At 45.3% G+C, this 144,179-nt stretch overlaps 2 protein-coding genes, 2 long non-coding RNA genes and 1 pseudogene across 7 annotated transcripts; 2 read left to right on the plus strand and 3 right to left on the minus strand.

Moving 5' to 3' along the window:
• Positions 1-19,231: 19,231 nt before the first annotated feature.
• LOC102908361 (ran guanine nucleotide release factor pseudogene) lies at positions 19,232-19,785 on the minus strand (annotated as a pseudogene).
• Positions 19,786-38,943: 19,158 nt separating this feature from the next.
• Positions 38,944-45,854, plus strand: LOC107402359 (uncharacterized). Its single transcript, XM_076557338.1, has 5 exons — positions 38,944-39,258; positions 43,390-43,439; positions 43,885-44,981; positions 45,542-45,592; positions 45,694-45,854. Exons 1-3 carry the CDS (start codon positions 38,944-38,946, stop codon positions 43,952-43,954), a joined length of 435 nt encoding a protein of 144 aa, XP_076413453.1. The 3' UTR covers positions 43,955-44,981; positions 45,542-45,592; positions 45,694-45,854.
• Positions 45,855-52,689: 6,835 nt separating this feature from the next.
• Positions 52,690-55,834, minus strand: Pou3f3 (POU class 3 homeobox 3). The gene has a single exon (XM_042266542.2). The coding sequence runs from the start codon at positions 55,781-55,783 to the stop codon at positions 54,296-54,298; it is 1,488 nt and encodes a 495-aa protein (XP_042122476.2). The 5' UTR covers positions 55,784-55,834; the 3' UTR covers positions 52,690-54,295.
• A 2,236-nt stretch (positions 55,835-58,070) lies between these two features.
• Positions 58,071-107,381, plus strand: LOC107402358 (uncharacterized). Of its 4 annotated transcripts, none has more exons than XR_013046714.1 (6): positions 58,071-58,148; positions 87,560-87,714; positions 89,348-89,475; positions 90,175-90,221; positions 91,021-91,131; positions 106,715-107,381. It is a non-coding gene; the product is annotated as an uncharacterized LOC107402358 (long non-coding RNA). The 4 variants fall into 4 exon arrangements; XR_013046713.1 differs by lacking the exon at positions 58,071-58,148 and adding an exon at positions 58,278-58,519 and having other exon boundaries at positions 106,715-107,380; XR_001579471.3 differs by lacking the exon at positions 58,071-58,148 and adding an exon at positions 59,726-59,966 and having other exon boundaries at positions 106,715-107,380.
• Positions 65,280-68,482, minus strand: LOC107402360 (uncharacterized). The gene is made up of 2 exons (XR_001579485.3): positions 68,302-68,482; positions 65,280-66,584 (listed from the first exon to the last, which is right to left on the minus strand). It is a non-coding gene; the product is annotated as an uncharacterized LOC107402360 (long non-coding RNA).
• Positions 107,382-144,179: the final 36,798 nt, after the last annotated feature.

Raw genomic sequence — 144,179 nt, forward strand, 5'->3', positions numbered from 1 at the left:
GTAGACGGACTAAAAATTCACTGTCTTTGTGAGCGTGGGCTACAGAGTGAATTTAAGACTATCCTGGACTGGACAATTTATTGGGACATTGTCTCTAGATGAACAAAATGCCAAAATGTTTGTTTAAGAAGATAATCATCATAGTTGGGGTTTCCATTGCTATGATAAAACATCATGACTAACAGTAACTGGAGGAGCAGAGGTTTTTTTTTACCTCACACTTCCAGTTAATACTCCATCATTGAGAGAAGACAGGGCAGAAACTCGAGCAGGGCAGGAACCTGGAGGCAGGAACTGTTGTAGAGGCCATGGAGGGATGCTGCTTACTGGCTTGCTCACAGGTCAGTCTGGTGGGGGCATTTTCTCAAGCGAGGGTTCTCCCTTTCAAAAGGACTCCAGCTTGTGTCAAATTGCCATAAAACTTGTCAATCATAGTCAATTCCAATTAAAAATTACTTATTTTTATTTTATGTATTTTGTGTATGAGTACGTGTGTGCGTGTGCGTGCGTGTGTGTGTGTGTGTGTGTGTGTGTGAGTGTTTGCCTGCACATTAAGTATATGTGCACCGTGTGCATGCCTGGTGTCCTTGGAGGCCAGAAAAGAATATCAGATCCTCTGCAACTGGAGTTACAGACAGTTGTGAGTCACCATGTGGGTGCTGGGAGCTGAATCCAAGCCTTCTGCAAGAGCTGCAAGTGCTCTTAACCCCTAAGTCACCTCTTCAAACCCTTTCATCCTGGTTTTTAAAAACCTACCTATAGCTGGACATGGTGATGCACCTGTAATCCCAGCACTTGGGAGGCAGAAGCAGTTGGATCTCTGAGTTCAAGGCCAGCCTGGTTTTACAGAGATAGTTCCAGGACAGTCAGGGCTACACAGGGAAACCCTGTCTCAACAAACCTAAATAAATAAATAAATAAATAATACCTATAATGGGTCTAGAGCTTTACTTCCTTAACATGATAAAACCATCACACACACACACACACACACACACACACACACACACACACACACCACACACTCAAACTTTCACACTTACTGCCCTATCTGTATCATAATACCCTGTTTTGCAGTAAGACCTCAATGAAAAGTGTTTGTACTGAAATGAATAGTAAGTCAAGGCTTCCTCTCATCACTGATATTATTCAAACTTGCTTCAGAGGTACTTGTTAAAAAGAATTCACGTGACAAACTGGGAGGCATCAGTAGTGGGAAAGCAAAGGTAAAATTTTCAATACCTGCTGATGTAAGGATTGTATGGATGGAAAAGCACAGAAAATATAAAACACAAAAGCTTTAGATAAAAGCAGAAGAAGTAGGTGACCAGTCACTGAAGCAGTGATTCAATAGCAATGTCTTTTTGCCCAGCAAACACCAGACAAGAGAGAAGGGGAGGCGGCAGCCCTGTCGCTTACTCTACATTTTTCAGAAGCTCCTCTGTGATGAGCAATGAGAGTGTAGTTGAACCAGCACGGAGGCATTTCCAAGAACTTGCTTTACAATAGAAGAAGTGAGCAATGCACAAACAGCAGGCACACAAACAGGCAAGGCTTCGGGCGGTGAGGCATGCTGCGAAGGACGTCAGGGGAGTGATGTGCTGGGGTAAAGGGCTTAGGGAGGTCAGGGCAGGTGGTGGTAGGAGCTCTGCATGATCCAGAGGGCCTGGGATGACCCCCCTTAGGAGGGAGAATTAGTGGAGACTTGAAATGAAGCCTGTCAAGGAAGAGCCAAAGGCAGGAAGTGCAGATGGAGGCAAGGGGAAGAGAAAAAAAACTGTATGTGCAAGAGCCGGTTGAGCTAGGGACTAAGCAGTTGACCTTTGCGAAGCTGCATCATATTTTGGTGCTGTAGAATATTACTGAAGGATACTCCTGTATGATGTCATGGGTTGTAAGAAAGCTGCCCCTGGCAGATGTGTGGACAATGGGCATTGGGAAGAAGGTAGAAACTAGTCTGTGGTCCAGAGTAAAGGAGATGGCCTGGAGTGACTTTATGGAAGCAGGCATAGGTTTACTCTGCATTTAGATGCACAAAGAACCAACAGTACTTGCTAACAGATTGGTGTGAGGGATGAGTAGGAGGAGAAATGAGGGTGTAACTCAAAGATTCCATTCACAATAGAAAAACAAACAAAAACACAAAATGTCTAAGGAGAAATCACACAGGAAATGTCCAAAACCAATGTGACAAAAACTCAAAATATTTTCTGAGGGGTTTAAAGAAAAAGAAAGAGGAAAGATAAAACTAAAAAGGGTGTATATAATGGAGACAGCTTTGTACTTACAAATAAAGACGATTTGAAGAAATCCAACTTTGTGGTTTAATTACAACAGAACTTAAAAATGACAAAGCTGTTACCAAGGTTCATTTATTTGGGATTAAGTTAGGATAATTCTAAAATAAAGAGAGCAACAGCAGAAAATATTCTCCATCAGCTACTAAAATGTAAAACAAAGCTACAGTAAAGAGAGAGAGGTGCAGGAAATCACTAAGTTGGGACAAACAAATGGAGTCAGCACTGACAAATGGGGTCAATAGATCAAACAGCCAGTCCAGGGACAGACCCAAATACAAACCCAAGAGGAAACTTGTGTTATTCTATACATGTAGTGTGGCTTGACTAGTCCTTTAAACACTTACCGTGGGCTAGAGAAATGGCTCATCTGTTAAAAGTGTAGTTGCTCTTCCAGAGAACCTCAGTTCAGTTCCCACCACCACTGTCAGGCTGCTCTCAACCTCCTGTAATCCAGGGGATCTAGTGCCCTTTTCTGGTCTCCACTGCACACAAATGTCACACACACACATACACACACACACACACACACACACACACGCACACACGCACACACGCACACACGCACACACGCACGCACACATGCACGCACACACACGCAAATAAAAATAAAACAAGTCTTTAAAATAATAATAACAAAACACATAACACAGCATCATCATTTTAATTTAGAATAAATTCAAATATATCAAAGACAAAAGTAAATGGATAACTTTATATTCTTAGAGTAAAGAAGTAGTTTCTATGCATAATACAAAAATTAAAAACCATGTGAGAAACTCACATGCAAACTCAAACTATGTAAATATAGAAACCTGTGTGTATGCCAAGAACCAAGCAAGCAAACAAAAACCTCAAAGTTAAAATTTGACTGAATTCATCAAATTCTGGGGGTTTAAATCCCATCTATTTGTTCAAAGTTTCCCAAAGGTAACTGCAGCCAAATATCTGAGTGGTTGGATTGTGTTTTTTTTTTCAGAAGCCTTGTTTATATCTTACCCTCATCCCCTGAAAATGTGACCATATATAGAAGAGGGTCTTCAAAGATGCAATCGAGTTGAAATTCAGCCATCCTGGATTGGGATGGGCACAAATCCACCAGTAAGTGTCCTTATAAGAGAAACATTTAGGCACACACACACACACACACACACACACACACACACACACACACACACACACGCTCTTGGGCACATATACACACCAAAGGGAGAAGACCATGTAAAGAGGATTGTAGAAACCAGAGCAGTGAAGACACAAGATAAGTAACACCATCAATTACTAGAAGCCCCAGAAATAGTAAAGAGAATTGAAGAATGAATTCTTCCTTAGGACCTCAAAAGCATGGCTTTACCGGTACCTTGATTTCAGACATCTGTCCTCCGGAACACAAAAGGATATATTTTTGCTATTTTGAGCTATCTAGTTTGTGATGATTTCTTAGGCCACCCCAAGAAACCATGCACACTGATGTCTAGTAGGCATGTTGAATTTTATTATAATGAAACTCCTCTTCAGTGTTCTCTAGAGGGACAGATGCAATAGGATGAACATACATATTAAAAGGGGGTTTATTAGAGTGACTTACAGGCTGTGGTTGGAATAGTCCAACAATGGCCCTCTCCCTTTGGAATGGTCAAGAATCTGATAGTTGTTCAGTTTACAAGGCTGGATGGCTCAGCTGATCTTCTATCTATGTTGGAATTCCAAAGAAGTAGATTCTAACACCAGCAAATTAATGATTCAGCAGCAGGGTATATCAACTTGCCATCAAGAGGGAAGGCAAACAGGCAAAGACAAAAGCTTCCTTCCATGTCCTTTTGTGTAGGATGCCCCTACAAGATGTGGCCCAGATTTAGGGTAGGTCTTCTCACCTCCAGTGATCTAGATTAGGGTGGATTATCCCACCTCAAGTGATCCAGTCAAGAAACTCCTTCACAGGTATGCCCAGATGCTTTTGTTTTAGTTTATTTCAATCGTAATTAAGTTGATAACCAAGATTAGCCATCACAATTACACTAACTCCTCAAATCAGTGCACAATTTGAAACTCATGGATTGTTTGTTGCTGGAATTTACCATTTAACGAGTTTGGATAATAATAAAAACAATGAAAAGGGAAAACCTCAATACAAAAACTGACCAAAAATATCAAATCATAAGATTCAACATAGTATATCCATAAAGCAACATTATTGTTTAAATCTGAAATGTCCTCATAGGATCCTAAGGTGTTGGCTCTACCCTTGGCACTTTTCGACACCTGTGTCATGAACTCAACTGGGAAGATTGGCATGAGAAAGTCATCAAAATAAAGGACTCAGCCTCTCTGCTCCCTAAACTGCATTGTCTGGCATTGTCTGCCAGCCTGACTGCCAATCCCTTTGGCACCCTTTCTCAAACCCACAACATCATAGTCTTAGGAGCTCTAGCTTCTCTCTTGTAAGAACGTGGGATGCATGAAGGACAGGCACCAATAGGTCTGATCAGTGTATACTCTAGTCTGCCTTTCTATTAGGCTTGCTAAAGACACCTGTGCCATATTACATACCACACCATGGCCTGGATAAGCTGTATCATGAAAAAAAATTGTTATTGGGTACCACATGATTTGAAGCCTTAATCTCACAATTTTGGTATCTGCATATTCTTGTTTTAGAATTACTTAATGTAGATCAATTGGTTATCAACTGAGATAGTTCCAATGTATGACCATTTGTCTTACATACACATTAATATTTTACTATTTTATATTTTTCGGTCAGTTTTTGCGTAAGTGGTTCTTGCTATCCACGGTTTTAATTATTATTGTCTAAATGTACTAAATGGCAAATTCCAGGAATAATTCTTAAGTTTTAACCTGTGTACTGGCCTGAAGAGTAGTGTAATAAAATCTTGTGCTGTCTCATTCCATCTCACCCGGCCATGAACCATCCTTTTGATCAGCGTATCCATTCTATATATGCTATTCACTGTCTAGTCACTTAGTAGCTATCTGGGTTACTAAATCAGCTGTTGAGATGCTGCAGTGTTGGTATATCACAATGGGAGTGGTGGAAGGCTATTTCACAATGTCCACCCATTCACTGTGCCTCATGTCATCAACTAGGTACTGCATCATCTTACATCATCATCACCTTACATCATCATTATCATCATCTTACATCATCATCTTACATCATCATCATCTTACACCATCCTCATCTTACACCATCCTCATCTTACACCATCCTCATCTTACATCATCATCATCCTCATCTTACATCATCATTATCTTACATCATCATCATCCTACATCAGCAGCAGCAGCAGAAGAAGAAGAAAGACAAGGAAGAGTTGGCAGCAATAAGATATTAGGAGTGGAGTATTGCATCACTATTTCCTTTGGATGGAAACAGTCCATCTTGAGGGACAGAAAAACTTGTGAGGATCTTGAATCTTGTAAGAAACCTGTCAGACTTAGGAAGCTCACGAAACTTACCAGGCTCCTAAGATCTCTCCCTGAGGTTATATAAGCAGTAGACAACTACTGAAGGAGATAAGACTATTCAGTGGTGTAGCTGCCTGTAATTTGTACAGCCGAGTCCAGGGATGCAGCTTTATGGGTGTCACCCAGCCTGGGGTGGCTTTTGGATAATGGGACTTCTTGGTCGCCTATGTTCCTGTAAGTCACTCCAATAAACTCACTATTTCAGTAAGCTGGCTTTCAATGGAATTATTTTCTTTGGTCTTTCATTGTCCTTTCTGTCTGAGATGAATAGAAACAGTCACTTTGGGAAACATGTCAAAATATGCACTGAGTGGGGAAAGGAAAGATTCTCATAAATTTTATTACAACATATTGACATACATGTTCCTTTGTGTTGTTAGTCATTATTAATCTCTTTCTGTGCCTAAGTTTGTAGTTAGTTTCCTCACAGGTATGTTTATATAGAAAAATAGAGCATATTTAGGGTTCCGTGTTATCTGTGGGTTCAGGCATCCATTAGGGTCTTGGAAAGTGTGTCCTACGGGTAAGGAGCAACCACTGTATGTAGAAAGAGACCGTGGCCTCTGGAAAATTTTCATTTTACCTTTTTTCAGTCTCACTTGACACATGGGTTGCTAGCGGTCCTGTCAAGATAACTGACGGCTGTGTTCTACGGGTCTGGATGGACAAAGGATATCTAACTAGGTCACCTAATTGGATGTTCCCAGTTCATCCTTAGATAATTAGCCTAAGTAACTGATCTTCTAGCAGTTGCTCAACAGCAGTGGGAGATGGGCGTCCCTTTTTATATGTGTCACTAGGGCCACCCAAAACATTGACAGTTCCAATTGCTAACAACTCAATCTCATGAAAGTACCAGCTTGGTAAAGCATCGTAAATGTTACTCTCCCCACATTACCCCCAGCAAAGTCCTATTTTATATATAGTAAAACCTTCTGGAATGTTCCTGAAGCTCTCTGGGAGGGTCCTCGGGGCAGAAAGCTGAGGCTGTCCCCAGCTTGAAAGTGGACTCCTTCCTTCGACTTTCAGTCATTCAAACTCATCACATTCTTTCCTTGGGCAAGATGGACCCAGAAATACTGCGAGCACCAGAGCAAAGTCAGAATGTCTGCATCTTAACGTCGCTGATTTAGGCACCAGCCAGAGTGGGAAGCTGCCCACCCCCGCCCACGCCCCCGCCCCACAGTTTTCTAGTAGAAAGGTTAAAGGAAGGAGAGGCTGAATGTATTAACTGTCTCCTTGGCCCCGCTGCTGCCTGACTTCCTTTGGGCTCAGCAGACGGTATTAGGCGCCAGACACATATGCATGGTGCCATTTGCGTGTCTGTGTTAAAGTTGACTTAATTAGGAGGGTTTACCTCAAATACACACTTAAACGGATTCTCCTAGTGGTGCAACATTCTCATCTACTGCCTATTGCTATGCTGGAAAAAAAAGAGAGAGAAGAAGAACATAGGAAGTGGGCAGCAGCTCTGAAGTCGTGTTTACATGCATTGATGTGCAGCAGAGAAAGAAAATGGGACCGGGGTCGAGTGAACTCCTGTAGGATAAATAGAGATAAATAATTCAGATTCTCATTATCATAGAGTCATATAGCTCCAGTGCATGGGAGCATCCTGCCTTTGTGAGAATTGGTATGCAGAAGGTATTCGGGAACTATAGCGTGTAATCTAACATTAATATTAACATAAATCCAAGGCAGGAATTAGCAATATTTCTAAAGTCTTAGAGGATAACTGAATTCACACTACATTGTTTAGTCCTCCTGGGCATTTTAGTAATCGGATAATAGACATGTTGAAGTAGTTGAGATGTTCTTTATATTGCTCTATGAAAAGATCTTAACACAATGTCTTTAGTAGAATTTTGATAGAATGTGTTGAACAAAAAGAAATATGCCTATTTTGGTTATATGGGTATGTTTCATTAGCTCAGCCTGCAGCGATATGACATTACATTCTAAAAGGAATACAATTAATAACAATGAGAGTTTCTTTTTTTTCCCCCCTCAAAGAGTGTAGCTGGAGTGGTTGAGCACTATGTCAGGGCAATTAAGCCGAGGCACTGCATTACCTTTGTCTGAACACCGGCAACATCACCCTGTCTCAATGTGTTGAATAGTTATTTCTTTAGCAGAGAATTTGTAATTTATTTTGATGTTTCCTATAATTCAGACCACTATTATAAAAACGATTTTTTTTTTCAGGTAAGAAAAAAAATCATTTAAAATAACCAGGCAGTAGAAATTAACATTTCTTTCAATTGGCATAGATTCCACTTTTTTTTTCTAGAAGGGAATAAATGGCTGCAAGGGGAACGCACACTGGAACTTCTGGGTGTTCAACAGAATCGGATGATCCTGTTGGTGAAGCAGAGGCGGACAGAACAGCTAGGTGTCTGTGGAGTCCGTGCCGATGGGAGAGCAATCCGGGGGGGGAAAGTTGTACTTTGAGACTATTAAAATAATCACCCAGGGTATTATTTTATTCAGTATTAACCTTTATGTTTTATGTTAAATGGCAGTGAAGGTTCTGGAACACGGCGATTCCCCAGAGCCTCAGTAACTGAGATTTCTTTTATCTCTAAAGAGGTTTTATTCCATTCTGCAACGCCGAAACTGCTCCTGCTTCCCTTCACTGGTCAGTTTTAATAGGCGTAACGAAAGATAAAATGTGTTGAAACATGAAAATTCTGCTTTTTGAAAACAGATGACGAAGGAGATTGTTTGAAATCCTTTTTCCGCATGCCCACTCTGCTTCAAGCTTCCAAAGCCATGGTTCTTTGGGCAAGGGTAGACTGCAGGCGACGGGGGTGGAGGGAGAGGGAAGGCCAACAGACCCATCAATCATTTCTGCCCACCCAGGTTTACCCTGACGGACTTGCCTTGGTGGACATGCAGAGCTGTGAGCAGGTATCTAGAAATGCCACTGTGAGCCTGGGCCTTCAGGTATTAATACCCAACTCCATTTCCACTCATGAGTGATGTATTAAAATGTTGTAGGTAATAAATTGTTAATCTTAGAGGCGCTAGGTGATTTCTTACTCACACAGAGACTTAGTTAATGTAACACCCTGATCATTGCTCTGACCGCCTGTTCCTTTCTGTGTTATTTTCCCTAGCCTTCCAAAGGCAATCAGCTCCACTGCCAACTCCCTCTGTCTGCGACTGCTGCTTAGTTCCTGCATATATGCAGACGCACACACCTCTTCAGACAATTAAATCACACCAAACTGCTAGGGGACAGGAGGCCTCCATGTGTTATGTGAGCGGCCCCCCTCCCCTGCTAAGTATTATTGACAAATCCATCAAGGGCAGTGATGCATTGGCTTCCACCTTACCTGGAAGGACACTGGGGCAATGGTGACATGCTGTCACCGTGGTAACTGCTGGCTGAAGTGAACAGCCTGTTAGGATAGGTGACCTCTGTTGGCAGTGAGCCTAGAGATGTAGCACTCACCCGGCTGCCATGTCATGGGGACCCCAAGGAACAGCCCAGTGCCCTCAAATTGATTCATTAGGCCCTAAACGTATCGATTGCTCCAATTTGCAGGAATTTATTATATTGATATTGGACTGATTAACATTTTGTGCCAGACTGGTTCGATATGTGCTTGTAACAGCTTTTAATGATTAATTGACTTTTATGATTCCATCTCAGGGCTGTCAGTGAGCTGTGAACTGTGGGCAGGCTTGTTCCTTTGACTGTCTCTCCAGTGGCACAGGGCAGTGATTGAATACCTAGGAAATTAGTGTCCTTGCTGTCTCATTTTATGAAAGATAAATGCTATGACATTTAATGCAGACCTTAATTTAGAACAGAACTCAGCAAGATCATTTTGCAATTTAATCATAAACAGGTAAATATCAAAACTTGTTTTAGCATTTTACAAGTTAAGCACACAGAAAATGGAGGCGACGTCGAGAAGGCGACAGGGGAGCCGGCAAGAGGTAAAATAAAATAACGTGGGTTGGAACGGCACGGCAATTTAATAATCACGTAATTTATTAGGGGCAGCATCCGAGCCCGTTTTTTTTTTTTTTTTTTTTTTGCGGCCCAGAATATACTGCTCTCATTCACTCTGTGGCGAGCCCAGGGCGTGCCGCCTGGCACAAGCTGTAAAGTTAGCATTTACCTTCAGGGCTGCAGGCAACCCTGCAATATTGCCTGGCGAGTTGAGGAAAATACATTGACTGATTTGCCACAAAAGTAAATAGCAGGAAAGGGGACAGGCTCCAGTTTAATATGTGCCCCTGACATGTAATAAGGGGAATATCACATTCAGCATGGTTTTATGTGTTACCTAAAACAACCATAAACATTATGAAAAGACGGCAGGAGAAATGAGGTTTTATTGTGCTCGCTAACAACAGAGAGTGAGAGAGACAGAGGAGGAGGAGGAAGGCTGGGGGGTGCCAACTCACACCTCTTGCATTCATATTTAAAGCATATTTTCTGCCTTTCATTTTAATTAAAAGACTTAAGTTAGGGGGAAACTGTCTAAACATCATGTCAAATTATTCATGTTTGTACATATAAGGAATGAGATGAAATGGTTCTGTGCACGCTTCTTCCTTTCCTGCTGAATATTTTCCTGCCTTGCTGTGCAGAGAGAGTGAGGCCACCTTCATCTGATGTGAGGTTGTCAGGTGATGCATAATCTAACCATTTGCAGTGTACATACTGTGTGGCCCTCGTCTGAGGTCTGCTCAATCCACAGCACTTTTCTTTGCTTACAACGTTAAAAAGGATTGGAAAATCACCCAGCCCTGTACTACAGAAACACCCCTAAACATCTTGTGGCTTGGATCACTTCTAAGCTGAGTCCAGGCTGTCTCCCTGCCTCACTCACATCCTGGGCTTTCAATCTAACATTGCTTCTACTTAAGTTTGGAATGATGGCTTTTTTCTCCCCCTGTGATTCTTCGGTCCAATCGTAAGAATGAATTAACTGGGTTCCTGGCTATCTGTGTTTCTATACCTCTATGCACACTCTTGCATGTGCATACACACACACACACACACACACACACACACACACACACACACACACACATCTGTCTTTGAATACGTGCACCCTGTGGTCAGGCCTCACTGTCTAGCCCGGGTTATGAGCCATGCCTACCATCAGTAGCAGTCCTTGGCTGTGAATGGCACCATGATTCCCCTGTTCAGTGCCTACGTGATTGGCCTCAGGTCTTCTCCCTTAGGGGACATTCTTTGCTGAGAAGTCTTCAACAGGCTGACATGATTTCCTTATGCTGAATGAAACCTTGCTGTGGAACAGTTCATCTGATCCAGCCTCACACAAGCTGTCGATAGGCTGTGGCATGGCCCCATGTCCATAGTCTCTAGAGAGCTGTGCCTCATGAGGAAGGATCTGCCTCTCCCCACTGTGCCAGCATCCTACAGGCCCATGCTGCAGAGGGAAGGCAAGGGTTGCTTTCCAATTGTCCCCTTTACTGGTGGAAATGGCCATCCTTTGTAGCTTCCACCCCTGCAGCCTCTACTACATCTGTCCCTCCCCTATCTTATCACACCACAGGAGGTCCTGGTTCCCCACAGGCTGAATGGACTGGGAGTTCTTCCTGAGACTCCTGCTGGACTTTCTGTCAGCAGTGCTTTACGAGGTGGGACTACCTGGAGGAAGTGTGCCACTACCCACACCTCGAGTGAAGGGAGTGCATGAGGGTCCCGAACAGCAGAGAAGGAAGGAAGAAGGTTCTGGATACAATTTGGCGTGACTCCCAATGATGCCAGAAGTGTGAGGAGTGCATAGGGAGAGGAAGCGGAAGTGTTCGTCATTGTTGGAAAACCATCTTTCTGTATATTAATAATACTGGTCCTCAAGGCAGCCTTCTGCAGACTCAAGCTGACCCAAGGCTGTGCTCGGCCCTTGTTCGGTTAAGTAGCAGGCGTGTGATCCAAACACGCAGAGAGAGGCCACACAAGCAAATTGCAGATCCACTGGGTGCTGCTGCTGCTGCTGAGAGTTTTCCTCTCCTTTGGAGTGTCTCGTGAGCATCCCACACTCATCCTCCCCCTCGTGTTGAAATACAGATCTCTTCACCTGGTCACAATGCATCTGTCTCTGTGCCCAGCACTCATTGCCCAGGGAGAGTTCCAAGACTCAACAGAACACACTCTTGCCTCCTCTTTCTGGTCACCCATCGAATAGCTTTCTGTATCTATTGCCTTTGGTTCTGCTGTCAGCTACGAGTCATATCACTATCAGAAATTCCATAATAAATTCAGCAGTGGGGGGAAAAATGTAAGGATTCCCCCAAGTGGACAGATGGAATATATTATCTCCTACTCTGTGCCATTAATCTTCAAAATGCTTATCTTTCGTAAACATTTTAATTCAGGCAAAGAAAGGTACAGAGCTAGGAGATGTCTTATTCCAAATTTAGCATCTACAAAAAACATTCAAAAGCAAAACCAAACAAAATTCAGAGTTCCTTTTTTTAAAGATGTATTTAGAGGGGCTGGAAAGATGATAACTCAAGCAGTTAAGAGTACTTGCTTCTCCTGTGGAGGACTCAGGTTCGATTCCCAGCACCCACGTGGTGATTCATAACTACTTATAACTCCACTCCCAGGGAATTTGGTGCCCTCTTCTGACCTTCAGGGGCACGAAGCACACATGACATGGTACATATGCATACATGCAGGTAAAACACACACATGTAAAACAAAAAGACTAAATCTAATTCATAAAGATTTTTTTTGTGGCTGGGCAGTGGTAGTCCATGCATTTAATTAATCCCAGCACTCGGGAGGCAGAGGCAGGCAGATCTCTGAGTTCGAGGCCAGCCTGGGCTACAGAGTGAGTTCCAGGACAGCTAGGGCTACACAGGAAAACCCTATCTCAAAAAAAAAAAAAAAAAAAAAAAAACCCTCAAGCCAAACAAGTGAAAAGATTTTTTTGTATTATTTGTGTGCATGTGTATGTAGCTATGCACATGAATGTGCAGGTACATGAAGAGGCCAGAAGAGGGCATCAGATCCCCTGAAGCTGGAGTTACAGGCAGTTGTGAGCCACCTGACATGGATGCCGGGAACTGAACTTAGGCCATCTGAAAGAGCAGGAAGTACTCCTAACCACTAAGTTAAATAGAAATATTTTTTACAATGTATATTTAAAAAATGCATTCTGTAAAAAAATAAGTTTTACAATATGTATTTAAAATTTTTATTTTATGTGAATGTGTATTTCACCTGTGTGCATCATGTGTGTGCTTGATGCCTGTGAAGAGGGTGTCAGATTTTCTGGAACTGGAGTTACAGAAGGTTGTGAGCCACCCTGAGGGTGCTGGGAAGAGAACCTGGGTCTTCTGTGAGAACACTTGACCACTAAACCCTCTCTCTGTCTCTGCAGCCCCGTCAACATATTTTTCTCCATAGATTTGGTTCATAAGATCCAGAAGGGATACCATGGTATATTTTACTCTTCAATCATAATGTATGCAGAAGACATGTAGTACACTGCATATACCATAAATCCTAACACCAAATATTTTACATTTTTTATACTAATACTTGTTGTATGTTGTAATTTTACTTGACGGTCATTGTCTTTTAAATTGATGGCATAAAAATTAGGTTAACATGATCTCAGCACTCAGAAGGCTGAGGAGGGATGACCGAAATGAAATTCGAGGCCAGCCTGGGCTACATTGTTAGACTCTGTCTCAATAACAATGAAAGCATTTTTGATGGCACGAACCATCATTGACTTGAAGATTTACCTTGTTTTCTTCTATAGTCATCTTTGTACGTCTCTAATCTGAACAGGAAAAGATAACTTGATTCACGTCTATATTCATTACTTTTCAACATTGTGACCTAAATACCCTGAGAGAAGTAACTGAGGGAGGAGATACTTCTGTTTGGCTCACGGTTACAGAGGGCTCCAGTCTATGGAGGCAGGGATGGTAGCTAGAGCATATCATGGTGAGCTAGGAAGCAGAGAACAGAGATAGGACCAGGCAGGGTAAAACCTTTAAATACCTGTCCCCGGTGACACACTTCTTCCAGACCAGCTGCTCCTTCTAGAGGCTCCAGAGCTTCCAGAAATAGCTGGCCAGCTGGCCAGCAGGTGTTGGAAACATGAGCCAGGTGCAGACATTTGCATTTGAATAATAGCAGTGTTAGTCTTCTTGGACGACTACTGTAAAGGACCACAGGACTAGGTGGCCTGTGTGTAAAGAGAATTTATCACTCGTAGTTCTAGAGGATAGAACTACGGAGCTATCCCTAGATATAAGCTATACGGAGCTTAGAGTGTCCATGTGGTTGACTCCCTGCCTTCTCCTTTGATTAGATGAGATTCCTCCTAGTTCTCTGACCTCTTAGGACCACATTAATCCCGTTCCTGAAGGCTCCACCTTGATACTAGCCACCTCTCCCAAACCATGCCTCTAAAACTCATCATACAGGGCTTTAGATTCCAACATATGAATATGGGAGGAGGGGGCATGAACAGTCTATAACATTTTAGGACAATATATTTTTTCTCAGCTGTTTTAGTAGTCACATATGCTGTAGTTTCAAACTTAGCCAAGTTTATCTCCTCTGTCTTCATAAGGCCTCAGAAAGGAAGCCTTTATTGGCTTCCATGTTGGGGTCTTTTGAAAAGATGCTGAGACGTCAGTGCAGGCTTTCAAATCTCTCAACTTGGTGGGAGTAAATAGAAAATGTCTCGGGCTGGAGAGATGGCTCAGAAGGGCTGGAGAGATGGCTCAGAGGGCTGGAGAGATGGCTCAGAGGGCTGGAGAGATGGCTCAGATGGGCTGGAGAGATGGCTCAGAGGTTAAGAGCACTGACTGCTCTTCCAGAGGTCCTGAGTTCAATTCCCAGCAACCACATGGTGGTTCACGACCATCGATAATAAGCTCTGGTGCCCTCTTCTGGCCTGCAGGCATACATGCAGGCAGAACACTGAATACATAATAATAAATCTTAAAAAAATATTAAAAAAAAAATGTCTCATTTGGAGTTATGTCTCACTTTATTATTATTATTATTATTATTATTATTATTATTATTATTATTATTATTATTATTATATACAGAGTTCTGTCTGCATAGATGCCTGCAGGCCAGAATAGGGCACCAGATCTCATTACAAATGGTTGTGAGCCACCATGTGATTGCTGGGAATTGAACTCAGGACCTCTGGAAGACCAGTCAGTACTCTTAAGCCATCTCTCTGGCCCTATGTCCCACTTTTTATCTAAATGTTCCAGCAGCAGTTAGACTGAACAACTGACTTTGGGGGGGGGGGTCATCATTGCGTGATGCTTCCTTTCTTTTCAGCCCGGGGATTCCTTCACATGAACCTGGAGGACACCTACCTCACCTGCATTACTTTGTGGTCAAGGTCAGCCCTGCCTGGCTCTGGGTTGGTCCTGTGCCCTTCTGGGGAATGTGCTTAAGAGTCTTGGTGAGGTGGGAGGCAGCGTTTCTGGGGACAGTGCGGCTGTGTGGTAGCATCCCCTGCTTCTACTTCTTCTCCCTGATCTGCGGGGAAGGGAAAATGAGGAGCAAAAGGAAGCCCCTTGCTGCTGCTCTCCCAAGTGTGGCTTTACTAAGATGCACACATCCTATGTACCTGCCATATTTGGGGCACAGAGGCCCCCAGTTCTGGGTGGAAGAACTGCTAGGAGCTTCTCTAGGAATACAGACTTAGCATGTGCTAGGGGATTGTTTGCCGTTTTTGTTTGCAACCCTGACTACCATATAACCTCAAGAAGCTCACTTTCCATTGTTGGCTCCATTCCTTCCAGTACACACTGAAGACGGTTCACGTTCAAAATACAGTACCACCTACGGCAGTGTTCCTATATTGGCGTCTACATGCGTGCACACGCGCGCACACATACACATACATACGCATGCACACACACACACACACACATACGTACACACACATACACATGCACACACACACACATACACACACATACGCATGCACATGCTCCCACTATGTCCCCCACCTTGGTTTACTTCCATTGCAGGATCGTTGGGTGTTATCAACACACAGGTGTACTCTTGGGTATGTGAGAGAGAGGAGAGGGAGAAAGGATGCCATGATGTACCTGTGGAGATCAGAGGACAACGTCGGGTATCATTCCTTTCTGGAGACAGGGTCTCTTGTTCACTGCTGAATGGACAGATACCATGGTAGCTGGCCCTCTGAGCATCTGAAGATCCTCCTGTTGCTATCTCCCATCTTTCCGTGGGAGAGCGAGGATTACAGACATGCAGGCCACTGCATCTAGATTTTACATTTAGGGTAGTGTACTAGCTACTTTTTTTTTTTTTTTTTACAAAATTAACTTTAAATAAAAATGAAGGGTTTATATTGGCTCATGGTACCAGGGTGCAGTTCTTCATGGAAGGGAAGTCATAAGTCATTGTGGTAGAAGCTTGAGGCAGCTGGTCACATCATATCTGCCCAAACAGGGAGCAGAGCCAGATGAACGCTGTGGGTCGCCCCACCTCGGTTAATCTCATCTATATACTCCCAAACACTCATGCCTAGACACTTGTCTTAAATGTGATTCTGGATCCCACCAAGACGACCACCAATATTAACCATCAAAGGCAGAGGCTCACAACTGCCATGTAATATGTGAGGGTGGTTCTGCAGAAGGGTACACAAGAGTCAGAACCCAAGAATGCTCAGAGAGTCAGTCTGTGACTGTGTCTACATCCAGGGCCTGACCTAAGCACCCAGATCCCATAGGCAAAGACAATGCCTTCAGTCAAGCATAAGAGTGTTATATTCCACAGAAGCCCATATCAAAACGGGCCACGCCAGAGATGGTGGGCACAGAGTCTAACATGAGGCATCATCCAGGTTCAAGGAATGATATAGGGAACAGCAGGGGATAGGGCACCATGAGTAATTAAAAAGAGGGGTAGCCTGGACCTGTAACTCTGACTCTGAGACAGGTGATTTGATGATGAAGTCTCAAATTTTCTAAGGGGTGTTCGGTGTACTGTGGATGAATGAGGTGATTAAACAAATTAAGAAAAACAGAGTGAACATTAAAGCATGGGATGTTCGTCACAGACTGACTTCTGACAGACAGGGCATTATTTCGTACGATCACTATCTAAAGTTTCTGGGTTCCTGGGGTTGTTGCTTCTACATTCTTTGCACTGTGCTGGGCTCTGGATGTACGCAGATAGCTAAAGCTACCATCCCCACCAGACACGGGGTTGAAGGTGGCAGAACAAACGCAGAGACCTTTGCTGCCAGGCTGGATCTAATTAGCAAGAATTTGTAAGAGTCAGGAGGATGAGAAACATGAGCTGGAAAATTCCGAGTCATCGTGGCTGCTTTGGGATGAGGAGGAAGTCCTTGCATAGCATCCCATTACTTGTTTCTGCCTACCTCTTAGATGCTAGGCTCTGGTCCTGTGTCAAGTTCTACCTCATGCTGAGTAGATTCCCCATGCTAACTGATAACTGTCATGTCTCTGTCTCCCTGCCTCGGTCTCTCTCTGTCTGTCTCTCTCTCACACACATACACTGTCCTTGTTAGTTTTTATTGTTAACTTGACACAGGAAGAGGGAACCTCAATGGAAGAATTGCCTCCATAAGGCTGGTCTGTGGCCATGTCTGTGATGGCTGACGTTGGAGAGCTCAACCCACTGTGGATGACATCATCCCTTGATCGATGGGCCTTGCCTGCCTGTATAAAAAGGCTAGCGAATCATAATTTGTCCATGGCCTCTGCCTCAGTTCCTACCTCTAGGTTCCTATCCTGATTTCCCTCGGTGATGGACTATTACCTGTAAGTGTGAACCCCTTTATTCCCCAAGTTCCCTTTGGATTCCCTAGGACATTGCAGATGCCAGGAATATGGGACACCCACCTAGGACAGCAGAAGATGTGAACTGGAACCTGCCTGAGTCTATAAAACTAACTATGTATGTGTGCTGGTCATGGGAGAGTTGGAGCCTTTTGGAACCCAGAAGTTAATGAATGGGTCCTGGACCCTGACCACTGAGCTACAGGATTTGATTAACACTGCTCAATTTGAGATTTTGGTCTGATCTTATTGTTTTTCTGCCTTGGTTCTTCTCTTTTAAAATAAGAAAGTCCTTCACAGACATGGCCACAGCCCAACCTGACTAAGACAATTCTTCATTTGAAGTTTCCTCTTCCCAGGTGTCTCCAGCTTGTATCAAGTTGACAATAAAGGCTAATTTAAAAAAAAACATTAGATCTTTAGACTAAAGCATGGTATCGCTGTGGCTGATGCAGAGAAGCGCAGATCTGCATAGAGTCATCTAATCAAGCCTAACTTTTAGTGGCAGACTTTCTTTGTGCCAGGTATAGTTCTTGTGCTGTATGTGCTTGGACTTCCTTAATACTTACAAAGATTTTCACAAAATCCACTGAGTATCCAAGGACACTGAGGCACAGAAAGGCAGAAGGCCATGCAGTGAGTAGACAAATCTAAGGTCTCTGTTGGCACAACCAAATGCTGGCAGCTAGCCTGCCATTGTCTACAGCAAACATTTAACATCATTAATGTGATAATACCTTTATCTATAGAATTTCACATAATTTAATACATACATAGCTGTGCCTCAGCAGTTATTATTCCTTAAGCACCTGCCAGGCATAAATCCTTTGGCACGTACTGTGTCTTAACCCTTTCCCATCTCAATTACGTCAATGCAATAACCATCCTCATTGAAAAACACTCCAGATCCATGTGGATGGTTCTAATTTCTAGACATTTCTTTTCCTTAGGTAGAAGAGCAACCCTTGTCCTCTGCAGAGGACTCAGAAACCGCTCCCCCTTTCTTCTGTGTGGCTGTGTCACGTAAAGCCTGGGTCTACTCTCGGCCCTTCACAGGGCTAATAGGAACAGCTCCCTCCTTGGTGCAGTGGGATAGAGGTTTTCAAAATAAAATCTAGCTCCGAGGTGATCAGCAGAAGATATTTGCTAAGGATGGAGGCACGGCTGGGGCTCTTCATAACTGCAGGCATGCCTCCATCTCACCACTGTCAACTGTGATTATCTTCCTTTCTTAAACGGCATGCAAGGCCCCAAGTACCTCCATTGACTGACCGAAGAACCGGAAACTCAAGCTTTATACTTCTATTTTACATCATAGGTATAAAGATATAGATATATTCATATATGTGTATATATATACATATATATATATTCTTCATGCGGGAAGAAATGAAATATTTATAATTTCTCCAGTTCCATACATTTTTCTACAGATAACATAATTTCATTCTTTTTTTTATGTTGTTTATAAAGCAAGTTTATTTCTGCAGAAGAGGTGTCTTATGTTTTTTGTCGGGGGGGGGGGGGAGGGGGAGGGAGGGAGGGATAGAAAGAAACTCTACTTCTCAGAACTGGGTCCCTGAATCCTGGGCAGCAAGCAGTATGTTGTTTCATCCTCTCTACTGGGGACCAAAGATGTGGGAATGATGGAGGGTCAAACTAGCCACCAGCTGTTCAAAGTTACCCAGGCTCCAAGGTGGACATGATAGATTTTCAGGGCAAAGAGACCTGCTGTCAGAGGTGGGTAGATTGAAGAGGAGCAAGAGATCAGCCTGTTAGCAGGGCGGCCAAAGCCAGGCTGGATGCAAAGTGACATCCTTGGCTGCCTGTAGTTTTCTTTAGCTACCTGCCGCTTGCCTGAAAGGAACCAGACATCTTGACAGCCAGCACCTCAGGGATACGGTCCCCAAACAGAGAGACTGCACAGATACCACAGGCGCAGACCTAGTCCCCTTGTATCCGGCCAACATCCTCAAAATGGTAATGCGCAGTTATTTTGTACATGTGGCCTGCAGCTCCAGAACTTCCACGGTCAGACTCTGGTCACTCATGGTATGGCACAAACTTCTTGGTTGTCCTGGACTGGTCAGAGGTCACTGACATCAATGGCCCTAGAGGAGAGGATGGCGGAGAAGGTATCTCTGAACAGTGGACCGTTTCTGGTGGGCTCCATAGATCTGGAGCTTGAGTGTGGACATTAGCAAGGCTTTAAAGAAAGCTATAGAGGCCTTTGAGGCATCAATTCCCCTGGGGATCCCAGAGCAGCTGGAACAGCCACTTCCTCCTCCAGGCCTACAAAGCTATGAAGCTCGTGTGTGTGTGTGTGTGTGTGTGTGTGTGTGTGTGTGTGTGTGTGTGTGTGTGTGTGTGTGTCAGGGTCTCTCTATGTTACCTAGCTGTCTTGGAACTCACTATGTAGACCAGGCTGACCTCAAACTCACAGAGATCTGCCCGCCTCTGCCTCCTGAGTACTGGGATTAAAGACGTGCTACCATGCCCAGCCTTATTTCCTTCTTTTTTTTTTTTAATAACTGAACTCAGGTATGTGCTCCACACTGTCATTATTCATTCATCTGATGATGGACATCTTAGCTGATTTGATAATCCATGCCACTTGAATTTAAGAACTATCATTAATGGTGATGGCCAATATCCAGATTTCAATTGTATAGTTTTCAGGACAAAGAGCCCTCTCAAAGAAAGCTGTCTTCTCCAATCTCTATCACTTATTGTTCCATCTACTCAACTTGTTACAGTTTGGATCTCAAATGCCCCCCAAAGCCTCATGTGCTGAAGGTTTGCTTGCCAGCCTGTGGTGGTGCTGGGAGACAGTGGAACCTTTGAGGGGTAGACCCCTGTAGGAGGAAAGTTAGATCATTGGGAGTGTGCTCTTAAAGGGAATATTGGGACTAATTCTAGTTTGTTTTCTGTTGCTGTGATAAAAAAAAAAAAGGAAGGAAGGAAGGAAGGAAGGAAGAAAGAAAGAAAGAAAGAAAGAAAGAAAGAAAGAAAGAAAGAAAGAAAGAAAGAAAGAGGGAAAGAAAGAAAGAAGGAAAGAAGGAAAGAAAGAAAAGAAAGCAGCCACAATGAAAAACAACTTGGGAGAGACCACAGAGGAATGCTACTTACTGGCTTGCTTCCCCTGGCTTGCTCAGTTACTTTTGTTATATGGTCCAGGCCAATCTGCTCAGGGATGGCAGAGCTCACAATGGGCTGGGTCCTCCAGCATCAATTATTAATCAAGGAAAACACCCCCACAGACATGCCCACAGGCCAGTCTGATAAAGGCAATTCTCCAGTTGAGATAACCTCTTTTGAGATATATCTAGGTCTGTGTCAAGTTGACAGAAACTAGCTCTCACTGGACTTAAAACATTCTCCTTCGCTCCTTCCTTTCGGCCTCCGTGGGCTAAGCAGCTTGGCTCCGCCATGTGCTCCCTGCCACAGTATTCTGTCTCAGGACAGGCCCAAGGCAACCACGGGCTGAATGTAAGCAGCCATGAGCAATATAAATCTTTCCTCTGTTAAGTTGCCTGTCTCAAATATTTTGTCACAGTGACAGAAAGCTGATGAACACATAACCTGAAGCATAACTCTCTGAAGGGGAAAGCTTTTACAACTGAGATCATTAAAATAGCTTGAATTGCTCAGGAGCCACGGCTCCTTGCTAACTCTGCCACTAAGTAAATGAGTAAGCCAAGGAAGTCACCTTGAGTCATGACCCAGTTGGATTTTCTCGTTTTGCGTTGGGAAGTCAGGTTTTCCTACGTCTCCCCTTTCCTCCGGTTTGCACCGTTCCCGTTCTAGAAAACATGACAAAATGCATCCCTCCATCACGTGACAAGGGAGGGGGGGGTCTATGGCCCAGAGTACAGTGAACCCCCACCCTACCCCCACCCCAGCGTGGTGGGGCTTCACACCCAGCTCTCTATCCCGGATTCTGGATCAGGCTCAGAGCACCAGAGGGTTTGGTTTGAGCACAGGTGTGCCCTTGAGTTGTCTAATAGAAGAATTTTGCTGTTAATATTTTTTTTTCTGAGTACCAAAGAAATGCTATTTTTTTTTCAGTGAGTGATGAACAAGATGTGCTTTAGGCTCTGTCTAAATGATGTATTTCTTCAACCAGAGAGTGAAAACTCAGATGGTTTGTACCATATTTTTGTATATTTAGAAACAGCTGGTTGATTGACTGGAGTTTTAATTTTTCATGGGAATGTTTGATGTTAGGGAGACTGCACTGTCAGAGTCCTCTGAGGAAAGAAAAGATTTATATAAAAGTTTTTTTTCCCATAGCTATTTTATATTTCATGAAATGGCTGTGAACAGAAACATGGTGACTGAAGAAAGGATTCTTATTTCCTCCACAATAGTATCCAAAGTCCTGACCACTGTCCCCACTCATGAACCTGCCCACGTGAATGGGAGAGCTCAGCTTATTGTTTTTTCTATGCCCCTCTGTCACATTTCAGAACTGGCCTTCTGGTTTGTGATGTGTTGTTATGTACATTTTGAATAAACAAAGCTAAATATTTGGTCAACCTGTTTAAGCCTCTGAGATGAAAAACAAAAAAACCAAAAAACAAAAAACAACGGGCCAATGACCTTTGAGTTTTGCACATAGTAGACACCCACTACATATTCATCAGATAGATAGATATTCAATCAATATTAAATAGTCATTAATGTTTAATATACTGAAATATTAACACATCATTACTGTTATGTAGTGGTAAAATATTGATATAAATTAATATAAAATTGCTAATATAAAGTATATTAAACTGAACTGAATGCTATCTCTCATGGTAACACATATGGGTAAGAGAAATGACACAAATGCTTTATGAAACCCTGATTAGAAAGGAGCCAATATTTACTGACTTTGTCCAAGATATTAAGAACGGGTCTAGAAGCCATATGCATGGTCTCACAGATTCATCCGCTTGTAGATGGGAACAATTAAGGCTCTGAGAGGGAAAGGAACTCCCCTCAGAGTACATAACTAGTAGCCAGAGAGCCTGAAAGTTAACCTGGGCTAGCTTTGTTTTAAAGGCCAGTCTGCTACCACCTGCTCCCTTGAGTTCTCTCTCTCAAGAGGCTCCCCAAAGCATTTCTACATGTTTGGAAAATTCTACTGCTAGACTGGTTGGAAAACAACAATATGAAACACTCTTCATGATGAAGACGTGCCCGTGTGAGGCACAGAAGAATAGATGGGTGGGTGAATCTGTGCTGCGGAGGGATAGGGATATAGGAATGGATTGTCTGTCTTCCAATAAAATGCAAGGGCTTACCCCTTGTTAAGTGCAAAGCCCAAGCCCAAGCAAGAGAGGCAAGAATGAAGGGAGGCTTGATGTACACTGGAGATGATTCTCAAAGCAGTGCCTCCCCACACAGGGAGCGGGAAGCTTTCACTTACTCGGGAAAGACTGCGCATGCTCAATTTGAGGTCCTCTGTTACATGGTCAAAAACAAAAACAAAAACAAAAACAAAAACAAAAACAGAACCGGAGCACCATCATTAGGTAGAGAATTTAATATTAAAATAAGTGTAGTTTATTCTAGGTCATCCCAAGAGAGCGAGTCAGTGATTTGTGCTGGATACTGGTTCCTTTGTAAGTTTCTCTGGGGTGGGGAGGTGGTACAGCTTCATTTGAAACAAACAAACAAACAAACAAACAAACAAACAAACAACCATAAACACATCAAGAACAATGGAATCTAGAAGGTTCTATTAACATTCATTTGGAGGGTAGTAGCTCTTCCTCCTGCAAGCACAGTCATTGTCCCTAAAATGCCTGCTGTGTAGGTAAACATCCTGCAAGTTTGGCAAGGCTCAGGTTTGGCGTGATGGGGTCCTCCTCTCTCAACAGAACTGAAAAAGCATTGAATTAGGGCTCAGGAGACACAGGACAGCAAGAGAGAAGGAAGAGTTAGCAAGCTTCTGCTGGTACCCAACACACACATATGCATTCAGCAACATCCAGGGGGCAGCAAAGTTCAGGTTCATAAGAATGCTTGGGGTTACTTTTCTCTTTCATCAGATTTCAGCTGTTCCTCAGTCAAGGCGCTGGACTAATAGCGTCTTCAGTCTTAGGTATTTTATTGAGGCCATTGATGGGAAAGAGAAGAGGGTTAATGTTATAACTTGAGAGAGCCCTCTAGGGTCAGTCATCAGTATAATGCATTCAAAAGGAACCTTCATACCACAGGGCAGATACTCAAGCTGGTAGGAGGAGAAAAGGCACCTAGATCAGCTGCCCTTCTCATACCTGGAAAGACCACCAAGCTCCAGTGACTTGCCCCTTGGGTTCAGACAAACCAGTGAACAGAAATAAAAAACATACAAGGAAAGACTATTAATAATGTGTGTGTGTGTGTGTGTGTGTGTGTGTGTGTGTGTGTGTGTGTGTGTGTGTATTCAACACATGTCAAACTTTTTCCTTCTACCCAATTCAGCAATGTCTGTAACAGTCATAAAAATTGTTCTGTTCCACAGGCATTTACCTGGTGCTTGCCAGGAGCCTTTCTGCACAGAGCCAAGCAGTTACACAATGCTGAAGACTCCTTACCTAATGGACAACTGAACTACAATGGTGCCCTTTCTAGTATAGTTTCCAGGTTGAGAATTCTGTGCTGTCCTAAAATCACGGCCCTTATCAAAGGAAGGAGTTTACATAGGGGAAGAGTCCTTGCCACCCCCAAGGCTGGCTATAGGACATTGGCCAAGGGCTGTGATTTCTCCAGCCTGAAATATTCTTGTTCGTAATGCATATGATATTAACTCTTTGCATGTACACATGTGAGGATCAAATCAGATCATGGAAAATATTCAGTAGCAGGGCGTCCTTACTATTTACACCTTAAAAAATATTGTACATATTTATTTGTATATGTTGTATTTCAACACATGTATGGCATATTTATCGTTAAAATTCTCTTTACTTATTGTCAGCCACAGTTACCCTACTGAGCTACATGGACTATGAAAAGTTATCACCCCTGTCCAGTTGCACTGCACTGTGGCTACTACAGTGAAGATAAGACCCTTTTTTATTTTTAATTGAGAGAGAGAAAATCTAATTGAGATTCTAACTGAGAGAAAGAATCTCTCCTCTGCCCCACCCCACCTCTCCCTCTCTTTCCCTCTCCCTCCCTCTGTGTCTCTGTGTCTCTGTGTCTCTGTGTCTGTGTCTCTGTCTCTGTCTCTGTCTCTCTCTCTCTCTCTCTCTCTCTCTCTCATTTTATGGCTATGGGTGTTTTGTCTACATGCGTGTCTGTGTACCACGTACCTACCTGATGCCCTTGGAGACTCGAAAAGGGTGTTAGATTCCCAGGAACTGAGTTACAGATTGTTGTGAGCCATCATGTAAGTGCTGGAATGGAATCTCAGTTGCCTGGAAGAAGAGCACTGCCCTTAGCCTCTGAGCCATCCCTCCAGTCCCTGAGGTGAGGCTGTCTTATGTTCCACACTCGTCAAACGAGTGCCAGTTTGCGAGAAGCTGGGTTCAACTTACTTTATGAAGCCTGATCCCATTTGATTGGAGATGACTGATGGGAGAGACTGAGAGTGAAAATGCGAGGCCTTTGCGGCAGCCGCGAGAGTCCCCCTCTCTTCTGTGTATGATTTAGAAGCACTGACTCGATGTGTTTAGATGGGGAGAGGGAGGGTGGTATGGTGGAGGAGAATGAAACGGAGATCTCTTAGCCAAGATGTGCAGGAGTTAAATATAAACCCCAAATTGGCGACTGCCTCTCCTGAGATCGGGAAGGAAAGGGATGGGTGGGTGGGTGGTGGGTTAGGAGCTGGTAGAATCAAGCCGGAAACCCGAGACTTCAGATGACGCGTCTTAGCAGTTCCTCCCTTAAAATTCCTTCCTTCTCCTGAGGGTGGGATCCATGTGTGTTTTCTTTAGGCCAGATATCAAAACCAAGCCTGGAAATCCTTTCCATTTTTCCTTCTCTGTAATCCAGGCCAGTACCTCCCAGGATGCAGACATCCTTGATCAATCGCACAATGTGTTCTGGCTCTGAGGACGTCACAGCAGAAGAAAGAGTAAGGAGACAGTGGAGCTGGTCACCAGTTAGGCATCCCAGCTGCCCCAGGCATGGGGCTTATCAGTCTCACCTCACAGCCAACTTTACTGATCAAGCCTGCACTAGCATCTGGATTTCTCCTGCCAGATACCACTCTACTGGACCTTCCTAAATAATCTTAGCCCTTTCCAAAGTAGTTCAGGCTTGCAGGTGTGGCTCAGAGGTAGAAAGTTTCCCTCACATTGACGGAGCCTTTGGACCCATCCTCTGCAATGCCCATGCCCAAGTATTTACGATTTGCCTCCGAGAACTCTCTCTCTCCATATATATAAGTGTGCCCATTTCTTCAAGTACCAAGGCTGCCTGCAGGAAGAGCTAGGCTTGTGCTTTTTCAGATAGTGTCTTTGTTAAGCGTTGTTACCAAGGGCGGGTTATATCTGGAATGGGTGAACTTTGGGAAGACAAAGAGTGATAGCGTTTTGGAGATGGCCTAACCTCCTCTCCACCCTTCTGAAAGTGCCTGCTAAAATGCTCCATTTGCAGCAAGCCTACAAAAGAAAAATTCGTAGATGTTTTTAAATACCTAGCTGCACCTAATTGCTATTCAGAATAGAGGCTGAACTTCTTAAGTGTTCCTCGAAACCTCCTTTGAACCCTGTTTTTAGTATCTCCATTTAAAGCCTGAAAATAAAACACGTTTGCATGTGAATGGCTTGCTGTAAACTTGTGGGGCGTCCTTCCCTGTGGGGGCCCCTGGTGTTTCACACAGCCTGCAAGGCTGCACTCTGAGACACCCAGGATCATACTGTTCAACTTCTGCATACTTAGCAGGGACCCCAGTACATGCTGGCAAGCTCTGAAGCTCTGTTTGGGTTATGAACGAATGAGATTTTTCTGGCCCAAACCTCAGGAAGGAAACACTAAGGACTTTTTAAATCGAATCCACAGCAGTGCTCACACAATAAAATATGTTTAAATATCTGGCTCTATTGTACAGTTGAGAATATTTTACCATGCAGGTCATTGGACAGATGCTTTTCAGTAACAGAGTTTAAGGTGAGTCCCTTCCCTGTTCTAATTAAGGGAAGTCTGCTTTTTCTTGCACCAGCCTGGGATGTGACTTCTATATTTGCCAGCCTATACCATGGCTTCCACTGGACAGCTCCATTTTCAATGGTTCCTACCTGTCTACCTTCCTTGTTTCAATCACTCTGCTTTTCTCCTTTGCTAAAATTAGAACACCTTCTCCATGGGAAGAAGTCATCAGTACTTCCCGTTTGCAATTCTTGTGACCTCCCCAGCCCCAGCCCAGCTGAATGGCCCTCTTTCAGCCATGCTGAAATGCAGACCAGGCCTTTTTTTTTTTTCTTCCCCTCTTCAAGATATGGTCTTTCTGCACAGTCATAGCTGTCCTGGAATCCTATTTGTAGACAAGGCTGGCCTCAAAACCAGAGAGATACACCTCTTCTATGCGCTAGGATGCATGTGCTACCATGCCTGGCAAAGAGGAGTCCTCTTAAGTTTATGACAGACATCACACCCTCTGTGGATTTCTATACGAGAGGGAACTTGACCGAATTCAGCTAAAGACCTGGGTGATGGATACATGGAAACTGAGTGGTTTGTGCAGCTCCCAACATACACCTCCTGCGTGGGTTGGAGGCTGAGCGTGGCTTTTTTTCAGTTGATGCACTGTCCTTAGCTGCATACGTGAGAAGCTGCAAATGATACCCTGAGGTGACAGACATGTCCACCCTACCACCTTCAAGAGCAGAACCCAAAGGGTCTCCTCTTCAGGCAGGTTCATACTTTAAAAGTTTTCATGCCCTCCTCACTGGACACTTCTGGCTGTTGAATGGGTCCCTTCTCCATCATCCTGTGTTGGGCTCCAGTGGGTTTCTCTCTATAAAACCAGGCTTTGGTTTTCATCCTTCTTCTACTGTATTTCTGCTTCTAGTATTCTGTCCAGCAGACTCACTCTTATTCTTTCTGTTCCCCCTCCACAGTCTTGCTAGATTGTCATCATCTGTTCTGTAATGAGAATGACCTCTGCTCCAATTAGTCCCTACAGCTAAAAGCAATTCCTTGTCATCTGTAGCAATTTCAACATTACCTGCGATGAGGGGAGGATGCAGAGAATGTTCTTTCTACCTCCTCCTGTTTCTGACCCTTTCCTAGTTCTTTCTGTAAGTCCAGGCATTCTGAGAAGGGCTCCTAGTACCAGGCTACCCAATTCACTGAGGACCGTCACCCCTCGTTATCCACAGGGCATAGCCTTCAAGACCGCTGATTCTAACATCCATGAGTGCTCAAGTCCCTAGTATAAAATGTTGTAGTATTTGAATGGAACCTGGGCATGTACACCTCCATGTTTTCAATTTTTTTCTAAACTACTTGTAGTAGATAACACAATGGGAATGTGTTATCAATTATTTTGGGAATTATGACAAGACAAAAAAAAAACTCTGTACACCCAGTACAAGCATCCTGTTTTCAGACGTATTCAACAGTTGGTTAAACCTGCAAATGGAGAAATCAGAGACATGGGGCGGGGGGCAACTCTATACGCTGATTTCTACCAGAGGTGCTTCCTGAAAACACCCCCTCCTCTCCTGGCCCCCTGGACTCCCAATAGTTGGAACAGGGGTGAGATTCACTCCTGTATGCTTGCAACTTGGAGACACAGCCTGCTGACTTGCCGGGAAGGTCCTGGAAGCACACCATCCCCAGATGGGGAGGAGGGAATTACATTTGTTAGAGTCTCCAGATGCCAAAAGCAGAGAAATGGACTGAGGATGGTGAGCTGGCCAGAGCCCAGCTCTGGTGGATAATCTCTCTGACCCTCCTTTGGCCGAACGTCTGCACGAAATAGCACGTCTTACACATGGCTCCCGTAGAGGGAAGGTCTGCCGGCTTCGACAGGCCTAATGATAGACCAGTGTGTAATCTTGCCCAATTTGACGAAGAAGAAAAAAAAAACGACCATCAGTGTGCAGCTTCTGTTACCCAAAACTAATCCAAAAATCTTAAACTGTTTCAAAAACCTCCAAGGCAGTCACAGGCCTGGGGAGGGGAGCTGCCAGACTGGGGGTGGGGGCGCTCCCACGATGCTGATGCTGTGTTTCTGGTGAAGCGGTTCTGTTCTTCTATTAGTCCTGAGCACTTGGCGAGGGTCGCTCACCGAGCGCAGATCAGAAAATGCAGAGTCCTTTTCTCTAGCATATCTCCTTAATTTATTTCAAGGGTAAAGCCTGCAATTCTCCCCAGGAAAGACCTGTTTTCCCCTAAGGAAGCTAAGCTCTCAGCCTTCTTTCCTGCCAAGAGCTTGCCTTGCACCTGATGTGAGAACCGCCTTCTCCTAGGACCTAGGTACAGAATTACTCTCAGCTGGGCTATTACCCTCCGATATCATCTGTACAACCTCCCTGTCATTTTCCCCTGCTCCTCCGACATTCACTTTGTAGTCTTATATGATCAGCAAAGTGTCCAGCTTATTCTGTGACATTTTTTTCCCTTGAGAAAGTTACACTGAAATCAAAGAAGAGGAAGAGCATTCCATAGGAACGTGCACACAACTCTAGAAGCACTTGGAACAAGCATGCTTCTGAACTGGGATTTCAAGCCTTTTGGTCACACAGTATCAGATGAAAATGACTGAGTTCGAGATATTGCTCCAATCACCAATGTCTGGGGGTATTAAAAGGATTAACTGCATTTTGTTCCAATGCATGCTTGATGGAAAGACCATGTAAGGCTGAAGGAAAGAACAAGAAAACATACTGGAAAAAAGGAAAGAAAACATACTGAGGACTTCTAGTCAGTAACGACAATGCATGGATTGATTGAGTCAGGTCAATATTTGAAATGTTAAGCTTAAATCAGACTTAGAAAGCATGTAGATGAACAACCTTTCATTGGGAAACAGCAGATTTCTTGGAAACATTCTTTTTCCCACAATAGACTTTATATGTTCTGATAATCTTTCAGTTTGTAACTGTCAATTAGCCCATAAACAGGATCTCAGCTTCTCCACTGTTTTCCTACCATGTATGGACTTTTCTTCCTCTCCAATTTCCAAAGGCGGAAGGAAGGAGGAGCAGTGGGAGATGGGTTGCTGTGACAGATTCCCCTGGGTGTGGAAGTTGTCCTCCTAAGTGACATCAGACCAAACCAACTGTGCCAGGAAAAAACAGAGACTCCTGGGAGCCACCTTTAACTGTCCCAACAAATCACCAGGTTTAAAACATTCCAGATTACTGTATTAAATTTAAGGAAATCTATTGGATTTTTTTTTTTTTATGGACACATGTAAGATTACACCTGAAGGCAGGCAGGACAACCAGCTGAAATGCCAGTTTGAAAAAAAAAAAAAAAAACTGTACCTGTGTGCGTGTGTAACTATTTTACATGAGAAGATACAGCATGGTTAAAAGAAGGTTATGCGTGAAATAAACTAGGTTTCCCTCATTTGGAAACAATCTAAAAAATCTATGAGAAACTATATTTCCACCCTATTAATGAAATAAGTTGTTTTTTGATACACATCTTTGCCTCATTGACTCTTTAGAAAAATTCAGTGATAAAACAACTGAGTCTAAGTCAGAGACCCCTGCCTCGGGGAAAGGGTAGCTGTGTGTGAGTTTATCTAGTAGGATTTTACCCAAACCCTGCCCATATGAGACACATTTTGACCCTAGCTGTTAACCCCAGAAGAGGTGACAGTTACTGAGAGGCACTGCTAGGGGAATATCGCCACGGAGACATTGACTCAGAACTAGGCCAGCAGGACACACAGCATTCCTTTAAGGGCAACCCAGAGACCAGAACAGAGAGAGTTCCCTCTTTTGTCCTCTGACCCTCATTTCTAGGTATGGAGAGGCAAACAGATCACAACGGTTTTGATGGCACGGCCTGACAAGAGGAGGCCACACTCATGGAACACTTCCAGGGACATAGTTTCCAGCCAGAAGTACAAATGTCACAACTTATCAGCCCAGTGGAAGCAGGCAGGTGGAATACTGGGCGGGAAATTTGGATAGCTGAGGCCTCAGGGACTCCCCTGAAATACTGGGTCTCCCATGGTCCCCACTCCACCCTGCCTGGCCAAGGGAATATTTGTCTAGTAGCCTTCTGCCGGGGCCCAGAGCCCGGACACGGGGCCCAAGGGAACCTTCTCCCGTAACGCTAAAGAGGGTGCCTTGGTGACGGCAGGATGGAGGGAGTCTGGCATGAGGTATCTTTTCAATTCTCCTGGCTCCGAAGAGAACAGGTGGCCCTAAATCTGTCTGTGTGGGGAGGGGATGGAGGCAAGAAGGAGGATGAATCTGAAAATATAATGTCCTGAAACGTAAATCTGAACCACAGAAAGGAGGAGGAATAAGCTATAAGGTAGCATTCCCAAAATTCTCCACGGAAATATCACTAATGTGAGAAGAAACCGCATGTGCTTGGATGAGAAGGGACAGGTATTGGCCCAGAGCCACCTCGAACAGTCACGAAGCACATTCAGAACCTTGTTGTTTTTTTTTCTTCTTCCAATTGTATGATGATTTTGTATTCTATTGTATAATAGACCTGTAATTGTTTCCATGTAAATGCAGAGCCTGACATTCTCAACTGAGTTCCTTACCTTCTCCCCAGGAAATCCTGAGGGGATGATGCTCTGGGAAGATGCACTGACTTGCTTTTGATACGGTCTCTTCTTCCTCTTCCTGCCTGACTTCCTCTCGGTGGGTCCTGCAGACGGGAACTGGACACAGCCTTGCACCTTATCCTCTTGGTAGGGAAGGAGAATGGTGGCTGCTTTGCATCCTGTGTGCCTCAAGGGTTCTCACAATGACTGCTCACAACTCCACTTGCCAAGGACAAAGCAGCCACTCACTGCTTTTAACGTTTCTGCCTTAAACACGGGGTAATCTGGCTTCTGGTGATGTCTCTTAGCCTAGTTGAAACAGGTATAGATATATTTGGCCCAAAACTATTAGAAAAGGAAAATAAAGAGCCGGGTGTGGTGGGGTGGCACATGCCTTTAATCTCAGCACTCAAGATTCAGAAGCAGAGGCAAGTGAATCTCTGTGAGTTCCAGGCTAGCCTGATCTACAAAGTGAGTTCCAGGTCAGGCAGGGCTACACAGAGAAATCATGTCTTGAAAAAGCAAAACTCAGAATCAAAACCAAACAAAACAAAACAACAAGCCAACCAACCAACAACAACAACCAAAGAAAAATACAGAACAAATAGAATACTAAGTACGAGAAATATGAAAGGCAAATTTTCTGGCCTCTTCCACATGCTCTCAGCAGAGGTCACCATACCTGACCTGAAGACTGGTGGTGTTTGCCCGCCATGCCCCTTGTCAGCTCTGGTTTCTTGGACACCTCAGAGGGAGGAAACTCTGGTCAGAGCCCAGGGTACCCAAGGCACAGGTCCTTTTCCCCATCCCTGTCTCTCCTCTACATCCGTGTGTGTGTGTGTGTGTGTGTGTGTGTGTGTGTGTGTTTTCTGTGTATTGTGATCTGCACTGACTGGACTGTGTGCTTTATGTATCACTTATATGTTGGCTATATATCATGTGTTTTATATGTTATGTGTGTGCCTCCATTGTTGGGGTGTGTTGTATATGTAATATGCATGTGTTATATGTTGTATGTAAGTCGTGGTGTGTGTGTGTGTGTGTGTGCTATGTCATCTGAGTATATTTTATGCTGTGTGTTTCTAGTCTCTGTGTATTGTATGTTACATATGTGTCATGTGAGTATATAGCATACGTTGTTATATGCATAGAGTGTTTGGTATTTGTGTGTTGTGTGAGTACCATGTTATGGTGTATCATGTCTGTCATATGGACTGGAGGTATATTGTGTCAAGTGTGCTATAGATGGTGTGGTATGTGTGTGCACTCATACAAATCTCAGGATATAGTATAATGAATCTTGAGGTGGTTCAGGGAATCTGTTAGTTTGGTTACTCTTTGGCAAGCTCATAACTCCTAAAAACAGGGTCTTTCTTTCCCAGCCCTATATTCTACCAAGGCTAAGATAATATTAGACTCATACAATAAACAGGACTTCTAAGTGTCTGATAGTCACAGTGCAGGCTTATCGTGAAAACACAACACAGAGTCAGAGCACTGAGCTCCCATTGAGAATATGCACAAGGTGGGGATGGATGGAGTCCTGTCATTCAGCCTATGATCTGTACAGGCGGGCACAGTATCTAGCAATGTCTGTGGCATATCTTAGGTGTACCATGTGTCACAGTAAAGACACTGGCAGCTAGGAGGAAGAATCCACTTAGTCGGGAATAATTCATCCTCATTTCCAGACCAAGCCCTACAATTGAATTCAACCTCTGAAATTTGGGTAAATTGCATGATTTTGTTTCCACTGTGACCTTTGAGTCTGGCTGATGGAGGCTGGGAGCTGGCTGTCTTGATACCAAGCTGTTCTACTCACCAGGCAGCCCAGCCAGGTGACCGATGACGAACCAGCCAGTACTTGGTGAATCTTTCCTGTTTCCCTGTTCCCGGATGTTTTTCACTGCCTGCCAGGTGGGGACAGAGCACTGTCACTTCCCACCTCTGTTCTGTCTCACCAGGACAGAAAGGTTAATCTCCTGTGGGCAGGGCAACTGTACGACTTAGAAAAGGTTCAGGGACAGCAATGGGGCCCAGAGGCTGAGGCCTTCCAGCCAGGCTCATTAGAGGCTCTCTTGCCTCTGTCTCAGCAGGTTCCAGTCTCTGCACTGTAGCTAGAATGGAGCCTGTAAACATGGGTGGCATTTGTCCCATTTCCTGTCAATGGACATTTACATTGCTGGCCATGCAAACAAGATACCAAAAGGAAGCGTACAGTCCTGGCTGAGGTCCCCGAGTTTATGAGAAGGACATTTTGCAGGGTAACTGTGTGTTAAGGATCCACTTTGGCTATCTCCTCTGGCAGGGTCAGTTGGAGGGAGACCTAATCACTCAGTAAACAGAGAGAAGAGAGATGCTGGTACTTAATAAGCCATTGCAAATGGAAGAAGTGAGCTCCCACCCAACATGATTCTCTCTAGAAACAAATGGCTTGGATCCAAGAACTGCAAACGGGGCTTTTAGTATGCCAAGAGGTCTCTGGGTCCCAGGGCCACCAGAAGCTTCTCTTTCTCCTGGAAGTAGCTTTAATGAGGGAGAGGAAATGACTCCTGTGAGCTGTCACCGCCAAGGCTTCCTCTTTTGTTTTAAGTTACAGAGCTCCTGAGGCGAAGCATCGGTCCTTCTCTCTGGAGAGCAGACACAGCAATTAGGGGGGGGGGGCAGACAAATGCTCAGAACTGAGGTACTAGGAACAGCTTCCACTACCTCCTGCCCCAAGGGGGCTCCCAACCCACTTCCAGCTTCCTTCACCCTGCCACAGAGCCCTCACCACCCCGGCCAGTGGTGCAGTCAGCCTGGTGGCAGAGAGGAGGTAGTGGCCACTGCCAACGCTGGCTGCCCTGCTTTCTTTCGTCTCTGCCCCGCGCCAGCCACCCCGTGAGGTAAAAGAACAGTGTAGTTCAGTAGGCCAAGCTGCAGCCCAGGCTGGAAGCCCCCAGCCGCGACCCCGTCACCACAGCTGTTTCCATTTCTTATTTCGGGGAAGCCCACTCTCGATGCCTTCCCTTACATGTGGGAAATAAAAACACTAACCTGCCTCCCCAGGCTGTAAAAAGAAATGACTAATATAAAAAAAGGGGAAATAAAAGAATAATAGGGCGCTTTGTTGGTATACCTCACACAAACACTAAACAAGGCTGCCACGGGGTTACCGCAAGCACAGTCCTGAGGACCGTGGTGAGGGACTCTGTACTGGGAACCCTGCCACAGAATGTCGAGTCTCCTGAATAGATAGTTGCCATCTTGCTATTTCTCAGCTCTTTTCTAGGAAAAAGGGACTTCAAAGATTTCCACCAGGCACCCACACAGCCAAAGTCTGGGCCACTAGCAGTCTCTCTCATTTTCAATTTGAATACATCAAAGAATATAGGAAGATGAGTAAACCCCCCCCCCCAATCCTCTCTACCTCAGAAAGGTCTCCTTCTAGGAACAAAGAAATGAACAGGTCTTACTAATAATACGCCCCCACAATTCTCTGGCTTCTGATTGGAAGGATGGATCAAAATGTGATCATTAAAAAAATATTCATTCTGTTTGCTCCTCTATCTTAATCGTTTCTCTTCTTCCTGTTTCTAGACCTGAATTCCAAAGGTCAGAGACTGGAAATCCTTATCATTCTTGAGATATTTTCACTGGTATAACCTATGGATACTTTGCATTGTTCGATGGGCTTTTGATACAAACCTGTTTTCCCAGACACTTGGGAGGCTATACATTTCAGGCCAGCCTTGGCTTCAAAGTGAGAGCCCAAGGCCAGCCCAGGCAATATAGTAAGAGCCTGTTTGGGGGATAAAGCTCAATGGTAGTGTTTGTCTAGCATGCATGAGGTCTTGAGTTCACTCTCTAGTACTAATAAATATATTAGATATATGTGTGTGTTATCTATAATCTATCGATTGATTGATCGATAGATATTATATCAACTGCCTTGGTAGTATCATCTCATTTTGTTTCAGGTTTCTTTGTGGATTTGGTTTGGGTTTGATTTTGTTTCTTTGATGCTGGGTCTCTATGTAGCGCTGGCTGGCTTGGAGTTACAGTGAATTTGTCCTGTCTCTGCTTCCAGAGTGCAAGGATTACAGGCCTTTGTCACTGTGCTCAGTGTCCATTATGCTTTTAGATTTACATCTAAAAATGTTTCAAGATGGGCACCCCAGTACTTTGGAGATAAAGATAGGCGAGATGAAAGCTTGAAGTCCGTTTATCTCAAAAGAAAAGGAGAAAAGGCAATGTTTTAGAACTGCTTGAGCGGTTACTTTATAGCAGTTACAATGGCTACTGTTTGCAGAAGGACAGAAACTGGCAAGTGTGGGGGAGGCTGTGAAGAAACTGGAAATCTCTGTGGACTGTGGATGATGATGATACAACAGCTGTGAGAACACTATAGAGACTCCTCAGAGAGTCCTGGGGAGGATTATCAGAGTCCCTAGCAATTCTGTCTCTGGGTATAGACCCAAGAGTTGAAAACAGGAACTTGAGGTTTCTGCATACCTATGCACATAGCATCACTATTCACAAAAAAGGGAGAGGAAAACCAAGAATCCATCAATAGATGGATAAATAAGCAAAATGGGCTTTGAAAGGGGAGAAAATGCTGGGACATGATATAACACGGATAAAAGCTTGACATCACACCAAGTCAAATAAATCAGAGAACAAGATGAATGTTGCATGTTCTATTAATATGAAGCCAAATCTGTAGCCCTCGCCAGGGGCTGGGTGAGGGGGATACAGGAATTATAATGTAATGGATATAGACTTTCATATTGGCAAGGTGAGACTGCGGGGAAATGGAGATTGGTGACGTTGCTCAGCAATGTGAACGTGCGTCTTCCAACTGGACTGCCGTGCATAAACTTAAAAGAATCAAGATGTTGCGGGGCGGTGGTGGTGCACGCCTTTAATCCCAGTACTCGGGAGGCAGAGGCAGGCGGATCTCTGTGAGTTCGAGGCCAACCTGGGCTACGGAGTGAGTTCCAGGAAAGGCGCAAAGCTACACAGAGAAACCCTGTCTCGAAAAACAAAACAAAAACAAATCAAGATGCCAAATGTTTATGCTGTATATATTTTACCACCATAACTTTTAGCACCTTTATAACGCCCACCAAGGAGGAGAAACAAGTTTTCTAATGACCTTTGTAGACTCCAGAAGGTGGCCAGAGAAATTTTGTACTGCCCATCTCTAAAGCTTTTTGTTTTTTCCTTTTTGTTCTTGTTTTTGTTTTTGCTTTGTTTTGTTTGGGGCTTGAAGTGTGGAGAAGGTTCCTTTGCTGTTTAAGCCTCAGGGGTCACAGCAGCTATTGTGGCTGGCAAATGATTTGGGCCTGGTGGTTACCTCTTCTTCTCTTCCTGGTTTCTCAGCTGGCCAAGCCTTTCTGCCACCCACCTACATATTCTCCAGGATACCTTCCAGTATATTCTGCCCTGACTAGGAGGACTCCATTTTGAACCTCCCATGACTCTCATATTGGCTAGGAATCCTCCGGGGGTTGGGGGGGGGGCGGTAGATGTGTGAATGCCCTTTTTTATTCCCTCCAAATCGAAACCTTTCCCTTCAGAAGAGAAGGCAAGGCTCACAAGCATCAGTTTACATTGTAGGGGAGATTTTAAAAAAAGGAGGTAAACAGTTGCTGGGCATCGGGGCTCTGACCAGCCAAACTTCGGAGAAGGAGATGTTCCCACTGTGAGATGCCTGCAAGCTGCAGAGAGAGATCCAAGTGTTCAGGTCTCTCCTGTTGGGGGTTGGCTTCCTAAGATGCTACTGCCTTTTAGTTACCACCCCCTCCTTGTAACTAACCTCTCACCTATTAGTAACCCCAACCTAAGAGAGAAACTCAATTGATTCACCAAATTGCACAATTTGGCAATCCTTACTTTGGTCTATAGTGGGCTCCCTTTCTGGGGTGAGTAGATACCTACCTGTTGCATCTCCCCAGGAAAAGCCTATTATCACACGCTACCTCAGCTACACCTCCTGTCTGGGGCAGTGTCCTTTGCCCAGGATACCCAGTGGTCTTTCCTGCCTTGCATCTCTTGTGGGATGCCGCCAGACTGGTCCCTCTCAAATCCCAGGGTAGCTCTTCAGTATCCACCTTTCTCCCTGGAGACCAGCTTCAGCTCTTATAGGGTCACTGCTAGGCTAAATCTCTCATTTACACACGTGCTTTCCATTGGCTGCTATTAATTCATCCTTCTATCTACAGAAGCTTCGGCTCAGGGTTTTCATTTCAGAAAACCGGTGCACCTCACCCGAATTCGTGGGACTTTCTATCCCTGGCCCAAACGAAAGCGCTGAAGACTTTGGATGATACCGGAGGAGCCCTGTTTAGGCAGGTGTGTCCAAAGGAGCCAGGCAGGCAGTCCAACCTGGAGTGAAGGCCCCAAGCAAGCAGCCCACAGCTGCCCCAGGGCCCTGGGAAGGTGAGCTTCGGGGAAGTGGGAGGGCAAGTCTGGAGTTCCAGAGTCCGATAGTTATACTTTATAGGAGCAAGAGGAGGGGTATCAAGGCTCCAGAGTGCGGGTGGAGTTGGAGAAGGCACCCTCCCACGCCAGCCTGGGGTCTTAACCTCCACCCACTTTCAACTTTTTGCTGCTCCCGTTAGATGGCGCTCAAGACTTTCTAACCATTTGTGAAAGTGCTCCTGGCCCGGAACAAAAAGAGCCGTTGGGAGTGAGAGTGTGTGGAGTGGGCGTGCGCGGAGAGGGGGTGGGGTGGGGAGGGGGGCACAAGGCGCGGGCGTCGCCTGGCACCACGAGGAGCAGTCACGGGTCAGCTGGCCCCGGGCGGGGGTGCATCCCAGGCAGGGCCTCCTCCGCCGCGGGCCCAGAACTTTCGCTGCTTCCTCCCCATTTCCCACCTCGGGTTTTCTCCTGGGCCCGGCTCTGGAGTCAAGCAGATGGGTTTCGGCCTCAAGAAGCCCGGGGACCGCACACCATGCCAGGCCCTCTGAGCTCTGGAAGAAAGAGGCCGGGAATTGAGTAGTGGAGCTGGGGTTCAGATCGATCCTCCCCACGCTCACCCCACACGGGTTCTGATCCCTCAAGCCCCAGCTCTGCACACCAGCCCCGGCTTTCTTCCAGAACTTGGGGCAGGTGCTCTGCAGTGAAATGGTTTCTCAGTGTGAGGTTTTGTAAGTTCGCTGAGTGCCTGTTTCCAACAAGACAGGACAAACTTTCTTGTCCCCGGGGCCGATGATGCCCGAGTGAAGTCAAGCCACCTTCCTTTTAAAATCATGAAATGAAAGAAAAAAAACGAAAGGCCCTGGAAACCCTGAGGCGTTAGAAGTGTGACCCACTCATTTTCAAATGATTATGTAAGGAGTGATCAGCTTTCCACTGTTCACCTCTTCCCTTACACGGTACAAGAAATGTCTTGACAGTAGGCGAGCGGGTACTCTGGTCCTTCACTTCTCCGTCGGTCGGAGCACTAGGAGCTGTGCGCCCCGGCCACCCCTAGGACTAGAGGGAGCGGACACCTTCCTTTGTGAGTTCCCTTGACTGGGAACTTTCCCGCGCGGTGGATTCCCCTTTAAGAAAGTAGCGATTGCTATGAATATTTAATGCGGAGCTGAAGCCCGTCGGGCCGAGAGGGAGACCCGGCCCGCTCTCTGCGGCCGGGGCGCACAGCTAACTCATCCCCACCCGTCCCGCCAGGGTAAGATGCGGAAGACGAGGGTTTGCGGGGAGGAAAAGCTTAGCGGAGCAGGACTGGAGACCAGGGGACCCGCTCGGGTCCAGCAGGCTGGCGCGGGTTATTTCCATAAGAAAGCGGCAACCCAGCTGGAGGCTGCGAGGCTGCCGCTCTCCCGGTGCCTCCTTGCCCCCACTGCCCGCGACTGCCCGACTCAGGCTCCTCTGGATCCCGAACTTAGGCAAGCGCTGCGGTGTGGGTTGGTGTTGCAGAGACGTGGCCTCCAGAGTTGCCCGACTCGGACCCGTTTCCAGTCCGGAGGGAGTGGACCGACCGTGTGCAGGGTGAGTTCAGGGCGCTGAGGAGCCAGCACGGGACGAGGAGAGCGCCGGGAAGCTAGCCCGCACTGGGCACCCTGGGTCACCGAGTCCTGCGACGGACTCTGAAGCGGGGTGTGGGTGGGAGTGCTGGGAGAAAGCCCCTGAACCCAGAATGCCTGCCGGGTGCTCTTTCAAATCCCCAGAGCTTTCGCTTTCAGCGGGTGACCCTTTTCCTGCGAAGGGGTGGAAAGTGAACTTGGTCAGACACTTGGTCTTACGAGTGAGGCCGTTCTTTCTGTTTACACTAAGTTTCTTCGATGCTTTTAGCTTGCACGATAGCCACGAATCTTCAGCCCAATCCCTCTCTCTCTCTCTCTCTCTCTCTCTCTCTCTCTCTCTCTCTCTCTCTCTCTCTCTCTCTCACACACACACACACACACACACACACACACACACACACACACACACACGGTACTTTATGACCTCATCTGGAGACATCAAAACCTAGATCTGTAGTGTTTATTCTTAGTGTACCAAAAAGCAGAGGAACGAATGTGTGAGACAGATGTCTGTCTGCACTTTGCCTTCTGCTGGGGAAAGATGCCTGAAAATGACTAGCTTCCTTTTACAGATTCTGAACCACCTGTATTTTGCCACAAAACTAAGTTGGGTCACTAATAAAGTATCAGTTACATGGATCAACAAAATACCAATTATGCCTATTAACGACCTTATTACTTATGGTTATAGCTGGGAACTTCAAACTCGGTCAATATAATCAAGTGATATCTAAAATCGGCTGCCTAAGATTTTTACATCATCTGTTCTCTTGCACACCCAGGAAGTTAGAAGGCTAGAGATGAGGTTTTAAGGAGTTGGTGTATATTCGTGGTCAATGCTGCATTCGTTTCTTTCAGTAAACTTCGTTGCTACTTCTGCTAAATAATGGGACCTTGATTTCTGATTCTGTCAAGTTATGCAGAGTGTAATTGATGGTGGTGGTTACAACCGACTTGGTTGGGAAGTGGAATTGGGGCAAGGTGAGGGTACACTCTCTTCCAGCAGTCTGGTTATGGTGAAAACCGGAGGCCATTTAAAAGAACAAGTTGTTTTTATTTCTACTTCAGCTGGGGTAATGCCTGCCGGGGTGGGGGTGGGGAGAAGGAGAGAGAGTGAAAGATGCTGAAACTAAACAGCAAAGAAGAAAATAAAGAATTGGTGCTATGTTTTTAGTGTTCCTCTTTGCTCGTGGGTGGAAATGGCTTTTGGTGAGTCATAGGTAAGGAGCGTTGTGGCTGTCTGAAGAGGGGAAAGGGTCAGGAGTTTATCAGTTGTGAGGCTACTGTGTGGCTGGGCCTGCTTCTTCCAGGAGGCCATCTGGCACGTCTCTTTGCCAGCTTCTTGTTACCCCCAAGTGGAAATCCATGCTCGGTTGTGTGTAAGGGAGGCATGGAGCAAAGGAGGAAATTAAATTGAGTCCACAGTAAGAAAAAGGATGGGGGGGGGGTGACTTCCAAAGGTCCTTCTACCTCTAGGAAGCAGGTGAGCTGAGCAGTTGAGCGGTTGGAGGGGGCAGTTTATCTTGGGATGTACCTCTGCTCGCACCCTGGCTGTCTAGAGCATTGGGAGTGTTGGGGGCAATGAGACTGAAGCCTGTCTTGCTCAATACATCTGCCCAGCTCCTCGGCCCCTGGGTGGAAGCCCATAGCACCAGCATGCATCTGGTTCTGATGTACCTGCCAGGGTGGTATGGACATAGGCTGTGTGGCCCACACTTGACCTGCTTGGGATTAGCAGACCCTCTGCTCAGCAGCACTAAAGCTTTTGATTATTTCGGAGCACTGGGTGGCCTCTTCCCCGTCTGTGAAGCCCATGGACCCCCTCCATACTTCTGTTATGTCAGAGTTAATTGCCCGGCAGTGGGGTGTCACTCATGGCGGGATGGCCAAGAAATGCTGCAGGGAAGGACAGTGTCCTCAACAGGTAAGAGCATGGCATGGGATTCTCTTCCTCTTTAGCTAGCCAGAGGGTCCTGAAACCGAAACGTCTTTTGAATGGGATAGTCCTTGGCATTTTCTCTTCAGTGGTTCCCCATGGACAACCTCCCCCCCCTTTTTTTTTGCCTACCTTAGGCTGTAGGCACCCTGAGTGGGGTCCTGAAAGTATAACTAGTGTTGCTTTCAGTGGGCTGCTCATCCCAGGGGCACAACTTAACACGAGAGCATCCAGGTCAGAAGCAAATGTCCTCTGTTCCTAAGCGTCCTGGGAACAAATTCCCTGCCGATGCCATGAAAGAGTGAACAAGAGGCAGGACTCCTCGTGGCTCTAGAGCTTTCCTACCAAGTCCGTGGTGGAGTGGGACAGGACTTGGGAACAGGGAAATTAAAAAAAAAAAAAAAAAAGCAGTCAGTTGCCTTTTCTGGAACTAGGGTAGCTTCGGATAAATTGGAGACCAGGAAATCCTGCTGATAAAGAGAAGGAATGACGTTCCCCAGGTAGGATGGCTCTGTGGTCTAATCCACTTGTTCTGAGAGTTCTAGGATTCCGTGGTAGAAGAAAGACCAGGGCTCTCACTAAACAGGTCCTTACACCCGCTGCCCCTCCACCCCCCACCCCCCCACCCCCCACCCCCGCGCCCCTATCCAAAGAGATCCACAGCACTGGGCTCTGAACGGACCTGCCTCTCAAGACACCTGGTGGGAGAACCTGGGGTTTCTCCAACTTGCAAGCTTTCAAAATAGACAGGAAAGGAAGGGAGAGCCCCCATCTTTCAGATTAAGTCTCTTTAGGATCAGAAAACTTATCCATTACTATAGCATCCTTAGCATCCTCATAGGTGGCCCTTATAGGTTGTTCAGGATGCAAGGTAAGCTAGGAGGAGGCTGGCCTGTTCAGAGCAACCCAAGTATATGTTTTCTAAGAAAAAAACAAAACAAAAACAAAACTCTGCAGCTTTAAAGATTTTCCCTAGCTAGAACCCATCTACTTTTATCAGGGTCTCATACAGGCAACCAGAGCCAGCTTCGTCTCTTTTTTTGTGGCATGAGGTTGCATTTTAGGAGGGCTCATTTGATCCTGTTTGCAGCTAGTGCCTCTGTCCCTGTCCTCACCTGGGTCTTTATATGAAAACTCCGCATGTAAGATCTTTACTTTTTTTTTTCTATTCATTTTGACTAGAAAATTTGACAAGGCATAGACACAGTAAGTTTCATGAACCACATTGGGCTGATCTACCAAAAGGCGTCTCACTTGTATTTGGATATAGCCAAGGGTGGAGTGCTGTATCACTCACTGCCTCCTGAAACCTCACCAAGACTTTCTCACTGGCAGAAATTTCTAGAAAATCCTCCTGAGGCCATTCCTGGGGTGGCGCAGAGCAGCCCCGGCCTGTGAGGAGAAGGGAAAGGGGGTGAGGAGTCATGAGGGTTAGTTTGGGGAATGGGGCTCCTCTCTGTACCTCAGGGGAGCTGGGAGGCTCCGCTGGACAGGAGGTCTATCTATGTCAATCTCTCTGAGCTTCTGTTTGGGTTGAGTTAGGAAAGGAGACACCTTTTCTAAAAGGGGGAGTCACAGTCACTGACCATACCTCACACACACTTGTCAAACCTTTTCCTAAAGTTGCATCCTCACCCCCTGCCCTGTCATGGGAGGAGTAACATCTCAGGAGTTTTTGTACCTGCTCCTGGCCCTGAACTCCCGGCTCTGGACTTACCATTGTTTTGTTTGTTGTGCACTGAGTTCCAACCTGTAATTCCTGAAGTGATGCTGCTATCACTGACTTGGAGGGGAGTGTGGGAGCTGCCCCTGGAGCTTCAGTGTGGGGACGTAAAGCTATGGTCTTTAAGGTAGTTTGTTGTGAATGTTTCTTTCTCTTTTTCCCTCACCTGCACCGGGTAGATTCCAATCCTGCCAGACTCTCGGTGCTAAATCAACGACCAAGTCATGGGCTTAACAGCTTAGAGATGCCTACCTAGTCTCTGTGGGTCCCACCTCATGGTTACGGGGGTGGGGGGGGTAGGGGGGTGGGGGGGTGGGGATGGGGATGACCTCTCTTCTGCAGCAGCCCGCTCTTTCCTTTCACAGGCCACACTGACTCAGACACCCACCTAATCCAAAGAGCCTTCTCCATTTGTGAGCCTTCCTCCTCTTACTCAGCAGGGAGGCTTGCTTCTCCAAGTCACAGGGCAACTCTCAGACAACCAAGAGTAAGTCACGTCTCTCCGTGGGGCTTGGGCCTCAGCCTTGCTGAGCTGTCTGGGAGATCAACTAGAAATAAGTCCCCAAAGGCCCAAGCACAATCATTCACCCAAGCCCCTAGAGGCTTGTGGAATAACGGGGTTCTTAGGCTGGGCCCCTGGGTAGCTAGCCACACATCATTGACATCTTCCCCCTCTCAGAATAATCAATCTGCTCTGTATCCTGGGAGCTGGGGACAGGCCTGCTAGGTGTGTGGCTTTTGAAAGAGCCTTGATCGTGGGTTTGCAGGGAGCCTTTGTTACAGCTTTGTTAGAGCAAGCCTTCAGCAGCTCTTACAGACCCCTCACCATCTCTCCCCTACCCCTGCAGAGAAGAATTTGCCTGGGATCCACTGCCTGCTACAGATAGCTTCCTACCAAATGCTGGCTCCTTCCTTAAAAATCTCTCCCCCAGGTCTGGACAGATGAACATGGTTCGTATGGCCTTCGGGACAGGGCCCTCCACCCTCATCCCCACAAAGTAGGCATTCCGAAAATGACCTCCCGATGTTGCTGCACATTATGGCCCAGTAGCCTGGCCAAGACGTATGTACGCCGTCCTAGCACGTCAGAGACACGTGAGATTGACACAGGGTTCAAAAGGGAGGAAGACACCTGACCTCCTCTGGTAAGGATCATGACAGAAAGAGCTGATTGAGGATGCCAAGCTCTGCACTACCTGGCTTGCGCTTGCCCAACAGCAGCCAGGTTGTAGGATTTGTGGGTACAGTTGCTTTGCACTCAGTCGCCATAAGTATACACATCCTCTTTAGCCAAGGTACAGCTTTAAGCAGGATCCCCGAAGGGTGCTCTGGCACACAGACTGTTTACATACACACCAGCTTGCATGCACAGTGTTCTATATAGCTACCCCACCCCACCCCAAGCCTTCCTATTCCAGTTGTCTTCCTGTTTCTTTTCCAGGCCCTTCTATCTGCACACATACACACACAGTCACTTGGAGAAAATCAAGTGTGTGTGTACCTCTCCCTGCAGATGGTGGATCTGTAAGGAAAGGCATTCGCATTGGGACCCCTCAAGTTACCGTTTATTTATTTCTTTCTGCCCCCAGTCAACCAGCTTGGGTTTTCTGGCAAGGGTTGGTTGGGGGAGATACGAAAGAAGTGGAGGCCTCATTCTCTGGGGGCTTTTGTTTCTCTCTGATGCCCTGGCTCACACTCCAGAACAAAGGGTTGAGGTAAGTGATTTCTCTTTTGCAGGGTTCCTCTGCAGGCATCTCTTTGAGACTCCCCAGGAGAGCCGGGGCGGGGTGGGGGGGTGAGGGGGTGGGGGGGTGGGGAGGGGCAGATCCACGGTAACTACTGCTGACCTTGCCAGCTCCTCCTCTTTGAGAAGCAGAAAGCCGGTTTCAGATGTTAGCTGCTCAGTCAGTGCCTTTGGGTGCCTACTACCTCTGCTCCCCCAAGACTGAAGAGTCGAGGCTGACAGCTAGCTACACACACCTCTCTTGTTAAAAGCGGCGAGGACAAGGGCTGGTGATTCGCCTCAGAGGTAAAGCGCTTAAAGGAACCACCCCCCACCCAGCCCCAACACACACACACACACACACACACACACACACACACACACACACCTCAAAGCTGACTCCATCTTACAGTGCTCACCTAGTATTTGCAAGGCCCTGTATTCTCATCACCGCAGAAAACAAAAAACACATGGGACAGCTATTAAATAGCTCTTGGAAGAGGTTAAAGGTCTTTCTCTTGGGGTTGAGAATTTTTAAAAGCTCTTTTGGGTAGAAATCTTCAGGGGATACAACATAGAAATCAGACTTGCTGGTGCAATTTTAAAATTTGAAAGACCCCTCTCCCTAAAAGTGTCCATTAAAAATGATTCTATTTTGTTTGCCGACTGGCCTTTTTGCCATTGTGAGTCAGGAGAGTCTCGAGGCCAAGCCACTGACACGTTTGTCTTCCTTGTGCTAGTTTTGAGGTGCTGGTCCACTTTCTGATGAGATCTATTGTTTTTCTTTAGCTGTGTGTGTGTGTTTGTGGGGGGGGGGGTGTTCAGACTTAAAAACATACATGGAAAGTTAACCCCTTCTGTGCCAGCCCATTACAGGAGTCCTTAGAGCATGCCAGCTTGGCTTCTTACTCATAGAGGTGAGCACTGTGTCTGGCCTGGGTGGAATGAGGCGATCTGACCCTTTTTATTTCAGTGCTGACACGAGAGCCTTTGGAGACCAGTATCTATCTTGTTTCAGTGTGCCAAGTTCAAGCCAATGATGCGGGGTCCACCTTCTGCTGAGAGCCAGTCCTGGAAGGCACAGCTCCTGCCTGAGCCCATGGAAGTGCATCAGCAAAAGTTATTCTTGTTCATTAAAAAAATAATATTAATAATTAAAAGATGTCTATGCTTCCCTCATGCAGTGTCTGTCTGTCCCATCACTTGCACCTTGTGATTTGTCTAATGTTAGGAACTTACAGACCCACAGCCACAGTTCAGATGTGTCCTGTGCTTTACTTCCTAGTCACTGAGTCGTGTGGACGATTTACACTTGATTTGCCTTCGCCTGGACTGTTCTCACCATAGGGTGGGGGAATGGACCGAATTAAAAAGATCAGTCTTGTGCCCCAAGTAAGTGACACAGCCACAACTGCTTCCTGATCCCCCCTGTAAGAAGGAGGCGTCCCATAGACCGGCCCCCAAGCTCTGGAAACTGACTTTTACAGAGATCTTTCCCCCACCCCTGAACTCATAGCCAATTCCAGTTCTGTAAATTTCCCTGTGTTCCCATGCAAATCGCACGTGCAGAGGGTCACTGTCACCTCCTAACCCCCACTGGGCCACACCGCTGACGCCTAACACACAACCAGAGAGTCAAAGAGAAAGCAAGACTCTTCTCATGTATTAGAAGGTTATTTCATAGTCGTACTTAATGGGTCCACAGACAGCAACTCGCTACTTGTTTTCAAGAAACAGGTACACTTTCCCCTTCTTTTAAAAAAGCTAACAATGTTTCCAAAGCAGAAGGGAAATTACCGAGGTCCATTAGCGGCTTACATACAGACTCTGGCTGGTCTGGGGGAAACTATATTTCTAAATAAACAGCTCACTGTTTATTATGTGTGTGTGTGTGTGTGTGTGTGTGTGTGTGTGTGTGTGTGTGTGTGTGTGTGTGTGTTTAATTCAAAGGGGAAAAAAGGGAGCTATATTGTCTTGTTAACACATCCAAGAAGAGAGGGTATAACTCATTTCCCCTTTTGCTTCCCCCAAGTCCTGGACTGCATCTAGTTAGTTGCCAGGTTCCCTATTTCTGCCTGCTAGGATGACCTGGGGACACGCCACTTCTCTAGTTTCCAGTTTGCAAAATTTTAAGGGCTGCAGGGGGCTGGTTCTCTGGGAATATTACCAGAACCTCTGTGTGTGTGTGTGTGTGTGTGTGTGTGTGTGTGTGTGTCACGTGCGCGGGGGTGGGGTGGTGGTGGTGGTGGTGGTCACATTCGCCACTGTTTTATCTAAAACTAAGCCCCCCTCACATTTTGTGAGCTTCGAAGCAAAGTCAGCAGGCGCCTTCCCTGGTGAGACATTGGGTGCACACTAGCCATTGGTATTCTGTCAGTGCGCAAGCCCGCAGAAGACATCAGGTATGGTAGGCCTGGGGCTCCCTAGTGTCCGAGCTGAGAGCCGCTTCAGGTGATCAATCACACACAGGATCTAGCAACAGGCTGGCCACTTCGGCGTCCTTGTGGCCCAAGAGAAGCAAGCCAAGGCCTGGTCCAAGTGTCCAGGGCTACTCAAGAGCTCCACGCTGAGAAAGGCCTGCAAGGGCCCCAACGGCCCAAAACTTCCACAAAGCATCCAGCCCTGACCCCCGCTGCTCCACAGTCCCAGCAGCCAAGACTCTCATACACTCCCAAACAACACGACCTGCCTGCACAAGGTCATTCTGCTCTGACAGCTTCGCCCTCCACTTTTGGAATGTTGCAAAAGAAGTCGTTTGAACCCCTGTCCTGAAGCAAAGCATCCTTTGGGAGAGGCACAAAGTTTGCCCCTTGAATACAATAAATCTCAGGCTCTAGTCCGAGGCCTGGGCCACAGTCTTTGAAGACCCAGGGGGTCAAGAGTCTTTACTTTGTCAGGGGCCCCAGGATCCAGGGCTCCAGAGCACCAGGGAGGAGGATTTCTGGGAAAGTTGGGGTCAGCGAGGCCCTGAATTCGACCCCTCTATCAAGCGATCAGGAGGCGGACTCACGACCCCAGAACAGAAAATCCAAGAACAACAGGCGTTTCTGCTTTGCTCCCCACACGCCTGACAAAAAGTGATAGCCAGACCTCCAAACTTAGGCCGTCAGAGCCTTCAACAACTTCTCCAGCCTTTCAAGGAAACTTCAAGAACTTTTCCTGCCTGCACTCTCTTTTTCTCAGGCTTCCTCTAGCCAGGGGGCTTGTGGATTACTTCCTCAACTGCCACGGGTCTCGAAGGTGCCCAAGGCCCGAGGATCTCCACAATAGCAATAATAGTACTGAGTTGGGGAAGAACTAGAGAAAAGAGTAGAAATGTGGATGAAAGGGGACATTTCAAAAGGTTTCAGTTGACACTTATCAGTAACCTCGACAGACAACTCCATTTAAAAAAAAAAGAAGAAGAAGAAAATTTACTACTGTTCTTGAAAGCCGTTATTTTTTACATCGCTTTTAGGAAGATAGATGAACAAAACATCACGTTTCAAGCCATTTTGATCTGTAATTAAATGGCAGGATCGGTTTGTATTCTCCTACGGCTTTTACAGAAGTTGCAGTGATCCAAAGTCGGGTTGCTGTGTCAGAGTGGCATTTTTATTAATGAGAATACAAAAAGCTTGCATATTCTTAGCCCGGCTTGAATTTAGTTGCTAAGCAACCGGTGTATGGTAATTCATCCGCGAAATTTAAATCTTTGAGAAAGGATCCTGCGTTTTTTGCTGAATGGTCTCCAGGAGGAGAGCAACTTGTGGGACCCGCAGCAGCTGCCACGGTTTGACTACCGGGGCCTTGCTGGGCCGAGCCTGGTCTGGGCCGCCCGGCGGCCACTGCCACCACCCCACCTCGGCTCCCAGCGCGGCCCTCCCTCTGGGAGAGAAGCGGGCTTTTGGCTGCCAGCTGCCTCAGCCCCTCCCGCTCGCCTCCAGTGCTCGCTGGTTTTCACCTGAGGCAAGCCTTCACCTGGCTGAGTCGCCAGTTTCCCTAGGGCTTCCCAGTCCAGACCTGACTATGAATTTTCCCATCCCTTCCCTTTGCTCGCGTGTACACGCGCGCGTACACACACACACACACACACACAGAGAGAGAGAGAGAGAGAGAGAGAGAGAGAGAGAGAGAGAGAGAGAGAGAGAGAGAGAGGAGCTGCCAGGAGACTGCCTGTTGCCCTCTTCCCAGACCCCTCTGAGGTCACTTCCAGAGCCCACTCTTCCTCGAGGAAAAGCGGGCTCATCAAGAACGCAGCCCACAGCCCACAGCCCACCAGAAGGCCAGGCCGCCGCCGCTGGCCGGCAGTGACATCATAGACTCCTGCTCGCCAAGTTCGCGCCCACATTTTAGGATACAGGAACAAACACGGATGTGGAATCAAGAATGAAAGAGAGAGTAATCTAATTAATAGGCCATGAGCCAGGCTAACAAAATCAAAGAATCTGATTACACAAGTACCCCTCTTGCTATCTCCGCCTCCCCCCCCCACCCCCTGCTCTTCCAGACTCCTCGCTATTTCCTTCCCTAGGCTGGAAAGTTCAGGAGGTAAACACAGAGCCCTCTGATTTCCTTATTGAAATCAAGATCAAGCCTATCCTGGGGCTCCCGCAGCCAAGAGGTCACATGGGTGACCTTCAGGCCCTGGGACTAAGAACCCCGAGGAATTGAAATGGCCATCCAAGCAAAGCAACCGAAAGCCAAGAGCTCTCTGGCTGGTCCAGTGAAGCCAGGGCCCCCCAACTCTCTCACGCACCACTGCTAACAACACCTGCACTCATTACTTCTGTCCTCTGTAGCGGGACCGGAGAAGGGGGGCTCCACCCTCGGTGGGTTTAAAAGGGTCTAAACATTTGGGTTGTTGTGGTTAAGCCTAGCACTACTTTTTTTCTCTCTTATCACCTGCTCGGGGTCACTGGAAGACTCTCGCTTGCCTTTCTCTCCCCTTCCCCAACGCAGAAATACAAGCACAGCCAGATGTTGGGGTTTTATCAGCGTCTGATCCCTACAGCCAGCCTCGTGCACTTCGGGGAAAGAACAATGTTCTTTAACAGCTTTCCATTTTAAGGGGGCGGGGGGAGCAGGCCCACATCCTAAATAACTAATTTCAAGACTTGTATCTAGTGCCAATACCTGTTGCTTTTATTTTAGAGTTGATTAATTACCCTGGAACTTGGGCAAACTAAACTCCATGTGGAGAGAACGTTTCTTCCTTCAATTTAGTTCTGAAAGCTACAAGTTATTGATGGCTCTTATTCTATTTACATACAAATTGGTGCAAATATGCCCATCTCTTTAAATGCATTTTGTATAGATATATAAAAGTGTCATTTTTGATTTAGCTTGAAGACGTTGATCATTTATTACAAAAATAAACGAATAAATACAACAATATATTGTTGTTTCCAACAGGATAAATACTTTACAAATATATAATTTAAAAAGCAAATTTAATTGTTAAAATTATTTAAAATATTACACTCATTGATAAAACTATGAAGAGTATATACTGCATTTGATATAAGAATCAATTATTCTCTGAATGTTGAAAACCATTCATACAAAACAGATCATGAGCATGGTAATGAGCAAACACTGGAGGCCACGGGGAAGCAAAGGGAATCTCTAAGATCAATAATGGACACTTCTATTTTTTTTTTTTTTAAGAAAAAAGAGAAATAATCCTTGGCTAATAATACTAAGGAGGAAAAAATGCAGAGCAATAACAGCAATGTGACTTATATTTTTAAATACAACTTGAATTATTTATTGGACAGAATTGTCAGGGGAGGATGACTGGGTGGATGAGGTGATCAAGGCTTGGTTAATGGCTCAAGAGCCGCAGTCTACTGTAAAGTACAAATGGGCCTAGTTTGAAACTAGCCAGGCTGATGGGACAGAACTTCGTCCCTTTCCTTTGGATTGGAAGGGGAGGAGAGGGATGGGCTGAAATGGAGGCGACAAATGGGCAGTTTACGAAGCACAAGACGCTTGTGCCGCAAAAGAACACAATGACCAAATTCATTAAAAAGATCTGGTGATACGTAACAATATTTTCATTATTTACATGTGTAACAATATGAGCCTTAGCACAAAAATCTCTCACTTTATATCTTCTCTGTTGTGTTTCAACCGTGAAGTTCATTTTGTAAATACATTCAAAGGGTTGACTTTAAAAAAAGAAAGCAAGAAAGAAAGAAAGCAAGAAAGCTTAAGCACCAGCATATGTTACAAAACGCCAAAATGACAGACAAGCTACCTTGCTGGCACGGCTTCTTCACCCCTCAATCAAGGGCTTCTTCCAAAATAATCAGCAAAGGTTACTCCTTAATAAAAAATGGTGTAAAAAAAAATCTAATGTTAGCTCCCTTGTCCTCAGCTAAATCAAGTAAGTAGATACCTCCTGAAAATTTAAATAGACCCATTCCCCCATCTAATCAAGCACCATTATTACAGGAGGAAAACAAAACAAACCCCCTCCAGGAAAAAAAAAAAAAAAACAACAAAACCAACAACAAACCTTCAAGCTTCCTCTCACAAGCCAGTGATGTGCACCACCTACAAACAACCTGCCCTATCCCCAGTTTCCAGCCAGGCCTTCTTGGCTTACCCTTATGGTCCTTCAAACAACAACAACAACAACAACAACAACGCCCAGAGAAAAATGATGAGGACCCTCACCCACTCCAAGTTGTTCCTAGGGAAGAGGGCAATAATGGTAGCAGGAGAAACAGAAAACAAGAACACAGAAGAAAGTAAAATGTAGCTTCTGATCGACAGCCCCCCCTCCCCCGTTTAATAAATATGGCCTTTTTCAGATTTCACAAATCAGAATGATTGTGATTTTTTTTTAAGTACAATTTAATCCCTAAAATAATGCAACCCAATACATGGGTATCTGGCTGGGCTTGGTTTGTGCTACAGGGTCTGTCTGGGAGAAATAACTGTTCCTTAGTCTCATAGTTTCCCAGGATTTTTAAATCCCTGAATCTATATTGGAGGTGTGTGTGTGTGTGTGTGTGTGTGTGTGTGTGTGTGTGTGTCTATATTAGGTGACAAAATTAGGCAAAAAGTAAGTGGTAGCTGAGTGAGACTGGGGGAAACTCACATAAAATCACTGCTTTCTCACTCCCTCAGTACTTAAAAAAAAATACATACAATACACAGGGACTCAACCAGCCAGAGGCTTTCTCATCTTTAGCACTCACACCCCGAGGCACTACATTTTCATTTTTCCATGTTGTAAATACTGATATATTAACTTGATAAATGTGACCAGTCTGCAGGGTCTTATCTAAAAAGTGACTTAAAAAGCTAAAGCCCTCAGCACTGGTATAGAAGATGAAGAATCATGCTTCCGGAGGACCAAACCACAGAAATGGGGAGCCCCCGAGTCTGAGCTGGTCACAATCGAAGTACAGAGTCCAGCAGGGCTCTGTACTGACTTCTTTCATGAAAAGAATACGAAAGAAAAGCAACCATAAGCTTAATAACTGAAATTTAATCACATATAGGTATCAATGGGAAGTAATTGATATCAAAATACTTCAATGATTTATAAGCTATCCTTCGCAACTATTGATCTTCGGGGGGGGGGGGGAAGAAACAGGGATGTATTGGAGGGTGAGAGAGAGAGAGGCTGAACTATGAGGGGCTGTATTTACCATGATTGACCTGGTGGCTATATTTTCAGTGGTGATGTAGCTAGCTCAATTATGCAATTCAAAACAGGTACCTTCAAGAAAATGGCTAGTAGTTATAGATCACTCAGTAAAAACACCAGAGACACCGAAACTTAGAGTAAGGAAAATATTGTGAGATTTATGGATCAGCAAGGAGCAAACAACCACTCTTGCTAAAGCACAGATGTTTTCAGCAACCCTAGCCTGCTGTGGAGGTTTCCAAACACACCTTTGTGTGGGGGAAGCTCTGCTCCCTCAATGCTATGACTTAAGGATCTGCATTAGTAAAAAAATATTTTCTAGAGAACTCTTTTCTTCCCACACAGTGTTGATGCATCAGACACAGACTATTTCATTCTAACAAATTTATTTTCTCAATCAGCTCTTACGGAATCACTACTCAAATTAAATTACAATCAAAGGATCACATCAAAAGATACCCTTATTACCTAACAACTGTCCATATTTTCATTTCATTTTGATTTGTGCTCGTCTGAAAAAAACACGTAATACAAGATCTGGGGAAAAATAAATTACCGTTTTGCAGCAGTTCATAAGTATTCTGAATAAAATATTAAAAGAAGTCATTTAATGAAAATATAAAGCAAATATTTTTAGATCAACAACGGATCTAACGATTCTATATTGCCGTCATTTGAAAAGTCTGTTTATTAAAACCTACCAAAAACACTGCTTGGAAATGGCAGTATTACATAATCACATCCGCAGCACCCATTCAATCAAAGTTGGCAACGGATTGAGGGCAGAAGTCAAGGGAAGTGCGGCGGCTGGTGCTGTCTTTCCACACCCTTTTATTCGGAGTCAGTCCAGAAATAAAAAATAAAAAAATGTTAATAAAAAAAATATTAGCGGTGGAATCTTTAGGCAGGGTCCACCCCGAGTGGCAGTCGGCAAAGCCCGGGTTCGGTGGCGGTGGCCTGGCCTCTCTGGGCCGGCTCATAGGCTGGGCCCTGGCCCTGGCTGCTGTGCCCTCTTCACTGGCGGCTGGATGCGCCTGGCCTTTAGCCTCGCTTAGCCCGGGCTCTTTCGCGCTGCTGCTTTTATTTCCAAGGTTACTGCGAGGATGCTTTCTTTTGGCTTTCCTATTCAGTCTGTGAACTTCAGAAATTGTGACTCTCCCCCGCCCCTCCCCAGACTCTGTTTCTCCTTCCTTCCCATTTCATAGTTGACTTATTTGTTCCCCAAAGACTTTAATATGGCCAAGAAAAACACTGTCCTGGAGTAGAGTCAGACCTGGACGAAACCTGGTGCCGTCTTTCTTTTCAGGTCGCTCCCAATAAAGTTTCCATGGATCTTTTAGGCAGCCCTTTTGGAAGAAGTGGAAGGAAGGGAGGCGGGTGTCTCTCTTGTCTCAGAGGAGAGGAAGAAGCAGGTGTTCTCCACCGACGCCGTGAAGGACATCTCAGGGTGGACAGTACCTCAAGAGTGCAGTTTCGGTGCGTTAGGCATCTTCAACCTTCTTTCAAAACAGAAACAAAACACCACCAGAGTATAAACGAGATGTCCCGGGTGCCCCCTTTCCTTCTTCTTCCGGTTTTGTTTGTTATATATGCATATAAAACAGTCTTGGTATTTATTATGCTTTATTTTTTTTTTTTTTTGGTCCCTCCATCCTTGGACTTCAAAAAGAGTCTCCTCGGTCGGTGTCTCCCCAGTCGTTCTCCTCCCTCCTATGGGCCGTGGCACGCCTGTCTTTGGGCGGAGGGGAGGCGGCCGAGACGCACTGGCCCGGGCCAGGTGCTGGGTCTGCGCGGCGGCAGCGGCGGCGGCGGCGGCGGCGGCGGCGGCGGCGGCAGCGGCAGCGGCAGTGGCGGTTCTTGGCGGCGGCTCGGAGAACGGCGGCGGCGGCGGCGGCGGCGGCGACCGTGGCGGTGCTGACAGCGGCTGCGGAGGTGGCGGCGGCGGCCCTCTTCGCGCTGCGCGCCCCCCGGGCCTTCACTGCACGCTGGTCTGCAGCCCGTGGTGCGGCGGCGGCGTGTCAGCGCTCACGGTACCCACCTGCGAGTAGACATCGTCCGGCGTCTGCTGCTGGATGCCCGGGGGCGTCATGCGTTTCTCTTTTTGGCGCCGGTTGCAGAACCAGACCCGCACGACCTCCTTTTCCAGCTGCAGGCTGTCGGCCAGGTTGGTGATTTCCTGCGCCGAGGGTTTAGGGCACTTGAGGAAGTGGCTCTCGAGCGCGCCTTTGACGCTCACCTCGATGGAGGTCCGCTTCTTGCGCTTGCGGCCCTGGGCCGCGATCTTGTCGATGCTCGTGGGGCTGCCGGTGCTCGAGTCCGCCTCCTCCAGCCACTTGTTCAGCAGCGGCTTGAGCTTGCACATGTTCTTGAAACTGAGCTGCAGGGCCTCGAAGCGACAGATGGTGGTCTGCGAGAACACGTTGCCGTAGAGCGTGCCCAGAGCCAGCCCCACGTCGGCCTGGGTGAAGCCCAGCTTGATGCGCCGCTGCTTGAACTGCTTGGCGAACTGCTCCAGGTCGTCAGACGTCGGCGTGTCCTCGTCCGAGTGCGGGTCGTGGCTGTTGAGTCCCGGCCCCGCGCCGCCGCCGCCGTGATGCGGGGGTCCCTGCGCGTGGTGCGGGTGCGGCGGGTGCGGGTGAGCGTGGTGGTGATGGTGGTGGTGATGCTCGGCCAGCTCGGGCGTGTCCCCGCGCACTAGCCCCGGGTGAACCAGGCTCTGGGCTCCACCGCCCGCGCCGCCGCCGCCGCCTCCGGGTCCCGGGGGCGCGCTGAGCATGCCGTTCACCGTGAAACCTCCAGGCTGGGAGTAGAGCAGACTCTGCGGCGGCGGCTGCTGGCCGCCCGCCATGGACGGGAGGTGAGCGGCGGCTGCGGCGGCGGCGGCGGCAGCGGCGGCGGCGGCGGCGGCCCCCCAGCCCCCAGGGTGGCCCTGGTGCGGGGGCGGCGGCGGGGGCCCGAGATGCGGAGGCCCGCGGTGGTGCAGCGCGGTGCCGGCGTGCAGGTCTTCGCGCCCAGCGCCACCCTTCACGTCGGGGCCCTGCGGCGGCGGCGGCGGCGGCTGCGGCGGCTGCTGTGGGCTGCCGGCCATGCCCACCGCGCTGCCCGACCACGGCGAGCTGGCTTCCACGGCGGCGGCGGCGGCAGCGGCGGCGGCGGCGGCAGCGTGGGGCAGGGCGGTGACCCACTGGTGCGCGTGGCTCAGCATATGGCCGCCGTTGCTGGCGGCCATGGCCCCCTGCATGAAGTCGCTCTGGACCATCTTGACCGAGGACGGGTCCCCCCGGTAGGCGCCCGAGGTCACAGCGGCGCTCCCGGGCTGCATGCCACCGCCGCCGCCCCCCGCCCCGCCGCCGCCGCCGCCCCCTCCGCCACCGCCCGCCCCGGCCGCGTCCGAGTGCACAATGGAGCCGGCCGTGAGCAGGCTGTTCCCCGGCAGGTAGGGGTTAGAAGCCGCCGTGGCCATGCCGCTCCGCTCCCGCCACCCCACCGCCGCCACCACCGCCGCCGCCGCAGCAGCAGCCGCGGCCGCCGCCGCCGCCGCCGCCGCCGCGCCCCCCCGCCTCCCGCCTCCTCCCCCCGCTCCTCCTCCCCCGCCCCGGGTCCCCGCCGGCCCCGCCGCCTTCGCCGCCGCCTCCTCCTCCTCCGCCGCCTCCGCCCCCGCCGCCGCCGCCGCCGCCGCGGCCCGGGGCTGCAGCTGCAAGGCCGCTCGGCAGGGCGCGGGGGTCGCGGGCGGGCCTCGGTCAGCAGCAGCCGCCGCCGCCGCAGCCGCAGCAGGAGCAGCGCCCTGGGGAGGGGGGATCGCTTCTCGGGGTGAGCTCCGTGGCCAGCCCCTTCAGGGGGGGTCGTGGTCTCCCCCCTGGCCGGGAGCAATCGGCTCGCTCCAGCAAGGCTCGCCCAGTGGGGCGGGGATCCGTACTTCGGGCGCTCTCTCCGGGCGCAGGGGCTCCGGTTGTTCCTCTTGTCCTCGTCCTCCTCGGGGCGGGTGCGGACTCTGCCCCGGCGCGGGGCTCTGTCCACCTGCTAAGCAAAGGTTTCACGAGAGACAACAAAGGACGAAGCGGTTCCTTTCTTCCTCGGCCAAATTGTGGGTGGCCAGCAACCGGGCCGCTCCTTGCTGGTCCGCTGGCTTCTCTCCCCTCTTCAGCAACACATTTCACTGTTTCCCCTTAGCATAGTAAAACTTTTCCGGTCCTTACAGGCGTGGTGGTACTGGCGGCTCGCGTCTGCGGAGTGGGGAGGCTGGCTCCTGTTCTCCCCCTCTGGTCCTCTCCTTTCAAGTTTTGTCCTGTCCTAGGAAAACTTCTTGCGATGATGCATTTCTCTGAAGTTGCTATTGCCGGAGCTCTTGGGTGTCTCTGAAACAAGAGTCCCTTTTCATTTTCCTCGCAACAGTCACGGTCTGGTGCGACATCTTTCCTTTTGGGCAGAAATTAGGAAACAAATATAACAAGGCAAAAATTGAACAGGAAAAAAAAAAAAAAAAGGTCGAATTGCTCTGTTACCTTGTTGCTGAAGGTTGGGGTTGGTGTTTTATTTTTTCCCCGGCAGTTGTCTGGAGAAGGAGGAAGAAGAAGAGTGCATTGGTGGAGATGGAGATGTGTGTGTGCATACAGGGGATCCTTGATACACAACCAACTCCTGTGGGCACGTTGGACCGCTCCTAGAGTGCCCGACGGCGGGCGCGGGCGTGCCGGGGCAGAGTTGCTGCCGGAGCTAGCTCTGCGCCCGGGTTCTCTCTTTCTCCCTGTCTCACTTTCCCTCTCCCTCTCTCTCCCTCTCTCGAGCGCCCGCTCTCGCTAGGATCTGACAGTTCGCTCTCTGTCCCTCCCTCTCAGAGCAGGGACTGTCGAATGTTTACCCTCCGCCGCAAGCGCGCACCCACCACCACACTTTCCCAAATACAAGGAAGTCGAGCACCAGGGCCCCCGCTGATTGGCTACCCGCTGGGTGATTGGCAGGCCTGGAATGACTGGCTTAGGACGCGCGGCCCCCCTTCCGGCCGTTCCGATTGGTTGCTTTTTAATTTAGGCAGAGCGTCGTAGAAGCTGGAAATCTGTCGTTCCCCAGCCTCCCTCCCCCGCGCCACTTTCCCCTCCCCGCCCCTCCCCCTCCGCCCCCGCCCCCCCCCTCCGCCCCTCCGCCACATCTTAACTCTTAGTGTCCGGCCCAAACGTCTGCGTTTCCTCCGCGGCTCCCTGCCTCCGCGATTGGTCTGGGAGGTTGGGGAGAAAGGGAAGAGAAAAGGAGAGGGCGGGGGGGGGAGGAGAAGGGGGGTTAGAAGGAAAACGAAGAGGGGGGAAAAATCGCGAAAAATAGCAGTCTACCCATTCTACCTAGACTGCGTTGTGTTGCACCCCCACCCCACGCCAGAGATTTGTAAAGCGCGCGCCACGGATGTACGGTTCAAGCTAATACCTATAGACAGATGTGTCCCCAATGGTTTCAAAGTTTCCTCTTCCCTTCGCGCGCGAGCCCCCATCTCCGTCTTGCCGGAGGTGGGAAAGGGAGGCTTGCTTCGCCCAGAGCTCCGGTGGCCAAGCTTCTTGGAAATCCGCCACTGCAACTTTGTGCAGCCGCCGCGCGCCGGCGGCGACCCTCTTTGTTTAAGTTCTCGGATGCCATCATCTGGGAAACCTGCAGCCCTGTACCAGCGCGGGGCCCGCGCGTGCGAGACGGACCGCTTGCTGCGGCTGCTCGCTCTCCCCCACCCCTCTCCCTCTCCTTCTCCCTCCTTTTCCTCCCTCCCTCCCACCCTCCTCTGGGATTCTTGCAAGTAGCGTGCGTGCCCTTGTGAGTTTGGAGGGTGCCGGTCAACGAAGCCACTCGAGGTATTTGAAAGGCAATCAGCCCGACGGTCCCCCTAGATTCATCGTAAGTGTATTCGACCCCAGAATGCTGTGACTGCCGCAGCCTGCTCAAAGGGCTCCGGTCCGCTAGCCGCGCCCTCCCCCGCTCCACTGCTGACTCGGGTGTGTGTGTGTGTGTGTGTGTGTGTGTGTGTGTGTGTGTGTGTGTGTGTGTGTGTGTGTGTGTGTTTATTGGTGGGGTTTTTACTCGCTTGCTATTCTTGGGCATGGGGGCGCTTTATTTTCCTCTTTCTTCAGGTCTCAGGTTTGCGTGGTGGCAGTGACCGACAAGTGCTTTCTCAGCCACAACCCAGCTGAAAGAGTTAAGGGGGCCGGGAGGAGGAGTGCGCCCGGTAGGCGGGAGAAGGGGGGGTGAGAGGATGAACGGGGGTGGGTGGGGGGGTGGGGGACGCGGCCAAGCGGAAACGCCGCACAGAGGAACCTCAGCGAACCAAGAAAAAAGAGAAAGTGGCAACCAAAACAAGGGCAAATTAAATCCTCCTTGGGGATTTCCAAGGAACTAACCCAATTCGGACATTCAATAAAAACACGACTCTTAATGGGGGTGCGTGTGTTTGCACCCCGCACCCCCAGCTGCAGGGTACCGGCCTGCATGCAGCCTGCCGTCCCCAGCTCGAGCTGCAGCCGAGAACCGAGAACGTAACCCCGCGGCCAGTGTGCTTTGAATATAAAGAACTGGCCTGCCTTCTCCCCCATGCATAATTCCTCTACCGAGCTCGCTCTAGGTGAACTCAGTTACTACTGTAGGAGCTCTCCAGCTCAGCAGCAGCCACGCAGCAGCCTCGGCGTGATCTCGAGATTAACTGTAGACGCGAAGCATTTATGTAGGACTGGGTCCAGCTCCTGCTTGCCGGGGTGAAAAGATACCATCGTAGGAACAGATCTAAAAGGCAGCAGTAACCAAAGCCCCAAACAGAACGGATTCTCCCCTCCTTTCCAAAAGGTTCCTTTTTATATTTATGTATGCGTATATGTATATATAAAAGATGGAACACAGATTTCATTGAATAAATCTGAGATCTCCAGGTGCAGACGTTTGAATGGTCGGTGCCAGCACCCCGTGTTTTCCTTTCCTGCCGATTTTGCTTGGATCCGGCTCAAAAACCGAAAGAGTCTCGTGGTTTTGTTTACACTGAATGGGGAGGATAGGAACAGAGCCATGGGGCCGCCTTTCATTAATATACAGTGAGGATTTTGTCTAAATTACTGCTATGAGTCTCACAGTACACGCTTTCAAAAGCCGTCTCAGGTGGCCTGATGAAACGGGATAGCGCCTCTGCAAACAGATCCACTTTCTCTCTTTGCAAGGAGGGTGTGCGCGTTCGGGAAGCCCCCCAAACGCTGTGCTCCTCAATAACAGAAACGCACTTCTGTTCCCAGGTCTGTCCCCTTCCCCCCCTTTCCATATACTTAGTTCTCAAATCGCTCCCCAGCTTCCCCCCCCCACTCCCGCCCCACCCCATCCGCCCCCTCCCTCTGCGGAGTGTGATTGTTTTGTCTGGAAAAAAAAATCCAAAGTATATAACAAGGGGAGAACAGTTAGTGCTGATTTTCATTTGCATACATTTTCATATATTTTGTTGAAAATAATAGACTAGTGAGGACCGGGCTTAGAGGAGTCAGTGTGAAGGGAAGGCTAAGGATGCGCCGGTTCTGGAGAGTAGAGAATACGCCTTCCTTCTCCTCTACCCCTCCAGGCACCTTATTTAAAAAAAACAAAACAAAAACAAAAAAACCAACAACCTTGTATTTAAAAGTCTAACCTTGGGAGTTGGCTGGGTAAGTGGTTTTTTTTCCCCCCATTTTCTTTGCTTTCTCCTTTTCCTCTGCGTCCTTTCTGGTGTATTTATTTATGTTCTTGTAGGTTTGGAAGCTTTATTTTCATTGCTTGGGAGGAGAGGGGAAGGGAAAGTGTGTCGGAGGGAGTGAGCAAGAGGAATCTGACGTTGCTAAAATAATACATAAAAAGGTGGACCGGTTCCAAAGGCCCTCACAGCAAGAGCTTTACTCTTCTGGGTGAGAGGGAGAGAGAAAGTGCTATTGATTTTAATTGTTGATTATGGGAGGGGTAGACCCCAGAAAAGAGGTGCCTAGTACGCATGGAGTGTATAAATATTTCTTGTTTGGAATTTCCCCCCAGAGAATCAAGGATGAAGAGGGAGAAGCCCGAGGTCTGTGGCTAGTGGGGGTGACTGAATTGTGAGTCTGCCTGGATTAGGACCGGGGAGCAGTAGAGTCCAGTGGAGGAGGGGGCCTGGTAACCGGAGGGTAGAGGGCTAGAGAGGAGGAAGTAATGAGGGAGAAGAGGCAGTAAGTCAATGGACCCCTGGTTAACGCTGCAACTGGGGAGCAGGCGGTGAGCTGCAGCTCCTGGCTCAGTAGTAAAAGCCCATCAGAAAGAGGGTGATCAATCAAAACTAACCAGGACATCCTGCTCTCCACTCCCCAAGGACTCTGGAGCTTCAGCATCCAAAGCACCAGATTTCCCATGTTTTCTATTTGTGACAGTCAGACCTAACCCTCCTTATCACTATCCTCGGTTTTTGGAAAATTCAAAGGTGTACTTACTTGAATAAATATGGCAGAAAGAAACAGCTATGTCCAGTCCAGGCCAGTGTGATTGTCTTACTTTAGTGACATAGTCTTGGTTTGTTCTTTTGAAGGAAGCCACATTTGGGTGGGAGGGGGTGGGGGTGGGGGTGGGGGTGGGGGGTCAAACGTCTGGAATTATGCTGCACTTTTGGATACAGAACACCTTGCAATTTAGAATTGGTAATTTATTTGGAAACAGTTGATGCTAGATCAATGCAGTGGTTTGTAATGAAGGAGGCAGAGGTGTCAGTTGGGGAGGGGCTGAGAATCACTAGGGTTTCCTCCCCTTGTTTACAGCCTGGCATCTGACTGGGGTTAACTCCGTGTGCTCCATTGGACCAGATGCCATATAGAGCTGCTCCCTGAAGATCATTTGTTTCCTTGATGGGGAACATTTCTGAGCAGAGCATATTGGTTGCCATAGAGAAAGAAATAAAAGGAAGAACACTAGTCACATTAAGCTATATGTTTGTGCACTGGGCTCTAGATAAAAGACCTTGATTCAGCTAGAGAGGAGAAGAAGCCAAACTAGAGATTTCTAGGACCACTAAAACCAGCTTTATTTTGTTTCGGACTTCTACAGTTGAAACATATAAGCTAATTTTATTGGTTGTTGTTAATTTTATATGACACGGTTTACTGAACAAAATAAACTTTGCCTAGCAATACACTATTGAGTAGTCAGCAGGGGGCGCACTGACTCGTTGTAGCAGGCACTCAGGAAAACGTAGCCAGTTCAAAAGCAAATCTGCCCTTCCGAACTTGCCAGAAGAACGCACCCCTTTACCTTTCTGTGTATGTTCAAGGGGAGAAGGGGAATGGTCGCAAAACACGGGATTTTAAAATACTAGGACTACGATCCGTTCCCTCCCCACACCAGCCATGTCTGTAAATGGCCCAGGAAGACAGAGTGTGGCAGAAATGATTCCCCATTTCTTTCCAGGAAAGTGTGGCTAGGGCTCTGTATAAAATGGGCAGAAAATCAAAAATAAATATAATAAAAACAAAAACACAGAACAGTTAAAGAATTACTGTTATGGTTACATTATAGGCTGCTTAAGAAACTATCTTTCAGGCTGGTAATGATGATTGTCTTTTTGGAATGGACTAGAAAACAAAATGATCCTGAGGTGTTATATGCAAAATAATGATCATTTCAACAGGACACAGTCTCATATTTGGGTATAACTCAGGGTCTTGGGGATATAGCAGGTACCTAGGATCTTTCACTCCATTTGATACCTAGTAGCGATACTAGCTATTTTCCTCGTACTGGTTTTAGAAGGATTTAACAGCTTTGAAAGGTTTTTGTAGAGAAAAGAAAATACAAGCTAGACAGAGGGAGAGGTAACTGTGGACTTGAACCTTTTTAGGGCAGTTAAAGAGGAGTTTTAGTGAAACACAAAAGTTTTTTTGTGCTCCAAGGATTTCTTTCTTTCTTTCTTTCTTTCTTTCTTTCTTTCTTTCTTTCTTTCTTTCTTTCTTTCTTTCTTTCTTTCTTTCTTTTTCTTTCTTTCTCTCTTTCTTTCTTCCTAATGCTGCCAGTGAAAACTGTGGCAAAGGATGAAAAAGTTCTGTAGCAAAGTAGGAAACTTCCTAAACCAGTGAAGGGCAAATCCTAGCTGGTTTTCGAGGATTTATTCAGTTTGTCTCAAACAATTTTCCCAAGGAGATTTAGAGAGTTACTAAGACAGACAAGGCCTGAGTGACTAGGGGTATGGAGCTGGCTTCCACAGCGCAGCTGAAGGCACCTGTGAATGAACGTGTCACAAAGCGTGACCTCTCTGATAGCTCTGCTACTCCTGGGGGGGGGGGAGGGGGTGGTTGTTGCCACTGCCTTCTCTTCAACTCAGCTCCAAGCCAACCAGGCTTCAGCCATAAGTTTTTCTTTGAAACTAATTTTAGTAGGTCAGGGCTGGATTGAAGCGCGACTTCGTCTAGTTTGGAAAGACTATAGGAATCATATAAGCAAGAGAGGCACACTTAAACACACTCGAATCATATGATTTTCACCCTGGACCTTTCACATTTGGAGTCAGGAAATGCACTGTCAGGTTTGTGCTAATAAAGCCAAGTGGAGAATTGAGGAAATTGTAATCTGAGCACAAGCGCTGCTTTCTTCCTGAGCTCTGCATTGCGGACAAAAGACATCTAGGGAGATTCGCTGAATGGGACAAGTCCTAAAGCTTAGCTTGCTTTGCATGCCCAGGGTTGCTCAAGGCAGTTAGGATGTATTAGCAGGCAAAGGAACTTTAAAAATTCACTCGTATGGTAAAACACTAGTGAAGCCCTTATGATTCTCTTTAGGGCGCATCCTTGGAGCTGTGATTGTCTAAGCAGCTGCTTTCCTTCCTTTCTTGAAAAATGTACTTGAAAGAACAGGGATCCCTCATGGTCTCTAGAGATTTAGATAACTTGCAGTGAAAGAAAATAAGAATTCTGGGAAAAGCAACAAGTTAATTTGAGATGAGCCGCTACTTTACAGGGACGGTGTTAGAGGTCTGTAATGACTTGGGGATGGGGATAATCAAGGTGGGTATGAATTAAGATCCAAAGTTGTGGGCAAAATCTACAGACTTAATTATTGGTGATGGTGGATTTGTATGTGTGTGTGTGTGTGTGTGTGTGTGTGTGTGTGTGTGTGTGTGTGCCAAATGAGAGAACGTAGAACATTACCTGGGTCAAATGTGCACAACATGAAATGGATATTTCCTCATTTGCTTCCATTTGACAATGATAAGGAGATCCAGTAAGGCAGCAACATGAAAACAGTTTCTCTTAGCATTATAATATTCAGCTTACCCACAGTCTGTGTTGTGTGATCTACACAAATGGGGAGGACTCTCCAACAGTGGCTTTTGGTTAGAAAAAAGACTTTATCTGTAGACAGTGAATGAGAAGTTTCTTGGTATTGCTAAGGTTTTGGAGCGTGCACCCCGCCCCCCCCCCCAGTCTCTTTGATAAACAAGTGGCTCATCTGACCTGGAGGGAGGGAGCAAATACTTAGGTTTCTTCAGTTTGTTTTGAAGGAGTAATTATGAATTTAAAGAAACTATGATGATTTACTCTAACATAAGTAGCAGCATCTCCCCCCCCCCCCCGGAACTACAGGGCATTTCTGATTGTGGGAAATTGAGAAGGCACAGTAACCTCGTCGGTAATCCTGTATGTGCTTTTGAAGCAACCCATTTCCAACTGTTTGCTCACTCTAGCCGTGTGCATGCACCTGTCAGGTCTGGTAATGCTCTCTTCCAATTGCTGGGGAAGCTGCAACTAATGGATTATTCTTGCCTGCCCTTCACCACCCTTCCTGGGCTCCCCAACATCACGGACTTTTTCAGATTTCGACTCCTAGGATTAGGTAACACAGAGCCCAACTGATTGACTAGAGAAGATGGAGAAAACATGGTTCATTAGCAGCAAATGTGGATATGTCCTAGCTTGAAAAAATATGCCAAGGTAAATTGTGTGTGTGTGTGTGTGTGTGTGTGTGTGTGTGTGTGTGTGTGATGTCTTATACAAAAACAAAGCCCAGAAATATGAACTCAGCTATACTAGAGGAAGGTCAGGTGTTTGTGTTCTTGCATCGACCCTAAAAGATCTGAGCTGCTCTGTGCCTGAGGTCCTCCTCCACCAGGCGTTGCATGTAATGCATCTAGTTTTAAAGCATCTTCTCTGGCACTGAACCAGTAGTGCTGGGGTAAAAGGAGACTTGGTGTGACATCCCAGAGAACCTGTACTTTGCTTGCATCCTCTCTCTCTCTCTCTCTCTCTCTCTCTCTCTCTCTCTCTCTCTCTCATGACATTTGACCTTAGCTACTGTCTGAGGAGCTGGGTGTAGATCGAGGCATTTCAGGCTGAAAGCTAGGTTGCTCTTTTCACATCTCTGCCAAACAATGCTTCTGTTGCTTCTTCAGTCCTGGGATGCTGTTAGCTTTCGTTTCACACCTCTGCTCCGTCTCTGGGGTCCTACCCAACTCAGTGCTTGTCTGGGACAGCTCTACCTTACTGGTATTTTTTTTTTCTTCTTCAAGAAAGTGTGGTTGTTGCTATTCACTTAAAAAAAAATACAGTAGCAAATGTATTCACTGAGAGCTGACGCTTCTAATATCCCACAGTGTGCAAGAATATAGTTTCAGCTAATAAACTACTTGATAAAAGTTTAGGTGATAGAATGAAGTGACCTTGCTCACAATGGCTTCCTGCAGCTCAGGCTTAATTCCAAGTTAAAAGTTGTGTGTCCAGTATTGTTTTAATACTCACTCCTCTGCCTAAAATTTCTGCAGGAATCCTAGCTAATAAAGCCCGAGGGGAGAATTCCCAGCTCAGAGTGGCATTTGATGAACATTAAACGTTAACTTAATATCAAACCAGGGCAAAAAAAAAAATCACAGGGCATGTGCTGTCAAATGGGAGGACTGTGTTCCCCTTATTTTTACCCACCCCCAAGCCTGATCAAGTAAAACTTTGTTTGGAATAAACGCCATAAAATACCCTAAATTAAAAAATTGTACGATTTTATTGGTAGAGTCTTGGCAGCAATTACCATTCAGGGTTAGAAAGTAAGATTAGAACTTTTTTTTTTTTTTCCAGAAAGGTTTGCCCCAGAGACTCAAGCTCCCATTCTCCACCCCCCCTCCATTTATGTGATTTGTGGGAGCCGACAGGGACACTTGCCGAATTCAGCAGGAATCTGTTCGGCCTCAGGGCTAAGTCTGTCTTTCTTAGATCGCATTCTAAAGGCATTTTATTTTATTTAGAGTGCAGTTTGCATAATAAAATCAAAAGGCTCCCATTACTTGCCCCTTTTTGCCAGCAAATACCCAGAAAGGTCTTTCAGAATGTTATTGGAACACAGAGAAGTCTGCAGAAGTCCAGTTATCATTGCTTTTACCATGGAAAAGAAAAGGGGGAAAAACCTAACCCTCAAAGCAAGAAGAGGCCGAGGTAAAAGGAGTGAGGTAGAGAAAAAAGCTGGGCGAGATGGAAGAGACTGGGGCGGGCACAAGAGAAGTGGGAGGCTGGTGAGGTTGCAGGACCAGAGAGATAAACGCTGAGTCAACCCAACAGGTCTTTGGGCACACAGGAGAGAAACACAGAAGTCCAGAAAAATCTGGGTGCAAATCGCACCACCCATCTTCGGGGCCTCCTTCCCGCCTGGCCATCCGAGCGCTGCCTTGGAGCTTGGCACCGCCTGCCTGCCTTTGTCACCCGCTCTGAGCGCGGCCACGAGCTCCCGCGGCGGGCTTTGTTCACGCGGAGCTGGGCAGGACCCCTCGCACTGCCGCCTCCCCGCCCGCCCCTGAGCTGGGGACAGTGGGGGTGGGGAACGTGCAGCAGAAAGGGGGGGACCGGAGAAGCTCCGGTGGGCAGGGCGTTTGAGCCCGGGATTTCGTTTCTTTGCTCCTTTCGTAATTGAGCTGTTCTCCCCTTGCGGAGGGGGTCTTGGTTGAGCAGGAGGCGAAAGAGCTGCAAAGGGGGCGCCCGTTCTCAGCCCATAGCTGGGCAAAGAACTCTCCGCGCTTCTGTCCACCGATTTGTATGGTATGCATGCATGCATGCATGCAAGCATGCAATGATGGATGGATGCATGGTTGGATGGATGAGGAAAACCACTGAATTGGGTCCCACATTCTGGGCTTCTGGTCCGGGTTTTGGCAGCTGCAGGGCGTCTCAGGTTGGTGTGGCTGGTTAACCCCTAAGACGTGCTCTCCAGGTGCTTTGGGGCCGCGGGTGGGCGCTGTGGATATACCTTGGGGTCAAGGAGCTGCACAACCATAGTGCGCCGATCTCTGTTGTGGAGGCCTGTGGCGAGGGACAAAGAAGTAGACACTGGGAGCGAGCAGAGGATACGCGCGCACTGGCATCCACGCACCGATTCGCACAGCGAGGCTCGGGCCCTTCCCCATGTTCACCCCCCCCCCCCCCCCCCGCCACCTCCCTGGCGCTTCTGTACCTAGGACTCTGAGTCTGGAAAGTTCGCCGCCACCACGGAGCCCCCCCGCCCCCCTCGACACTGCATTTAGCTAGCAGTGTCGCCCCTTCCCAGCCATCCCCAAAGGTGTGGGCAGATTGCAAGAGTTGCGCCTCTGTTATTGTTTGTCAAACAGGCCCCTTCTCAGGGGAGAAGGTCGAGGGGCGTGAGGCGGATCCTGGGCCAGGATTACATTAATCAAAGCATTATTTCCCCAGAGAAGCCGAGCACAAATGAGAATAAATCCTAATAAAATTGGATCGCAGAAAAACGGAACGCTTTGCGTAATCTGTGCTGCCTGATCAAATTCTCAAATTTATAAGATGGGGGGGGGGTTGTCTCTAAAAAATGTTTCTACACACCCCTGGTCATGGCTTGACTGCTAGGTGTGGGAAAGGCACCCGGACAGGGCGAAGGGGGTTGGGGGTGTGTAATGTATTCACTACTTCAAGCTCAGTTGAACTTCTGCAGTGAGGAGCGGACAGGGCCGCTCGGGTTTAGAGTATCACAAAATCTGGTCAGTTTTACTGAGAAGTCACTTTTCGGGCCGCCAGGTCTGCTAGCTCGGACTTGTCGAAGCCCAGGGTTGGATCAAGCCTCAGCCTATGTCCTTGTAAGGTCCTGAACGTGTTCCTTTGGGAATGTGGCCCCCACTTTTCCATGTGATCGAGGTGGCAGGGTGGGCAATACCCAATGTTTTGGGGGCACAATATTTACAGGGCTCCCTCTCCTCAGCCTAAAGCCCAGCTTGTTTACGAGGCGGCAGGTCACTTTCCACAGCTAGTGAAAGAGTGTGTGTGCTATTCGGTGATAGGCAGCGAAGCCATGCATGGGTACAGCTCTCCCGCCGAGATTTCTAGTACTTTCGGGCCATACTGGCTACGAAGCAGGGTTCATACTTCATCCTCTTGTGTCCCCCAAGTGGTAGAAAACTTTTCGGCGCCTTGTGTGGTTCTTCGAGGAGTGGAAAGAAACAGCGCCCCCTCACCCCCACCCCACCCCAGAAAAAAACAAAAAACAAAAAACCAGAAAAACAACCCACAATGATGATATGGCCCCGCAGAACTACTTGGCCATCAGGCTATCTCCCTTTGCATCCTGCACCCTGGCGTCTTCCAGCAGGAAAACAGGGGGGGGGGGGGGGGATAGGATTGCTGACTGCTAGGTCTCGCCGCCCAAGACGGTGACTAGAGTGACAGAACCATGCCGACCCTTCTGGAAGGACCTAACCTTGTTGCTCTGGGGATGGCCGCCTGGCCCCGCGGGGCGCCACTGTGAGGGCGCCCTCTGCAGGCGTGCTCGGAGAGGGCCCGCGCTCGTGCCCCGCCGCGTAGGGTCCCTCAAACTGCCCCCGTGCCAGTCGGGTCCCCAAGCGCGCGCTCGCACAGCCCCAACCTGGCAATGCGACCAGGCACTCAGTGCCCTCTCCAAGGCGAGTTCCCCGTGGCCGCGGGAAAGAGCTACCAAGGTCTGCACCACTCCCTTTCCAGACCCACGCTGTCCCCTCCCGCCGCTACACGCCCTCCACTGAGAATCCCCTGCTGCCACCTGCCACCGTGCGTCTTCGATCGCGGCCCACGCACTCCAGATCCCCCAGTGCCTCTCTGTCCCTTTGCGGGGCTCCGCCGGGCGGGGCAGGGCCGCCGCCCCTCCGAGGGGGACGTCGCCCCACGGTCTGGCGAGAGGCGCTGCTGGGAGCAGTGTGCGTGCGCGCGTGTGTGCGTGTGCTAAGGCGTGTGCGTGTGAGTGAGGCGCGCGCGCCGGGCAGCTCGGGGCAGGGCAGGGCAGGGCAGGGCAGAGCGTGGAAAGGCAGGACAGGAGGCGCAGCAGGATGCTCTGTGCTAGCTAGTCGGTTTCCGCCAGTGTGGGTGCCTATGAGAGTCTAGAGTCCTCCGTCTGCCTTAGGCTAGTCCTCTATCTACTGTGCGTCCTCTCTTTCGATTAGGTCATCGCTGCAGATCCCCAGAGATCTCCCTTGTGATTCCTCGTGGTTCCGGGGCTGTTATGGACAGTCGGCCCCACGTGAGCCAAGGTAAAGCTGACAGGGACAATACTAGCTGGAGATGTAACAGACAGTATCAAACAGCTTGCTCTTGCTTTACACTGGGGTTCATGCATCCAGAAGCCACGTTTCAGGAAGTCCTTGGGGCAGCTGTTTTCTTTGTTAGTCCTGAAGATTTTTGGATAGAAGTGGTTTTTATTTGTTTGTTTGTTGTTTGCTTTTGTTTTTGGAGGAATAGGGAGGAGGAAGGACCTGGTGGTCTTCAACCCATAACCGTGGTGTCTTGTGCACTTTTTCGACTTCCTGGCTTCTTTCCAGTAATGGGAAATTTTAGAAGGAAGTAAGGACACCTACCTCTTTTCCGTTCTGAAATAATGACTCCCCATTCTTCTAGTCTGTAATTTCTATAATTTCATACAAAGCAGGGGCTGTCAATTATCTCTCCAGGAGAAAAGAGTGGACCAGTTGAGGGGAAGTTGGGACAAAATAAATTCCTCTCTCTTAAATCATTAACCGGGAACTCCTTCCCTCTCCTTCCTGTGTCCCATCCAGTTTGTTCACTTCTCAAGGGGAGACAGGACAGGGACATTTATAAACACATTAAAGAGTTTCTTCTCTTCTGGGCTGTGAACATAAATGTATTTTTGTAACTCGAGATTTCTGAAGATCATAGGAAAAACTTCATGGACCTTGTTTGCCCCTGGCCCCTGTTGCACGATATTTGCACCCAAGGTTTTCTAATAACTAAGAAACACCTTTGGCATCTTTTCAATAGGAATAAGATTCCCTTTCTTCTGTTTTGAGCAGCTGCTGCTAGCCATAGAAGTTTGGTCTATCGTACATGGGCATGCCCTATGCAAATGTATTCAGTTGGGATGTGTATAGATCTTGTGATGTACATAAACATGTAGGCTTGCGCATATGTATGTTTACATCATGTGTAAATATGGCATACATCAATTTTTTGGATCTACTTAATATTAGATGATCTTACTAGGGGGTAGTTCTTGGAGACCTCCTGTCCAGCAGAAAACCTCTGAGTAACTGTGACACACACTAGCCTACCCCAAGAGGCCATCACAGACAGCATCTTGATACAGTGTCAGTCAATCCTTTTCATGAGACAATTTAGAGAGGACCACATTTTAACAAAGCATGTTGATGGTGGGCTGTTAGTGTTTCAGTGGATGAGCTTTTGTTTGTGAAATCAAAGTTAAGTTTTTCTTTGAATTATTTATCAGGATCTTTGCCCACAGGCTTTCCTAGGAGAAGGTAGATACAAAGGGGATGGTTCCACTTTTAATTATTTAAAGCAGATGTTAACATAATATTTTAAAACTGGCCTTTTGGAAAACAGGAAATAATCATGTCTGTCAACACCCACCTTTGGGACTGTGAAAAACAAAACCCAAAATACAAGTTAAAGGCTTTCGTTAAAAAAAAAAAATACTCAGTTAACAGTTAACTAAAATATTGCCTGGCACTCCCTCGAAACTCCTCCTCCTCTTAAGTATAGTACAGTTTGGTAATATACTCCACATATTTACACACGATGTAAATATACAGATGCACAAGGGTAGATGTTTATGTACAGAACATAACAAAATATATACATACCCCAACTGAATATATTTGCATAGAACATGCCCACGTGCACCACACCGAAGTTCTATGGCCAGCAATGCGTGAGACAGCAGTGACTCAAAACAAGAGGAACCGAGAGTCTCTGATACTGAAACAAGTCAAAATTTCTTTTCAAACGTGAATGGGGCTTCCGGTAGCTGAAACCCCAGAAAAGAATAGATTCCTGGTACTATTTTAAGCACAGCCATTTAAAAGTACTACGTACTTAAATAACGTGTTTTGTGTAAAATAAAAATGGCAGCACTTTTTTAAAAAAGGCACATTTAAAATATAAACATCCCATCTAAAGACAGATACTTTTTTCCCTTTTGTCTTTTTTCATATATTAAATGCTATTGTCTTAGATCAAAAATTAAAACTTGATATGATGAAAAAAAGAGCAAGAGTCTTATTTTATTCTCTCCACTGTAAGGAAACCATTTTTAAGGAAGTTATTATTCTAGGCCTCTCTCTGTATTAGACGGGAACCCGTAGGAGAACACTGTTCAAGAAGTATATTTGAAGAATGTATTTGCCCTTGAAATGATTTGCGAGGATACGGAGTGACGTATTATATACTTGCTTCTTTTAAGTGGTATTTTGAATCTTCAGATTTTTTTGGAAGCTTTTTTTTGTTGTTGTTGTTAAAGATTACCGTCAAAATGAATATATTGACATTCATTGGCAGGACTCCAAATGCTCATTTGTGTTAAACAAATGTAAAGAAATGTCGGACCTGAATTTTCTCTATCAAAGTCCTGGTTGAAGAAATCAAAATGATAAAGTTTTGAAGTGATCAGGGACTTTTTCATGAATGACTTATTTACACTGATATTATAAAATAATCTTGAGTTTTCATGTTTATATAAAAGTACATTTGCCTTGCAAAATATATATGTTCGTGACAACATTGTTTCCCTAGTGCAATTTATTGCTATTTATTTGGAAGAGCACTTAAAAGGCGTATGCCTCATCAGTGATCTCCAAATATTATGACAAATATGTGAAATAAAAATTATTTTACCCCAATATTTTTTTAACTTTTATTCTTAATATCCTCAGAAGTTCAAAATTAAAATGGTGGCAATAACACATTAAAAATAAAAAAAACATTTTTCTCTAGTTAGAAGTTTAAGATGAGTTGCACAAAAGTCCTTTTTTTTTTTTAATTTGGGAAAGTTTTCTATCTGCTGCTGTGGTGTGATCTGAGGACATGGGGCTATGCACTAAGTTAAGACTGTGAAATGTTCATTCAAAAATTCATCTGAAGAGTCATTCACCACAAACATGGGAAAATAACCTTTTCTGTCAATTTAATTAATGAAGTGGGTAAAGAACTAGTTAGCAAGCTCAAATTACACATGTAGAGAGATTTGTAAGAATAAAGGCTTTGGCATTCAGGGCCTAAAAGCAGACAACTATAATATAGCAAATAAAAAACCCCCAGAATGTAGGCATCCAAGATTCCATTTCATTAAAGAATTTGGCAGTTAAAGAAAAGAAGGAAAAATGCTTATTAAATCAGGGTAACTATAAAATGTTGACAGATCTCAAGTTTCATATCCAACTAGGCTCATAGAAAACTGCGGGGTGTTGGTGGAATAGAAGTTATTCTGTCAAACCATTTTTCATAAAGAATTATTTTTCTCAATGCCCTCAAATTTCAACTCAAATTCATAGACTAATCTCTCTCTCCCCTCCCCCTCCCCTCCCTCCCTATTTTCCTCTTCCAGAGCTCTCTCCTCATCTTCCACATCAAGTCTGTAAGCAGTTGGGTGAGGTGTGTGGTAGGGTTCAGCAAAACCTAGGGAGGGATGAGGTCTTCAGCCTTCATCCTCCATATCAGTGGTACATGTCAGTTATCCTAAGATGGGTCTGGGACCTCTCAGAGAGTTTCTTTTCTTCCTCATCCAAGTAACAGCATTTTTTTTTAAAGAGACAATGCCATGTTCAGGCAATGTCTGAAAAAAGGCAAAATAAACTGGAGAACTGAGTTGATTATTTGTATAATTCAGGTATGTCTGCCTTCCCTTTCCCTGCGCTTGCTATTAAGAAAAAAAAATAGTGAAAACTGTACAATCTAAATTTGCTGTCATAGTGAATTTGGAAGATTTGGGCTAAGTTTGCAGCTATCGAGTGATGATGCCTCTTACTAGTAATGTCCACAGAGATGGGCATACACCCCTGCACAGAGCTGAGATTATGTGTCTGCCAAGACATTTACCCCAGACTTCAATAAGGAGGATTGAGGGGCCCAACTTACCAGACTTTAACTGTGGACACTGGTTGAATTGTTAGGTAACTGTTCACCTTTCTACTTTGACTCACGAAAGTACACATGCACACATTGTAGCACGCTTTGGTTGTAAAGGACCCAAATGGGAACCCTAAAATTGTTTATGTTAAGCTGTGAATTATTATTATTATTATTATTATTATTTACCATTTTACTTGTAATGCATTCGGGTCTTCATCTTGTTGGATGATCTGACTTGGAAACATTTGTTGAACTAACCATCCGGGCTTTTCTGGTGGTGGTGGTGGGGGACAGTTTTCTTAGTGTAATTTGGTGATTTGAAGGTGCAGCCCCCTTCCTTTATGTAGGGGACAAAGTTGAGAGTGGAGAAAAGACAAGGTTAATTATTGTGGGTGGCAATGGGGCTGGGGACAGTTTAAGGTGGTTAGTAGAATAGCATGGCATTGAACAGACATGGGTTTAGCTAAAGAACATTAGTAGACATTAATTACAGGTGGTTAAAAAAAATCTCATCTAACTGCAAATATTGTTGAAAGAAAGGGCACCTGGACTTTCTGTTGATAAACTTTGCTTTCCTTCTGAAAATCTCCTGAAGAATCGTGTCCCTTCGCCCTGCAGTCCTCCAATTAAACAAGCTGAACACTGTTCCGCCACACACGGCGGGAACACTGCAAGGTAAATAAAAATGTGTGCTAGAGGAGAAGAAAGCCTGGCACATTTTATTTTTGTTACAATCTCTGGAGAGAGGAGGCTGAGTGGACTATGAACTGGTAATGCTGTTTATTTATAAAGTTGTTTTCATTATACTAACGGACAGTGCATTAACCTGGAAAAAAAAAACAGTGATACTCTTTTGAAATTTTTAATGATTCCTATTTTCAGTTATACATAAACACAGAGAAACACTTACTAGACTCCATGTATGCCTGCCCAGAAATTAAATGTGTAGAAAGAGATCAGTAAATAAGCGTACGGTGAATCCTGTAACAAGTAGGTGTTTAGATGTCAAGGCAGTCTGTTTACTGGCTCTATTAACCACCCTATGTTTTTTTTTCCTTCCATTGAGTTTTAAAAAATTGTATTCACTATAAAGTTATTATGGAATCAATGACTGTTCCTCATCCCAGGCCCTTTTTAAGGCAAAACAGAATGACACACGTACTGTCAGGAACGTCTCAGTCTAAGTATTTACAAGATTTTCTTAAAAAAAAAACCCAAAACAAACAAACAAACAAACAAACAAGAACCTATAGGGATATTTACTTTGCTTTCTTTTTCTTCTTGTTTAAGAGGTAGGGTGGCCATTGGTCTCTGTGGAGGCTGTGGAGAGGTAGCCATGTAATTTCTTTATCTTTCACCTGCAAATTACACACATTATTTTTTTGCAGCTCAAAATAAGCATTCCCAATGAGTTGCATTCAGTACATGTCTTTCACAGCATTAGTACAGAACCGAGGTACAAAAGAATATTAATCTAATACATTCCAAAATTCAAATACTTGTGATTAATAAGCATTATTATCTATAAATAAGGCCCTAATGATACTTTGGCAGTGTTGTAAACACAAGAATCAGAGGCAATTATTGTCATTATTGTTCGGCAAGCACTTCCCATGAATACCAAATGGGTGTTGCTGTCCAGCTACTTGGCAAGTAAGGTCCCTGTAAAGAAGCAGATGTTGGCCAATCAGGACTGGCCACTATCAGCTGCCTTTAGCCTCAGCCTTAAAGAAAGAAAGAAAGAAAGAAAAACAAAACCCCAAACTCAGACATTAAAAAACGGTTGTGTTGTGATTTTTCAAAACCTCCCTTGATTATAAACAGAAAAGACGCATTGAAATAATACTGCCGCCTACTCCTGACGTTGGGGAGCTGGAGACAGCAGCAGCCATTGTGTTACGTGGTAGCAAAAGTCTCATTTGTGAAACTCTCAGGCCTTAGGTGATGAGGCTTCTTCGAGTAAAATTAATTGTCAACAGGAACTAAGTTGCACCAACTAAGAAATCCTTCAGAGAAGCATGGCCGGGACCAGAGCTGCATCCTCTTCTTCTTGCCCAGGCCACATAAAGGTCCCCCTCCCACCTCACCCCCATCTACTAAACACTGCCTGCCCACCAGGCTTCTCTAACTTTTAAGTGAGTTGGCAGTAACTGCAATTTAACTTAAGCCACACAAAAACCTCTTCACAGGGCCTGGGCTGTATATCTGCTCTGCACTCCAGGTCTTAGACATCAACCCAGGACCAAGTGTGTACATGATCTGATTTTTGCTTGCAGTTCAATGGCTTTGGGTAACAGCCAAATTGATTTTGTGGACATTAAAAGAATGTATTTCCCCATAAAGGATCAGTGCATTAACCATTGGGTAAGGTTTGTTTTCTATTTCTAAATGCTCATCTGAGCTTTATGCTTTAAAAGGGTTTACAGTTCTGAGCAGCAGGCCTTGGGAGAGCATTGGATTGGTCTTTCAGGGTGTTGCCTTCAGGGTAACTCAGAGAAGGCAAGGACTGACAGTGGTGGAACTGGGAAGGCGGTGTTGTGAAGAACAACCACTCTACTGACTATCGTTGTTGGCTATCAATTTAGCACAAGTGTGTTCTTAGGGAGAGTCCTTGGTAGAAGGAATATCAACCTGCTGGATGTGAGATTGCTCCATTTTAACTCCTTTTCCCAATAGACATCTCGTTAGCATCACTTTAAATTGGGTAAGATTTTCCCTTTGTGCCCTCTGGGAATAAAAAACAAGCTAAGGCCATTGTTTTCACAATGAACAGAGAGGGAAGCCTAGGATCTGTCAACATAGGGGATATTCATTTGACTCTGTCTAGAGCCGTCTTTGTTACCCTCAGTCTGAACTTTGCCAAGGCGGGCAGGTGACTTTGTCAAGGGGGTCAGGTCACTGTGCCCATGAACACATGCTAAAGCCATGTGACAGAAGGCAGTTGTGGGGGTCTTCACCTGGGTCCTGTTCCTTTTCCTGTCCCTTCTCTTGTGTGTTGAATTCTTCTGCATGGGATAGAGAGCACAGTATCCACCAGAGTTCAGTATTATGTGCTTAAATTCTTTCAGGGGTGATGAGAAAAGGAGAACTCTTGTGAGAAAACTCTTCATTTCTGAGCAGGGCGACTCCAAGAATTTCCACCATCATAAAGGCAACATTGACAGCGGCACTAATAATAATATTATTAGAGTTTTCTAAAAAATTACAGCGAGCCAGGTATTGAAGCTTGAACCTTATCTGTAGTCACCCACTCAAATTCTCTTCAAGGTGGACTTTGCATTGAAAAAATGCACCAGCTGAGTGACACACAGATATGCCACCTGTCAAGGTCATGTTATGGGGACACTAGGTTTTGAAGTTGTATCTTGTCTGCTAAAGGCAATGTCTTTCAATAGCAATGGTTTACTATTTTCCAAATTCGTTTGTATGTTAGGGGGCGTGTATGCCTCTGCTTTCTGTCCATCTTGGCATGTTGGAGTTCTCCAGACATGGTCCTCTTCAGGACACCTCGGTGTTTACAAAGTGGTTCTGTGATATTTGGTGGGTTCAGCCCCCTCATCCCATTTTGTCGCAAAACAAAGGGGGCAAACATTCCTAAGGTCACATGACCCTTGGTAACTACATTCTCCCTGTATCCCTGCCCTTTGTGATAACAAGAACAGAAGAAGGCTCCCATCTTAACTTGGCACAACCCTGCTGTGGATGCTGCATTTACGCAGAAACATGGCGAGTTAAACTAAGCATCTTGGCAAGTACGTGGGTGTATCTACACTCTCTCTTGTGCTCCCCGTCTGGACAGAAACGTATTGGCTTCTGTGTCTCCCAGCAACCTGGGAAAGAAAATCACTTACTGATGGAGAGCAACACCCCTAACCATGACACTGACTATTGGCACAGGAGCTTGGGCCTTCTTGTGAGGGACACCAGGCCAGTGATGATGGACATGCCTCTAATACCAGTTTGACTAGTGAGTGCCTACTACACATAGATAGGACCACTGCCCAAGCATTCTAGGAGCCATGATATTGCTTGCGAAACAGTGACAGTGTTTCAGAACCACCTAGAATCGCCCATGGAGGGTGGATTCTGGGTTGGCCTTGCCTTCATTCCGTCTCTGGAGGGAATGAAGGCTGCGAGCTGCTGGTTCAGGCACTGACCTGGTGTGCATAAACCGGTTCCGGGTTAGAGAAAGAAAATATGTGCTTTCATCTGGAGCCAGAAAGGACATATGTTCAGCCGTGGAACTCTGTGAAGCAGGGGTACTTCACTCATGGAGACAGGGACAGGAGTCTACGAAAACTTCAATTATGACTTCACTTTACATGAGGTTTTCACTGTTGCCACCAGGCCCATGGGGGCAAGATGTTATTTGTAAAGGTCAAAATGAAAAGTTGCTTGGCTTTCAGAGAATGACTCTTACCTAGTTGGTTCATTTTTAAATATTCTATCTCATTCCAAGGAACAATTTGAGGCAGTATATGGTGATGAGATGAGGTAGGTTGAGAGTCAGTAGTGACTAAGGTGTGGCTGTGAGCGCCTCATTCTCCTTAGAGAGGCTCGAGCCACATGGACTTCCTGGAGAAAAGGATCTTCTCTTTCCTTAATAGAAAGAAAAAAAAAGTTTCACAATGAGGTATCATTCTTGGTAACTGACATTTATAAACAGAAAGAAAAAAAAAAACCAAACAAACAACAAGGAAAAAAACAGAAACAAAACAAAAATAAAACCAACACCTCCTCCCCCCTCCAAATACCCAAAAGTTTTCAAGGTGGTTGCTGTGGGACTTCAAAACATTTCTTAAGCATCTTTGGTATATATATATATATAGTAAAAAATGTTCAGAGGGGAATTTACTGGGCACCTTTCGTAGTCTCAGTGAAAAATCTCATCATGAGTCAGATAAAGTTTATATCAGAGAAAGGCATTACAATATTCTTTGAAAATCACTAATGCTGACCATTGACATTTTACTCCCCGCGCTTACTTCCCATAAGCTACTTCAAGAGTTTGAAAAAACATAGATATCAGTCAGTTCAGGAAATCAATACATGATACATGCTTTACTTCCGGTTTTATTTGTGTTATTGTGCAGGCCAGAGACAGGTGCTGTGCAGATTGCAGGGACATTCCTTATATCCAGGGCCTCCTATGAGTTCCTGCACTCTCTCCCGCAGTGGCTCAGTGCGGAGGTTACTTCAGCGTAACACTTTTGGGGTTCAGCGTTTCTCATCTGTTCAATCTGGGTGTGGGATTGAGCTGATCTCTGTCGAGCAAGATTCTAGAAGTGTTTGGAATTTCCTGTAATCTAGAGAATCCATTAATGTAGCCATGACTTCTTGTATGTGGTTAGATTTTTAACTGATAGGGAACTTGTGTGTAAAGAATACAGACCCTTCTGCTGTGCAGCATAAATCAATAAGTGGAAATGTAGCCATTGACAACATTTGTATTTCCCCCTATTACAAAGCGGTGCCATCTCTTTGAATACAATACACTTTTATGCCCCATTAAAGCGTGCTTGACATAGCTTTCCACTACTTGCAAATGCTGAGAACTTGAAAAACATAACATTTACAAAAGATACATCTGGTGCATATTTATATGACTTGGAATAAGGAGTCATTTAAATACTGCTGAGCCATCTCCATATTAGGAGAAAAGATATTCCAGGTCCATATGTGAAATCGCTAGTGAAATATGTATAGGTTTCAATTTCTCCTGCACATTTTCTTTCCTTGACACATGTTAAAAATATGGGAATATTGATTAGGGATTAAATCATCTTTTTGAGTTGTTGGAATCGCTTTCCCTTTGAATTTTATAGATCACACCATTAGGATGAGTGTATATTCCAGAGTTGGTAAGTTTTGAAAAAGAAAAACTGCTTTCTCTGGGGCAGGACTTCTTAATTTAGGGGTTATGGATCTGTTAAGCATTAAGAGATGAAGTTTAGGGCCTCTGAGAAAGCCCCGAGTTGATACGTGTGTGTGTGTGTGTGTGTGTGTGTGTGTGTGTGTGTGTGTGTGTGTGTGTGTGATTTATTCTTTTGCAGAGAATGCCTAACTCCTATTAGTAGCTAGAAAGGGGTTCATTTACCTCTAGGAAACCCTAGGAGTTGCCTTTTATAAGGATTAGGCAAGCCCAACCTGCTTTCTGTGGGCCTGCTTTGTATAATAAAAAGGTAGCTTGGAGACCTCAGATGTCTTGTCAGGCTTGAGCATTTTGGAGTTCAGTGTTGGAAGGAAGTGTACTCCCATCTTCCTGTACCCTCGATCAGCCAACATCATCTACTTTTGTTCTGTGTGTTTGCACGCCTTCTCAGGCTGTTCCTGGGAAGGTTCTGTGTGAAAAATAGGTGATATTGTTTGGCCAAATAGTATTGTATACGAATAGTATAGAGATGTGAGTGGGAGAAAAGACCCCTAAAACTGTACAGCTCTTCTAGAATGCCATGTGGTACAGCATATGAGACTGAGTGCTCCCCTCCAGCGCTCTCCTCTCTCTCTCTCTCTCTCTCTCTCTCTCTCTCTCTCTCTCTCTCTCTCTCTCTCTCTCTCTCTCTCTCTCTCTCACACACACACACACACACACACACACACACTTTAATTCATGTCATGGGTTTTGCTTTTAACTGAGAGAAGTGAGAAAAAATCAAGGTTAAGGATGCTGTGATCTCTACCACGTAGAAGAAAAAAAACTGTGTATGTAAATGGAAGATTTCAAATCTCCTTGTCAATTTCCTATTTGTTGTCAGTTTGAATGATTTCTAAATCAGAAGAACTCAGAGGATCTGTTTTCCCATCAGTTCTGAGCCTAAGGAATTTGGAGATGGAGTTCTGAGCCAGGAAATGGTCCTGTTTTGAATTCAGAGGCTCTGAGGCTGCGCGCATATGCCAGGCTTCTGATAGATTCCCAAAGATTCCACATGGAATTCCAACTTGAGAGGTCAGACGGAATTCCTCACAGGGGCACTCGGGGAGTGACAAAAGTGGCCTGGGAGTTTTGTTGTTCTTTGGAGAGAACTTATGCATCTGCAGACTTTGGTGACATGATCAGCAACACGCACCCACCTCTCTCGTGCAGACAGTTCTTCCAGCGGGCATGAGCAGCCTTAGTTTAGAGACTGTTCTGCCTTTCCACACACTTGGCGTGGTGCAGCTCCAATTTCTGGAAAGCTCTGGAAGTTTCTCACCTTACATTTAGTTATTGTGCTGTCGTGCAGACACAACTTTCAGAGTTAGACGGACCCTGTTGTGCAGCAGTTCTTGAGAGGGTATTCATTTGGAAGATCCCTCGTGATGGTGATGCATCCTATCTGTGTTTTAGATGAGTGTGTGGACTAGCCTTCCATGCACGCTGCACCCCAAATTCCAACCTCAGAGGCCCGGAACCTTAACCTTCTCTTTCTTTTCTCTTACCCTAAACCTCTGTTTCATATTCCAGATGGGGTGCTGGCTTCTGGGTTAAGACTTTTGTGAAGGTGGTTTTCCAGGGAGGACAAGGGTTGAAAGGGCCTCACAGAGCCGTGTATCTGCCTGTAGTGGCAAACTTTGTTTGAAGTCTGGCTTATATCAAGGGTATCATGATACATAATAACAATCCTTAGAGATCAGAGAACCTTGGGACTTATTAGTAATTGATTTATCTATTACTAACTCACATGTCTGATATTTGACAACTTTTCATGACCAGTTAAAACACACACACACACACACACACACACACACACACACACACAGAGAGAGAGAGAGAGAGAGAGAGAGAGAGAGAGAGAGAGAGAGAGAGAGAGAGAGAGAGAGAGAGAGAGATTTCAGGATTGAAATATAGGCTAGGCATGTAGGTCAATGATATTGTCCTTAACTGGTGTATGTGAGATTGGGGTTCCAGCCCTAACACCTCTATTCCCCTAAAGTTTTAAGCTGAATTTCATCGATGATGGAAACAGAACAGAGATAATATGCACCCCTCATCTCAGAGGCTGTGATTTTCTTGCCCCTGAAGCATTGTCAAAAGCAGAAATACACCCTTGCCTGGATTTCCCCTTTAGTACTTTACTGACTGGCACCTCGCATCGTTTTCTCTGGTAGAGGGAAACACTGACTCTGAGTCCGCAGCCAGGTGAGGAGGCAGCAGTTTCAGCTCGACAGTTCTGTTGTCTTGTCACCTAGAGCCTGGAACTTATTATGGAAACCAAGTTGACTTGACACTCACAGAGATCTCCATCTTCCTTTGCCTCCAGAATGCTAGGATCAAAGTCATGAGCCACCACAGCCTGCAAAAAAAATCGGTTTTCATTATTTTCTGTTTGTACATATGCCTGTGTGTATGTGTGTCTGTCTGTGTGAGTGCCACATGCATGTAGATGCTGGTGGAGACCAGAAGAGGGCATTGGGGTCCCTGGAACTAGAGTTACAAGTAGTTGTGAGCAACAGGTGCTGGGTGCTGGGAGCTGAATGCTGGTCCTCTGGAAGAGAAGCAAGTGCTTTTAACTGCTGAGCCATCTTTCCAGCCTGGAGTCAGTCATTGTTCCAAGGAGTGAAGATGATACTGCCCCCCTTTGATGCTGTTTTCTCTCCACTGGTGGAGATCTGAAATATTCACCCACAGTGTAAAGCTCTGATTCCTTTTGCGTCTCTGGAGCCCGCCAGGGCATAGCTCCATTCCTGGCCTGCCTGTAGACCCTGTGTGGTCTGAGGATTTTTGCTCAGTTTTCTACCTAGAAATATTTATATTGAAAACCCTCCGCATCTGTCTGTTGTTGGTAAAGTCATCAAAGAAGGCAGAGTAGTATGCATTCATGTTAGCTGCTGCAGGTTTGTGCTGGGCCCTGTGGATGCCAGCATGCCTCTTTGTATACATGTATACACACACACACACACACACACACACACACACACACACACACATATACATGATATAATTGCAGTATCATGAGGACTTTGGGAGAAGCAATGTAAGTGAAGAAGCTCCTTAGAAAAAAATTGTTGTGTAAGTCTAAAGTAGACATCATTTGCAGTAACTTAGTACTGCTCTGGAGCATCTGACAATATGGAACGTGATGTAGAGAGAAACAGGCAAAGATGGATGATGCATCCTTGTGATGCCTTGGGAAATGCTTCCTGGCCCTTCAGCTGCATTTCCCACTGTGCGTTACTATCGTTGTGATTTTGAAATACCGTCCAGTCATCATGGTCATGTTGCTCCGATTGGATATTACTATTATTCTTCTTTTGCAGAATTTGGGTGAGGAGCCCCTGCTCAGGGAGGTTATATATTTTCATAGGAGGAAGCAGATCCTTCAGTTCGGTCATTTAGCCTGGAAAACATCCAGAAGTATTTTCTTATGTCTCAGGAAAGATGGGTATTTCATTAATTATTTATGTGAATTCCTGAGCAGTTTTGCAAAGTAAATGGGAAACAGTTCATCCACAGATGTTTTTTTTTTTTTTTTTTTTTTTTTTTTTTTTTTTTTTTTTTACCACCGCGTTCTTCTTCAGTGAAAATCTGAAGACCAGAAGTCTAGATGGTTCTGTAAGCGATATTTAGAAAATATGTCCACATCATGACAATGATAACCCAGGATAGTTTCAGTTATCAGTATTTTTACTCTGGGGCTAGAAGACATGATCTTTGTTACAATAAAGACATTTCTTTTTTTTTTTTTTTTTTTTTTTTTTTTTTTTTTCCCGAGACAGGGTTTCTCTGTGTAGCTTTGCGCCTTTCCTGGAACTCACTTGGTAGCCCAGGATGGCCTTGAACTCACAGAGATCCACCTAGCTCTGCCTCCTGAGTGCTGGGATTAAAGGCGTGCGCCACCACCGCCCGGCCTGACATTTCCTTTTTTTAAAAAAATATTTAAAACTATTTTAAAAAGCAGTTGTTCTCACAATAGTATTCAAGGTGCTGAGTTTTCTCTTTTCGGTGTGCTGTGAACCAGCAAGAGTTTGTTGGTGATGAAGGTTTGTTAAAGGTGACAAGGAGGTGGTTTTAGTTTTTGTTGTTTGTTTTTTTTCCCCCCAGAGGTGCAATTCACTACAAGAAAAGGTGTGGACTGTGAAATTATCCCTCCATCTTTAGGATTTATGGGTTGGTGAGTAGAGGAGCAAATGTTTGTATTGCAGATACAAGTCTGAAGAACAGCCACGTTGTCAATAATTCCAACCAGGAAGTAGCGCAAATTGATTAATACAGAGAAAGGTGCATTGTGTATTATACATATGCTTAAATGGCTGGCCCGTTTGGGCTGCAGAGAGTGATACATTCAGCTAAAAATTCCAGGGAGCCGGGGGAACTAGTCACCTCGGGAAACAGATTCAGGAGGGCTAAATTTTGAAACACGAATCGCAGAGCTCAAGCAGCTACATCAAAATCAAAGACTAGCGTGAAGGGATATGGGCACAGCCCCCATGCCTTTCGCAAAGCCATAGAACAGATTGGGAGCATCTTTTGTAAGGAGTTGAGATGAATGTGAGCTTTATGGGTAGGGGAAGAAATGGAAAGGCTTTAATCAAAATCTAGAGGTTTACAAAAAAATCCCCCCCATTTATTTATTTATTTAGAAATCTACATGTGTTTTGAATAATAAAAGGCTCTCCTTTCTCTGAATTTTGCTGGGCATTGAAAATAGTTAACCTATTTATCTGCACCCCTACCTGGCTCAAATGAGGCAGCCTTTAGCGATTCTTCTCTCGCCTCCGACGCCCATTTCAGTGTATTTTCTAAGCAGTCAGTACTTATTTACTTCGTGCAGAATTATTTCTGACTGGTAAGGGCCTCTCTGTTACCCCTCACCCCCCACCCCCGTGGGGTTTGAATGCAAGTTCCCCAGAGTCTGGGCCTTTGAATATTTGATCCCCAGTTGGTGGATGTTTGGGGAAGGCTTAAGATGTGTATCCTTGCTGGAGGAGATGTGTCACTTTGGGGTTCACAGGACTTGTGCCATTTCAAGTTGGCTCTCTCTGTTTCCTGTTTGCGGTTGGCGATATAAACTCTCGCTTGTCCCCGCTGCCTTGCCTGGTGCCTGCTACCATGCTCCTGCTGTGATGGTGGCTGATCTATCCATCCCTCCTGAACCACAAGCCCCAAATCAACCCTTCCTTTATTAGTTGCTTCTGCTCATGCTTTTTAGCACAGCAGTAGAAACATAATTGATACACTGATCCAATTCTTCTCTCTCTCTCTCTCTCTCTCTCTCTCTCTCTCTCTCTCTCTCTCTTTTGGTTTTTCGAGACAGGGTTTCTCTGTGTAGCTTTGTGCCTTTCCTGGAACTCACTCTGTAGACCAAGCTGGCCTCGAACTCACAGAGATCCGCCTGCCTCTGCCTCCCGAGGGCTGGGATTAAAGGCGTGTGCCACCACCGCCAGGCTCTTCTCTCCTCTTAAAAGCAAACTACACTTGACTTCCTTGTACTCCTCTGTTTCTTTTCTTCCCAGTGATTCTGCTGGAATTCCTTCTCTGCCTTAGCACCCCATTTCCCTCTCATTATCCCTTAAGCATCTTCTTTTGACTATATTGTGTCCGTGACTTTCTTATCTCTCTGCTCTCTTTGTTTTTATCAATGTAATCCATTCTGTTCTTTCATAGTGGTTTATTTTCAAAATTCTAAGCTACGGATAAATTCAAACTAACATATAGTCATGGAAAGCTAGCTACCTTTCAGGCAGTTTTTATTAACTTATCAATCGGGTTCAGTTCAAAACATCTTTCCTGTAGTTGCCCAGATGGGCCTCTCTTCCCCATGGCCATAGACAGTCTTCTTCCTCCTGTGTCTCTTCAAATCCTACTTTATTTGGTAGATTTTAAGCTCTCACTATGGGACTCTAGGTTGAGATTCCTGCATTTCTGATAATGATAGAGGGCTTAGTACCTTCTTCTTAGCAACTGTGTCGATGGCTGTGGAGGTTTGTGTGTAAAGTATACATCAACAAATGTTGAAGACTTGGTCCCAAGTTGGTGGCACTCCTGAGAGGTCATAGAATCATGACAGTTCTGATCTTATTGTGCTGAATGTCCTATTAGTGGGTGAGGCCTGGTGGGAGGAGAAGGTTATAGGGAGGGTATCTTAGTTAGGGTTTCTACTGCTGTGAAGAGACACCATGTCCATCGCTACTTTTTTTTTTTTTTTTTGGTTTTTCGAGACAGGGTTTCTCTGTGTAGCTTTGCGCCTTTCCTGAAACTCACTTGGTATCCCAGGTTGGCCTCGAACTCACAGAGATCCGCCTTCCTCTGCCTCCCGAGTGCTGGGATTAAAGGCGTGCGCCACCACCGCCTGGCCGTCCATCGCTACTTTTATAAAAGAAAATATTTAACTAGGTGGCTTACAGTTCAGAGGTTCAATCCATTATCATCATGGGGGGACATGGCAGCATGCAGGCAGACATAATTTTGGGAGGTAGCTGAGAGTTCTACATCTTGTGCAGGCAACAGGGAGTGACCTGTCTCACTGGGTGTGGCTTGAGCATATATGAGACCTTAAAGCCCGCCTCCACAGTGACACACCTACTCCAGCAAGACCACACCTACTCCAGCAAAGCCACACCTCCTAATAGTGCCACTCCCTTTGGAGGGCCATTGTCTTTCAAACCACCACAGAGGGGCACTTGAAGGATATAGCTTGTCTCTGGCACCTTCCCTTCTTTTTCGCCCTCCTCTTTCTCATCTTCTCCCAGCCCCCATCCCGGTCCCCTGCATCCTGGCCACTCTGAGCCAAACAGCTTTGCGTTTTGTTCTATTCTTCCACTGTGATGTTTCTGGCTTGACACAGGCCAAAGCAATGGGGCCCACTGACTGTAGCCTGAAACCTCTGAAATTGTGACCCAAACAAATGTTTATTCCCTTATTTATCTTGCATATTCTGTCATAATGATAAAAGCTAACAGAATAACATATCCACAGCTATTAAAAAAAAAAAACCCAAAACTTGTAGTCGGACTTCCTTTGGACGATCAGCTCCCAAATAATGACATGGAGTCATCTTATTAAGTATGAAAGCTTGACCTTAGCATAGGCTTGTTGCCAACTAGCTCTTAAATCTTAAATTAACTGTTAATCTGCATCTGTCACTTGGCTCCTTACCTCTCCTCCATATAGTAAGTTTGACTTCCTCTGTGTCTCACTGTCAAATCCCCCACACCAGATTCTAACCCAGAGTTTCTATTCCTGCCTGGAAGTTCTGCCTATTCTCTCCTGCCTAGCTATTGGCCATTCAGCTCTTTATCAAACTAATCAGAAGGTGCCTTGGCAGAGACATATCTCCACAGTGTATAAAAAGATTATTCCACAACAAAACTTGCCTGGTAGCAGGACGATATAGATAGGAGTTGCTGTGGTGTGTATGTTATGTCTATAATTCAGGCTCTACAATCACTGTTGTATATATGCCCTGGGTAGACCACTGAACTCTCTGTTTCACACTGCATTCTCAGACATAATAGAACCCAACTCAAAGGGTTTTGTCAGGATTTTGTACTGGGCATACATCTAGTAAGTGTGTATTTCTCCTGTTCTTGCTTAGGTAGAGACTGTACAAGCTAGACCCACTAGAGGCTGGGAATGAAAAAATAATGCCACTTTCAGTGTGTTAAAGCGCACACATGTCATTCACATTTTTGTTTTGACAGTGTCCTTGAGCAATGTACAAGACTCGATGCCTCTTTGTAAGAAGCCAGGACATCTATTTTGGCTATGGCAACCGTGTGATTTATTTGGGAAGGAAAGCGATGACCATTAAGAAACCACTTGGGGCCGGGCGTTGGTGGCGCACGCCTTTAATCCCAGCACTCGGGAGGCAGAGCCAGGCGGATCTCTGTGAGTTCGAGGCCAGCCTGGGCTACCAAGTGAGCTCCAGGAAAGGCGCAAAGCTACACAGAGAAACCCTGTCTCGAAAAACCAAAAAAAAAAAAAAAAGAAACCACTTGGATCTGATGGAGGCAATGGCCACTGAGAGGTCAGCTCCATTGCGGAAAATTGTAGCCATTTGGCCTTTTAGAAAAGAGGAGGTTTATGCTTATTTCTCAAGTTCAGAAAAGAAAAAAGAACGAAAACAAACAACAACAACAACAAAACCAAAAAAAAAAAAAAAAACCAAAACCCCCCAAAAAAAACACACCATTCCCTTTCCTCCCTCCCTGTTGTTTTTGGCAAGACTCAGCAAGTCTTTTAACTCACAAACAACGCTGGGCCAGGTCTTCAAAGAGCTTTTGTACTTTGCAGGCACTAGGGTTTTCAAACCTAACGACAGCTCCGTTGGGGTGGAACTTGGTGGGGGGATTGGAGGGCAGGCACACATAGGTTTCTCTCATCTACTGTCCCACTTATGCAGCAAGGTCCTAACTTTGAGGAGATCTGGTTTTCCCAAAAACAGTCTGTTAAGGTGGCTGACACCTTGAGCAGTACATGTTTAAATGAGCCGCTCTGAAAGTGTCAGGGGTAGGGTGGGGTGGGAGGGGCTGGGTCTGTCTGCTTGCCTCATAATGAGGCGATACTTTATTATTTAAAGTCAAGTGCAGCTAGACAAGTTCACTAAATTCAGATAGAATTACGGTGGGGCAGAATGGCTTTCCATCACTTATGGGTTGTGATACCCACGCCTTCCCTTTTGTGGGCACTTGCACTCTGAAATGGGCCTTGTTTGGAAAAGAGGTGAAGTCTCAGAAGGCTTTGTTTACTGTGGCGAGAAATGTAGATTTCTTCTTCTCTATGTGACCACAGTTGACTGAGCACTCTTATCTGAGACATTGGTGTCTGTTAGGATGTAATAGGCTGTGGTTTACTATCCAAATTTCAGTGATTTAAGATATCAGGAATTTATTTCTCACTCTTTCTGTGAGTCTATTGTAGATCAGAAGGAGGTCTGCTCGTCATTGACATTTAGGATTCTGGGTGATGGAGGTTCCTTCTTTACCTGCTTCCTCTTTCACCACAGGGAGAAAGAACTTGGTGTCTGGACTCCTGCTGCTTCTTCCCATTGATGACACTGCCTCTTCTGCTCATATTTCATGAGTCAACATGGCCACTCCTAACTTTGAAGTGACTGTAGACATTCTATGTTACAGTGAGCCTAGGAAGAAGAAGAGAAATGTAAGTGAATGGCGCCATGATGCCCCCCTTATTCACTAAGTATCACTAGTCTGTAAGGGGTTCTCTTTATTATCATGATGAGTGCTGTATGAATTTCAACTCCCAGACAGTCCAGACATTGCTAGAAGAGTGTTGTCACATGGCTCTACTCAAATCTCCATGAACTGAATTCCTCTGTCCTTGGGATTTTACAATGTAGCATCTTCAAGGACTCCTGGTACTTTGAAATGCTTTCAGTGACAATGATTATGATGAAAGTAATAGCTAAGAATAACAACAACCACAAAAAATACGCATGAAGAGAGGTATGTCCCTGAAGTGGTGGCTTGATTTCTGCTTCGTTTTTTCATTATTTTAAAAGTGTCCTTCAAGTCATAATTAATAATAACGTTGTCGGGATTAGAGAACTGACTCAGAGGTTGAGAGCACATAATCTTGCAGTGAATCCAAGCTTGGTTCCCAGCACCCACATCATGTGGCTCACAACTGTCTATAACTCCAACTCTCTCTTCTGGCCTCCATGGACATCTCAATTCAAGTTCAGAGACTCAGACATAGACATAGACACAGACAGACAGAGACACAGACAGACATACACAGACATAGAAACAGACACAGACACAGACAGACACAGACACAGACACAGACAGACACAGACACAGACACAGACAGACACAGACACAGACACAGACAGACACAGATACAGACACAGACAGACACAGACACAGACACAGACAGACATGACATAGACAGACATGACATAGACATACCTCTAAAAGTAAAATAAATCTTAATGAAGAACAGCACAGCTGTGATTACTTTAGCACCTGATAAATAGGAATTAAGACGGAGAAAGGATAGAGAGAGTGGCTTTCTGAAGCTGAAGTCTTCAGTTAATCTTTTGAGATTTGAAGGTCATGACCATGCTCACTCCACTGGTAAAGTACTGTTGCTATGATCACCAACATCGCCATGCTCACCATGACCATTGCCACATAATCACTACCTCCAGCACCATTACCACCAACACCACCAATAAAGTTATTATTATCACCACCACCATCACTACTACCTTTGCCGCCACCCACCACCATTGCCACTGACTCCAATACTGTTACCACCACCACCGTCAACTCCAACACTAACACCTCCAATACCACCACCATTTCACCCTCACCATTACCCTCACTGCCAGCACCACCATCACCACGTCCATTAATTCCAATACCATGATCATCATCATTACCACCACCTTCATAACTACCATCACTACCATAACCTTCAGTATCGTTATTATCACCATCAACAGCATCACCATGACTACCACGACCACTGCTACTACTTCTTCCAATGCATATCACCACCACCACCACCACCACCACCACCACCACCACCACCACCACCACCACATCTTTTACACTGGAGAAAGAAGTCAAGGCTCAAAAAGATACTTGATTACCCAAATGTCTAGAAAGGGGCTGGATATCCTTGCAACACTATGCTACACAGGCTGGCCTTGAACTCTTAGGCTCATGTGATTCTCTTGCATCAGACTCCCAAGTACTTGGGATTATAGGCATACACTACCACATCTGGCTTCACTGTAGCACTTTTGTATGTCTTTCTTGTTCAGATTTCAGTGATGCTGTAAGTATCCTGTACTGTTGAAAGCAGGTGATTCCCATCTCCTACTGAGTCACAGATGATTCCCATCTCCTACTGAGTCACAGAGACCAAGATCCAGCTGTAGCCTTGGCTGAGGTAAGTACAATGACATCATCTTCAACTCTTGCCTGTGACCCTTGTGGTTTTAACAGCCCATTGCAAGGCTCACAGGCTTTGGGGCCTGTAAACATCCTGGCTCACTTAGGCAATGGTGGCAAGTAGAGAGAGTCTGGCCAAAGGCTAAAGACTAAGAGCTATATCCTTCCCCCTTCAAATATTAATAAAACAACGTTACTAAATTAGCAGTCGTGTTGAATATTTTTAAGGAATCCCATGTTTCCACTTCACATAATACATTTTATTTCTGTTGGGGATTTGATCTCTGAAGTTTACTTCTTCATGGTCCAATATCACTAACAGAATTCTCTCTATCTTTCATCCATCACCATGAGAGGGACTATACAGCATCATTTTATGGAAAGAAACAAACATCACAAAATGAAAAGGCAATATTTAATGGCTAAAAAGCCCCCTAAGTCTCTTAAGAACACTACCTTGCTGATGAATGAGAATGGGAAGCAATTAGGACTCAATGGATTAAAACAATGGTCACCCACATTCTTTCTTCCATTTTATTACAAAAATAACAATAAAACATAGTCTTCTAAGCAAGGTGGGGAGAGTGCTTACCAAGCCCTTAAAGTGAACCACAGACAAGTGCATTGGTGTGGTTTGAGGAAATATAGAGAGGAAATGAAAACTATTTATTTTACTGAACCACCCATCCCCCTGCAGATTGCCACAACTGTGCCCAGGACTGTAAGACGGATACTACCCAGCAGGTTAGTTAGTTTTTGTTTATTTAGTTTCTGACTGTCAGCTTCGATTTGAGTTGTTTAAAACTGTAGCTCCCTGAATATGTTAAGAGAGTTTCTTGACTATAAAATGAGGCTGTCTCAGATTGTATTTTCAGATAAGAATGTTCTTAGCCTGATTATTTGAATAGGCAGATAATATTTTTATACCCTTTTTGAAATTCCTTCAAACCTTTGGGTTGGTTAAGAATCGGATATATCGTAGAGAGAAAGATCATCTATTTTGGTCATGCTAATTTGGAAAGTTCCACTGCACTGTTTTAGAATGAATTTCATAAGAAAACATTTTTATAGGCATTAATTTGGAAATCAGGGCTAGCTATTTTCATTTGAGGCTTCTGCCTCTGAGCTATGTGAATCAGAGCATGCTATTTAAGCATGTTGTGTTCAGTTTAATCGTTAGTGTTTTCCTTGTGGATGTAGAACTGTAGTACATATTTAACTTTTGCTGTGGCTTTATAAAGCGATGGGTATTTGAAATGCAACATATTACACCCAGATGGGGGATGCTTTGCTTAAGAGAGGCCCACAGTAGCTAGGTTATTGCAGTCTAGTTATTTGCTTTTGTGGTGCTAGAGATCAAACACAGGGTCTCATACAAACCAAATGAGTGCTCTACCCTAGTTACACCCACGGCCCTAACTCTTACATTTGAATGAGTCCCTCAGTACTGTGTTTCAACCTGGAGTTGAATAATTTTATGTGCTTTTCTGGTGCACAGCTGCAGACCTATTTTGTAGTAATTATAATTGCCATCATTTTACAGATGAAAAAATCAACAGTTGACACAAGAGACTTAACTTTCCCAAGAACCTCTAATGGTCAAGTCAAGACCCAGGATGCTCCCATGATGCCAGGCTGGGAGTTAACAACAAAGGTGGGAATTGTCTCTTACAATTGACAGTAGCCTAGATGTATATATATGTATGCATGTCAAGGTGTTTGTTTGTAGACGCTCAAACCCAGCGCTTGCTCTACCACTGAACCAGTCCAAGGTATTAAATCATTGCTTTAAGCTTCTAGGACAGAAGGTTCAATGTGCAAGTGTGAGGCTTGAGTTTCTCCATGGTGAAAATCCTTCCAGAAAACAGTGGGGGTTCCAGTCAGCTTCCCACAGAAAAGCTAGTATGGGCACATTCCCAACACTGTTCCCAGGATGCCTCACAGAGGTCCCTCCCCAAAATTACAAAGTCTGGGATAGATCCCATCTTTATTAATATTTTTAAATAGTTGCTTTGATTTCTTCCTAAGCCATATCAAGTTCAAAGTCACAGTGAGGGTGGGAGCAGCTAACGTTGAAATGGCCTGAATGTTTAATGTAGCCTCGGAACAGAAATTGTTCTCAGAGTTTGGAAGCAGACAGAATATTCATAGAAATTCGAGTACAGGATACCAAGGCAGTGTCAAAACAGTATTCCATACATATTTACTGTTTTTAAACATTAGCTTTTCAAGGCTGGTTAAAGGAAAAGGAAGAGAGAGGAGTGGATTAGACTTCCTCTGTCTTCAGACAGGTCTCTAACACTGCCTTCCCTTTTTCTTGGGGGAGGAAGGATTGTCTTTTCAGGACTTAGCATTTTGGAAAGGGGGTAGCTGTGGCAGTGTTGGGGTGCAGCCCTCTAGATTTTGGAAAACCATCGTCGACTCAGCATGGAACCCGTTCTCTCTGTGCTGTGCTTGAAACAGAAAATGTGGAGAACTCCATGAACAGGCACTTGGGTAGTAGTTTGCAAGAGCGACACCGCTCCTTTTGCTTTGTCCTGATGTAGACAGCGGTAGATGGTGGTGGGCACCATTTCAAGATTACAGAATTGTATTTTAAAACGGAAGGGTTCAAAAACCGATGACCTAAATCTTTCCCCAAGAATTAGCAAATCTCCCATTTTGCCCCCTAGGAATGCTCCTCATCTGTAGTTAATCTTAGAATTAACATGTAGCAAATTACTGCCATGGTGCCTTCAGCAAGGAATGTGCCTGGTGGCTCGGTTGATTAGAACCCTGCGCTAATGAGGTCGCAGGTTCAGTCCCCAGGAGACAAATTCACCTCACTCTGGTCCCCCTTCTGAACCTCCAGCCTGGTCTCCAAGTGGACAAGAGTGGACAAGTGGGTTTCTGAGGGAAGAATCAGCACAATGTGTTTGTGTGTGTGTGTGTGTGTGTGTGTGTGTGTGTGTGTGTGTGTGTGTGTGTGTGTGTTGTTTGTCTTTCATGGGAAAAATAGCTCAAAGCAGATACATTAAATTAATTTGGAGTATTTCAGCTATCCTTTAGGGTAACAAAATGGTACCCTAGTGGCTGCCAAGATTTCTTGCAGATGGTGCCAGGTGTCTCATTTCCTGGGTGTCTGTTTTGTGCTGGGGTAATTGATTGATGTGTGTTGGAGGGGAGAGCCATCTAAGGGCTGGAGGTTGGGGGCTTTATTTAAGCTGCATACTCAGAAGGATCTCTAGAACAGGTTGAGTTGTCACTGGTCACTTACGCAAAAGATGGATCACCAGGTCTTCCATTTAATATAGGCACTCGTGCAGCCCATGGGATGGTCTCTCTTCCAGCCAGGCTTCCCTTGCCATTTATGTCTAGCCTGCAGGAGGAAGAGGCTCTCATTTACAGATTCTTTCCATGTTTCACTTCCAACCCCACTTCAGGTATCATCTTGTAGGTTCTGTTCCACGGATAACTCTCATTCAGTTGTGACTGGATGCATTGCTATCCTCTGAGGCCGTTTGCTGGACTTCAAGAGACTTCCTTCCCTCACTAATAATTCCCAGTGGCTTTTCAATGAATGGTCTTCCCTAAGTCTGTCTTTGTTTTGAGATGAGGACACCCTGTGCTGCTGAGTGCATCCTTGAATTCCTCCTAGTGTTGTACTCAAAAGATTCTCTCATCTCAGCCTCTGCCTCCTTAAGCTCATACCCTAAATGTACAGCACAACATCTGGCCTAAAAAACAATTAAAAATTTTTTAGCAATTGTGTCCCTCTCACCTAGCAGAGTGTATTGTGTACAGTAGGTACATTTAGCCTCCGTTTTATAGGCTATGGTAAGGATTAGTTCTACTTGGAACCTACAAAGTCAAGTGCAAGAATGTGGCTCAAATGTGTGACCTGGTAGGGTGAGAATCAGAAGGACAAATAGAGGGTACCAACTGAGCACTAGGGTACTCTTTGCCAGACAATGGATGGAGAAAGACATGAGTGGGGAAAGGGAAATGGGTCCACATTGGAAAGATTGATGGCTTTTGGAGCATCAAGGGAAAGAGATGAGGTTAGAGGCAACATTGGGGCTGGCAACTGGCCAGTAGATCCATCAGAAAGGGAAGGAAGACAAGAAGCCACCAGGCTGGGAGGTGTGCAAGGCAGGGCATCTTTCAGAACCAAGTAAGAAGGAAAAAAAAAAAACAACCCAATGCTTTTCTCAAGATCTACTCAATCCCAGCATGTCCAGGGCAGTAGGAATGTTCATGGGCAAAAAGTTAGGGTTGGGGTAGAGCCCAATAATAAAGAGCTTAGCAGGAATGAGGTCCTGGGTTTCATCCCAGCATACAAACATCTTATTAAACCCCACAATAACAGCAATAGCAAGAGCAGCAGCAGCAGCAGTAGCAGCAGCAGCAGTAAAAGTCATAACAGGAAATGGAGGCCACCGAAGACAGGCATGGTCCCCTGGCCAAAGCAAATCTGTGTTTTCCAGAAAGTGCCTAGAGCAACATACCCTAGAAAGGTATGGAAAATAGATGGGTAACTAAAGATACAGTTGTGCACTCAGATTCTCCCATCGTCATAACGTTATTCACATGAAGTGGTTTACAAGGTGTTACAGCATGGGTAATCTATGTGCTGTATATTGATGTGCTATCCTTGAATGTAGTATGTGCTGTGCATGTACTGGTGGTCTCAAGAGCATGGTAATGTGGTAAGACAGGGAATCATGCTCACCTTTGCTTTTATTCACCATTTAAAGTATTACAATACGTAGTGCTTTTCTAATTTGAAAATAAAGGAAAAAATTAGAGAATAAAAAAAAAAGATTTAAATTGTCTCCCATCCTCTACTCTCAAGTGGAGACTCTTTAGGTAATGGAGCTGAGTTCTGAGCTGCCATGCAACCCCTGCTTGCTGGTGATGGAGTCCCATGGAACAACCTGAGCATCATACCTGGCCCCACAGAACACTGGACTCAGCTATTTTACACATTAGATGGCATGGGAACATGAGATGACCTGGGAAGTTGTATATCCTTAGCAGGCAGGTTGCACCAACATGTCGGCTATTTCTATGAGATGAGAGCAACAGCCATTTAGATGAGGTATGGGTGGGCATGAAGGAGGTTAACCACAGGGAAGGAACTTGAACTTAGAGGAGAGGAACAGGAGAGAACTTGTTGCTGGAGAGTTTTCTCTCTGGGTCCCACCAATCCCCGGCAGTCCCTTAGCCCACTCATAAAATAAACATACAGACACTTATATTATTTAAACTGCTTGGCCATTAGCTCAGGCCTATTATTGTCTAGCTCTTACTCTTATATTCAGCCCATTTCTACTAATCTATACTTTGCCACGAGGCTCGTGGCTTACTGGTACCTTACATCTTCCTTGTTCTGACGGCGGCTGCAGGCAGTCTCTCCCTCTCTGCCTTCCTGTTGCCTCAATTCTCCTCTCTGTTAGTCCCGCCTATATTTCCTGTCTGGCTACTGGCCAATCAGTGTTTTATTTATACAGAGCGATATCCACAGCAAGAACTATCTTCTGATTGGGTTCAAAGGTGGCCAATGGTATAGCAGATGAAACCAAGTGACTAGGGTTTGTGTTGTTTTGTCTCAGATGTGAGCTTTAAAGGCAATGATCTTTTTTTTTTTTTTAATTTTCTTTCATTAGAGACAGGGTCTTGCTGTGTGACCCAGGCTGGCCTGGTACTGGCAGTCCTTTTGCCTCAGCATCTGCAACAGCTGGGGCAATACTGTTCATTACTCAGGTAGGGCACAACTCATTTCCTGAGTCATTCACATGGTGGAGGGGCCTAGAGACCAATAAGGAGCGATGCTGAGATGACTGCCTTTCTCCTGAATCAAGGAGATGGATGGCTCACAAGGGACCAACAGAGAAAGCATCTTCATTCATGGCCACGGCAGCCCTGGAGGAAATCCCTTGGATCATGCTTGGGAAAATCCACACCTAGAAATCACAGCAGGTCTTTCTGAGTCACAATGGGAAAGGAAGGGGCCAGCAGGACACATGGGTATCCAGGAAAGGGGTGGAGTGGGCATTGGATCTGGATGCCACATGGCAGGCAAGGTTCTCAGGTGAGGGGACAAGTGACATTCAACATGGTTTCTGCTCAGGAGTTTGATTTTTATCCAGGGAGCAAAGGTGTGCTTAGAAATCCACTTGTATCTCACTTTAGTTTTAACCTTCAAGTTGGACATCTGTTAGTGGACAGATCATTGCATTTTGATTCATTTTCATGGGAAGACCCAGGTCCTGTGGTGAGAACAGTGTGGTGTTTAGCCTTGTAGCTGAAGGTGGAGCGCCTCCCTACATGGCCCTTAAGGAAGTATTTTGACAAATGGGACCTGACCCATGCCCTCCTTACCACCCAGCAGTCTAGACTAGGTAGGTATTCACATTGCTTCAGGATGTTCTTTAAAGTATGAAAGACACTCCTGGACCACATGTCTCAGTTCAGGCAAACTTTCTCAGAGTTGAGTCCCCAGGGAAAGGGTCCCAGTGGCCACACTGGAAACTGTAAATTGTTTGGAATCCTTCTGTTGGCTTCAGAGGACCTGGCTGTGAAAGTCTAGTGAACAGGAAGGCATTTGTAAATAACTAAGACTTCTCCCATTATCACCTGGAGGCAGCCAGCTTGGGGTGGTGTATGCTCACCAGGCAGACAGGAAATCACCTTCTAAACTTCCTCCATGGCCTGAACATTCCCAGTAGACTTGATTAGGGCTCTAAAGTTCCGATGCTGGGGCCCAGGCCAAGTGGATCAATGGGAGTTTCACCCACCCCAATTCCAACACAAGTTAGATGCTGTGATGATTTTGGATTGAGCTATCTGTCCACAGATATGCATCATCTTGGGACCGTCAACCTCCCTTTGTGCCTTTTGTATGAGCAAACTGCTGTGGCCTAGAGGATCGAGCCTCATTTTCTGAAGTTCTGAAGTGAGTCAGCATTTTGTGACACACACGTGCCATACAGACCAGTTAGTTTAGATATCTGACCTTATCTGCCTTTTCTGACAGGGTCACACTGGGAAACCCATGGGGCAACCAACTCCTTGCAGTTTAATTGTCCAAGTGTAGAATGTAGTAAAGTACCCTTTGTCCGAGTTCAAATTCGAGGACCACAGTAGGAGGGTCTGCTTCTCTATCAGATGTTAGGCTATGAACTTGGCATTTGAAATCACCTGTGAGTTTGAGGCAGATGAATGTTGGGTATGGCACTGGGCAGATCTGGATTCCTCAGTCTCTTTCTACACTCCTGCCCTAGGACTTTGGAGTAGAGTTCTTTAAAGCTCCCATCACTGTCTTTCACATGGGCATGGTATCATCTACCCTGTAATATAGTAGAGGGTTAACAAGGCTCCTTTACTCTTTTTTGGGGGTGGTGGTGGTGGTGTTGAGACAGAATTTCTCTGTGTAACAGCCCTGGCTGTCCTAGAATTTGCTTTGTAGACCAGGCTGGCCTTGAACTCACAGAGATCCTCCTGCCTCTGCCTCCCAAGTGCTGGGATTAAGGGCGTGCGCCACCACTGCCTGGCTCCTTTACTCTTGATAACAGGATGAACATTCTTCAGCTAGTGTCCCACCCACTTGCTGTTAGCAGGACATGAAGAGGCTTATGATGACGTTCCTGTCTGATTTGTGCTAAATTGACTTCTTTATTTTTTTTTAAAACTTTTTATTGATTCTTTGTGAATTTCTTATCACGCACCCCAATCCCACTCATCTCCCTGTCCCTCTATATCTGCCCTCGGCCCTTGCAATCTCCCCCTAAAAGAAAACAACAACAACAACAAAAAAAATAAAAATAATAAAGAAAATTAAAAAAAATGAAAATGAAACAACAATAACAAAAAGCAACAACGACAGCAGCAGCGGCAGCAGCAACAACAACAACCCATCTTGCTGTGGAAACTGCAGTGTGTCATGGTGTGTCACCCTGTCCACCCTTTTGCCCAGACAGTTTTACTTGAAAATGTTTGTTGTAATGAATCTTTGGTCTGCTTCGAGGCCTCTGGCTTCTGCTACACTATCAATACCGGATCCCTACCGGGGCCCTTCTCAGATATCTTGTTGTTACCCTGTGTCATGGAGATCCTGCAGCCTTGGTTCTGCAGGACTGGCCCCTTCACATGCTCCAGCAGTTGTTAGATGGGGTAGATGTTGGGGGCAGGGTGGGAGAAGGACAGACGTTGACTCAAAGCACTGGATCCGGGCCTGGGTGGAAGCTGAGTTGGTCAGCCTACCTGCTCGCCTATGCCCCTGCCACCAGGCCCAGCTCTCTTGATTTGCCCAGGTGAGGGGCAGGCCCAGCTCTCCTGCCTGTGGTAGCTGGCAAGGGGCAGAACTGTCTCTCCCACACTCATGCCATTGAGGCAGCTCTCCTGTACCCACACCACCAGGGCCAGCTCTCCAGCACTGCCCTGGCAAGGGATGGTGCCGGCTCACCTGAGTGCCAAAGCCTAAAAGGGGTGTGGCCGGATCTCCCATTCTCACACCCTTGGCACTGGCTCTCCTGTGCCCATGCCACGAGGGCCAGCTCTTCTGTACTGCCCAGGCAAGGTGTGGGACCTACCTGCTCTTCCAAGTGCTGCAGTCAGGGATAGGGGGATGAGGACTTCTTACTATCAAATGGAGACAAAGAACTTCGAGCACCTTAAACGATGAGCTTTCAAAAAGTCTTCGTTGGGCACCAAATGCAAAGAATATTCTGGTTAAAGTATGTTCTTATAAATGAAGCATCACTCATCAAATATTTACATGTAACAGCCAGAGAAGTCAGCACAATGGTTGGCGGTCCGGGGGACATTTTCCATGTGCGCCATGGGATGGCATAGACAGGGAAGACCCTTTCGTTTTGTGTCATGGTTTTTGGCTCCAACATGAGCGAGCAGTGGCTGGTATAGTTTTTGCTCTGGAACCTGTCAGGACTCCCACGTAGCTGGCCCTTGTAGGAGTCTCCCCTTGAAGTCCACAGGGGTTCTTTGAATGGAAAACATGCAAATCAGAATCAGGCCTGATGTAATCTTGGAATGAGGGACTGCTCACCCAAATATTAGCTTTTTAGCCCGGAAACTAGGTTTTGATCATGAGATAAAAGAATTCTTCCTTCCCCTCGGAAAGGCACAGTACATCAACAACCAAAGCATCACCGTGCGTGCACCCAGGAGAGGATAAGCCAGCTAATTACTGAAGAGACCTAATTAGGCCTCAGATAGACAGTGTGGGGCTCGGTTTTTTTTACCTTAAACATACCAATAGAATAAGCATCCCCAATTCCAGGGCAACTTGCTAAATGAAGAAAAAAAAAAAAAAGACAGTGTTACTCTTTGGATATATCACTCATCCAACGTGGTAATTTAGAAAAATATATCTATTAGAGATTGTTAGAGATACATATTTTTTTTTTTGTTGGAAATGCAGTCACCGATGAAGCACAAAGCTGCAATTTGTAGACAAGTTAAGTAAATTAAATCACTCACTGTCTTTTTCCCCCCTTCCTTCAATGGCTTTAAAAGTTAAAGGTAATTTGCAAAGAAAATGCTCAGTTTGAATTGGTTTGTAATATCTGTTAATGATCTTGAAAAAAAAAATCCACATACTCACAGTTCTCTCCCCGAGGGAACTCTGGTGTGCTATTGGGAAACATTTCCAAAGTCTGAAATGTCATTAGCTAGTTATTTCCTTGAAGTAAAAAGCCCTGGAAAAAAATTTTATATAAGGTATACAGGTGCACAGGACAATCACTCTGATGAATAATGTCTGTGTTTTTCATAATGTTTCATATCTAAAAACACAGCAATTGAAAGCTATGCTTTCTAAACTCCAGAGCTGCTTTTTTTTTTTTTTTTTAAGTTAGCTCGGTGGAGTCATACCTTCTGTTTATTTCACACGTATATTGCGTTCTTCCATATATTTATAGATTGTTGATGTAAAAACAGTAGTGTTAGAAACAATTTTGATTATATTCCTTGCATTTACGTTTTGGAAACACATGGTGCAGCTTAAATACAGGCCTACAGGTGCTGCCTCCCAAGGTTAAAGACAATAGCCTGCTGCACTGTAGCATCCTGCATCCAGGCAGGTGCCTGGAGTGGAGGTGCAAACACCATGCAGACTGGGGAGCTGTTCAGTATTAGGTAGCAGGACCGTGAAACACTATACCAAGGGGAACATTTACCCTTGACCCCCGCCTGGGGGTGGGCTTTTACCTGGGTGCCCAGGAGGCTTTGCAATGCGATGCTGGCTCTGTGTAATTGCAGATGCAGCCCTGGATACTGGAGCCAGCTTTTCCGGGGAGGAGCTGGATCATACTGTGACTGTATTGTTCCCCACACTGTGACTTGTTGACGTATACATTATACACACTAAATAGGAAAATGCTTTGAATGTAGTCTATATATGCATTAGTTTTTAATCCCACTTTCCATGCTGACACTAGAAGCACAGGAAGGAGCCTCTAACTCTGTATTTTTAAGTCTAACATTTTGTTTTATATATATACACACACACACATATATATATATATATTCTTAGTTTTTAAATCTAACATTTTTATTAATTCTTTGAGAATTTCATAAATACATATAATTTTTTTATTTTGATATTAGTCCCATGCTCTTCCCCCTAACTCTGCCCACCTCTGCCCACCTCTGTTCTCCCAAGTCCCGTTTTTTATTTATTTATTTTTAAATAACCAGCTGATTCCAATTTGTGCTATTTACTTACTCACCGGTGTGGTGCCATCCACCGGAGCATGGTAGACCTCCCTGGGGTCACCCCCTTAAAGGACATTGACTCTTCCTCTCCCTAGCAGCTGCCAACAGTCAATAGCTCCCCGTGAGAATGTGAACTAGCTGGGACGTGTGCAGGCAACTACAGGTGCTGTGAGTGTGTGTGCACAGTGACCCTGGTCCCGTCATGTCCACAAACATTGTTTTGCTCTTGTCCTTTCTGACCTCTACCTCTTAAAATCTTCCTCTCACCCGGTGGTGGTGGTGCATGCCTTTAATCCCAGCACTCAGGAGGCAGAGGCAAGCAGATCTCTGTGAGTTCCAGGCCAGCCTGGGCTGCCGAGTGAGTTCCAGGAAAGGCGCAAAGCTACACAGAGAAACCCTGTCTCGAAAAACCAAAAAAAAAAAAAAAAGAAAAGAAAAAAAAATCTTCCTTTCCCCCTTTGCAAGATGGCCTCTCAGTCTTCATGGAGGGGTATGGTGCAGATGTTCCATTTATGGGTGACCACATCACTGACTTTGACCAATTGTGAGTTTCTGTGTCCACGGCTGCTCTATTGTCATTATTATTATTGTTGTTGTTGTTACATTGGATCTCTCTCTCTCCCCCCCTCCTCCCTTCCCCACTTCCCCTTATTACTTCTTAGCTCATTGCAAGGCATTCCCTCCCTCTGAGTCTGGCATGAATCCATTCTCCCTGTTTCCTATCTATTTCACACACATGTTGAGTGACATCATGAAGCAAAAAGAACATTTGGAATGTTTAAATTAGAGCTTCATTGGAGCTCCACATATGGAAGATGTGAAGAGCATGAATGTGGGACTCGGTGCATTGATCTGGAGTTAACACATTCCATAACCACGCCTCCCCATAGCAGGCCAAGAAAGATCACATGACTGATACTCCCAATTTGCTCCTATGATGCAATCCCATCTTCTTTCCCAAAGGTACCCACATCCTGATTTTTGATCCCAGGGATTTGTTTTGCTTTATTTATTTATTTTTCTTGAACTTCATATAAGTGGAACCACACAGGAGATACTTACTTACTTTTTAAAGTTATTTTGCCATGGTACAGATTTTTAATGTGGGACAGGTATTCATCTGTGTTTGGCTTTCTTCTCTCAGCATTACGTTGGCTATAATTGTAGTGTATTTTCTTCATAAAATTTCACATACTGCACAGTTTGTCTGTCTTACCCTTTATGAATGTTTTGGTTGTTTTGAGTTCTAAATGATTTCACAGAGCTCTGCTGTAAGTTTTCCTGAGTTCATCTTGCTGAGTGTGCGCATGCATTATGTTTAGTCTGTATTTACGCTGAATGGGAAATTGCTAAATTGTAGGGCAGAACTGTTTGATGGTAATATATAATGCTGAGTATGAGTACCTTTCCAAAGGGACTGTGTCAGTCTCGAGCAGTCAATGTAGCTGCTCCCCAGCCCAGCTCATGCTTACTAGTCATTCTGGTGGCACGCAGTAGACTGGCATTGTGAGCTTAGTTCAATTTCCTGGTTCTATTTTTTTTCAGACAGGGTTTCTCTGTGTAGCCCTGGCTGTACTGGAACTTGCTCTGTAGATCAGGCTGACCTCTAACTCAGAGATCTCCTTGTCTCTGCCTCCTGAGTTTTGGGATTAAAGGTGTGCACCACCACCGGATCAGCAATTTCCTGGATTCTTAAAAAAATTGGGCATCTTTTTCAGGTCTACTGGGCATTTGAGTGTTCCCTTTTATGAACACTATTCTCAAGTTGCCTGCTTTGTGTGTGTATATGTGTGTGTGTGTGTGCGCGTGCGCGTGTGCATGCATGTACCCATGCACATGCATGTGGTAACTAGAACATTGGGAGTCCATTTCTCTTCTTATCTGCCTGTAACATGAATCTTAAAAGGTCTTATTAATAAAAACAAACCCCGGAGCCGGGTACTGGGGGTGAATGCTGAAAGATCAGAGAAGCAGAACAAGCCACAGCTACCTCACTTTGCTAACTTCTCAGCCTATCCTGTTTTCTCAAACTGGAAGCCTCTGAGTCCTCATCTGAATGGATCTCAGCTGAACTGCTGCTGAAAGTCTAAAATCTTAGAAGCTTAAAAACCTCTAGTTCCTGGTTTTCATGTCTTATATACCTTTCTGCTTCTTGCCATCACTTCCTGGGATTAAAGGTGTGTGTCACCATGCCTGGCAGTTTCCAGTGTAACCTTGAACTCACAGAGATCCCAATGGATCTGTGCCTCCGGAATGCTAGGATTAAAGGTGTGTGCTACCACTGCCTAACCTCTATGTTTAATATAGTGGCTGTTCTGTTCTCTCACCGCCAGATAAGTTTATTGGGGTGCACAATATATCAACCACATTTGCCTCGTTCCCTTGAGACAGGGTGTCACCTCAAGCTCACTGTTTTGGCTAGATTGTCTGCTCAGTGTCTCCAGAAATCCACCTGACTTTGCTCCTACCATACCGAGGCACGGAAGGCAGTGGGGATTCAAATTCAGGTTTTCATGCTTGTGGGACATGCACTCTTACCCACTGAACCATTGCTCCAGCCCAGACTACTTATTTTATATTGAATTTTCATGCATACATTTTACGTATAAATTTTTTATGCGTTCAAGTGTTGGGAATGTTACAAGTCTTCTGAACTTGACCCATCACTTTCTTTATGGTTTCTGTGCATGGCTAATTTCTTTCTAGTTGACACTTTGGTTATCTCGAGAGAGTTTTTCTTATCCGAAGGCCATGGAAATATCCTAATGATATTTTCTAGTAAGTTTGCTGTTTTATGTTTTATATTTAAACCCACAGTCTACATGGCCTCCATCCCCCCCTCCATTCTTTCCTACCTCTTCATTCTCTTTTTTTTTTTTCTCCCCTGTCTTTCTGTCTTGTGACCAAGATTGAACCCAGGAATTTTTGTGACTGCCAGAATGTTCTGCACCACAGGGTTGTATTCCTTGCCCACAGCACTGATCAAGTTGGCCCTTCTGTTGTGAGTATCCACTTCTGCCCCACTCATTGGAAAGGCCTCCTTCTTTCCATGCTTTGTGTTGACATCTTTACCCTAAGTGAAACACTTCTTCTGTGCGCAGTGACGACATGCCCTTTTCTCTTCATCCCACCAGTGTGACAGATTATTCAGTGGGTTTCCCTCACATTTTTAAGTTCCTTGACAATTTCATACTCGTTTCAGTGACTTTTAGTCATTTTTTATGCCCCACCCCAGTCCCTTTCCTGCTAGAACTTACTTGTATTCAACACAGCCTCTGCCTACTTTCATATCTTTTCTCCTCCCCCCCCCCAGTAGGTTTTTGAATGTTAACCAATCTTGTATTTGGGATTAAACCCGACTTGGCTGTGGCATTTTATTTTACATACCGTTGCATATGTTTTCTTCATTTCTGTAATACGTACTTTTGTAACGATGCTTGTGAATTAAGCGTGACTACAGTTCCCCGTAACGTCCTCTTCCATGGTGTCACCGAGTTCAGCTTGTAAACCGAGAGATGCATTTTCTTCAGATTTCATTCAACGTGAACACGCTGGGAAGGCTAACAATTTGACAGAGCAATTACACACGTGTGCAGAGTGGCCTGAGCACTCACCACGGCTGGCTCTGCCTAAGGGTTGCACAGGAAAGTAAACAGAACTGGGCGGTTTGCTGAGGTTCCGAACAGCCCTTAACAGGATATTCATGGGTCCAAGGCTCGAATTAGCTACTCCATTTTGATTTTGGAAACCACGATCGATGGCCATGTGGGTTTAAAAGAAAAACCCGTGACAGGAGAAGCCTCTTGGGGCAAGTGATGACACTCACATGGTCCTCACCACGCATCTTCAAAGCCGGTTTTACCTCTGACTTTTTGACCCTTCAGGCCTTGCTCCTGAGAAATATTTCTTAGTTTTAAAACTGGCTCCAGTCCTATGGCGCGCTGCTCTCCTTTCTGACTTGCTGTCTTTTTAGTGCAGGGCCAACCTGTCATCACAAACAGCCTGGACTCTGAACTGCATAGCTGACTGTCTTATCCCCTTGCTGAAAACTGGGAGGCGGCTTTGTATTGCTTTGCAGTGTGAATGAGGGCTTGGCACAGGTCCACCTGTGACCTGTTATTTCAGTCTGTGGGGCCTGCTTCCCCACAGAGCTTAGACTAGATGATTTGGTGTTCTGTGCTGGCTGCCGGGCAAGTGCTCTGCCTCTAAGCTACGCTCTTGGCCCTGGGCTGGATAATTTATAAATAAAAGACACGTATTGCTCATAGTTTGGGGAGATGGGGAAGCCCAAGATTAAGGTGCCAACAGTTATGGTGTCCTGTTAGGACCATAGAAATGGTGTCTTGTTGCTGCATTCTCGCATGGTGGAAGCCGCAGAGAGCCAGGTTGTGCCTTATTCTAAAAATGAGGGCACTGTTCTCATTCATGAAGGTGGAGGGCCCATGATTTCATCACTACCCAAAGTCCACACCTCTTAACAACATCACACTGGCTATTGGCAAAACCACTATCCTAATTAATTTCCCTTGCCAACTTCACACAGCCTAGAGTAACCCGGGAAGAGGGAACGATAATTGAAGTATTGCTGCAATCATATTGGCCCATGGCCATATCTGTGAGAGATTATTTCAATTGATTGCTGTGGGAGGGTCCAGCCCACTGTGGCCTGCCCCATCCCTGGGCAGGTGGGCCTTGGGTATATAAAAAAGCCAGCGGAACATGAGTCTAAGAGTGAGCCCAGTAAGCAGCATTCCTCGATAGTTCCTGCCCTGGCTCTTCTCAGTGATGGACTGTGACCTGTATGTGTAAGGTGAAATAAACCCTTTCCTCTCCTTAGTTGCTTTTGGTCTTGGCATGTATTACAAGAGAAAGCAAACATCAACAACCACCTCATGGTTTTCAGCAAGAGGTAAACAGGACAGATTTCCCTTTCAGAGCGAGCAGTTGAATGCCTGAGAAAGGATAGCTTAGCATTCAGACATCCCACTCACAGCCCAGGCTATACGTAACAGCAGACTGACTGTGTACTAGTATAAAGTAGGAACCTGAGAGAAGACACCAATATTTGGCCTACAGCACCTGGCTGTGACTTGTCTTTGCAGCTTGCTTTCTCAGCTACTCTAATTTTTGGTTGATCACTCTCTCACTCTACCGTGGCCAGCTCTGTCTGTGCACCAGGGTCCCGAGTGTCTCAGCTTCTGTTCCCGCTGATCTTTCTACCTGAAACAAACCATCTATGTATTTCTCTTGGATAATCCACTCTTTAATAATAAGCTCAGGCTAGACAACCTTGAACTCACCCAGCTGAAGCGGCTGCCTCTTGTTTCTGCCCGTGGTTTTGTCTGTGCGAATAGATGGATGTGGATCTGTTTTTCAGCAGAGCGCAGCCTCCAGCGATCTGTGGGAATCTGGAACTTTATGTGTGTGTGTGTGGGGGGGGGGTGGCGGGGGTAGGTGCTCAACTAACATTTATAGATCCACACAGCACGAACAATAGCAACCAGCTGACAGCTCTGAGTTTCATTTTGTTTCTTTTTAGAAGACAGGGGTAGATGGAAGAGGTCATAGAGGCACAGTCTCCATGGAGGTTTGAGGCCAAGGCTGGGGGAAATCTGTAGCTCAATGCTCTCCCTGTGTAAAGGAGCACAGTCCAGCTATTAAAGTCCTCTTGTGATGGATGCCACCTTTGATTGAATAGATTAGCAACAGGGATCTTCTGTGAAGGTAGATTTCTCCAGAGCAATTTAAAAATTCAAACAACAACAAAAAAATCTGGCTTAAAAGGCAAATTGAACAAGATCCTGCCCCTCTCTCTTATTAATAAAAGAGTTTACACAGAAACTCTTTAAGAGGATGCATGAGGGATTCACAAGGATCATTAGAGTCTACTAGACATTCACTTTCACTGTGTAAAATTGGCTGTGTCCTCAAGATGGTATCACATAAAAATGAGCTTTCTGGGACTCTTCTCTGTGAATGGGTCCTGGCTGCACAGTGGGGCCATTCATTTATTTGGCCCATTTATTGCAAGTACATTCTAAATTTGGCCTTAATTATTTTTTCCTTTCACAAAAATATTTTGTGGGATCTTTTTGAACCCTGACTACTTCCTTCTTGCCCCTTAAAACAGAAGCCAGGAGTGTTATTTTTGTTCTCTTCTAATTAAAATAATTGCTCGGTTCCTTTTAACTAGCTTCATGCAGTTATTAGCCTAATACATGGATGGGTGCCATGGGGTGCTTGAGGAATGAAATGGAAAAGTGAGCACGCAGCTTCACACGAGAAAGAGCCCGTGGTGCCAGGGAGAATGATTTTCTTTCAGCCGGCATTTCAGAAGGGCCTTTCGTAAACCTGTCCTCCCACACCCACTCCGAAGACTATTGAGGGAAAGAATGGTCCTGTCTCTCTCTGAAGGTGTACAGCTAACACAGTCCGATCTGAAGAGGACCACTTGATAGGCTGAGCACGGCACAAAGACCTGGGTCTGGCTTTAATCTCTACCCCACTGCTTTGTCTTTCAGAATAACGGCCATGGAAGGATGGTCCCCTTGCCAATTGGCACTTATCAAAGGACATGGAGGGAGAGGGACAGAGTGCCTAGATGTGAGCCTTCATCAAGTGTTCTGAAGACCCTACCCCAAAGGAGAGTGCTCGGAGGAAGAAATGACGCTCTGGATAGGCCTTTCCTCAAAGCTGGAGCTGTCCAGGGGTGGCAAACAGGGTCCCTGGGATGCCTCTTCCCTGTTGCTGATTCCTACAAATAAAGTTCTATCGGATACGGACCTGCCCATTGTTTTCTGTATGGTTTATGGTGCTGGTGTACACAGCACCAAGTGGCTGTGGCAGAGACTGTATGGCCTAGGAAGCCCAGTGGCTCTTCACAGAAAAAGTTTTAGCTCCGGATGTCTGTCATTGAGTTTGGTATCTATTAAACATAACTGAAGAGATGGGTGTGTCGGGATTTTTGTTTGTTTGCTTTTTTGTTTGTTTGTTTTCTGGAGATGGTATCCTGGGCTGAGCACATGCTAAACAATGTTCTGTCTCTACACTACCTGCTTTTCATTCACATCTTTCTTTCTTTCTTTCTTTCTTTCTTTCTTTCTTTCTTTCTTTCTTTCTTTCTTTCTTTCTTTCTTTCTTTCTTTCTTTCTTTCTTTCTTTCTCTCTCTCTCTCTCTCTCTCTCTCTCTCTCTCTCTCTCTCTCTCTCTCTCCTTCCTTCCTTCCTTCCTTTCTTTTTTTTGTTTAAACTATTTGGCCTAATGGCTCAGGCCTCTAGCTATCTAGTTCTCTTTTTTTTTTAATTAATTTATTTATTTAATTTTTAAATTACACTCATGATATCAATCACATTTGTAGTAGTCATAGATTACATTCACAGTATTCATTCAAATATATATATTTAATTTTAAATGTCGAATGTCATTTCTTGAAGGGGGTAGGAGGTCTTAAATACAGGCTTACAGCACAATGGGAGGACCCCGGAGGGCAGAAGTTTGCTACTGATGTTTTACAATCTTGTGTCTAAGCTGTTAATGCCCATTATTCAGGATACAAAGACAAGGAACTTCCCTTAAGCATTCAGGAGAGCTAGACATGGCAGGAACTTGTGGATGGATGGCATCTTTATTAATGACATCAGTGCTTTCAGGTTGATATTGTGCAATTATGCTTCCAGACCAAAAATGGATATCCTTGCTGAGTGTGGTGGTTCACATCTGAAATCCCAGCACTCTGGATGCTTGGTAAGGATATCGAGTTTTTGGCTAGCTTAAGCTACCTGGTGTGAGGCTATCTTAAAATATGGACACTCTGTGCCTCCAGCTTGTTGAATGGAGGACCAAATGAATCCTAACAATGGATCTATATATTTTCTAAATCATAACCTATTGTATTGGTGGTTGATGTTATCTATAAAGATAGAAGCATGCTATCATCTCTGTTGGGCATGTGAGGATTAAGGTACCATGTCCAAAATTAGTTGGCAGGCCAGTGTGAGAGCTAGAAGCCTCAGGCTTTCTGTTGCTGTTCTTTCCAGTATACTGTATGTTCATTTACGTCAAGTGTGTTTTAGAAGTGTCCTGTCCTGAGCTGGGGTGCTCAGTGGTAGAGCTCTTCTATAGCAAGTGTGAACTCCTTGCTTTGATTCCTAGCACTGGGGGAAAAAAAACACAACAATTCTTTCAGTCCTTTAGTTTGCTTGTTCATGTATTCCTTCATTGTTTATCATTATTTAAGAGCTGATTATGGGCTGGAAAACACGGGTGTTCTCAGGCTTGCTGACACTATGTAAAGGAGAATTGGAAGACTCCACAAATCATTTGATCTTGTGCTCATGTCTGGAGTCTTCTAGAAGCACAGAGGTTCTCCTGTGGATTTTCCCTGGCTGAAGTTGGCTCTTTTCTGTGCCATGGAGGAGGGGAGAGTACTGAGATGTGAAAGGAGCTGTTCCAACTGCTAGAACTTGACCTGTGCTCCCAAAGTTTAGTGGGGATGCCCTCAAGGGAGGATTTGGGACCATAAGCTCCCTCCTTCTATCACTCTGGCTGTGAGACAAAGAATTCTGCTTGTCCCGTGATCCTCACCAGAATGTGCAGCCTCACAACAAGGCCGAGCGTAGCAGGGCTGCCCAGTCATAGACTGGAAACTCCCAAACCACAAACCTTTGCTCTTTTAAAGTTGATTACCTCAAATGTTTCCCTGCAGTAGCAAAATGCTGGTCTAATACGTTGCCATTATACAAAACGTTGCCCTGACACTTTGTTCATATTGTGTGTCCGTCTTCACCTCTTCATGCGTGTTCAAGCCGGAGGAGGAAAGAGAAAGAACACTGGAATGTGGGGAGTGGACCACTGCAGCTACAAATGGATGGAAACAGCATAGGCTGGGGAGGTTGAAAACACACTGCCCAAGGGAAACTCTTCCAGAGAAATGACCCAGCTGTGCAGCTCAATGAACACCTGTTAAACACGGCTGTGTCAGAGGTAGGTGCTCCCGGCTCTGCGGCAAAACAGGTTTGGTTACACTCCTTCGATCTTACCATCTTGGAGATGGCGGTAGGGTACTCAGAAGATGTCTCTGCTAAAATATGGACTTTGTTCTTTCCCTGTGTTGATAGAAGGCAGGCATGTGATCGATAGCTTCTGTTTTAGGTATTTGTCCTTTGGTTTCCCTTATGTTCAGTGTGATTGGCTGCCTGTTCTGTCCAGAACCTAGAAGTTATACAAGTCTCTGAGACAAAGGAACCAACAAAATTGCCTGATCGGAAAAACTGCACAGATGTTGCCTCTGAGGTTTATAGTAGAAAGCTCTATCCTCTTTCCCCATTTACCTTTCTTCCTACCTATATAGGTAGCCACAGCTTCACAGACTGCACATTCTGAGATTTGTTGATGGGTGATGTTGCTTCCCAGACATGTCCAGGACCCAATTCATTGCCCATTGGAGAAATAAATGCAGGTTGCTTTGCACATCAAAAGCATATTGAAAGTGACACCTAGTATTGTTGCAGACAACATTCATCCTCTACAGTGAACTTGGACATGTTCATCAGCCTGTGTAAGTTTCTCTTAGCAGAGTGAAATTTCCTTCAGTCTTGGTTACTTTCTTACTGCTGTTGTAAGAAATCACGACCAAGGAAACTTAGAAAGCATTTAATTTGGGATTCATGGTTCCAGATGGTAGTGGGGTCTATGACCATTGTGGTAGGGAGCATGGTAGCAGGCAGATAGGCATGGTGCTGGAGCAGTAGCTGAGAGCTCACATCTGATCCACAAACATGAGGCAGTGAGGGCTAACTGGGAATGGCATGGGCTTTTGAAACTCAAAGCTTATCTCCAATGACACACCTCCAATGAGGCCACGACTCCTAATTCTTCTAAACAGTTCCAATAACTAGGGACCATTCTCCTTCAAACCACCATACCTTCTGTTTATTTCCTAATTGTATCCACTTAGCAGATACTCTCCTTCCATCCAAACTCACTCTGCTGGAAATGTTTTTCAGGGTGGAAATAAACTCTTTGACACATTGTAAACCCCACTGCCAAAGATGCCTGTTTTCTAAAAGATACATGTTTTCTTGGTGTGTCTGCTTCTCTTTTCACAATTGAGTAATACCCTGGAAGAGAGTAAAACCTTTTTGAAAACTCTAGGCTTCTATCACAACTCCCATTATTAAGGATGTGCACTGGTCTTCCTGGTTTACAAATGTTACTTTGGGTTTACCAGAAAAGTAGAGCTTGAAAAAAACCTTATGTGCTGCCGCTCAGATGGAGAAGCTGGTCCCAGTGTAGGAAGTGTTGGGGCACAGGGACTGTGACTAAAGGAGAAGGAACGAACACAAGGGTGTGTTATCCATGTGGCCCTGACCTGGCATGGGGCATAATTGTCTTAGCTTTCTGTTACTGTAATAAACATGTGTGATAATCAACTTAAAAAGGGAAAAATGTTAATTTTGGGTTATGATTTTATTCCGGGATCCTATAGACCTGATCCATTTGGGTCTGGAGAGGCAGTATAACATGGTGGGAGTGTGTGTCAGAGCAGAACCCTTGCCTCATAGCCATGATGTAAAGGGGAGGAAAGGGAGGGTACTGGAACCTCACAACTCACATCAAGGACACATCCACAGTGACATACAGATCTTTCACTAGGCCCCATCTCCTACATTTCCCATAGTGCTACCCTAAAAGTCAAGCTTATAATACATAGGACTTTGGTGGCCATTAAGCTTTAGCCTCTGCCATAACTGGCTGCTGGATCATTTGGCACTGACCCCTAGAACCAGAGGAGCTGACATCACAGGGCACAGACTCTGAATAGAAAATGGAGGGAGTCTGAGACTGTGCTGGATTTCCTCGATGGGTGCTAAATACCAACCCCAGTGTCCTCATGGGAGGGAGATGGGGCTTGTGGGACACACAGGGGAGGACAGGATGGCCAAGGAAACAGGTAGAGTGATGTGACCCTGGGCCAGTATCTGATGCAGTCATCAGCAGCTGGGATTCCCTAGGAGCTTGTGGGGGGACATTGTGGATACCCTGCTTCAAGAGGAGAGACATGGATTTCAGACCCCAGACCCCCAGAACTGCAAGAGGACACATTTCACTTGTGTTTTATTTTTCATTTATTTTTCATTTTCATTTTAGACAGGTCTCAGTCCATAGACGTGGGTGGCTGGAACTCAATATGTAACTACGTGCTCCAGGCTAGCCTCAAACTCCTGGAAAGCCTTCTGACTCAGCCTCTTCAGTGTTTGGATCACAGGTATTCATCAATCACACTGACTAGTTGGAATAGCAGTTTTAGGAGACCCACTCTTCCAGAGCATAAATTGACTCAAGCTGGATTGATGGAGTCAGGGGTCAGGGGGACACATCTGTCAGTTCTAATAGTTTTCCTCATGTCGTGGAACACGATTTCCTCGTCTTCCTGCAGATTGGGTGGAACGGGACATAGACTGTGATGGTGGTGACATATTCTGGTGGCAGGAAGGAACCAGAGTAGGAGGAGAGGGACCAGCCATAGGGCCCAAAGAGAGGCTCTGTTGTGTGTGTTCTGTGAAACCCATTGCAGAGCAGAAAGTCATCAATCATTCTAAGCATTGTGGTGAATGGGGCACTGGGCAGGCCGTGCATATGATAGACTTAACTCTCGATAGCGACTTTGGTCTTCGTCACAACGGTGCTGGCATATGTGCTAGGCCATTTTTGTGGCCAGATTTAGGTGTGCCTCTCTCTGAGTAGTAATTTCAGTTCTTGATGCATAGCAAACAAAGCCCATTCTTACCCATGGAAGCTGCTACATATAGTTGAAGATTATTATTATTATTATTATTTTATTAATACTTTAAACAAATTTATTTATTTATTGTGTATACAATGTTCTGCCTGAATGTATGCCTGCACGCCAGAGGAGGGCACCAGATCTCATTACAGATGGTTGTGAACCATCATGTGGTTGCTGGGAATTCAACTCAGGTCCTTTGGAAGGGCAGCCAGCGCTCTTAACCTCTGAGCCATCTCCCCAGCCCCCTTATTGATACTTTTTATATTTAGCTTTGTGGAGGTGATTTTGTGGACAGTAGCCATACCAGCCCCATTTCTCTGAAACAGCTGTAGTTGTCGTTGTTCATCCAGGATCACAGAATGCACCAGGAATTCAGGGATGGTCTGTTTAAGCAGGAAGGACTGTCATTTCACTAATGCAACTGGTTTTGGTTTGTTCTTTGCTCAGCAGGTAGTTTTTTTATTTGCATTATGCTGACTGTCAAAATGCTCCCTCACACTCAAATGTAAACGGCACATGGTCCTCACTCAAGTCACCAAAAGGAGCCATCAGAGTGAGTCTGTTTGCAGCTGGTGTCACTGGAGGTGAGAAGTGATGCCATGCCTTCAGCACACCTGAATACCCAGTGGTATGCAGCATTGAGATCTCTGGTCAGTTCCTGCAGACTGTGACCAGTCAGCTGTGCCAGGGGTGCCCTGAGCCTGCTTCTTTACCTTTCATCTTCAAAGCCAAGGTAGAGGAGGTCTGCCCAGGTGGAAAGGTTTCTCTTTGTGTCTCTTGCAGGCAGCATGGATTTGGATTTGATTCCTGGCTCAGGAAGCCTCAGTATTTTTTATGAGAAGCACTATCATGACACCAGAGAGGCCCAGTGTGGGCAGGCACTGCCTGGCAACTGTCTTGCTTCTTAGCAAGCCTGTGAGGTATGTAGCACTGTCTTCATTACAGATAGGGAAATGGAGTATGGAGTCAAAGCATATTCTCTAGGGATGTAGAAAAGCATGCAGCTTCTTGAACTTTTTCTACTTGTGATTACTTTTTACCAATACATTTTTATATGTCCCCAGTTACATGTAACTCTATTGGTAATTCCATCCATCTTTCTTCCATCTATCTATCTATCTATCTATCTATCTATCTATCTATCTATCTATCTATCTATCTATCTACCTGTCTGTCTATCTACCTATCTATCATCTATCTGTCTGTCTATTTTCCTATGTGTCTATATACTATATAGAAACTAAACACTTACTGATTATAAATCATAAAGAAACATAATTTTACCGTTTATTAAGCATGAAAACAAATTCACATTCTAAGTAAGTTAGAAAAATTAAATTTTATAAGGAATCACATCTCAGTTGAATATTTGCTTCTGCAGGACAGTAGAGCAGTCTCAGTGTTTCTTGACATTGATTGATATTTTTGCTTCGTGATTGTCAATGCCAAGAATACTGCAGAACACAAATACGTGGCACAAAATGAAAGAAGTACCTTTAGGGTCAGTTCAGAAATGGTTGCAAATTCTGTCATTATACCTGCACTCATTCAGTGATTTTAATGAAACTCTAACCATTTGACTCGTGCTGAAGAATGAGAGTAGGAAAATACTAGATGCCTTTGTTTTCCATGTTTAAACCTTTATGTTTCCATAAGAACAGAAAACTTGGCATACCCGGTAAAAACGGCAGTTCGTAACATTCAACTCACCACAACTGAGTCACCATGAGATCTTAGGAAAGTTGCTTCATGTCTTCCCACACATCTATGAAAGGGTTGGAGAAACGACCCAGGCCACACAGTGTGTGAGGGGCAAAGCCCTTGAATCAGGACTGGCCTATGAGTATTCAAAGGTATAAACATCAGCTTCTTAAGTACTGTTGTGGGTAGTTGGGACTTTCAGGAAGTCCCCCCAGTAATGCCATTGTTTCCTGTGAGAGAATAGGTGCTCAGTATCCCTATGACAGAGCTACATCACCAGGAATGATTTCAAGGCATCCAGTCAGGAATAGGTTGTCTTGTGTGGATTGCTTATGCAAACTTGAAACTGGGTGGATTGACTTTTTGCATTTGTGTTTGAGGAGGGTTTGGTTCTAATTTTCTCTCCTTATACATCATTGAAAGATCATTTATCACCCTCTTTCTACCTGTCCTAGAGAAGGGAACCCCTGCTGTACCATCAGGTCTTCCAAGATTTGGTGAGTGTGTAGCAGGGCTGACTTCCTCATTGGAAAGTTGAGTAAACTTGGAATAGATCTTTCAAGACAAAAATCCAAACTTCCCCCTTTGATTCTTTCCCTGTCTCTAAAGGTTTATCTGTGTATGAAGATGGAGCCTGAGGTGGGTCCTGCTTCACTCTCCTGTCCCAACCTGCCTAGTTTTATGTAAACTAGACACAAGCTAGGGTCATTTTTAAAAGAAGGAAGTTCATTTGAAGAAAATGCCCTCACCAAGGGGACAAGCCTGTGTTGCATTTTTTGATTGATGATTGATGTGGGAGGGTCCATCCTACTGCGGGCAGTACCACCTCTGGATGGGTGGTCCTACTACTAGAAGAAAGCAGGCAAAGCAAGGCATAGTGAGTCAGCCTTACTGGCCTCTGTATCAGCTCCTGCCTCCCAGTTCCTGCCTTGAATTTCTGCCCTGATTTCCCTGGATGATGGACGACAAGCTGTAAGATGAAATAAAGCCTTCCCCCCACAACTTGACCTTGGCCATAGTGTTTTATCACAGCAGCAGAAGTCCTAAGACACTCCCCAGGGAAAGGCCTCTGATGACAGTTGGCTTCACTCAGTCAGAGACGTATTGCAAAGAACTCCCTCCCTTCATTCATTATCCCACAATCATATTGCTGAGGGCAGAGACAAATGCTGTGCGCTTATCTGATTGAACTGTTATTTTAAATCATTTCATGGAGACTTCTTCCTCTGGTAGACATCTCATGACATAATACATTAAACATTATATCTATACCAGAGACTTCCTCTGCTGTGCTTCTGAGTGGGGTGCGTGCGCACGTGTGTGTGTGTGTGTGTGTGTGTGTGTGTGTGTGTGTGTGTGTGTGCCACCCCATGTGACTGGTAGACATTCCACAATTATAAAACAATTGTAGTGTTTAGAAAAGCAAGGTTGGGCATATATTTTATTTGTCTCTTTTCTAAAAGGACCCAGTTATATGGTGCTGTGGGATGGTCTGTATGTCAAGTTACTCTGATTGGTCAATAAATAAAACACTGATTGGCCAGTGGCTAGGCAGCAAGTATAGGCGGGACTAACAGAGAGGAGAATTAAGGGAACAGGAAGGGAAAGGGAGACACTGCCAGCCGCCACCATGACAAACAGCATGTGAAGATGCCGGTAAGCCACGAGCCACGTGGCAAGGTATAGATGTATAGAAATGGATTAATTTAAGCTATAAGAACAGTTAGCAAGAAGCCTGCCATGGCCATACAGTTTGTAAGCAATATAAGTCTCTGTGTTTACTTGGTTGGGTCTGAGCGGCTGTGGGACTGGCGGGTAACAAAGATTTGTCCTGACTGTGGGCAAGGCAGGAAAACTCTAGCGACAATATGGTGATATTTTATTTTTGCTGAAATGTGGTGATATTTTATTTGTTTGTTAATAAATAAAGTTTACCTGGAGAGCAGAGGAAATATCAAAGCCATTTTAAGTAAACACAAAAGTCAGGCAGTGGTAGCACATGCCCTTAATCCTATCACATAGCAGGCAGGGGGCTCTGTGTGCTCAAGGCCACACTAGGGAACAGAGCCAAGCGTGATGACATACGCCTTTAATCCCAGTACCAACCATAGAGACCTGGAGGTCTGTACAGACAGGCAGAAAGTGACAGAGCTATATAGGAAGAGGAAGTGAGGTAGCTGGCTAAGATAGCCAATGAGAGGGCAGAACAGCAAGGCAATAAAAGCCTGGGTAGATGGGAAATTGTTGCATTTTGGAAGCTGCAGAGCTGGTGAGGTAAGGTTGGCTGGTGGCATTCCTATTTCCCTCATCTCTCTAAGGCTGTCACCCCTATATTTGGCTCCGTGTTTTTTATTTAATAAGACCACTTAGAAATTTGTCTACACAGTTACGTAAAAAAACCAAAAATTCAAACTGCCCGAAATAAAAGTGTGGCTATGAAAGGCTGTGCATAGCAGTGATCTAAGCACTAGGGATATGAAGACAGGAAGGTCTTGAGCTTGAGTCTAGCATTGCCTACGCTGTGAGATGGTCTCAAAAGCAGTTGTATAGCTTGGTCTCCTTGTAAGCCTGCTAGCAGTGAGATCAGGACCTGTCCCTGGCACTTAGCTGGCTTTTGGGAGCCTATTCCCCATGTTGAGTTACCTGGCCTGGCCTTGATGCAGGGGGAAGAGCTTGGTCCTGCCTCAACTTGATGTGCCATGCTTTTTTGTTCAAGCCCAAGGGAGGCCTGCCCCTGAGTGGATGGGGAGGAGGGTAGTTGGGTCATGGGGTGGAGGGGAGAGGGGGGAACAGGAGGAGAGAAGGAAGGGAAACTGCTGTCGGTATGTAAAAATAAATGAAAAAATGTTATTTAAATAAAATTTAAAAAAGATTCTCTAAAAAGGCAAAAAGACTAAACCAAAACAAAATAACCGAAACAAACAAACAAACAAACAAAAAATCAAGGACATACTTTACTTGTCAAAGTCATTCTGTCTGAAGACAGACTTTCATGCTGGAGGCAGTTCAACAGGCCTCACCTCCAATCATGTTGCCTCCCGGTTTTGTCTTTTTTTTTTTTCAGAGTCAGGGGAACAGGATTGCAAACATCTCAGTCCTGGCTGGCTGCTATCGTCAGAACCTCCATTAATTGTTGAGTTCTTTGGCCCCATTTTGCCAAAAGGATAATGCCTCCCCAGAATTACACAAAAATCAATGGCAAAGTTAATTGAAACCTGGGTCTCTGAATGCTTCTCTCTCTCTTAAGTGATGACTTGATTTCTGAACAGTGAGGCTGAACTCACAGAACAGCTTGAATTGGAGCATGTGTGGATTGGTGAGAAAGTGGAGGTAGATCGTTTTCCAGGGGACAGGGACAGTGTTTACATTAGGATTGCATTTCCTTTTAAGTCCTACATTGGGGCTTTGGGAACATCAGCAAACGAGAAGAATGACCAACGGGGACCCACAGCCACAGCACAGCTCCCTGCTCTATTTTCTCCTTAAAGACTGAGAAAGCAGTAGGTCTGGCCCCTTCTTCCCAGGAGGCCAGAGGGTTTAGAAGGAAAGGCAGAATGGGCAGAGGGGGCACTGGCCGCCGGAAAGGACCCAGCTTCTTGTTTTAATAACGTCCCTGATTCCCTTCTAGCGACTGTGACATTCATATGGTAGACACTTGGACCTTTAATTTGGCTTCATACTAGTGATATGCTTTATATTGGTAACTGTTTACAACACCAATAGAACACCACTTCAGTGGATTCTCCCGTCAAAGTGCCAAGGCAAGTGGGATAGACGTGTTCACCTCTGCAAGAATCACACAGCAATTAAGCAAGGCTCCAGTGGGTTGTAGATGATCCAGTGCAGCTGGGCCAGAGGTGGAGGTGGGGGTTACAGGTCTTCGGGGGCTGAAAGGAAGAAATCGGGGTTGTAAAGTCACAAGCTTACCTTGAAGGGGCTCCGGAGGGCAGGAAGGCAAGGTACATCGTCAGCCAGTTGGGACTCATTATGAAGGCCCCTGTAGCACAGCTGACTTGCTGAGCACACATCCGGACACTGGGTGCTGCTGTTCACAGCAGGTTCTAACGCTCCTCTAACGCTTCCAAAAATCCAGACGAAGGACCCCGAAGGGCATCTGGTCAAGCTTTGTGTGTGGAGGAAACTTATCCTCCAATTCCCAAAGCCCTGAAGTCAGGGATTTGATTATGCTTATCATGATCTCAGCTTCCACTGCTCCAAAATGTGATTAGTTTTCTAATTAGTTAATGTCATTACCTGTCATCAAATCCAGACAACACTCGTCTCAAAAAAGCTCCCGTGGTAAAAAAGGCCCACATCTATCCACTGTTGACATCTTTCCACGGTTGAGCACAGCTTGGTGAACAATCCTGGCAACTATTACCTTACTCTTAGTTCTGGTGTCTGGGAAGTTTAGAGAATGCCACAATTACTGTATTCTTGCATTCAAGGCATTTTAAAATGCTGTAGCCTCCCCCTCCCAATTTTTCTTCCCTCCAACCAGAGCATACATAGACTCTCACTGCATGCTTTTTTTTTTTTTTCCTTTTTTTAGCCTACTCTATTTTCTTTGTATGTATCTTGGCTATATTGCTTTAGGCAGAATGGGCAAATTAAGAATAAGTCTACCATAGGGAAACACCCTGTTAAGGAATAGTTTTACATTGTAAAATTGTTGCCTGTCTCTTATTCCATAGTCACTGTTGAACACGGGACAAGCAATTCCTTCATTGTTCCTATGAACATGTTCGGTCTTTTAATAAAATCTATTTTTGAAAACAGTGTACTGGGATTTGAGATTTTTTTGGGACACAGCGAAGCCTGGGTTAACTGGGACCTTCCAGGAACTTATGCTTAGGTAATGAAATGAATGCTTGGATGGAAGTGTGTAGTCTGTGATCTAGACCTTTTCCATTTGTCTTCCCTACCCCTTTCCCACTTTCCTGCTTCATGGAGAACCCTGTGGCATCAATGGTTTTTTGTTTTCAAGCTCCAGCTAGGTTAGGAGAATAGGGAGCAATAGAGTGAGCTCAGGGTACTGTTGGCCAGTACCCTCTTTCCTGATGGCCAGAATGTTACACAATTGTTTTTGTGAACTAACTTTCTTTCTTTCTCTCTTCTTTCTTTCTCCTTTCTTTCTTTCTTTCTTTCTTTCTTTCTTTCTTTCTTTCTTTCTTTCTTTCTTTCTTTCTTTCTTTCTTTCTTTCTTTCTTTCTTTCTTTCGTGAGGTAGGTTCAGAGGTAGGCTCTCTCAAAGGAGGAGTCCATTGTCTGTAGTGGAGGGTGTCCTCCCCATGGTGGGAGTCAGTCTTCTGGTGGTCAATATTAGTGGTCTCAATGGTGGGAGTCAGTTTTTTTTTTTTTTTTTTTTTTTTTTTGGAGCTGAGGACCCAACCCAGGGCCTTGCACTTGCTAGGCAAGCGCTCTACCACTGAGCTAAATTCCCAACTTCTAGGAGTCAGCTCTTCTAATGGTGGGGGGGTCAGTCCTCTCAGTGGTGAGAGTCATTTCTTCTCAATGGTGGGAATTAGCCCTTTAAGGGGAAAAGGTAGCCATCATTAGGGATGAGAATCAGTTGGAGGAAATCAACCATTTCCAGCGAAGGGTTCAGAACTCTCTAGCACTGCCTCAGTCTTGGGGGTGGATTGACAGCTGATAACACGGTTTTGACTTTCCTAATGCTGACTTTATTTCCATAGACAGATCCGTGGCTTCTCCCTAGTTATCTTTTCGGGGTGGGGTGGGGTGCTCTCAGTATCCTCCTGGGAGCCTGGCTGCAGCTGTTGGTTAGAAGGAAATGCATGCTATGCAAGGAATCACCCTGCAACCCACTGGATGATGATTGCGATCATTCTTGTTCCCTGTACACCTTTGGGTTAACTTTCATGTGCCATCAAGCCACAGTGCTCTCCAATGACTTGTTTTGTTTGTTTTAGGAGACAGATTCTCACTATGTATCTTAGGCTTCCTTGAACTCATGATCTTCTTGTCTCAGCTTCTCTAGCAGGGATTATAGGTATGCACCACATACTAGGACCAACTAATGACTCATTGATGAAATCATCACTGTATACTGTAAGGTAAGGGAACCTTTGCCACACACTCTGTTAAAGGGTCACCTATGGTTTGTTCAGCTTGGCTAATCCTCAGCAGCAGCGTAGCATCCAGAGAACAATGGACCTCCCTGTCCACAGCCCAGGTCAACAAGCTCCTTCCAGCCCACAGACTGTTACTTCAGCATTAGGGTGCTCCGGAAACCCTCCATATCCAGCATTGCTTCCATGTGAATGTCCCTCATCCATCATTAACTTACTCCTTTGTGTCAAAATATTCTATCCTCAACCTTGCCTGGTTTATCACTCTGAGAAACGGGAACTCTCCTTTTGTTTTGGAAAGGGTACATTTACTTGTATGGCAAGGTCACCATTGCTGACTAGTGCCTTTGTTTTCTAAGAGACCTCACAGAACTCTTTTGCCTGCCCAGTTCTCTCTGGCCTGAGTCTTCCAGGTGAGCCAAACAAAGCATTTTCCTTCTCTGCATTTAACTTTACTACATGGTTCAGGGGAGGAGGTCTTAAGACGAGACGTTTGCAGTTCATGACATCTTCTATTTTGAAAATAGGTTTCAAAGACTGAGGTGGTCTGGAGCGCGCCCCAGGTTTGTGGGCGGTGTATATACTTACCAGTTTCCCTCTGGAAGCCCCAGATGGATGCCATCCGGCCAAGGAGCTTTGTTCCTCTGCTCAAGTTTTCCAGGTCACTCCATGACTTCCCCCCTGGAGAATTCAAGGCCATACTAGAGTTTCCTGTGCAAAGAGCCCTTGAGATGTGAAAGTCTCCACTTCTCTTGATGATAAAAGTGATGCAGAAAGAAAGAAAAAAAAATAACAGCTCAGTTACCTAACAGTGCTTATTAGTGAGCTCTGCACAGAGATGGTGCTGAGAGATTCCATGTGTATCCGAGTCCCACTGTGGGGGAGCTGGTCAGCAGAAGCCAGAGTGGACGTCATTCACATGTATGCTATTTTTCTCTGTAGTAGATGAATTGATGCTAATAGTCCTCATTTCATAACAGACTCAAAAGCAAGATTCATTCAATTTAAGTTTGAGTCTAAAATTCTCATCTTACTGCAACCTATTTAAAAAGAAAGAGAGAAAGAAAACATGCCAGCCTGGAGAAGAAATATCCTCAGGAAACCAGCCTAGAGGAAGAGAGACGAAAGCATGAATGAGCTATTTAGCTTTTCTTGGAAAAGGCGTAATTCTCAGATGAACGAAAGGCCAAGCATTCCCCACATTTTTTTTTGTTGGACATATTTGCCAGTCCACAAGGTACTAGAACCCTACTAGGGAACCTGGACTGACTCCATTTTCAGTAATTCAGGTGTTTGTGGCATAGAATAAACACCACCCAGAAGGGAATATCCTGAGTTACCAGAAGTTCCAAGGTGTTATATAATTTTAGCCACATTTCAGTTTTTTTCTACAGAAAGGAGTAAGTTAGCCATGAAGGACAAACATATAAGCAGAACATTTTACTAATAAAAAATGTGGAATCCACCAATGTTTGGAACTAGTCTTTGGAATTAATTTGTGTTTCTAAGGTCATATAGAGCTGACTCTAATCTGTTTCAATAAACCCAAGAGTGTTTGTTGAGAGGATATAGTGAAGTCCCATTGTATGAGATGTTAGCAACTGCCAGAACTATCTGCTAAGGGAGGAGGTCATAGTCTAATCAGAAAGAAAAATGCTCACAAAATGGGGGACAACCACACAACATCATAAACAAGGACTAACAAAGGTAGGATAGGAGTGAGATTATTTAGTTGGACAAAAACTGCAGGTAACAGTGGAATTTAAGATAGCCCAGAGAACTCTAACTCCTCAGGATGAGGAAATATGTGGCTTACTCGGCACAAAAAGGGTGTCGACTGAAACAAAAATAATTTAAATAATTTTGTTAAGTGTTTCTTCTTTAAATACAAACAAAAGGGCTGGAGAGATGGCTCAGAGGTTAAGAGCACTGGTTGCTCTTCCAGAGGTCCTGAATTCAATTTCCAGCAACCACATGGTGGCTCACAACCATTTGTAATGAGACCTGGTGCTCTCTTCTGGAGTGTAGGCAGAACACTGTATACATAATAAATATTAAAAAAGAAACAAGCAAACAAACAAACAAAACCCCCAAACTTAGAACTTCACGTGAAGTTGTGAATTTAATTTTAATAAACATAATATAGCTAAATATTGTGGTAGTTTGAATTATTGGTCTTCATAAGCTCATAGAGAGTAGCACTTTTTGGAGATGTGGCTTTGTTGTAGTAGGTATGGCCTTGTTGGTAGAAGTGTGTCCTGTGGCGGTGGGCTTTGAGGTTTCCTATGCTCAAGATACCACCCAATGTCTGAGTTGACCTCTTGTTGCCTTCTGATCAAGAGGCAGCCAACACCATGCCTGCTTGCAAGCTGCCATACTCCCCACCATGATGACAATGGACTGAACCTCTGAAGCTGTAAGTGAGCCACCCCAATTAAATGTTTTCTTTTATGAGTGTTGCCATGGTCATGGTGTTTCTTCATAGCAGTAGAAACCCTAACTAAGACAGGTATGGTAGCTTCTGCTTGAGTCTTAGGAATGTTAAGTATGTTGGCCAAGAACTCATGGAAAGAAGTCTCTAAGCTGGGCCTTCCTTGGGAACATGGGAGAAGATTCCTGTCTGTCTCCCTCACTGCACTCAATTGCCTTCCCCATGTTCTTCTTAAACAGGCAGTGTAAATCCGAGTGGGAGAATGTAACTGTTGAAATAATACTACATCTGGCTGGATTCTTAGCTTCAGAGCCAAGAGAGGGAGAGAAGGATTGGCTATACTGGAGTCTTTACACAGGGCAGTAGAGATTATTTGGACTTTCTTACATTGTGTTGCCTCCCCAATAGCCACAAGATTTATAGGGTGGTGGTGGGGCTGAGTTTGAAGTCTTTCTCTTCCAGTGGAAGGAATAGGTGGCAGATTAGCTGTCCAATCTGTCTTTCCTTTATTCTTGGGCATGCAGTCATCCAGCTGGAGATGATCTTTACTAACCTCCCACAAATTATATGAGACCAACTTCCCAACTAGAAAGCATGAGCCCAAGGGGTATGAACAGCCCTGTATGACTTGGATGGACATCACTCTTTCCTAGACCATTGCTTTCTCCCTCCGATGTGCTGGCACCTCATTATGCTGGCATCCCTACTGGAGCAAGCAATGTCCTGTGCCTTCAAGAGCTGCCCTAGAGCTTGGATCTTTTCACTAACCACTAGGAACAGAGCATCTTGCTAGCCTGCACCGTCCAATAACACCAAAGTGCTGTGTAAAAGGAGAATTGATTTCATCCTATGAGTTGATGAATTTCAAGGCCTGGTTACTATATGGCCTTAGATTTGACCCTGAAGAATCCAGGCTACTCCTAGACTGACAAGTTAATATTGTCTTCAATTACTTGTATTGAATATATGTAGTATGAATGCTACTCAATTACTACTGGCTTCAAGTTAATATTTTGTTTTCTTCAATTATTTCCTTCTTTCCATCATTCCACAGACACAGATTATAGATTCTGTGACTTGGATGCTGCGTGTTACGGGTTGCATGTGATGCCAACAAGAGAAACATGGCCTTACCTTCTAATGGCATGGTCAGATAAAGTTACTGTGAGGAGTTCATGTTTTAGCTTAGCCCAAAGTAAAGAGAAGAAACCAAGTATGCAAAAGGGGTGGCATGTCATTCCAAGTCCAGAGCAATACATGCAGAATCCCGGGGTCAAGGAAAGATTCTTGGGCACAAGGAATGGAAAACAAGAGAAAGAAGGCAGAGGGATGCTGTACAGGACACAGGATTTGTTCTTCAATAGATATGAAGCTACTGAAAAGTTTTAAGCCAGACGTGGGGTGGAAGAAGGGTAAGTCACTTAACGAATGTCCTAAGATAACATTTGCTGCTTTGTGGAAAAAGGATCATGGCAAGGTACGTTTCTGCAGTTGCCACTGATTATGGTGCATTGGTCCCTGTGGTTTGAACATGAAATGTATCCCACAGACTCTGCGTTTGAACTATTGGGTCTTCATTGGGTGGTGCTGTTTGGGAAGGTTAGACCCCCTAGGAAGTGGAGCCTTGCTGGAGGGAATATATCACGAGAGGTAGGCTTGGAGAGCTGAAAGATGTTCCCCATTTCTTCTTTGCTCTCTGTTGCTGAACTGATGATGCAATGTGAGGCAATGGCCTTGAGCTCCCTGCGGCCGTGATGGACTAGTGTCTCCTCTGGAACTGTAGGCCACAATACACCCTTTCTCTCTTAAGTTACATTTGTCAGGGAATGCTGTCACAGCAACAGACACGAAACTAACATAGCACTGCAGGTTGAAAAGGTTGTAAGCAAAATCATGGAAGAACTTCCTAACCATATAGTTAAACTTGTATGGAGTTTCATTAAACATCGGCAGAAACCAGTTGTTGGTTTTCTTTTTCTTTTTTTTTTAATTAATTTATTTTTTTTATTTGCATTGGTATTTTGCCTGCATGCATGTCTGTGTAAGGGTGTCAGATCTTGGAGTTAGAGACAGTTGTTAGCTGCCATGTGGGTGCTGGGAATTGAACCTGGATCCTCTGGAAGAGAAGTCAGCACTCTTACCCACTGAGCCAACTCTCCAGCCCCAGTTGTTGGTTTTCATAAGGGTTAAATTGGAAGAAGGATTTCTTAAGCAGCATGCTGTCCCGATTCCAAACGGCTGGAGTTGCTGCTCGGCAGCTCAGTGGTGATGTCAACTTGTCAGTGCGCCTACTTCAGTGGTGTGGGTGAGGCTGATGAAAAGATTTCCCCAGAGGTGCTGAGTGCTGCTGTTTCTGAAGGATGTGAGAGTTGTTGCCATGGGGATTAGAAAGCTTCTAAAGGGCTGGACTTCGGAAGTTCTACTGGCTTAGAGACAGTAAAGAAGTGGAAATACTGTAATTTAAAATTAAATAGTTAAGTATATTGCAACATGTGCTTAATGATAACATATATTTAAATTAAATATAATCAAAACAAATACTTTAAATTACAAATTAAACCTTCCCAGATCATTAAAGCTACCTATTTTTACAAGCAGCTGATACCTGCATTTAAGAGCTACCATTTTCTTCAAATATTAATTGAAGTTTTCTTTCAATGCTGTGGATGGAAGGCAGGGTCTCACTCATAGTAGTCAATAACTTTACCATTGAGCTATATCTTCAACCCCCAAGTATTAATTTTAAGGCAAATTTTGCCTTTTAAAAGGGCAACATTGGTGTTGGAAATATGGCTCAGAAGTTAAGAACATTTGCTGCTCCATCCAGAATTTGGCTCTCTGCACCCATGTCAAGTAGCTTACAAATGTGTGTAACCACAGCCCTGAGGGATCCAGCGTCCTCTTCTGGCTTCTGTGGGCACCTTCACACGCATGTGTACATACACTCACCCAGACATATATAATCACACATATAAACCAAATTAAATTTAAAAAAAGCAACAGTGTATCTCTTTTGACATGATAATGGACCAGAAAGGAAAGGGCTCAGTTTTCAGGTTCATAGTTTGATGAAGTCAGTATCAGGGCTTTCTTTCTCAGGTTGTTAACGCCTTCAGAAATAGAAAATTGATTTTTTTTAAAAAAAACTAAAGAAGTGATGTCAGGGTCTGAATCCATCCAAGTTAAGTCTATTTAGAGCAGTGGTTCTCAACCTTCCTAATGCTGTGACCTTTTAATATACAGTTCCTCATGTTGTGGTGATCCCCCCACCATAACATTATTTTCATTGCTACTTCATAATTGTATTTCATAACTGTAATTTTGCTACTGTTATGAACGGTAAGGTAAATATCTGTGTTTTCTGACGATCTTAGGAAACCCCTGTGAAAGGGTCCTTTGACCCCCAAAAGGGTTGTGACCCACAGGTTGAGAAGCACTGAATTAGAGACTTCTATGGTGTTAGATATCCCCCCCCCCGCCACCCCCATCTAAGAAATCTATAAGAAAAGAGGTCTAATGTCAGCGTCTGCACAGAAGGAAGTGTTTAGAAGCCTCCAGTCTGGCCTTATAGACCTGCTGAAGCCCCCAGTCTGGCCTTATAGACCTGCTGAGGAGGAAGACCTTCTGCTCTCCCCAGTCCCCAGCCTAAAGCCTTCTGGGGGGACTCTGCCCAAGGTGCTGCACGGTTGACTGACCCCAGAGAAAGGCAGGCATCATCAGCTCAGCTGCCTGCCCCCTCTGCTCTAAGGACTGGGGACCGGGAAACACTCTGGCAAGAGGAGGGAGGGGAGGTAGCCTGGAGTCACACATGGCTGCATTTCGTATGGCAAGGCTCCCTTGTTTGTACTTTCTTCCTATGGAAAAAAAAAAAAAAAGCCCCTGGAAGGGGCCTGGGAGCCAGATCAAATGTTCAAATGTACTGGCAGGGAGCCAAAGCTTGACTTCTTTGCCAGGAACTCCACGTTCTCAAGTCTTCACCGCTGTTGAAACTGATAGGGAAGGTTAATGAGATTAATATGGCCAAACACTGTGGACTTCTGGGAAGCAAAGAGCCAGGTAGTGAGGCCCAGTGTTAGACCAAGGGTCAGTCCGTGGTAGCTGGGAACACTGAATGGAGCCAGCTCCTAGGAAAGCTTGATTGTTTTTCCTGCACCATTCAGAAAGTGCTGTGCCCAGGGCCCGTGGAGGGAGTCATACAGATCTCTATGTTGTTGCCGAAAATGAACTGAACGCCCTGGTCAGTTTGCATCCCATGGGCTCTGCCTGGCACTCGCCACCTGCCCAGCTCCGCCGTGGTTTTTTCTAGGTCTTTTTTTTTTATTCAGGAAAGAATGTGAGTGTTTGATGAAAAATGGTAAAATAACGTATTTATGGGGGAAAAATCCAACAGGGCATGGAATAGAAAGATGAAATGTCTCTGTTGCTGGACATGTCTTGAATAGAGACTTTTGAGCAAAGAGTAGAAGATGGATCTGCGTGTGTGTGTGTGTGTGTGTGTGTGTGTGTGTGTGTATTTATGAGTATTTTTAAAAATGATATATAAGTAGAAGGAAGAAGTTTTGGTGAATCTATAAAATCGTCACAATTTATGAGAGTTTAAAAGGCAATTTCTTTTAAAGGGGCAAATTCCTAATTTCCCACATAAAAGTATGGGAATTGAATGGTAAATCCTTCTCCGCCGACAAGTCCCCTGAAAGAGGCATGAAAAAGAGTTACTGTTCCCGTCCATTCATGCCTCCTGAAAGCCGTGGATGCGACACTGCCCGGGAGCACACAGCCCATGGTTTCAAAGCTGCCGGATGACTTTTCAGAAATGATCTATTGTGGCGCTTTGTTTCGTGCGGGTCACTCTCGTTTTGTTCTGCCCGGGCTGTATCACTCTTCTGCCTCTGCCATTAATTCACCCTGTCTACTCCTCTCTATTCAGAGGCGCATTTCAGTCCCCGTCAAACACAGAGCAGGGATGAACGAGGCCTAGCAGCCCTGCATTGCTGCGGAGAGCTGGGGACCCCGGAAGAAAGAAAGAAGGAGACAACTGAAGACCTCTTGGGGATGCACGCTGCAGGAGGCTCACCTGGCTGTGCGGGGTGGGGGGTGGGGGAGTAGGGGGTGGCGGGGAGGGTGCTCAGGAGGACAAAGAGGACCAGCAGCCTATGAGGAGAGTCAGGGTGAAAATGAGAGCGTTGGGTGGTGGCAGGGAGGCAGGCTTGATCTATTTTTTAGGACTCTGATGGGGCGGGGCATCCTGGCCTAGCCCTCCTGGGATAGTGCCCTTTACCTTTCAGTTTTGGCTTGATCCACCCACTCATAGGCAAGTACAGCCTATGAGTAAGCTCAAGGATTGGCAGGCTGGAACAAACTGTAAAAGATACAATAATTATTGTAAAGGGAAAAGATTATGAAGAAAAATTAAGTCTCAAACCTGTCATTTGGTTAGTAACTCAGATTGTGTACGCACCCTCCCATCTCCTTGGAAACCTTATCCTATCTGATTTTTTACCCTAAAAATTGCTTCTCTTCCACCTGTCTTCCGAGCCATGCACTTTTAATCAAGTGGGAAGGGACGATCCAGGGGTCTTGAAAGATCCCTGGATATACTGGGTGACAGAGCGGTCACAAACGTCCCCCAGTGGTTTAATGACATCTACCCTTTGCCATCATATCATGCAGGAACTACAGACAATGAGGTGGATGGACTAAAGAGAGGCCTCTGGGGGCTTTCCTACTAGCCATTTAGTTTCCTTACAACTGGTCCAGTGGCTTCCCACTTCCCTGGGGTCTAGGATGTTCAGCTCTGGTGTCGTGGAGAGGACAAAAAAGCAGGCACCACCACCACCCCGATCCTGTGCCCTATCCGATTATCACGGCTAAGCAGTAGGCAGAATGACAAACAGGGGAACAACATGGTCTCAAAACTCCAGCTGAAGAACGTTATCAGTTCGCACAGTTGGCTGAATTTGCACCAAAGTGTGAATCTAAGATTAACATTTAAGGTTTTAAGTTGCAGGGACCTGGGAGATGGCTCAGGGGAAAAGAGCACTTGCTTGGCAAGCGTGAGTACCTGAGTTCGAATGCCTAGCACCCACTTAAAAAGTCAGGCATGGCAAGCTTCTGGATCAGAGACAGACTCTGACTGAAGGCAATAAGGTGGGGAGCCACAGAGGCAATACCAGACATCTTGCTTTGGCCTCTCCGTGTGTGTGTGTGTGTGTGTGTGTGTGTGTGTATTGGCACACACACAGGCACACTTACATGCTTGCAACATACACACAAGGCAAACTCACACACCTCAGATTAAGGTTGCATCTTCTTTAAGAAAAAAACAAAACAAAACATCAGCCTCACTGTTGGCTCTCATTTGAGCTCAGTGTCCCCAGTTAGGCAAATGGCCTACTATGCTGGGTCCTCAATTTCATCTCAGAGAAGGAGGCTCAGCAGGCTTACCACAGTGGCTGCTAAACATGGAAAGGTCTCAGAGTGGTGGCAAGCATTTGCTCAGCCTCACTGCAGGGTCCAAGACACTGCATATCTAACCAGTCCCCCTCACTGCTGATGGTTCAGAAGCATACTGTGAGCTGGTTTCTCTGGGAACTCTAGAGCCCCAGCTGGCTAGATGACTCAATTCTTCCTAGAGCAGATGAGATGGAACAAGGTTGTCCAGCAGAGACAGTGAAGTCCTCCCGTTGAAATTTGAAGAGGACACATCGTGTCACCAGCCCTTGACCTTTCCTGAGAGTGCACAGGCGCACAGGGCTGACTCATATAGTTTAAAGACGCATCTCAATTACAAGATGTGGTCTAGACAGCTGCCCTTATGGGGACAGAGCCTGCCACTAAACTCTGAGCAATTACTTAAAATTAGACTTGTCAAATTTGTTTAGGGCGGTCAGGCAAGTACCTACATTGACCCAATGTCACTCTTCCTGGAGAGACGTTGTAATGATTTTGTATATCAGTCAGACTATTTAAATACTAATGCTGCCTTCATGCCATGATCAACATTCTAGTCAGATGTCATTTTTAGAAGCCTTTGGGGAATTTGCATGCCTTAATTATTCTCCAATATCCAAGCCAAGCATTCTTTAATTGGTGTAAATTGAACAGTGTTCCAATGCAAACAAGAAGAGGACACAGTGATCAATGATTCCGGGCATGTCTTATTGGAAAGTCATTGCCATTACGGCAGCTAACAGATCCTTCACCCCTTCGCTTCAGCTGAACACTAGCTCACGGAGCCGAGAGACACTTCTCCTTAAGTCACCATGGCCGCGAAGCATGGAATGCGGTGTCATTCCGAAATTTCAACATTTGAGGAAAGGTTAAAAAAAAAAAAAAAAAGGAAAAGATGCTTTGTTTTCATGGCAGAAATTTCACAGGGTCCTTTTATGAGAATTTAACCAGAAACAAAATGTTTCTGCCTTGGGCTATTCTTTCCCTCTCAACTGGAAACAATATAAAAATTTTGTTAACTTGTCAGGTCGTTTTTTTTTTTTTTCTCTCCTGTGATTTTTTTTTTTGAAGGGGGAGCAGTTCTGATAGTGTGTGACCCTTCTAATCACACACCTGAGTGTGATGGCATTCTCTGCCACTTTTAACATGATTTGGGGGGAAAAAAAACAACCAGCAATCAAGGCATAATTTTTAGGAAGCCTCAGAAAACTCCTCATGCCTGTGTCACGCTTGTTTTTTATTCTTTCCATCGACCTCTCTCAAACTGATTATTTCTTACTGAGGTGGGAAGAAAAGGGAATAACTGGCCCATCGCACATTCCTGGCCCAGATCTGCCAGGCTGGGCCCAGGAAACTGTATTCTGACGATACTCGAGGTATAGCGGGTACGTAGAATAAGAATTGTTTGACTCTCTGGTTTGTGATCAAATGTGCTGGTTTGGGGAAGGACTCTTTCAAGTTGATCTGAGTTTGAATTTTAAAGCAGACCAAAGCAGAATTCTTAAAATGAGAGAACTGGAGGAAGAGGAACTGTCAGGTTCCTTGACAATCTTTGTTCAGTGACTGAGACTTACAGTTTGTTGGTGGGTGGGATCCTTTGGGTGGCCTGTCTCCACTATCCATGATGTCACTCATACACACACCACAGGGAGCACACTGCTTAACATTAGTGATCTAGCCAGGGGCCAGCCTTACCATAAGGTGTTTTTATCTTTAGGGGTTCAGTTATGGCACCTGTGTGGAGGAAGGCAAGCAGAATGGCATCCTAAATCAGCTTCCGATTTTGAGTCTGAGATAGCCCAGGCTGACCTTTGAATCCTGCCATTCCTGGCACTGATTCAGGTGTGTAAAACCATATTTGGTTAAGAACGCACACGTTTAAGATGGGAAATTAAAGGATGGACACACACACACACACACACACACACACACACACACACACACACACGCACGCGCGCGCGCGCGCGCGCGCGCTGGTTCAACTTTGAATGGGTTTTAGAAATGGCTAGCTCTTATCATTTGAGTCTGCAGAGGTATGGTGTGTACAGTCACTCCCTTCTAGTCATTTTTCTCTTGCAGATGCTGCTACCCAGCCTTCCTTAGCCTTCTGGAGCCTTTTGAGGTCTGCAGAAATATTTACATGAAGCAAGCACATTCAGCTGGATGGTAATGGCTCTGATTTTTAACATCATACTATCTCTCCTGGCTTCCAGTTCATCGCAGGAAGAATGAGAGAGATGAACAGAGTGCTTCCAAGATGCCCGGCAGATCTAATAGCCAACGTTATCTCTCATCAACTATCTTTGAGAAGGAGATGCAGGCAGTGGCCCCCACACCCCATCTGTGTTGTTCTTGCTGATACTCACCCACAAAATGACCATCTGAATCCCATGTGTCTGACCAGCCCTGGAACCTGTTACCATGCATATTCTGGTTCCCTATCTCTGGGCAGGGTCCCAGATCTCAGGTGATGGAGCCAGGCTTACAAGAAGATGAGAAAGCACTGGACTGTGAGTAAAGTGAGATTCCAGGTTGGTCTCTTGCTCACCGAGGATGGAGCCTAGCCTGATTCAGACAGCACAGTTCCACGGTGTTTGAAGGGGCCAAGGCAACTCTCAGAGAAGAAAGAGCAGAAATCACCACGTATTCCATGGTCAGCTCTCACTCTTCTCCTCTCTCATGCAGACACCCAAATGGGGAGCTTCTGGAAGCATCTGGCCCTTGTACTGTGTCATGGGGCTCTGGTAATGAAGGGATATTAAATCAGAGACAGGAAGCCACAGGGTGGGTAGTTTGTCCTGCTTCCTCTGGTTCCGGGTGGTAGCTCCTGTCCTCTCCCAGGAGCACAGGCTGTCCAGGCTGATCTCCACTATACCTACACCCCAACTCCAAGCCTCTCACTGATGGCCATTTCAACGAACAAAATATTTTGTTCAGACAAATGCCGGTTTGAGTCTTTACCTTGTGACTGTGGCTGCAGACCTGGAAGATTGGTGGAAGAGCTCAGGGCATGGCCCTTACCTGGCATGGTCTCGGGGAGTGGATGGCAGCCAGGCAAATGCTCTGAACTTGGCAGCTAGGAATGTTAGCCACTGGGAGAGGGAGAGGCATTTTAATTTAACAGTATACCCATGGCAAATCAACCACTCTCCAGCGGAAGGCCACACATCCAAGAATATTTGGGCAGTACAAATTGATCTTGAAGGATTCAAAAACAAACAAACAAACAAGAAGACACAAAGTTGGGTAGGTAGGGAAGGAGAGGGAAATTGGGGAAGAGTTAGGGGAGTGGGTGAATACCATCAAATGCTTTTTGGGTGAATATCAGGAAATGCAAAATTTCAGAGAACTAATAAAAATATTTTTTTAAAAGAGGAAAAGAACTATCCTCCCAGCCTGTCACAGGGGGGTGGTTTTTTGGAAGATGCTCTATGCAGTATGACCTTGAGGCTTGACCTTGCTGTACTTTGGAGCCCAGAGGCTGTGCCCTGGGCATCTTTTCTAATACCCGCTCTTGCTGTATGAACAGAGTCCTTCTTATTCTCTCTGGCCCGCTTCCCCTCCTCCCTCTCAGAAATGCTTGTTTTCTCTGCTAAATATTTTTTAATGTAGGGGCTCCCTAGTCCTTACTCATAAGAATAGCGAAGGCCTCTGTCAGCTCCCAGCGCCCCACACGAAGCTGTCATGTTTGGAGCCACAGCTTCACAGTGTGGAGCCCGGGTTCCTTTAGCTGAGCCAGCAGGCCTAGGTCCTGAACCAATTTCCTCAACCCCTTCTCTTTCTCTCTTTCACTTTCTCTCCTCTAAGAGGCTCCAGACAATGCTGATTTCAGGGATGCTTGGGGATACAGCGCTTGGTTTGGGAGCTCTTAGGGCCACCCAGGAAGTTTTCCAAAGTCCCCGTGTTCAGGCTGCATCTAGGCATGGGGCAGCCACAATAGTGCCTATTGAATATACCTTAGGACCCCTGTGTGCAGACAGGGTTAGACTCTAGATGCTTCCCAGTAGACTCTGTTACCCAAGGAAGACGTCTCTAGCTAGTGACTCCCTCCCTTAGCTGCATGGTAGCGTTAACTTTACATTGATTGCTGTAGTTTGGCAAAGTTTCCCCTTGAGACCCATGTGTCACAACTGGTACCCAGTGAAATACTACTGAGATATGGCAGAGCCTTGTGAATGGTCTCTTGGTCTTTGGGGTCATGTCCCTAAAGTGAACTTTGGGATCACAATCCTTCCCTTTCTTTCTTCACACTCAACCACAAGTTGAATGATTTCCTCTCATTGTCTCTGTGGTATGACGCCTTGCCACAAGCCTCAAATCACTGATTAAAGCTTCTTAAACTATGAGACCACCCCCAATTTTTATTTCTTAAGATTGGTGTCTTAATTAGGGTTTCTACTGCTGTGAGGAGACACCATGACCACAGCAATTCTTATAAAGAAAACATTTAATTGTGGTGGCTTATAGTCTGGAGCTTGAGTCCATTGTCATTACGGCAGGAAGCAAGGAAACATGCAGGCAGACATGGTACTGGTGAGGTAGCTGAGAGTTCTATATCTTGCAGGCAACAGGAAGTGAACTGTGACACTTGGTGTGGCTTGAGCATATAGAAGACCTCAAAGCCCACTTCCATAGTGACACACTCCCTCCAGTAAGGCCATACCCACTCCACCAAAGCCACACCTCCTAGTAGTGACATTCCCTATGAGATTATGGAGGCCAATTACATTCAGTTGGTCACTTCTGGTAATTTATTACAGTACCATAGCATGGACTAAACATATCACTGAATTCAGAATATCTAGAAGAGGGAGGCTGGCACTGGACTTCTCAAAAAGCACTTCAAGTAAACTCACTATGCAGCAGAACTTGGGAGGCAGATTGCGGTGGCTTTGGCCAGTTCTCATGGGTCTTCCCAGAGTTAGTGTCCTTACTGTGGCAAAGTTGGGAGGTGGTGGAGTCCTTAAGGTTGTGGCCTAATAGAGGTTTGTGTTGGCTAGTTTTATGTCAGCTTCAGAAGAGGAAACCTCAACTGAGAAAACTCTCCCATCAGCTTAGCCTGCGAGAAAGCATGTGGTGCATTTTTTTTTTGATTGATGGGTAATGCAGGAGGGGGCAGCCCATTGTGGGCAACACCACTCTTGAGCAGGTGGTCCTGTGCTGTAGAAGAAAGCAGCTGAGCAAGCCATGAGGTAAGCAATTCAGTAAGCAGCACTCCTCTATGGCCTCCGCATCTCTTTCTGGCTCCAAAAACCTACGTTGAGTTCCTACCCATACTCTCTCAGATCATGGACTATGAGCTGCCAGATGGAATAAACCTTTTTCTCCCCAAGCTGATTTTGGTCATAGTGTTTTTATCACAGCCATAGAAACTCTAAGACAGGGATTTCAGATCTTCAGGTAGAATAATTTTAGTGGGGACCTTGTTGTCTCTTATAAAGGGGTAGTTATTAAAGTACATGTGGCCCTCCCCACCCGCTAGCTTGTCTTGGTGCTTTCTTCTTGAATAGGCTTTTTACCCTCCACTGTCCCCCATGAGGTGACCAGCAGGAAAGGCCTTCTCTAGGACTGACACAGTGTTGCCTGGTCTCTTGTCCTTACAAACTGTGAGCTCAGGAAACTTACTTTTATTTTACTTATTTTGTTTTGTTTTGTTTTTTGAGTTAGGGTTTCTCTGTGTAGCCTTGGCTATCCTGGAACTCACTGTGTAGCCCAGGCTGGCCTCAAACTCATAGAGATCTTCCTGCCTCTGTCTCCCAAGTGCTGGGATCAAAGGCATGCACCACCAATACTGCCTGGCCTATTTTTATTTAATAGTTTAATTAGCATACAAAGTACTAGCTTTCATTATGGAGTGTTCAAACAAAGCCCCTTTGATGATCTTTCCCTACTCACCTTCCCCACCCCTGTCCCCTTTTATATATTTCCCCAGTCTCTTATTTACTTTCATGTCACAAGATCCTTTTGTTCCCTCCAGCCCCTTCATTAACATCTTACTTCTACACTCATGGTCTTTTTTTCCCTCCTAGTTTCATAGTCTATACCTACATGCACAGGCCCATAAATATAAATACTGTAAGCTAGGTTCTGCCTATCAAAGAGAGCATGTCAATCCCTTCCTCTCCAAGACTGAGTCACCTCACTTAATATAATACTTTCAGAGTCTATCCATTCATTTTTTTCTTTATAGTTGAATAAAATTCCATTGTATACATGAACCATATTATTCATTCATCTGCAGATGGGTGTCTAGGCTGGCTCCAATCCTTAATTATTATGAACAGAACATCAATGAACATGGGTATACAGGTGTCTCTGTGGTAGAGTACAGAGTCCTTTGGTATTTGCCCAGAGGTGGTGTAGCTATGCCATATAGTTATTGCTATTTTTAATTTTATGAGAAACCTTCAGTCTGATTTCCACAATGGCTGTTTCAGTTTACTCTCCCACAAACAGTGAGAGTGGGACCCTCTTTCCCCACATTCTTGAATGTGTTTGTTCTCCTCGATTCTCTTGACAACCTTTCTGACTAGCAAGATACAGAATGTCAAAGTCTTTTTAATTTGTGTTTCCTTGATGGTTAAGGATGTTGGACTCTTGTAAAAATACATACTGGCTCTTCTCTCTCTCTCTCTCTCTCTCTCTCTCTCTCTCTCTCTCTCTCTCTCTCTCAAAACATTGTCTCATTACATAGCCCTGGCTAGTCTAGAAATCACTTTGTAGACCAGGCTGGTCTTATATTCACAAATATCCACCTGCTTCTGCTTCCTGAGATTAAATGTGTGTGCTGCCCAGCCCATGTTTCTCATTTTGAGAACTATTTATTTATTTCAATTTATCAATAATCCGTTGTATTTTTTTGTGCTTAGTTTTGTTGGAATTTTATAAATTCTGGATATTAGCTGTCTGTCTGAAGTATTGCTGGCAAAGGTTTCCTCACATTTTGTGGGCTGTCTGTTTGCACTGCTGAGAGCGTCCTCTGATGTTTAGAAAGCTTTTCATTTCATGTCAACCCATTTGTTAATTCTTCAGGCTTTTTCCTGGGCTGTCAGGGTCTTGCCAGAAAGTTCTTGCCATGCCTATTCTTGAAGTGTATTCTACACGCTTTCCTTTATAAATTCCAGGAGTTCAGGTTTTAAATTAAGGCCTTTGATCCGCTTTGGACTGATTTTTATGCAGGGTGAGAGATGGGGCTGTGTTTTCATTCTTGCACAGGTAGATGTCCAGTTTCGCCAGCACCATTTGTTGGCTAGGCTAGCGTTTTTGTTTTTCTTTTCCAGTGTATTATTTCAACATCTTTGTCAAGACTTAGGTAGCCATGGCTGGATGAAACATTTTGTTACAGCACCAGGGGAATGACTAGGACAGAGGCCAAGGGACCCGCTCTCGACTTCTGTTGGGGTTTTGATGATGAGCAGCAGAGTCCTCCCTCCCTCCCTCCCTCCCTCCCTCCCTCCCTCCCTCCCTCCCTCCCTCCCTCCCTCCCTCCCTCTCTCCCTCCCTTCATCCCTTCCTCCCTCCTTCACTCTCTCTCTTTCTTTTCTCTTCTTCTTCTCCTCCTCCTCTTCCTCCTCCTCCTCCTCCTCCTCCTCCTTCTCTCTCCTTCTTACCACTCAAGATATACTGCTTTTCACCCTTGGTTTTCTTTTCTTTTTCTTTTTTTCTTTGTGTGTGTGTGTGTGTGTGTGTGTGTGTGTGTGTGTGTGTGTGTGTGATCTTTTCCTTTCTAGGCTCCACAGAAGTCTTCTCAAGGACTGACCCTGATGAGTGCCTTTAACACCACAGACCGTTCCATTGACTCCACATTTCTCTTCCTCTCCTGTTGACAGGAATCTAGAAGGAGAACACATTATTTATTTATTTATTTATTTATTTATTTATTTATTTATTTATTTATTTATTTGAGATAGGGTTTCTCTGTGTCACCCTGGCTGCTCTGGGACTCACTCTGAAGACCAGGTTGGCCTCAAACTCAGAGATTCGCCTGCCCCTGCTTTCCGAGTGCTGGCTTAGGAGAACTGTTCTTAGTGCCCAGGGACATCTACAGAGTAATAGCTTCTTCATCATGGCGAGCAACGACTGAAGGGTGAGCCACCGGCAGTTGTAAGGATCCCAAACAGCACACACGGAATGGGATAAGAAAGAAAATTTATGAGACTTGACACCTTGGAATTACAGGGCTCTTTTTGCTGAGGTCTTACTAGACAGCTGACCAAACACTCCTGTACAGAGATGCATCCTGCTGACACTGTCCTCTGTGACGTCCTGGTGACTGGCAGCATGGTGGGAGGGGAGGAACCCAGTGAATGAGGGGGCCTGCCATGGGGCTTAGTTTCATTGGCGATAAAATAATTCCACTCTCTCCAGCTTTCTACTTTGTCTTCTCCCAGCCACTGGCAACCCACTTTTTTTTTTTTTTTTTTTTTTTTTTTTTTTTTTTTTTTTTTTTTCGAGACAGGGTTTCTCTGTGTAGCTTTGCGCCTTTCCTGGAACTCGCTTTGGAGACCAGGCTGGCCTCGAACTCACAGAGATCCGCCTGGCTCTGCCTCCCGAGTGCTGGGATTAAAGGCGTGCGCCACCACCGCCCGGCTGGCAACCCACTTTTGACTTCTGTTTCTGGGTTTTTATTATTTTCAGTGTGAATCGAACTAGTTAGTATGTTGACTGGTTTATTTCACATAGCATAACATCCTCACGGTTAATGCACGCTGCACCATGCTCTAAGATCTGTTTAAAACCTATGCCATGTTCTATCGCAGATATCTGCCACTCTTGTTTACTCATTCATCTTTTTATTGACAGTGGGTGCTTCATCTCTGGGCTCTTGAAAATAATGTGACCAGTGACCATGGGAGTGAAACTGTCTCTTTTAGGTCACTCCTCTAGTCCTTGTATGTGTACCTGGAAGTCAGAAAGTTTATTTTTGAATCTTTTGAGGAGACACTGTCCTGTTTTTCAGAGGTGTCACACTATTTTACAGTCGTACTGATGTCCACAGACCCCAGTTTCTTAACATTCTTATCAATGCTGGCTAGTTCCTGCTTTCTTTTTCCTCTACAGGGTCATTGTGGGAATGCATTTGCTGTTTTGATTTGCATGTCTGTGGTGATTATTGACATGGGTATCTTTTCCTGTGTTCATTGGTCATCTGTATAGAGAGAACTCAATTCAAGATCTTTCCTTGTTTCTCAATCAGATTGCTAATATTATTTTCTTAGATATGGTATCATGTAGCCTAGGCTGGCCTCAAATTTATTATGTAGTTGAGGATGACCTTGAACTTCTGATCTCCCCACCTCTACCTTCCCAAATAGCATGTGCCACCATGTTTGAATTTATGTAGTGTTTGGGATTGAACCCAGGACTTTTGAAATTTCAGATAAATACTCTACTGTCTGAGCTATACCCCTAGCTTATTATTGTTATTGAGTGGTAGTTTTTATGTCCTTGATAATAACTCATTATTAAATATATGACTTGAAGGTCTTTTTCTTCTTTTTCCTTTGTTTTCAACCAGTCTACATATTGTCATTTTGTTCTGTTGACCACTTTCTGTTTTGTGTAGAAATTTTTGTATGATACAGTCCCACTTGCCCATTTTTGCTCTTATTGTCTGTGCTTTTGGGTGGGGTCATAACCAAGAAATCATTGCTCAATTTAATGCCCCAACTTTTCCTCTTGTGTTTTATTCTAGGCGTTTTCACAGTTCTGAGTACTGTATTTAGGTCTTGTATACATTTTGTATCAGTTTTTATGTGGGAAATGAGGCAAAAGTCTGTGCAAGGATGCATGTGGATGTCCACTTTCCACAGCACCATCTTTGAATGATGCCATCTTTACTATCATTGTGTGGTCTTGACACCTTTGCAGATCATGATCTCTACTTGTTTGAATCAAAAATTCATTTTCTTTGTTCTTGAGGGAACATTTTTACCCTCCCATGGAACGCTAGCCTCTAGTGTCCCTTGGATCCAACCCACAGACATCTTGGATCCATTTCTCTTCAGTTTCTTACCTGGTACTCAGTTGCTATTACTTATCTTTGGGCCTTTATATGAAACTCTGCTTTTAAAAAAACCTTTATCTATGTATCAACTTGCCTTGCTTTAATTAAACTAAGTTCTCTTTATAAACAAGTCAAACAAAACAAAAAATATTCTAAAGCCCTTCATTTACTATAATATGTATCTTCATCATGTAATTTCTATTTTTATTTATATTTTTATATAACAAAAGGTCTAATTTGCACTTCTTTAGGATCTTGTAACTCTGAAAAGGCCATATTTTGATAGGATATAACCCGGTTGTCTCACTGTTATCTTTCAATGTGTGGCCAGCCTTCTGTATTCACAGACTCTGTAACCTTCCCTTCAATAGCCAGGTATTAACAGTATTTGAGAAAAACTGTGTCAGTGCAAAACACATGTAGTCTCTCCCACATCACCTTCCCTTAGGTAACATGTCATCACATCCAGCATTTGGACAATGTTTGTTTGTACTGAGCATCGTAAGTCATCTAGAAATGATTCGAGTATTCAGGAGCATGTACGGAGGCTCTATACCATGACTTTTCATGTAAGGTGCCCGATCATGTTTGGGTTTTTCTATCTGTAGGGGGAGGTGTGGTGGTTCTGACATCAACCTCTTCTTGAATGCTGAGAGGCAGCTGCATGTGAAATATGTATACTAAAGACTTCTAACTGTGTACCTCAATTGGTTCTTCTTTCCCATAGTGGAGCTGCTCAGCTATTTTTCTCTGAAGTGAGACCATGAAGATGGGCAGAAGGAATGTGGAAGGAAATGCCAGTATCACAAGGCTGTGCTTCAAAGAGCAGCAGATGTGTCTTCTCCTTGCGTTCTTCTGTACCTGGCAACAATCTAGTCAGCTGGTCATTCAAAGGACTATTGTCCTCAGACCACAGCCATCGGTACTCTCAAAGACGTACAATCTCAGGTCCCGTGCAGACCTTCTGAATAATTCTCTGCTTTTTAAACAATACTCATCTTAAAATTTGAAATAGGCTAGCCAAAGATGTTGTTGGAGTTAGTTCCCCAGTGGGAAGATTTGGGTTCCTGAACAGCTATGTGAAGAGCTGCTTCTCCAAGTTGAATGCTTGTGCAGTACTGTTAGATGAACGAGAACTAAATTCCTTGTGTGCAGATCCCTCAAAACCTGGGGGGTTTGTTACTCAGCCTAGCCTACCCTAACTGATGCAACCTGGTATTTACTTGCTTATTTGTTTGATTTTTGTTATGCTTGTAAAACAGAGGCCACATGTGTGAGGGCTATTCTTGGTTGTCAACTTGACTATATCAGGAATGAACTATAATCCAGAAATGGAGGGCACACTTGTGATCTAGATCTTGAGGTTGGAAGACACATGCCTTTATTTATTTTATGTATATGAGTACTCTATCTGCACGTACACCTGCACCTCAGAAGAGGGCATCAGATCCCAGTATAGATGGTTGTGAGTCACCATGTGGTTGCTGGGAATTGAACTCAGGACCTCTGGAAGAGCAACTCATGCTCTTAATCGCTGAGCCCTCTCTCCAGGCCTTTAATCCTTTTTTTTTTTTTTTTTGAGACAGGGTTTCTCTGTGTAGCTTTGGAGCCTGTCCTGGAATTTGCCTGGAACTCCCAGGGATCCGCCTGTCCCTGCCTCCCGAGTGCTGGGATTAAAGGGGTGCACCACCACCACCTGGAGAAGGCGCACATTTAATCTGGGCCACACCTTCTGCTGGAAGCTTATCTGAGGACGATGGAAGAAGGCAGGGTGCTTTCATTCTTCTGCTTGCCCTTGCCTTTGTTACCACATCCTTTCCTGCACCGGCATTGGAACCTACTTTTTTGGAATTCCAGTATATACAGAAGAACCGCTGAGACAACTAGCCTCTTGGGACTAAACAACTACTAGATTCTTGGACTTCCCATTCACAGGTAGACATTGTTAGATTAGTTGGAATGCAGCCTGTAAGTCATTCCAATAAATCCCATATATATATATGGGATATATATTCCATACATTCTAGACTCTAGAGAACCCTGAGTAATACAACATGTTAGGTGTTCTGATTAGTTATGTTGTCAATTTTATACACCTAGGGAGAGGGAGCCTCAAGTAAAGAACTACCTTAGTCAACTGTCCCGTGGGGCATTTTTCTTGATTGCTAGCTGATACAGGAGGGCCCACCCTCTTGTGGGCAGGGCCATTCCTGGGCCGGTAGCTGAAAACCAGACTGGAGCAAGCCACTAAGCAGCAAATTCCTCTGTGGTTTCTGCTTTAAGCTCCCGCCTGGAGTCCCGACCCTGACTCCTGATGGAGTTCCATCCCTCAGTGATGGGCTGGGACCTCTAAGATGAAGTAAATCCTTTACTCCCTAAGATACTTTTGGTCGTGTTCTGTCACAACAATGGAGAACCAGGCAGGAATGGCGGGCTTGTGTGGCAACCCTTAGCCAGTCCTCAGCCTCTTTTGCACGTAGCCATATCAGTCTCCACTCCTCTGTGAAGTGGCTTCTTGAATCTTCTTCTTCTTTTTTTTTTTTTTTTTTTTTAAATCCTGAGCAGGTTACATTTTCCCATAAGACAAAAGTAAGAAGAACATGGCCATATCATCAAATGCAAGAAATTATTTTTATGTTATCTCATTTATCCTATAAGTCAGGACTGGCAAAGTGTTGTCTATGGGCCAAATCTAGCCCTTGGCTATTTTTTTTTTTAACTTAAGATGATTTTAATTCTATTAAAAATATTTTAATTTTACTACATGTATGGGTAATTTGCCTGCATGTGTGTCCATATACCATGTGCATCAGGGTCTACTGAGGTCAGAAGATGGTGCTGGATCCCTCGGAACTGGAGTTAGATATAGTTTTGGGCTTCCATGTCGGTCCTGGGAATCAAACCTGAGTCCTCTGGAAGAGCAGCCAGTGCTCTTAACTGCCGAGCCAGCTCTTCAGTGCTAAGGTGATTTTCAATGAACATATAATTAACAATTGAGAGCATGGGATTCATCAGTGTTTAATACACTCAAAGCAGCATGCATTTTGTTAGACCCTGTGTTTTTAAATTATTTAAGAAAAGGACTTTATTTCTAAAATAGTTACTTCCTCCTCTTTCCATATGTTGGCCACCATTAATCTGATTTATGTTTATTGGATTGACCTCTGGATATTTCAAACATTGTGGTTCACATATTTTGTGTGACCTTCAGTATCTAGCTTTTCCCACGTCATGTAATATTTTCACATGTGTCTCAGTGGTTTGTTTCTTGTTATGTCAAAGTAACATCCCATTGCATTTGTCCTTGTTTTCATAAATAAGGTTTTCTTGAATATGACCATACTTATTATTTTATACTCCATTAGGCAATTAATGCACGTTACTGGCAGACTTTCGGGGGTGTGATACAGACAGAATATAGAGCTTGCAAAATGTCAAAATATTCATTGTCTGGTCTCTTGCAGAAAGTATTTGTTAATTCTTGTCATTGAAACCACTTACGTGGAATGTTACTGAAGATACTACACCTAGAAATTCCAGTCTCCTGATCCTTCTGCCAGGGGGCCCCTTAAGCAGCCCACTACGTATGGTGGAACACCTTGCACAGCCATGAGGTGGGGGAAGGGCTTGGACCTGCCTTTACCAGGCTCTGCTGACTCCCCATGTGAGTCCTTACCTTCTTTTAGGAGGGAATGGGGGGGGGTTTAGGGGGAAGGCTGGAGGGGCAGGAGGAGGGAAGAGGGGGATCTGCAATTGGTATGTAAAATGAATTAAAAATTTCTTAATTAAAAAAAAATTCCAGTCTCAGTAGACTTGATTTTTAAAGTCATGATCTGATTTTCAGGTTCGCCTGGGCTAAGACATAGAAAAGAAATGTTACACAACCTTTGAAAAGCTTGAGTGCCACTCCACGTGTCTGGTGGGGTGGCACAGCATGCCACGGAGGAGCAGTGGGAGAAGTGAGCGGTGCTGGTGTAGCTGCAGACAGGCCACAGAGACGAGCGGACAGATGGAAAAGGGACGGAAACGCAGCCAGGGACTTGAAGAAAGGAATTCTCAGTGGAACCTTGACACCAGGCGTACAGAAGAAATGAAGCTGGATCTGCTCCCCACATTGAAAGTAAATTCCAGAAGCATGTAACGATGTGCAAAGGAAGCTGGGAACACGCCAGTGTAAAATATTATATAGAAAAATCTTTCAATAGATTCTTTAAGCTTGATGGGAATCAGAGAACATAAAGCAAAAATTTAAATTTAATTGGTGGCTGACTGGCGTGGCTGTTTTTTTTTTTTTTTTTTTTTTATGCCAACTTGACATAAGTTAGAGTCATCAGAGAGGAAGGAGCTTTGAGAAAAATGCCTCCATAAGATCCAGCTAAAAGGCATTTTCTTAATTAGTGATCAATTGGGTAGGAGTCCAGCCCATTGTAGATGGTGCCATCCCTGGGCTGGTGATCCTGGGGTCTATAAGAAAGCAGGTTAGCTGGGTGGTGGTGGTGCACACCTTTAATCTCAGCACTCGGAAGGCAGAGGCAGGTAGATCTCTGTGAGTTTGAGGCCAGCCTGGTCTACAAAGCCAATTCCAGGAAAGGCACAAAGCTACACAGAGAAACCCTGTTTGGGGCGGGGAGGAAGGGAAGCAGGTTGAGCAAGTCATGGAGAGCAAGCCAGTAAGCAGCAGTCCTCCATGGCCCCTGTATCATCTCCTGCCTTCAAGTTGCTTCCCTGCTTAAGTTCTTGTCGTGACTTCCTTTGGTGGTGAACAGCATCGTGCAAGTGTAAGCCAAATAAACCCTTTCCTCCCCAACTTGCTTTTTGCTCAGGTGTTTGGTAGCAGCAATAGACACTGAAAGACCCTAACATTCAATAAAATGGCCTCAAATGTAAAACTTCCATGTGGAAAAATTCTATCTACGGTGCTAAAAAGCACAAACTGTGGACTACATTGTCAATGCCAGTGTCCATAGACATATTCTGGTGGGTGCAAACATTACAGATTATCCATGTAAAGGTCACCTGAGTTTAAACACCAGATCCGCTTTGTCGTTCACTTCACTCACAGGAATGATAAACACTTAGGGTCCTCAGGGTGAATATGTAGAGGGAGGACTTCCTGCAGATGTTGAATTCAGTGGTTTTGAAGAAAAATCTAATCTCAGGTCATATTCTGAAACGTACATGTGTTTTGACCCCACATCTACGTCTTGGACATTTTACCTCTAGAATCTAGATTAAAGATATTCTTTGCTGCCTTGGAAATCGGGACGCTGTCTCAATGCTCATCAGTAAGTCTCATCAGATAAATGGCGAGGTATCCAGGTGGTGGATCTCTAGAAAGCCCCTGCAAATGAGGTTGAGATGTGCACACAGATGTCTACTGTAAATCCCTCAGGCTTGCTATTATGCTTGTCTTCCTCTTCTATTTAGGGACACTTTTTGAGCCGGGAGGATGGCTCAGTGGGTAATACACTTGCCACGGAAGTGTGAGGACTGGAATTTGGATCTCCAGAAACCACGTA

The sequence above is a fragment of the Peromyscus maniculatus genome, chromosome 21, assembly GCF_049852395.1.
Source record: "Peromyscus maniculatus bairdii isolate BWxNUB_F1_BW_parent chromosome 21, HU_Pman_BW_mat_3.1, whole genome shotgun sequence".
NCBI lineage: Eukaryota > Metazoa > Chordata > Mammalia > Rodentia > Cricetidae > Peromyscus > Peromyscus maniculatus.

Coding starts and splice junctions, on each gene's coding strand:
- LOC107402359 (XM_076557338.1), top strand. CDS start 38,944: ATGCGGAAGACGAGGGTTTGCGGGGAGGAAAAGCTTAGCGGAGCAGGA. Junction 39,259..43,389: donor GTGGACCGACCGTGTGCAGG/GTGAGTTCAGGG, acceptor CCTCTTACTCAG/CAGGGAGGCTTGCTTCTCCA. Junction 43,440..43,884: donor CAACTCTCAGACAACCAAGA/GTAAGTCACGTC, acceptor TCTCTCCCCCAG/GTCTGGACAGATGAACATGG.
- Pou3f3 (XM_042266542.2), bottom strand. CDS start 55,783: ATGGCCACGGCGGCTTCTAACCCCTACCTGCCGGGGAACAGCCTGCTC.